Genomic DNA, 144,179 nt, shown 5'->3' on the forward strand with positions numbered 1-144,179 from the left:
CCTTAATGGAAATTGGAATCTAATATTCCCTTCCTTCATATCAATAATTGCACCAATCGTTCTAAGGAAAGGTCTACCAAGAATAATAGGACAAGAAAGATTGCAATCTATATCAAGAACGATAAAATCTTTGGGCACATAATTCCTATTTGCAACAATAAGAACATCATTGATCCTTCCCGTAGGTTTCTTAACGGTGGAATCCGCAAGGTGTAAATTTAAAGAGCAATCATCAAAATCTAGAATATCACATAAAGTTTTCGGAATCGTGGAAACACTAGCATCCAAATCACATAAAGCATAACACTCATGATCTTTAATTTTAATTTTTATAGTAGGTTCCCACTCATCATAAAGTTTTCTAGGTATAGAAACTTCCAAATTAAGTTTTTCATCATAAGATTGCATCAAGGCATCAACAATATGTTTGGTAAAAGCTTTTTTTGACTATAAGCATGAGGAGAATTCAACACAGATTGCAACAAGGAAATACAATCTACTAAAGAACAATTATCATAATTAAATTCCTTGAAATCCAAGATAGTGGGTTCAATGCTATTTAAAGTCTTGACCTCTCCAATCCCACCTTTACCAAATTTAGCATTAAGATCTAAAACTCTGAATCATTGGGATGCCTTTTAACTAAACTTGAATCATCTCCAGTCCCATCATTATTAAGATTCATATTGCAAAACAAAGATTTAATAGGGGGCACATCAATAACTTTTAGATCTTCATCATTATTTTCTCCTAACCCTTCTGGTTTGGCAGCCATCTTATTGACCAAGGTGGCCTGCTTGTCAGAAATTTGGGCTATTGATTTTTCAAGACAAGTAATTTGAGAATTCAAACCATAAAATTCCTTGGAGATATCATCAAGCTCTTTGTTCATATGCTCCATAAAGCTTTTTTGTTCTTTAAGCTCTTTTCTAAAGAAACTATTATGCTCAAATTGTAAAGTCATAAAACTTCTAACGTTCAATTCAATCTCTTCCAACCTTCTAAGATGAATGTCGGAGTTCTTAGGCAAAGCCATAAGAGCAAACAGGCACACAAGAAGACAAGCAAAAGAGAGAGGAGATTGGGAAAGAGAGGGCGAATAAAACGGCAAGGGTGAAGTGGGGGAGAGGAAAATGAGAGGCAAATGGCAAATAATGTAATGCGAGGGAGATGAGTTTGTGATGGGTACTTGGTATGTCTTGAATTGAGCGAAGACCTCCCCAGCAACGGCGCCAGAAATCGCACGTTGGCGAGAGGTCGAATCTTGACTTGACTTGGTGTAAGCCTCCCTGGAAACGGCGCCAAAAATCGCACGTTGGCGGGAGGTCGAATCTTGACTTGACTTGGTGTAAGCCTCCCCGGTAACGGCGCCAGAAATGCTTCTTTCTACGTCTTGAGCTTGCGTTGGTTTTCCTTGAAGAGGAAAGGGTGATGCAGCAATAGTAGCATAAGTATTTCCCTCAGTTTTTGAGAACCAAGGTATCAATCCAGTAGGAGGCTCCCCAAAAGTCCCACGCACCTACACAAACAAACAAGAACCTCGCAACCAATGCAATAAAGGGGTTGTCAATCCCTTCACGGCCACCTGCGAAAGTGAGATCTGATAGAGATAATATGATAAGATAAATATTTTTGGTATTTTTATGATATAGATTGGAAAAGTAAAGATGCAAATAAAAGTAGATTGAAAGCTCATATGATAAAAGATAGACCCGGGGGCCATAGGTTTCACTAGTGGCTTCTCTCAAGATAGCATAAGCATTACAGTGGGTGAACAAATTACTGTCGAGCAATTGATAGAAAAGCAAATAATTATGAGATTATCTAGGCATGATCATGTATATAGGCATCACGTCCGTGACAAGTAGACCAACTCCTGCCTGCATCTACTACTATTACTCCACACATCGACCGCTATCTAGCATGCATCTAGAATATTAAGTTCATAAAGAACGGAGTAATGCATTAAGAAAGATGACATAATGTAGAGGGATAAACTCAGGAAATATGATATAAACCCCATCTTTTTATCCTCGATGGCAACAATACAATACGTGCCTTGCAGCCCCTGCTGTCACTGGGAAAGGACACCGCAAGATTGAACCCAAAGCTAAGCACTTCTCCCATTGCAAGAAAGATTAATCTAGTAGGCCAAACCAAACTGATAATTCGAAGAGACTTGCAAAGATAAGTTAATCACACATAAAAGAATTCAGAGGAGATTCAAATATTTCTCATAGATAAACTTGATCATAAACCCACAATTCATCGGATCTCGACAAACACACTGCAAAAAGAGTTACATCGAATAGATCTCCAAGAAGATCGAGGAGAACTTTGTATTGAGATTCAAAGAGAGAGAGAAGAAGCCATCTAGCTAATAACTATGGACCCGAAGGTCTGTGGTAAACTACTCACAACTCATCGGAAGGGCCTTGGAGATGATGTAGAGGCCCTCCATGGTCGATTCCCCCTCCGGCGGAGCGCCGGCGAAGGCTCCAAGATGGGATCTCGCGGATACAGAAGGTTACAGCAGTGGAAATAGTTTTTAATGGTGCTCCTCGATGGTTTCAGGGCACGTGGGTATATATAGGAGGAAGAAGTAGGTCGGTGGACGCTCGAGGGGCCCACGAGGGTGGGGGGCGCGCCCACCTGTAGGGGGGGCGCCGGGCACCCTCGTGACCGCCTCCTCTGTTGTTTGACGTCCACTCCAAGTCCACTGGATCACGTTTGTTCCAAAAAGATCGCTCCCGAAGGTTTCATTCCGTTTGGACTCTGTTTGATATTCCTTTTCTTCAAAACACTGGAATAGGCAAAAAACAGCAATTCGGGCTGGGCCTCCGGTTAGTAGGTTAGTCCCAAAAATGATATAGAAGTGTAAAGTAAATCCCATAAACATCCAAAACGGGTAATATAATAGCATGGAACAATCAAAAATTATAGATATGTTGGACATGTATCATGTCCCAACTATTGTCACTCCGTGGTTGCCGGATCATAACACGTAGTAGGTGACTATAACTTGCAAGATAGGATCAAGAACTCACATGTATTCATGAAAACATAATAGGTTCAGATCTGAAATTATGGCACTTAGGCCCTAGCGACAAGCATTAAGCATAGCAAAGTCATAGCAACATCAATCTTAGAACATAGTGGATACTAGGGATCAAACCCTAACAAAACTAACTCGATTACATGGTAAATCTCATCGAACCCATCACCGTCCAGCAAGCCTACGATGGGATTACTCACGCACGGCGGTGATCATCATGAAATTGCTGATGGAGGATGGTTGATGATGATGACGACAATGATTTCCCCTCTCCGGAGCCCCGAATGGACTCCAGATCTGCCCTCCCGAGGAAGAACAAGAGGCGGTGACGGATCCATATCGTAAAACGCGATGAATCCTTCTCTTTGATTTTTTTCTCCCCGAACGTGAATATATGGAGTTGGAGTTGAGGTCGGTGGAGTTCCAGGGGGCCCACAAGGATAGAGGCCGCGGCCCAGGGGTTGGGCGCGCCCTCCACCCTTGTGGCCAGGGTGTGAGTCCCCTTTAGTTGATTCTTTCGCCAATATTTTTTTATTCCAAAAGTGATCTTCGTGAAGTTTCAGGTCATTCCGAGAACTTTTATTTCTGCACAAAAATAACACCATGGCAATTCTGCTGAAAACAACGTCACTCCGGGTTAGTTCCATTCAAATCATGCAAATTAGAGTCCAAAACAAGGGCAAAAGAGTTTGGAAAAGTAGATACGATGGAGACGTATCACCCAAGTGCACGTCCGCGCACTCGCCCACGTTCATCACGATCCCGTGTGTGCCCATGATCGAGACCTTCCCCTTTAACCCCCTCGCAACCCCACGTCATTTTCCGCAACCGCCGCCTATCGTCGCAAGGCTGCACCGCCACGGACCCACCTTATCTGCCTCTGTCACTATCGCCCCACGCAAAATTCCGGTGAGCACGAGACCACAGGCCACGCTATCCCCCATCGCCATTCCCCACGCGCGAGTGCGCACCTCCCAGACAACCTTCACGCCACCAGAAACATCCTCCGTGCCAGATTTTGTCGAGACCCCAGCCTCGTCATCGCCCCGCCATTTATTCAGGCGAGGTAAGCCACCACCTGACGCCACCACCTTGTTCGTTTTGGTCACCGCACCCGTGCGCGTTTGTGTGACCCTTTTGCATGACCAGGAGAGCAGAGAATCAAGCATTGGCTCTACATTCAAGAAGATCCAACTTACCCTCATCCCCGAGAGAAACCGCCGCCCCCAGGAGCTTCGCTGTGTCAAGCTAATTGTCGTTGAGCACTCCACCTTCGCCGAGGAGCTCTATGATGACCTGCAAGTTTACATGATTTAGTTGTAGCTTTTCCGAAGTAAGAGCATCGACCCCATAAGGAGCACATGAATCAGCCTTTTGTCTATTATAGGGTTCAATAGCAATGTCTGCATGTTAAATGAAATCCAAAGCAATAGTAATATGGTGAAGGTGGCGTAGCAAACTGTGAAGTAAAGTACTAAAATACAATAAAGTAACAAGAGACGTGGATGAAAGTTGCTAAAATCGATAGGACTAAGACGTTCCCAAGGAGTTCGGATTCCCCTCTAGTGTACGTCTAATACCTGTGCCTAAGCATGACGCTACATCGGATTCCTAAGCCACTTTATGTGTTTTTATTTGTGGGCAAAGCCGGTACAGATAGGTGCATACGCACACCAGTCTCGCATCACATACACCACCATCGTTCTTCCCCACTCCGGTTACCAAATGATGATTAACGAGAAAAAGGTCCCCATGGACATAGTCTATAAGCGGTGTCCGTTTATACCCTGCTACAGCGATCAAGGACGAAGAGAGATAGACCCTGTCACTTACCTACTCATGCGACCAACCGGTTCGCCAACAGTAATAACCTTACGTCCAAAATTGACATATGTTGGATGTCGACTTCACCAAACATAAAAAAGACTATTATCATAAACATATAAAGATGATATCAAATCCTAATACCAAATGATCTATTACACACCAGGGCTCCTCCATATCGCCAAGAACTATGGAAATTACTCGCAAATCATGGGCACACATGAGATGAGATGAATTATGATGAACATGGTGATCTCACACAAGTAACACAAGATTGAATACAGTCCAACTATTATATTACAAATGGATGGGGATTAGATGATGATAATAGTGGTGGTGATGATGGAGCCCTCTTGGTGCAGTGTTGCGTCCATGAAGTCGTTGGAACGATTCTCCCTCCGGATGCTAGGGTTCTGTCTTCTTGATGTGTTTCTGGCGGCTCCGTTCATCCTCTTCCCGATCCGACTTGATGGGTGGAAATAGTGGATGACTGCGCATACATGCACGTGCCGTCTTTTGCTCTGGATCGGTCGTATGGACTTCTTCTTTCTCCATTTTCTTCATTCTTTTTATGGTAGTCAATTATCACATTAAATGACGTGATTCCACCATAATTTTCTGAGATTCCTTCCAAAGAGCTTTATTCATTCCAAAAAAAATGTTTCATGGGAAAACTGACAAAAAGCAACGCGCGAACGCAATAAAATTCCACAAAGCCTACCGTAAGCACAAAATAATTATCAAAACTACCATACATTTTGGACTCAGCACACTGCATCGTCTTGTTCGCCCATTCTTGAGCCGTCACCGTCGTTTTGCGTGTTCCGGTGACTATTTTGACTACCTAGCGCCACCCGGTGAGCACCTTGTGCGTTTTCGCTTGTTATATCCACTTCTTATGCTCCACATCGTTTCACTTAAGTGAATCGGTACATTTCAATCTGGACCGACCGATCTCATTAATATCCAATCGCCACGACATGTTCTAGCGGTGAAACGGTATCAACCAATCACAAACCGCCACATGTCCCAATTTATAATTTCTTTCCAGCCGATTAAACCCTATAATTTCCACGCCACAAGGTACTATTGCATGTCTGGTACAAGATACTTTAAGTTTATGAAGATTTTTATACTTCGGGGCGCCTTTGAAATCTGGAAATACTTTTTCAAACTCACGATTTTTTTGAATTCCTGATCTTTTTGCAAGTACACAGAAATTTTTGAAATATGAAATATTTTCCACATTTACAGACATTTATTGAAATCCAGAATGTGGTTTGACTTTGTGAATTTTTTGAACTCATATTTTTTATACATGATTTTTTAAATTGTACAAACATTTTCTGAATTCATGTATATTTGTTTTTCAAAATTATAACATATTTTGAATTCACGAATGTTTTCTGAATCCGGATGTTGTTTTGAATTCATGAACTTTTTTTAAATATGCGATTATTTTAAAATTCATAAACTTTCTTAAGTACATTTTTATGAAATCTGAAATATCTTCTAAATTCAATACCATTTCCTAAATTTGCAAACATTTTCTGAATTTCACATTTTTTTGAATTTACTAATAGTTTTTATCTTTTGTGATCATTCTGAAATTTCACGTTTTAATTTACTTTTGAAACATTCATATATTTTGGTTTGCTTAGTTTTCTTCCTGTTGTTTGCTTACTAGATATTTTAGCTAGTGATGCTTGGAGATAGTTAGCCAGACCGCCCGATTGAAATGGGCTCGGACAGTCCTATCGTTGGAATTTCGTTTCTTTTAAATCTTTGTGCATAGGGTTTGGTTAGGCTTTTTGGCATTGGACTTTGGGTAGGTATGGCATGTTGTGATAATCACGAATTGAGAAAATTGATCGCATACCCCTTTGATCCCTTCTTAATAGCGTGAGATCTGTATAACTCAAGAATAAAAGGAAAAAATATGCGTCTCGCCGTTGTTGCAAATATCTTGATTAATAATCATTTGGGGGGGGGTCTATGATCCACACACGAATTATCCGCGGGGTCTAAACATGTTGTTTTACTTAGAAAACATATCAGTGCCCTATAAGTATATTGTCATCAATAGAAAAATATGATTGCACTTAGTAACAACCCAAGATTAATATTGTTAATTAGGAACGGGTTGTTCCTAAAAAAGTTAGGAACTGATGGAGCGTTATAATTATTCATAACCATCATGTGCATTTAGTTTAACCTTAAAAAGAGGATAATTCCAACCCTCCTCTTTTAAAAGGGTCAAAACTCATACACTTTTTCAATATATCCAAAATGCTCATCTCAACACTTAGATTTTCGCATGGATTTACTAGATTGTAAATCGTTTGCCTTATATTATGCGATTGAGGGAGTACTATGTATGAGAAAATATAAATTGTTTTTAGAATACTATAAAGAATACTTTAACAAAGCCCTTCTGCAAAAGAGTTGGTGCATATGGGAACTAAACGAAACTGGTCGCCAGATTGTAAATCATTTGCCCCATATTATATGAGGGAGAGTACTCTATGTAGGAGAAAAAAGAAGTTACCCTTTTTGTAGAAGAGTTGGTATACGGGGTTAAACAAAGATCGGTAGCCCGATTATAGATCTTTTGCCTTATATTATGAGATGAAGGGATTACTATGTACGAGAAAATACAAATCAATTTTGGAATACTATAAAGAACATTTTAATAAAGTCTTTGTGCAAAAGCGTTGGTTACATGGGGTTAAACAAGATTGATAGCCTGATTGTAAATCACTCAATGTAGGGATTTTTTTTAAAATCCTATTTTACAAAAGAGTTGGTATATGGGGGTAGATGGATTTTTAAGAAAAAAAATCCTATTTTTACAAAAGAGTTGGTATATGGGGGTAGATGGATTTTTTATAGAAAATCCTATTTTACAAAAGAGTTGATATATGGGGGGTAGATGGATTTTTTTTTAAAAAAAATCCTATTTTACAAAAGAGTTGGTATATGGGGTTAGATGAGCGAACCCGTGCACCACGAAAGTAAGCCCCACCTGGCCATCTCTCTGTGGAAACCCAAGAACAACTAGGCTACGGCAACCACACCAGTCTGGTATATGGGGGTAGATGGATTTTTTATAGAAAATCCTATTTTACAAAAGAGTTGATATATGGGGGGTAGATGGATTTTTTTTTAAAAAAAATCCTATTTTACAAAAGAGTTGGTATATGGGGTTAGATGAGCGAACCCGTGCACCACGAAAGTAAGCCCCACCTGGCCATCTCTCTGTGGAAACCCAAGAACAACTAGGCTACGGCTGGGGAACATTTCCCACAACACATTGTGCCCGATTGTGACCCGGAGGCCAACGGTCTTTCTTGGGCCAAACAACGACCAACCACACCAGTCTGACTGGTGGGCTATTTCGCTCCTTTCAGTAAGGAGGAGGATCGGGCCCGTTACACGAACAGAGCCCACAAGATCCAACGGCGAGCACGCGCCATCTGCGCGGCTCCGCACAGCCTGCCGTTTCCAGCAGGACCACCATTTGCCACAGGCTCGAGCTCACAAACCCCACAATACCAACTCTTTAGCCCTCCAACAGCTGGAGTAACAAGCGCACGCTACCTCGCCCGGCTGATGTGAGTGAGGAAAGCTAGGTATATATGCTGGTGCGAATGCTACTCATCTAGCGAGGTGGGACTATTATCTTGGCCACCGATTGCTTAAACAGTGTGTGTGGCTAACGGAGCTCTTCCCTGCTACTACCAGCCAATCAGGTTAAGCCAAAATAGAAAAATGAGAATCCTGGAGTTTGACCTTTTCTTGCGGGCAATACCAAAAGTTTGATACACAGTAGATGGCTGGATGTTTCTGTCTTTTTCAGGAGCTGTTTTATTTTCAATTATGTTATAACAAATTCTCATGCTTAGTTTTTTACACCCACTTTTTTAACACGGCAACTCATCCTCATGAACGCATCCATGCACATTATATCCCTATAAGCATCTCTGAGATACTGAGATGGCACAATATTTTACAATTGACGAAGTAACTATAGACACATTGTAGTCGACGGAAACGCTTCCTCACTGTACAAACATTGCCACAAAACCTGAAATAAACTCAAAAAAAAAATACGAGCATCAGTGCCCAGTCTAGGACTTAAATCCTGATAGGTTGATTCCATCATATATAAGAACCTAACCATACATGCGCTCAGTTCACAAAATTCATGCTTAATTGCAGGGGCATTTGCATGTGAAATATTTTATATTATTTTTATGCACTAATATTTTTTGTAGGGATTGTACTTTAGTATTTTTTTTGCAGGCAATGTGCTTTAGTTATCGTCTGAGTCAGCATTCTAACACGATGCACATCTAGCAATTTCCTTTCTGAATATGACGTCTCAAATTGCATTAGTAATACAGATTAGTCACCAATAATCTACACTACTATTAAAAAAGCAAACATGATTTCTTCTACAGTCACACTATAAATTGCACACAAGATAACCACCCACGTCCGATCAAACCCACTTAATAGCATCCAACTGTCCTCTTTACGTCGGGCATACTAGAAACAGATCGACGGTTGAAAACAAATGTTCTGCCGGCAGACTCCCCTGTTCGGGATGCTACACAACCCAACGATGATGGTACCTCCAGGAAATTAAAGAGTGCCTCCGCGATCAACGCCGCCACCAGCCCACGAACCTGTCTCGCCCGCCGTCCTCGCCTCTGGTGTCCGTGATGCCCGCGAACTCCTCACCCCGGTGGCTGTGCCACCGTGAGGAAACCCCAACCCCTCCAAGAGACCTGCCCTAGATCTTGTCTGCACGCCGTCCTCGACCTGGTGCCCGCCATCTCGAGGACACCTCTGGCCATCCCAGAAGGCCTTCATCATGGCAGAATGGGCCTTCCCGAGAAAGCGAGCAATGCGACCGAAAGGTGCTGAGCCACAGGGAGCAGGACGAGACTGAGCAGCTGATGGCTCGTGTCCGCGTCAGTATTTTCCCCGAAGAGGAAGGGATGATGCAGCAAAGCTACGGTAGGTATTTCCCTCAGTGATGAGACCAAGGTTATCGAACCAGTAGGAGAACCACACAACACTATGTAAACGGTACCTGCACACAAAGGACAAATACTTGCAACCCGACGCGTAAGAGGGGTTGTCAATCTCTCCCGGGTAAAAGACAGATAAAATTGTAGTAGATTGGATAAATAGATCTCGCGGGAACGCGAGATAAAATAAATAACAAAAAAATTGCAGCAAGGTATTTTTGGGTTTTTGGATTAATAGATCTGAAAATAAAAGAGGCAAATAATAGTTCAGAAAGCAAATATGATAAAGAATAGATCCGGGGGCCATAGATTTCACTAGTGGTTTCTCTTGAGAAAAATGGCATACGGCTGGCAAACAAATTACTGCTGGGTAATTGATAGAACTTCAAATAATTATGACGTGCAAGATTAGTAAACCGATTCCTGCCTACATCTACTGCTATTACTCCACACATCGACCGCTATCCAGCATGCATCTAGTGTACTAAGTTCATGGAAAAACGAAGTAATGCCATAGAACGATGACATGATGCAGACAAGATCTATTCATGTAGGAATAGACCCCATCTTGTTATCCTTAATGGAAACGATCAATACGTGTCTTGCTGCCCCTTCTCTCACTGGGAAAGAGCACCGCACGACCAAATCCATCACAAAGCACCTCTTCCCATGGCAAGAAAAATCGATTTAGTTGGCCTAACTAAACCAAATATTCGAAGAAGAAATACGAGGCTAATCATGCATATAAAAGATCAGAACTCAAATAACTTTCATGGATAAAATAGATTTTATCATAAACTCAAAGTTCATCGGATCCCAATAAACACACCGCAAAAAGAGTTACATCAAATAGAACTCCAAGAGATCATTGTACTGAGAATCAAAAGAGAGAGAGGAATCCATCTAGCTACTGCCTACGGACCCATAGGTCTGCAATGAACTACTCACACATCATCGGAGAGGCCCCAATGAGGATGATGAACCCCTTTGTGATGGTGTCTAGATTGGATCTGGTGGTTCTGGAACTTGCGGCGGTTGGAATTGTGTTTTATCGACTCCCCTAGGGTTTTTGGATTTTGGGGGTATTTATAGAGCAAAGAGGCGGTGCGAGAGGCCACCGAGGTGGGCACAACCCACCAGGGCACGCCTGGGCCCCCAAGCGCGCCTAGGTGGGTTGTGCCCCCCTCGGGGCACCCCTATGGTACTTCTTTGGCCCAAGTTGTTCCTTCTGGTCCAGAAAAAATCTCCAAAAAGTTTCGCTGCGTTTGGACTCTGTTTGATATTGATTTTCTATGAAGTAAAAAACAAACAAAAAACATCAAATGGCACTGGGAACTATGTCAATAGGTTAGTCCAAAAAAATGATATAAAGTTGCTATAAAATGATTGTAAAACATACAAGAATGATAATATAACAGCATGGAACAAGCAAAAATTATAAATATGTTGGAGACGTATCAGCATCCCTAAGCTTAATTCCTACTCGTCCTCGAGTAGGTAAATGATAAAAACAAAATTTTTGATGTGGAATGCTTCCTAACATGTTCATCACATATTCTTTTCTTTTGTAGCATGGAAATTTAGACATTTATATGATTCAAAGCAATAGTCTAGTTTTGACATGAAGATTTCAATACTCAAGCATATCAACAAGCAACCATGTCTTTCAAAATATTAATACTAAAGAAAGTTATCCCTAGCCCATCATGCTCAATCATTGACCCATTCATGAAACAAACTCGCATATTAGCTACACCCAATGCTCAAGTACAATAATAGTGCCCCTTAGTTGATGCTTTATAAGAGAAGATGGAGATTCAAATAAAAATAAAAATTGCATAAAGGAAATAGAAGGCCATTCGCATAGCTCAAAGCGAAAAAGATAGAGATAAAACATTTTGGGTGGCATGCTTTTCCTGTCAACAAAAACGATCGAGTAGTTTCCAATGCTCTCCATGCTAGATATATCATAGGAGGTTCCCAAACAGAAAATAAAGTGCATTCCTTTTTCCACCATACTTTATATTCCACGGCTAACCGTATACATGGGTGCCGTCCATACCAACACTTTCCAAAGAATTTGTTATTTGACAACATAAAGTAAGTTCATTTTTCATTTCGGGGCTAGGGATCCCTAATACTTTTGCCCATACTCTCGTGCAATGACAAGTGAATAAGCACTCATCTTGAGAATAACACATCTAGCAAGGAAAAATATCAGCCACCCCCTACCATTTCATGAGCGGTAAGCACAAAAAAGAGAAATTATTTTGAAAATTAGAGGTGGAACATATAAGTTTGCTTAGATCGGCAAGAGAATACCACATATAGGCAGGTATGGTGGACTCATATGGAAAAACTGGGTATAAGGATTTTGGATGCACAAGTAGTAATCCCACTTAGTACATGAGAAGGCTAGCAAATAGATTGAAATGCATCCAACCAAGAAACGAAAAATCACATAAACGAGCATTAAGCATAATTAACACTGAATAATGCATCACAAGTAGGATGTAATTTCATTGCATAACTATATTGACTTTCGTGCTTGCATAGGGAATCACAAACCAACACCAATATTCTTACTAAATCACAATTACTCATCAACATGACTCACATATTATATCATCATATCGCAAAAGTATTACAAGAAATCAAGTTTATTTTGTCCAATGATATTCATGAAAGTTTTTATTATATCCCCCTTGAATATCTATCACTTTGGGACTAGTTTTGGCTCTCTCAAATAGGTGTGTCCATCAAGGATAGATGACACAAAATAAAAAAGCAAAACAAGCAAAGACTCATATAATAAGTACAATACCGATGGTCGTTAGAAGAAAGAGGGGATGCTACTCGGGGGCATCCCCAAGCTTAGTTGCTTGCTTCTCTTTGGAGAATAACTTGGGGTGCGTCATCCCTAAGCTTAGACTCTTCTTACTCCTTATTCCTTCATCCATCGTGATCTCATCCAAAACTTGAAAACTTCAATCACACAAAACTCAACAAAACCTTCGTGAGATCTGTTAGTATAACAAAGCAAATCAGGACTCTAAGTACTGTTGCAAACCCATTCATATTTTATTTTTGCATTATATCTACTGTATTCCAACTTTTCTATGGCTGATACCCCCTCCATAGATTCATTAAAATAAGCACACAATGCAAAGAAAATAGAACTATCAAAAACAGAACAGTCTGTAGCAATCTAAAAACTTCGTATAGTTATGTAACTCCAAAATTCTGAAAAATTAGGACAACGTAGGAAATTTGTATATCAATCTTGTGTAAAAACTCAGAATTGTTCGTTGTTTCTGTGATTTTTGAAAATTATTTTATTGGACGCAAAAGTTTCTATTTTCCAACAAGATCAAATCAACTATCACCCAACATGATCCCAAAGGCTTTGCTTGGACCAAACACTAATTAAAACATAAAACACAATTATAACAGAGGTATAATTGTGCAAACACTCAAAAACATAAAGAAAAAGGCAAAAATAAATTTTATTCATTGGGTTGCCTCCCAACAAGCGGTATCGTTTTATGCCCCTATCTAGGCATAAAGCATAGATTCAAGTCTTGTCATCTTTATTTTCCAACTCCTCAATCAAACACTTAGAATTTTTCAAAGATTCGGCATACAAGTTTTCAATAACAATACTTCTAGGAATAATCTTGGAAAAATCATTTTCGTAAGTAGGGTCTTTTATCACTTCAGCAAAATTGGGGTGAATACTAATCATCTTAAGATCTTCTTTGTTAGAAGTAGTACCCTTGTTTTTAGTGACTTGAGTAATCTTTCCAACTTTTATGGGAGTTTTTCAATAGGTTTAGTGGAAGAAAAAGGCGTGCTTGGATTAATAAAAATTTCTTCTATCTTATCAATTCTAGCGGGGCATTCTTTTATTCTTTCATTGAATGCAGGTTCTTTTTCTTTTAGAACTTTAAGGGCGTCTCCTGCTTTTGACCCAATTCTATTAGCAAGTTTGTGCATCCTTTTATCTATTTTTTCAATATTTTCTTCAGTGAGCATTTTCTTTTCAATAGCATCTAGCCTTTCCAAAACATGGTCGAGCAGACTAAGGCATAGCCTAGTGGTGGGAAGGGGCTGATGCCTTCCCACCCACCCAGGTTCAAGGCATGGTACTTGCAATTTGGATTTGTTGCACCAATTAAACTGTACGGGGTTCCATTACAGTCTTTCTGTCAAAAAAAACATGCTCGAGAGTTAAAGTTGTTTCATTAATCATAAGAGGTGGTGAACCCACTAGATTTCCCATAGCATTAAAAGCATCAAGAGAAGGACACATCAAGAAATTCCCACTGGTAATCGTATCAAGGATGAATCTATACCAAGTGGTTATGCCAACATAAAAACATCAAAGAAAAACAACGGTAGATTGCTTACGAATAGATCTATTATGAGTATTGCAAATCCTATACAAAGAATATTTTAGATTGTCCCCTCACCTTTGCTTGAATTAAGAACCTATTTCTCGGGGGTACACACAATAGAGGAAGAACTATCCATAACGGCAAAAAAGGCAAATGAAATTGCACACAAAAACAGATCTGACGAGAAAACGGTGAACGGAAAAAGAGGGCGAATAAAATGGCAAATTTTTGTGAAGTATGGGAGTGGAAAACGAGAGGCAAATGGAAAATAATGTAAGTTGCAAGAAGATGAGATTTGTGATTAGGAACCTGATAGATGTTGATGATGTCTCCTCGGCAACGGCGCCAGAAATCCTTTCTTGATGGCTCATGTCTGCATCAGTATTTTCCCCGAAGAGGAAGGGATGATGCATCACATATACGGTAGGTATTTCCCTCAGTGATAATATCAAGGTTATCGAGTCAGTAGGAGAACCATGCAACACTATGTAAATAGTACCTGCACACAAAGAAAAATACTTGCAACCCGACACGTAAGAGGGGTTGTCAATCCCTCCAAGGTAAAAGATTGATAAAATTGTAGTAGATTGGATAAATAGATCTCAAGGGAACGCGAGATAAAATAAATAACAAAAAATTGCAGCAAGGTATTTTTGAGTTTTTGGATTAATAGATCTGAAAATAAAAGAGGCAAATAATAGATCGGAAAGCAAATATGATAAAGAATAGACCCAGGGGCCGTAGATTTCACTAGTGACTTATCTCAAGAAAAATAGCATAAGACGGGTAAACAAATTACTGTTGGGAAATTGTTAGAACTTCAAATAATTATGACGATACCAGGCAATGATCATTATATAGGCATCACATCCAAGATTAGTAGACCGACTCCTACCTGCATCTACTACTATTACTCCACACATCGCTCGCTATCCAGCATGCATCTAGTGTATTAAGTTCATGGGAAAATGGAGTCATGCAATAAGAACGATGACATCATGTAGACAAGATCTATTCATGTAGGAGTAGACCCCATCTTGTTATCCTTAATGGCAACAATCTACACGTGTCTTGCTGCCCCTTCTGTCACTGGGAAAGAACACTGCACGACCGAACCCATCACAAAGCACCTCTTCCCATGGCAAGAAAAATCGATCTAGTTGGCCTAACAAAAACAAATATCCAAAGAAGAAATATGAGGCTATAAGTAATCATGCATATAAGAGATCAAACTCAAAAAACTTTCATGGATAAAATAGATCTGATCATAAACTCAAAGTTCATCGGATCCCAACAAACACACCACAAAAAGAGTTACATCAAATAGATCTCCAAGAGACCATTGTATTGAGAATCATAAGAGAGAGAGAGAGAGGAAGTCATCTAGCTACTGCCTACGGACCCGTAGGTCTACAATGAACTACTCACACATCATAGGAGAGGCACCAATGACGATGATAACCCCTCTGTGATGGTGTCTAGATTGGATCTAGTGGTTCTGGAACTTGCGGCGGCTGGAATTGTGTTCTGTCGACTCCCCTAGGGTTTTTGTATTTTCTGGGTAAGCGAAGAGGCAGTGCGGGAGGCCACCGAGGTGGGCACAACCCAGCAGGGTGTCCAGGTGGGTTGTGCCCCATCGGGGCACCCCTCTGGTACATCTTCGGCCCAACTTGTTCCGTCTGGTCCAGAAAAAACATCCAAAACGTTTCACTGCGTTTGGACTCCGTTTGGTATTGATTTTCTGCGAAGTAAAAAACAAGCAAAGAAACAGCAACTGGCACTGGGCACTATGTCAATAGGTTAGTCCCAAAAATGATATAAAGTTGCTATAAGATGATTGTAAAACATCCAAGAATGATAATATAACAGCATGGAACAAGCAAAAATTATTGATACATTGGTGACGTGTCAGCAGCTGACCATCGAGCAGGGGCAGAGGTGGATTTCTTGGGAGCCCAATCATCTGACATATGAGGTGGAATGACACAACATGGATGCACATGAGTCCGAGCAATGGGAAAAGGAGCAATACTCTCAATGAGGTCCTAAATAAAAGGAGCATGAGGTAAAGCCCGCTTGTACTGAAGACTAGCAAGACGAATCTCATGCCACAGAAAAGTGAGGAACATTAATCTTCCCGTCGGGATGCTCATAAAGGCGAGACATGAGATCAATACAATACCCGTTACATGACCCCTTATCACCCATCTTGGGATAGATAGTGCGAATGACACACTGATAGATAACAAAAAAGGGAGACCGTAATCGATACTTAATTTAGATCCTCGCCCCTTTTGACTTCATCAAGCTCACTAAGAGGTTTGAGGAGATAGCCGCATGCCTCAATGGATTTGGGGTGCATGATTGGGGTTAGCCTTATGGATTCCGAATCCAGTGTCAGGAAAACCAAGAGCGGTGACAAACAGAGCATAGGAGGCGGTGAGCTTGGTGTCACAAGTCATCTAGATGACGGTCTTGTCAGGACCAAAGAAACGTGTGGCATAAAAATGATGAATGGCAGCATGATTGTAATCGTGTTGAAAACCAAACGGAGCAACAAGGCTAGAGGAATCAATGAGTTCAATGGCACCCGAATATTTCACGGGGTGAGTATGGATATGCTCTAAGTCAATGTAGTGGTGAATAGACAGACCCTTAGGAACAATGACAATGGTGAAAATGTCTGCCTGAACATTTGTACGAAAACGAGAATCCATCGAGTCATGCTCAACAGAGAACTTGTCAACATCACGACGAAACTTAAGGTAAGCAGGTTTGGAGAGTAAAGTGAAATTCTTGATCTCGTGACCTAGAGACGGAGGAGGCTCAAAAGAGATGCGGTGAGCATCACCTTGAGGCTGATTCGGAGGCGGAGGAGGCATGCAACATGGTTTCCGTGTACCAGGCGTTGGAACATTGGTACGAACAACAACATATTTCGTCCGTTCTTTGTATGCCATCTCCTCTTCATAATCAGACCCCTCAGACGAAGAGGAATCTTCGTGAATAGGATGTTTTCCGGTTGGCTTGCGGGGACGGAGATGCTCTTGCAAATCATCGGAGCCCCCGCGATGAGACGCGCGAGCAGAGGCACCCCCGGCATTCTTGTGAGCGGTGTGTTTTATTTTTGGCAGCGTTGGGTTAACCACACCTATTGAAAATCCAAGAAAAGGGGGGATCACAACAGGGCACGAAGATCAACGCGAGGAGAAGACGATGTTCAAAGGGAAATACTGGGTCAGATTGATGAGTGAGGGCCAGATCAATGGAGATCCCCTCAGGCGGTGTGGCACCCTGGCGGCGATGCGGGGGAACCACACCTAGGCGGTGCGGTGGCGGAAAGAGGCATGAGATGGGGAGGGGATAAAATAGGGCAACTGTCTGTTCAATCCCATCCCCGGATTTTAGATGGGCCGCGGAATTTACCAGACGACCGACAGTTATCAGATGTCCATGAACTGATGAGTGCGCCACGCAGACCAGGCGATGGACGACCAGACAACCTCGGACGACCAAGGCCTGGGGTAAAATGAGGGTTGGGGAACGATTGCTACACAGTGACCAGATATCCGAACAACGTCAGATGACTGGTGTGCTGTGAGTCACCGGATGTCCAAGAACTATCGGAAATCCGGTGTCAAATGTGCACACACAGCGATAGTAGAGTTTAGGATGAACACTAGGAAGATAGCAGATGTGTGTGTGTGTCTATATATATATATATATATATATATATAATGTATATAAATAGACAAATAGAGATGGAACCACATGATCAGTAACTAGTCACACATATGATGTTGACTTTATGAGATGCGGCATATAGAACACAAGGAACATGACCATACCGAACAATGATGACCCTAGATAAAATAAGTAAGCTGCGCTATCATTGGGCGGTGGCTTAGGCCATGATGACCCACAAGTATAGGGGATCTATCATAGTCCTTTCGATAAGTAAGAGCGTCGAACCCAACGTGGAGCAGAAGGAAATGACAAGCGGTTTTTAGCAAGGTATTATCTGCAGGCACTGAAATTATCGGTAACTGATAGTTTTGTGATAAGATAATTCGTAACAGGTAACAAGTAACAAAAGTAACTAAGGTGCAGCAAGGTGGCCCAATCCTTTTGTAGCAAAGGACAAGCCTGGACAAACTCTTATATAAAGAAAGCGCTCCCGAGGACACATGGGAATTACTGTCAAGCTAGTTTTCATCATGCTCATATGATTCACGTTTGTTACTTTGATAATTTGATATGTGGGTGGACCGGTGCTTGGGTGCTGTCCTTCCTTGGACAAGCCTCCCACTTATGATTAACCCCTCTCGCAAGCATCCGCAACTACAAAAGAAGAATTAAGACAAATCTAACCATAGTGTGAAACATATAGATCCAAATCAGCCCCTTACGAAGCAACGCATAAACTAGGGTTTAACCTTCTGTCACTCTAGCAACCCATCATCTACTTATTACTTCCCAATTCCTTCCCCCTAGGCCCAAATCATGGTGAAGTGTCATGTAGTCGACGTTCACATAACACCACTAGAGGAAAGACAACATACATGTCATCAAAATATCAAACGAATACCAAATTCACATGATTACTTATAACAAGACTTCTCCCACGTCCCCAGGAACAAAAGAAACTACTCACAAAGCATATTCATGTTCATAATTAGAGGAGTATTAATTATCATTAAGGATCTAAACATATGATCTTCCACCGAATAAACCAACTAGCATCAACTACAAGGAGTAATCAACACTACTAGCAACCCACATGCACCAATCTGAGGTTTTGAGACAAAGATCGGACACAAGAGATGAAGTAGGGTTTGAGAGGAGATGGTGTTGGTGAAGATGTTGATGGAGATTGACACCCTCTCGATGAGAGGATCGTTGGTGATGATGATGGCTTTGATTTCCCCCTCCCGTATGGAAGTTTCCCCGGCAGAACAGCTCTGCCGGAGCCCTAGATTGGTTCTGCCCAGGTTCCTCCTGGAGACGGCGGTGCTTTGTCCCGAAAGCTTCCTTCTTATTTTTTACAGGTCAAAACACACCATATAGCAGAAGATGGGAATCGGGGGCCTGCCAGGTGGCCCACAAGGCATGGGGCACCCAGGCGGGTAGGGCGCGCCCTCCACCCTTGTGGATGGCTGGTGCCCCCCCCTCTGGTGCTTTCTTCGCCCAATATTTTTTATTAATTCCAAAATTACTCTCCGTGAAGTTTCAGGACTTTTGGAGTTGTGCAGAATAGGTCTCGAATATTTGCTCCCTTTCCAGCCCAGAATTCCAGCTGCTGGCATTCTCCCTCTTCATGTAAACCTTGTAAAATAAGAGAGGAAAGGCATAAGTATTGTGCTATAATGTGTAATAACATCCCATAATGCAATAAATATCAATATAAAAGCATGATGCAAAATGGACGTATCAACTCCCCCAAGCTTAGACCTCGCTTGTCCTCAAGCGAAAGCCGAAATCAAAAAATATGTCCAGATGGTTAGAGAGAGGTGTCGAGAAAATAAAATACGGACACGAGGGCATCATGATCATCTTTAGAACAACAACATATAATGTCATATAATTTCTTATGGTAAAGTAACAATTCATTCACAAGGTAAAGTATGAATCAGAAACTTCACTAAAAACTAACAAACTATGATCTCGGTCATTGAAGCAATTGCAATTTATCATAACATCGGAAAGAGTCAGTTCAAGAGCTTTTCAGCAAGTCCACATACTCAACTATCATTTAGTCTTTCACAATTGCTAACACTCACACGATACTTATGGGTTCAAAGCCTTAGTCGGACACAGAGAAAGATAGGGGCTTATGGTTTCGCCTCCCAACCTTTTACCTCAAGGGTAATGTCAACAATAATACTTTATGATAACCTACATCTGAGTGGATATATATATCTGGATCTTTCTCCAACACATAGTGCTTGCCAAAAGGAAAAAAGTGTAAAAAGAAAATGTGAAGATCACCATGACTCTTGTATGAGGGTAGAAGATAAAAGTAAAAGATAGGCCCTTCGTAGAGGGAAGCAGAGGTTGTCATGCGCTTTTATAGTTGGATGCACAAAATCTTAATGCAAAAGAACGTCACTTTATAGTGCCGCTTGTGATAAAGAACTTTTTTTTACCATGGAAACTGCAGGTCTTGGCCCCACAACATTTTATTAATAAAAGAGGAACCAAAGTCATATATACAAATCCACAAGTAGTGGAAACAGAAAAAAAGCTAGGCTAAACTAGACTACATGACAAAGTAAAAGAAGAGTGATAAAGAACTTTATTATGCAGTCCGTCACTTTTATTTCTTCCATATCACAAGTTCATATAAAGCTTATTTTATTCACATTAATAGATCATACATATTTAGAGGGTAATTTTTATTGCTTTCACCGATGACAACTTACTTGAAGGATCTTACTCAGTCCATAGGTAGGCATGGTGGAGTCTCATGGCAAAACTGGGTTAAGGGATGTTTGGATGCACAAGTAGTATCTCTACTTGGTGCAAAGGATTTGGCTAGCATAATAGGGAAAAGAAAGCTCAACATGTTGGAGGATCCATGACAATATAACTTCTATTCGGATATAAGAAAACATAACCCATTATGTTGTCTTCCTTGTCCAACATCAACTTTTTAGCATGTCATATTTTAATGAGTGCTCACAATTACAAAAGATGTCCAAGATAGTATATTTATATGTAAAACCTCTCTTTCTTTATTACTTCCTATTAATTGCAACAATGACCAAAACTATGTTTTTCAACTCTCAACAATTTTTATTCATCATACTCTTTATATGTGAAGTCATCTCCATAAGATCTATATATATGATCTTTTTTATTTATTTTTATTCTTTCTCTTATTTTTATTCCCTCAAGATCATAGCAAGAAAGCAAAGCCCTCGACTCAAAACTACTCTTTATTATATGGCTCACGGACTCGATTACATAGATAGAGATAAAAAAACTCAAAGCTAGATCATACTAAAAACTTTATTCTACTAGATCAAGATATAACTAAAAGGATCGAACTAAGAAAAACAATAAAAGTAAAGGTGTGATGGTGATACGATACCGGGGCACCTCCCTCAAGCTTGGCAGTTGCCAAGGGGAGTGCCCATACCCATGTATTTATGACTCTTTCTTCAGAGGTGGTGATGATGGAGTTGTTGATGTAGTAGGCTTGTCATCCATCTTCCAAGGCATAGGCTCGCCATCATAGAAAGATGAACGAGTCTCCGGGATCCTCAAATCCGCAGCCAAACTCATCCTCTTAAATATGTATTCATACTCACAGTTTTGGTTTTGCAGATCATAGATCTGGGCTTGGAGATGCTTGATTTTCTCATGAAGCTTGAAGATGGCCTCCCCGATGTTCTTGGCATCCAGCTTGTGATTGTTGGTGAACTCCGCGATCATCAAGTGATTGGCGTTGAGTCCATGTTCCATCATCCCTTGACCCTTGAAAACTTGCTGCTCCATTGCTTCGAGTGTTGTCTCCATGCTTCCGGTCTTCTTAGGCCCCTCAACATCGCAGATGTGCAGCACCCCGTCATGCATCTCAATGGTTTGAGGGTGTCACAGCACCTCCGCAAGGTAGGGGTTGATGACCTTCTCGAAAAGCTTGTCCTTGGGGGCGCTTGGAGACGTCATGCCAATCTAGATCCATCAGAAAAACAACTTGAAACAAGAACAAAGGATTTTGTCATGGTACGGTAGTAAAAACCTTTGGGAGATTATATAATGAATTTTTACCGACCAAAAGAAGTATTGTGCAAGAAAACGGAGTCCGGAGGGCACATGAGGTGGCCACAAGGCAGGGGCGCGCCCAGGGGGTAGGGCACGCCCTCCACCCTTGTGGTCTCCTCGTGTCTCTTCCGGACTACTTTTAATTTTCTAATTTTTAAATTATTCCAAAATGGAGAAAAATTGTCATTAGAACAGTTTTGGAGCCGGTTTACTTACCGTACCACATACCTATTCCTTTTCGTAGTGTGAAACATTCTGGAAAGTATCCCTTATGTACTCCTTTGGTGTTATGGTATTAATTATATTTGTCTCAACATTTATGGGAGTCACTACAAAAAAAGACACATCTATGACATTTTGGGCCGAATGAAATTTTTTTCTCTCATATTTATGACACTTGTATGACGATAATTGTGACAAAACCCGGTATCATCAGAGATGTGGTGGGCTCCTACTTCTATGAAAAAAAATCATGACAAAAAATGGGCTTTTCGTCCTGGGCGGGCAGGAGACGCAGCTGCATGACATTCTTTGGGCCGTCCATGACGGAAAAAACCGTGGTAGAAGCGAGGGCGAGGAAAATTTCGGCGAGTTCCCGGTTATGGTGGGTGGTCGGGGGCCGAGCGATACGCGTTTCTCTCGTACACGTACACGCATGTGTGCGAGGCGTTGGGCTGTAACTGAACCCGAGCAAGGCGTTGGGCTCTAACTGAACCCGAGTGATTACACTGCAGGCTACACGTTACTGAACCCGAGCGACCGATCGATGGCTGTTAACTGAACCCGATCGAGCGATTTCTTCGCTACTGTTGCTAACTGAAGCCGATGGATGCTACCTCTGGATGAACAGTGAGCGTTACGGGGGGTTTGGATGAACAGTGAGCGGTGGGGGTGGATGAACAGGACCCCGTGGTGTTGCCTCTGGATGAATAGGACCTCGATCGATCGAGCCGGTTGGGGCTGGATGAACAGGACCCCGTGGAGGGCTGGATGAACAGGACGACCCCGTGGAGGGCTGGATGAATAGTAGACGATGGAGGAGTGTATGAACAGTAGCCCGTGGAGGGGTGGTTGAATAGGATCCCGTGGAGAGGGGTGGCTGAACTGTAGCCGGTGGAGTAGCGCGCGGTGGAGGCTGGATGAACATGAGACCGTGGATGAACAGGAGCAGGTGAAGGCTGGAGGAGGTCGACGGTGGATGAACAGTGTCTCGTGAGGTGCTACCTCTTGAGCACTGTGTTGGATTTCTCCGAAGAGGATAGGATGATGCAGTAAAGTAGCGTAAGTATTTCCCTTAGTTTTTTAGAACCAAGGTATCAATCCAGTAGGAGACCACACACAAGTCCCTCGTACCTACACAAAACGATACCAACTCGCAACCAACGCTTAGGGGTTATCAATCCCTTCACGGTCACTTACGAGAGTGAGGTCTGATAGAGATAATATTTTTGGTATTTTTGATAGATAGATGCAAAGTAAAAAGTAAAGGCAAAGTAAAAACAAAGCAAGTAAATAAAGTGATATAGATTGATATGATGAGAATAGACCCGGGGGCCATAGGTTTCACTGGTGGCTTCTCTCAAGAGCATAAGTATTCTACGGTGGGTGAACAAATTATTGTTGAGCAATTGACAGAATTGAGCATAGTTATGAGTATATCTAGGCAATGATCATGTATATAGGCATCACGTCCAAAACAAGTAGATCGAAACGATTCTGCATGTACTACTATTACTCCACTCATCGACCGCTATCCAGCATGCATCTAGAGTATTAAGTAAAAAAAGAGTAACGCCGTAAGCAAGATGACATGATGTAGCGGGATAAATTCATGCAATATGATAAAAACCCCATCTTATTATCCTCGAGGGCAACAATACAATACGTGCCTTGCAACTCTTTCTGTCACTGAGTAAGGACACCGCAAGATTGAACCCAAAGCTAAGCACTTCTCCCATTGCAAGAACTACCAATCTAGTTGGCCAAACCAAAAAGATAATTCGAAGAGACTTGCAAAGATAACTCAATCATACATAAAAGAATTCAGAGAAGAATCAAATATTTTCCATAGATAATACTGGATCATAAACCCACAATTCATCGGTCTCAACAAACACACCGCAAAAAGAAGATTACATCGAATAGATCTCCACGAGAGAGGGGGAGAACATTGTATTGAGATCCAAAAAGAGAGAAGAAGCCATCTAGCTACTAGCTATGGACCCGAAGGTCTGAAGTAAACTACTCACACTTCATCGGAAGGGCTATGGTGTTGATGTAGAAGCCCTCCATGGTGGATGCCCCCTCCGGCGGAGCTCCAGAACAGGCCCCAAGATGGGATCTCGTGGATACAGAAGGTTGCGGCGGTGGAATTAGTTTTTTGGCTCCTGTTCTGATTGTTCGGGGGTACGTAGGTATATATAGGAGGAAGGAGTACGTCGGTGAAGCTCCGAGGGGCCCACGAGGTAGGGGGCACGCCAAGGGGGGGTGCCCTCCACCCTCGTGGCCTCCTCGGAAGCTTCTTGGAGTAGGGTCCAAGTCTCCTGGGTCACGTTCCGTTGGAAAATCACGATCCCGAAGGTTTCATTCCGTTTGGACTCCGTTTGATATTCTGTTTCTTTGAAATACTGAAAAAGGCAAAAAACAGCAATTCTGGGCTGGGCCTCCGGTTAATAGGTTAGTCCCAAAAGTAATATAAAAGTGGAAAATAAAGCCCAATATAGTCCAAAACAGTAGATAAAGTAGCATGGAGCAATCAAAAATTATAGATACGTTGGAGACATATCAGGCATCCCCAAGCTTAATTCCTGCTCGTCCTCGAGCAGGTAAATGATAAAAAAGAATTTTTGATGCGGAGTGATATTTTGGTATAATTTCAATGTAAATGTTCTTAATTGTGATATGAATATTCAGATCCGAAAGATTCAAGACAAAAGTTCATATTGACACAAAAATAATAATACTTTAAGCATACTAATCAAAGCAATCATGTCTTCTCAAAATAACATGGCAAAAGAAAGTTATCCCTACAAATTCATATAGTCTGGCTATGCTCCATCTTCCCCACACAAAATATTTAAATCATGCACAACCCCGATGACAAGCCAAGCAATTGTTTCATACTTATGACATTCTCAAAACTTTTTCAATCTTCACGCAATACATGAGCGTGAGCCATGGATATAGCACTATAGGTGGAATAGAAGGGTGGTTGTGGAGAAGACAAAAAGAGGGAAGATAGTCTCACATCAACTAGGCGTATCAACGGGCTATGGAGATGCCCATCAATAGATATCAATGTGAGTGAGTAGGGATTGCCATGCAACGGATGCACTAGAGCTATAAGTATATGAAAGCTCTATAAAATAAACTAAGTGGGTGTGCATCAACTTGCTTGCTCACGAAGACCTAGGGCATTTTTAGGAAGCCCATCATTGAAATATACAAGCCAAGTTTTATAATGAAAAATTCCCACTAGTATATGAAAGTGACAAAATGAGAGACTCTCTATCATGAAGATCTTGGTGCTACTTTGAAGCACAAGTGTGGTAAAAGGATAGTAGCATTGTCCCTTCTCTCTTTTTCTCTCATTTTTTATGGGCCTTTGTCTTCTCTTTTTTATGGCCTCTTTTTTTGTAAAGTCCGGAGTCTCATCCCGACTTATGGGGGAATCATAGTCTCCATCATCCTTTCCTCACTTGGGACAATGCTCTAATAATGATGATCATCACACTTTTATTTTTCTTACAACTCAACAATTACAACTCGATACTTAGAACAAAGTATGACTCTATATGAATGCCTCCGGCGATGTACCGGGATATGCAATGAATCATGAGTGAAATGTATGAAAGAATTACGAACGGTGGCTTTTCCACAAATACAATGTCAACTACATGATCATGCTAGCAATATGACAATGATGGAACGTGTCATAATAAACGGAACGGTGGAAAGTTGCATAGTAATATATCTCGGAATGGCTATGGAAATGCCATGATAGGTAGGTATGGTGGATGTTTTGGGGAAGTATATGGTGGGTGTATGATACCGGCGAAAAGTGGGCGGTATTAGAGAGGCTAGCAAAGATAGAAGGATGGGAAAAAGTGCGTATAATCCATGGACTCAACATTAGTCATAAAGAACTCATATACTTATTGCAAAACTCTAGAAGTTATAAAAGCAAAGTATTACGCGCATGCTCCTGGGGGGATAGATTGGTAGGAAAATACCATCGCTCGTCCCCGACCTCCACTCATAAGGAAGACAATCAATAAATAAATCATGCTTCGAGTTCATCACATAACGGTTCACCATACGTGCATGCTACGGGAATCACAAACTTCAACACAAGTATTCTTTGAATTCACAACTACTTTAACTAGCATGACTCAAATATCACCATCTTCATATCTCAAAACAATTATCAAGCATCAAACTTATCTTAGTATTCAACGCACTCAAAAGAAAGTTTCACATATCTTGAACACCAAGTATATTAACATTAAGCGAATTACCATGCTATTAAAGACTCTCAAAATAATCTAAGTGAAGCATGAGAGATCAAATAGTTTCTTTAAAACAAATCCACCACCGTGCTCTAAAAGATCTAAGTAAAGTACTAGAGCAAAAATCATCACGCTCAAAAGATATAAGTGAAGCACTATGAGCAAAACTATCAAGCTCAAAAGATATAAGTGAAGCACATAGAGTATTCTAACAAATTCCAATTCATGTATGGCTCTCTCACAAGATGTGTACAGCAAGGATGATTGTGTTAGATCAACAAGAAAAGACATAAATAATACAAGACGCTCCAAGCAAAACACATATCATGTTGGTGAATAAAAATATAGCTCCAAGTAAATTACCGATGGAAGTGGACGAAAGAGGGGATGCCTTCCGAGGCATCCCCAAGCTTTGACTTTTTGGTGTCCTTGGATTATCTTGGGGGTGCCATGGGAATCCCCAAGCTTAGGCTCTTGCCACTCCTTGTTCCATAATCCATCAAAAGAATTCACCCAAAAGTTCAAAACTTCACAACACAAAATTCAACAGAGATCTCGTGAGCTCCGTTAGAGAAAGAAAACAAAAGAATACTTCAAGGTACTGTAATGAACTCATTATTTATTTATATTGGTGTTAAACCTACTGTATTCCAACTTCCTTATGGTTCATAGACTGAATTATTAGCCATAGATGCATTGAAATAAGCAGACAACACACGAAAAGCAGAATCTGTCAAAAACAGAACAGTATGTATCAATCTGTAACTAACGTAAACTTCTGGAACTCTAAAAATTCTACCAAACTAGGAAGTCCTGGAAAATTTGTTTATTGATCAGCAGCAAAAAGAATCAACGCAAAAGCACGTTCCTGTGATTTATCATAACTAAATTCGTGCGTGCAAAGTTTCTGTTTTTCAGCAGAATCAAATCAACTACCATCTTAGGTTATCCTATTGGTCCTACTTGGCACAAACAGTAATTAAAACATAAAACCACATCCAAACAGAAGGTAGATGGATTATTTATTCCTAAACAGAAGCAAAAACAAAAAACACAAAATAAAATTGGGTTGCCTCCCAACAAGCGCTATCGTTTAACGCCCTTAGCTAGGCATAAAAGCAAGGATAGATCTAGGTATTGCCATCTTTGGTAGGCAATTCTTCAATGAGGCATTTAACTCCTTTAGAATTTTCTTTCTTCTTAGTGATTGACAAATTTTCAGGCAAAAGATCAAAGAATTCATCTATAGCAAATTGTTCCTTAATGATGGTAAAAAGATTGGGATGAACACTTATATATTTAAGATCCGCAGTTTCCTTACTAGATGATTCACCCTTATTCTTAGGAACATAAATAAGCTTAGTATTTTTAGTAGAGGATCTTGGAGTGTTTTGAATGGAAGAAAAAGCGGTTCCCAAGTTGGTAATGATACCCTCAAGTTTATCGATTCTTGTGGAATCTAGATTTATTTTTTCATTAACAAGGGGTTCTTTTTCTTTAATATTTTTCAAAGTCATTCCTACCTTAGATCCATATTGGGTAATTTGATTGTGGATCCTTTTGTCAACATTTTCAATTGATTCAATGGTAGCAACTTTATTTTAAATATCTTCAAGCCTTTGCATAACATGCTCCAAAGTTAACGTAGTTCCATTAATCAAAAGGGGCGGTGAGCCAAATATATCTATTAAAGCATTATAAGAATCAAAAGTATGGCTACCCAAAAAATCCCCTCCGGTATTGGTATCAAGGATATATCTATACCAAGGATTAGCACCTACATAAAAATTGCGAAGAAGAACTGAGGTAGATTGCTTCCTGGTAGATTTATTTTGAGCATTGCAAATTCTATACCAAGCATCTTTTAGATTTTCTCCCTCCCTTTGTTTAAAATTTAGGACCTCATTCTCGGGAGATAGCAGAGACGATATGAAACTAGTCATGATGACAAGCAAACTAACACACGAGCAAGCAGAAAGGCAAAGGGAAAAAGGCAAACGGGAAAGAGAGGTGGAGAATCGAAAAGAGAGGGCAAATAAAACGGCAAGGGTGAAGTGGGGGAGAGGAAAACGAGAGGCAAATGGCAAATAATGTAATGCGAGAGATAGGGATTGCGATGGGTACTTGGTATGGTTGACTTGCTTGCGTGAGCCTCCCCGGCAACGGCGCCAGAAATTCTTCTTGCTACCTCTTGAGCACTACGTTGGATTTCCCCGAAGAGGAGAGGATGATGCAGTAAAGTAGCGTAAGTATTTCCCTCAGTTTTGAGAACCAAGGTATCAATCCAGTAGGAGACCACGCACAAGTCCCTCGTACCTACACAAAACAATAGCAACTCGCAACCAACGCTTAGGGGTTGTCAATCCCTTCACGGTCACTTACGAGAGTGAGATCTGATAGAGATAATATTTTTGGTATTTTTGATAGATAGATGCAAAGTAAAAAGTAAAGGCAAAGTAAAAACAAAGCAAGTAAATAAAGTGATATAGATTGATATGATGAGAATAGACCCGGGGGCCATAAGTTTCACTAGTGGCTTCTCTCAAGAGCATAAGTATTCTATGGTGTGTGAACAAATTACTATTGAGCAATTGACAGAACTGAGCATAGTTATGAGTATATCTAGGCAATGATCATGTATATAGGCATCACATCCAAAACAAGTAGATAGAAACGATTCTGCATCTACTACTATTACTCCACTCATCGACCGCTATCCAGCATGCATCTAGAGTATTAAGTAAAAACAGAGTAACGCTGTAAGCAAGATGACATGATGTAGAGGGATAAATTCATGTAATATGATAAAAAAACATCTTGTTATCCTCGATGGCAACAATACAATACGTGCCTTGCAACTCTATCTGTCACTGAGTAAGGACACCACAAGATTGAACCCAAAGCTAAGCACTTCTCCCATTGCAAGAACTACCAATCTAGTTGGCCAAACCAAACAGATAATTCGAAGAGACTTGCAAAGATAACTCAATCATACATACAAGAATTCAGAGAAGAATCGAATAGATCTCCACGAGAGAGGGGGAGAACATTGTATTGAGATCCAAAAAGAGAGAAGAAGCCATCTAGCTACTAGATATGGACCCGAAGGTCTGAACTAAACTACTCACACTTCATCAGAAGGGCTATGGTGTTGATGTAGAAGCCCTCCATGGTGGATGCCCCCTCCGGCGGAGCTCCGGAACAGGCCCCAAGATGGGATCTCATGGATACAGAAGGTTGCGACGGTGGAATTAGGTTTTTGGCTCCTGTTCTGATCGTTCGGGGGTACGCAGGTATATATAGGAGGAAGGAGTACGTCGGTGGAGCTCCGAGGGGCCCACGAGGTAGGGAGGCATGCCCAGGGGGGCGCCCTCCACCCTCGTGGCCTCCTCGGAAGCTTCTTGGAGTAGGGTCCAAGTCTCCTGGGTCATGTTCGGTTGGAAAATCACGATCCCGAAGGTTTCATTCCGTTTGGACTCCGTTTGATATTATGTTTCTTCGAAATACTGAAAAAGGCAAAAAACATCAATTCTGGCTGGGCCTCCAGTTAATAGTCAGTCCCAAAAGTAATATAAAAGTGGAAAATAAAGCCCAATATAGTCCAAAACAGTAGATAAAGTAGCATGGAGCAATCAAAAATTATAGATACGTTGGAGACGTATCAGGAGGCTGGAGGAGGTCGACGGTGGAGATGAACAGTATCCCATGGAGTCCCGTTTTGTGGTATGCCACATTCCTCCCGATGAACAGGACCCCGTTTCGACCGTAGCGCTCCAACACAAGTCCGTTTCCTCCGTTTTGCGGTACGCCACACCCATCCCGATCAACATGACCCTGTTTCAACCGTAGGAGGTCCAACACAAGACCGTTTCCTCCGTTTTGCGGTACGCCAGACCCCTCCTGATGAACAGGATCACGTTTCGAACGTGGCCGGTTGAACACAGGGTCGTTTCCTCCATTGTGCGGTACGCCAGGCCTCGTTTCCATCGCCTGTTCCGTCCAAGCCGGTTGGCTCCCACGCGTTCCGTTGCCTCCCGATGAACACGAGGCATTCCGTTGCCTCCCGATGAACACGACGCATTCCGTTGCCTCAACATGAACATGACGACGACGTAGTTTCTCCATTCCGACCCAGCCATGTACACGAGCCCTGGCCGTACGTATGCGCGAGTGGGCATTCAAGACCCCGCTCGTATGTACGTACGTGGCCGTATTTACTTTCTTGCACCCTGGCCGTTGTACGTACGTGTACATGCTACGTGCGCGCCTCTACTACGACACATGCACGCCTCTACTATGACACGTGCGCACCTCTACATCAACCAGTATGTACGTACATGTTCGCGACCAGAATGACAATGCTACGTACGCTTCAACCAGGTGGGTCCCGACTGTCAGGCACTTCCTTGCGTGCGAAGATGTAGCTGGTGGGTCCCAGCAGTCACGGGGGCGAATCGGTTTTTTGCCCGGACGCACTTCCTTGCGTGCGAGGATGTAGCTGGTGGGTCCCAGCAGTCATGAGGGAACGTTTTTTTTCGTGAAATATGGTGGCCCGTCCGGTGGGTCCTGATACGTCTCCAACGTATCTACTTTTCCAAACACTTTTGCCCTTATTTTGGACTCTAACTTGCATGATTTGAATGAAACTAACCCGTACTGACGCTGTTTTCAGCAGAACTGCCATGGTGTTATTTTTTTGCAGAAACAAAAGTTCTTGGAATGACCTGAAAATCCACGGAGATTACTTTTGGAAAATATAAAAAATACTGGCGAAAGAATCAAGGCCAGGGGGCCCACACCCTGTCCACGAGGGTGGGGGCGTGCCCCCTGTCTCGTGGGCCCCCTGGATGTCCACCGACCTCAACTCCAACTCTATATATGTGCTTTCGCAGAGAAAAAAATCAGAGAGAAAGTTTCATCGCGTTTTACGATACGGAGCCGCCGCCAAGCCCTAATCTCTCTCGGGAGGGCTGATCTGGAGTCCGTTCGGGGCTCCAGAGAGGGGGGTTCGTTGCCGTCGTCATCATCAACCATCATCCATCACCAATTTCATGATGCTCACTGCCGTGCGTGAGTAATTCCATCATAGGCTTGCTGGACGGTGATTGGTTGGATGAGATTTACCATGTAATTAAGTTAGTTTTGTTAGGGTTTGCTCCCTAGTATCCACTATGTTCTGAGATTGATGTTTCTATGACTTTGCTATGCTTAATGCTTGTCACTAGGGCCCGAGTGCCATGATTTTAGATCTGAACCTATTATGTTTTCATGAATATATGTGAGTTCTTGATCCTATCTTGCAAGTTTATAGTCACCTATTATGTGTTATGATCCGACAACCCCGAAGTGATAATAATCGGGATACTTCTCGGTGATGACCGTAGTTTGAGGAGTTCATGTATTCACTATGTGTTAATGCTTTGGTCCGGTTCTCTATTAAAAGGAAGCCTTAATATCCCTTAGTTTCCACTAGGACCCCGCTGCCACGGGAGAGTAGGGCAAAAGATGTCATGCAAGTTCTTTTCCATAAGCACATATTACTATATTCAGAATACATGCCTACATTACATTGATGAATTGGAGCTAGTTACTTGTCACCCTATGTTATAACTATTACATGAGGAATCACATCTGACATAATTATCCATCACTGATCCAATGCCTACGAGCTTTTCACATATTGTGCTTTGCTTATTTACTTTACCGTTGCTACTGTTACAATTACTACAAAATTGCTATCGTTACTTTTGCCACCGTTACCATTACTATCATACTACTTTGCTACTAAATACTTTGCTGTAGATACTAAGTTATCCAGGTGTGGTTGAATTGACAACTCAACTGCTAATACTTGAGAATATTCTTTGGCTCCCCTTGTGTCGAATCAATAAATTTGGGTTGAATACTCTACCCTCAAAAACTTTTGAGATCCCCTATACTTGTGGGTTATCAAGACTATTTTCTGGCTCCGTTGCCGGGGAGTATAGCTCTATTCTTTGAGTCACTTGGGATTCATATCTGCTGATCACTACGAGGAACTTGAAAGACGAAAGAACTAAGATTTTCCCCTCAACTACGAGGGGAGGTAAGGAACTGCCATCTAGCTCTGCACTAGATTCTCCTTCTGTTTTGAGTAAGCTTGTGACACCTAAACCTGCTACTGCTTTGAATTCTGATATGTCGCATGTTATTGATGATGCCACTTCTGATATGCATGATACTTATGATGAAACTACTTCTATGCTTGATACTACTGTGCCATTAGGTGAATATCTTGATGAACAACTTGCTAGGGTTAGAGAGAATGAAATTATGGAAGATAGTGATGATGAGGGTTCTCCCCCTAAGTATGAATTGCATGTTGTTCCTGAGGGTTATGTTATGGATGAAGAAGCTGCTAGAGCTATTCTTGCTTGCAATGATAGATCTGATCTGAAGAAGTTATTAGCTAAATGGAAGCAACAATCTCTGAATGCTAGAATGAAATATGACCTAATTTTGCTACTTCACCTATCTTTATTACTGATAAGGATTATGAATTCTCTGTTGATCCTGAGATAATTACTTTGGTTGAATCTAATCCTTTTTATGGCTATGAATCTGAAACTGTTGTGGCACATCTTACTAAGTTAAATGATATAGCCACCCTATTCACTAACAATGAGAAATCCCGCTACTATTATATCCTTAAGATATTTCCATTCTCAATAAAGGGTGATGCTAAAACTTGGTTTAATTCTCTTGATCCTGGTTGTGTGCGTAGTCCCCAGGATATGATTTATTACTTCTCTGCTAAATATTTCCCTGCTCATAAGAAACAAGCTGCCTTGAGGGAAATATATAATTTTGTGCAAATCAAAGAAGAGAGTCTCCCACAAGCTTGGGGGAGGCTCCTCCGATTACTTAATGCTTTGCCTGACCACCCTCTTAAGAAAAATGAAATACTTCATATCTTTTATAATGGACTAACCGTTGCTTCCAAGGACCACTTGGATAGTTGTGTTGGTTGTGTTTTCAGGGAAAGAACAGTCGGCCAAACTGAATTGTTATTGAATAATATGTTGACTAATGAAAATAATTGGACTCTTCCTGAGCCAATTCCTGAGCCAATTGAACCAACTCCTGAACCTATTCCTAAACCAACTCCGAAGAAAAGGGGAGTTCTATTTCTCAGTCCTGAAGATATGCAAGAGGCAAAGAAATGAATGAAAGAAAAAGGTATTAAAGCTGAAGATGTTAAGAATTTACCTCCTATTGAAGAAATACATGGTCTTAATTTACCACCTATTGAAGAAACACATTGTCTTGATAACCCGACACAGGTAGTAAAGGTAAATTCTCTCTATAGATATGATAAGGTTGAAACCCCGTCTACTAAATTTTCTAGCCAATGTTTGGATGAATTTGATGACTTTATGGCTAGACAAGAAAGTTTTAATGCTTATGTTGGTAGAGAATTAAAGAGTAATGCTTACATGATTGGACGCTTGAGTGATTATATGGCTAGAGTTAAAGGTGAACTTAAACTCATTAGCAAATATGCTTCTATGGTTACCACTCAAGCAAAACAAGTACATAAAGCTCAAAGTGATTTGCTCGATGAATTAAATAATAAACATGATTTTGCTGTTAGAGTGGCTACAAGAACTGGTAGAATGACTTAGGAACCTTTGTATCCTCAAGGCCACCCTAAGAGAATCGAGCAGGATTCTCAGAGAAATAATTTAGATGCACCTAGTCCTTCTAAAAAGAAGAAAAAGGAAAACGATAGGACTTTGCATTCTTCTAGTGAACCTGTTGTAGACGTACCTGAGAATCCCAATGATATTTCTATTTCTGATGCTGAAACACAATCTGGTGATGAACATGAACCTAGTGATAATGTTAATGATAATGTTCATGTTGATGCTCAACCTAGCAATAACAATGATGTAGAGATTGAACCTGCTGTTGATCTTGATAACCCACAATCAAAGAATCAACGTTATGATAAGAGAGACTTTGTTGCTAGGAAGCACGGTAAAGAAAGAGAACCATGGGTTCAGAAACCCATGCCTTTTCCTCCGAAGCCATCCAAGGAAAAGGATGATGAGGATTTTGAGCGCTTTGCTGAAATGATTAGACCTATCTTCTTGCGTATGCGCTTAACTGATATGCTTAAAGTGAACCCTTATGCTAAATATATGAATGATATCATTACAAATAAAAGAAAGATACCAGAAGCTGAAATATCCACCATGCTTGCTAATTATACTTTTAAAGGTGGAATACCAAAGAAACTATGAGATCCAGGAGTACCAACTATACCTTGCTCCATTAAAAGAAACTATGTTGAAACTGCTTTATGTGATCTTGGAGCCGGTGTTAGTGTTATGCCTCTCTCTTTATATCGTAGACTTGAATTGAATAAGTTGACACCTACTGAAATATCTTTGCAAATGGCTGATAAATCAACTGCCATACCTGTCGGTATTTGTGAGGATGTGCCTGTTGTGGTTGCAAATGTTACTATCTTAACGGACTTTGTTATTCTTGATATTCCCGAGGACGATAGTATGTCGATTATCCTTGGTAGACCCTTTTTGAATACTGCAGGGGCTGTTATTGATTGCAACAAAGGCAATGTCACTTTTCATGTTAATGGTAATGAGCATACGGTACACTTTCCGAGGAAACAACCTCAAGTTCATAGCATCAATTCTATTGGAAAAATTCCAACTATCATTATTGGAGGTTTTGAATTTCCTCTTCCTACTGTCAAGAAAAAAATATGATATTCTTATTATTGGGGATGTTCATATCCCCATTGAGGTAACCTAGTGTTATTCGAAATTTCTCCGGTTCCATGTTATTCAGAATGAGTTTGTTAACAAGACTTGATCAACCTTGTTAGTGGATTCCTTTTGATGATCATGAGATGGATGAAACTAGAAGGCACAACCTTCTGTACTCTCTTTTTACCTTCTGTTATTTAGAATAAATAAAGCAAAAACAGTATTATCTGTCTGTTTTCTGAATTATCCATGCAATAAAAAATATCCTGAAAATAAAAGCTCTCCAAATACCCTGCAAATTTAGTATGATTTTTATGGAATATTTGAGGATTTTAGGCACTGAGAACACAGCAGGGGGGGCAAGCACCTGGCCACGAGGGTCCGGGGTGCGCCCACTCCCCCTGGGCGCGCCCCCTGCCTCGTGGGCCCATGGTGGCCCCCTCCACTTATTCCTGCACCCACACACTCCATCTTCCTCCCAAAAAAATCCCCATCCAAGCTCAAGCACGAGTTCTAGCTCATTTTGCTGTGATTTTCGATTTCCTTGCTCAAAGCTCCATTCACAAAACTGCTTTGGGAGATTGTTCTTTGGTATGTGACTCCTCCAATGGTCCAATTAGTTTTTGTTCTAGTGCTTTATTCATTGCAAATTTTCACTGCCTAGGTGACCCTGTTCTTGAGCTTGCATGTCAAATTTATAAGGTCCCAAGTAATTCTAATGCATGATATAGGCTCTAGGCACTTGTGGGAGTAGTTGCTATCAATCTTGTTTAGTTTGATTAACTTTTATTTTGAGTAACTAAAAATTTCAGAAAATTTTTCAGAGGAAGAAATATGTTTAGGAAAATGTACCAAGGTGGTTCTTCAACAAAGAAAGGACCCAGGCGCGCTATGCATGAGCAAGACGATGAACCACCAAGGGAAGCTGATGTGCGGCCTTGTGAATGACCGTCGGAAGAATTTATGGTCAATGCAGGCATTAAGGATGAATTTGACGCATATGTGCGTAATGCCGATCTTGAGGACTTCATGCAAGATAAGTGTCCTCAATACTACTATTTATCTGATTCATTCGTGAGAAGGTTTAAATTTTCATCCTTGCATAATTCTCAGAGTGTCCTGTTTGATATTTATGATCAATCATATACCATGGACCTAGAAGATTTTACTACTGCTTGCAAACTCCCACAGTGGAGTAGTGTTAATGAACCCCGTAAATCTGAATATAAAAACTTTCTTGCTAGTATCACTATGGGAGAATCTAGAGATATAGCACAAGCTACCATAGGGAGCATTCATTTTCCTGCTATACATTATTTTGCTCTCTTCATTGGTAGATGTATTAATGGTAAAGATGAAGCATGTCACATGTGTGTCCCTGATCTTTGTGTCCTCAAGAGTGCTGTATTAGGTAATAAAGATTACAACTTGGGGGAAATTGTTGCACGTAGGTTGCATAATAATGGTTTATCTGGAGATTTGTTTGGAGGTATTTATGCAACCCGTGTTGCTAATTATCTTGGTATACCTCCACGTGAGAGTGATAGGGAGTTGCCTCCCGCTTATTTAGATTATAATGCTATGGTCAGTCATCATTTTCTTGAGAGGAATGAACAATTCCTCCAGTATCGACTAATCTTTGACAGACGTCGCGCTGTCGATGTTACTCTCCCTGCTCCTGCCCTTTTTGATTACCAGGCAAAAAGAAGATATCTTGTAACCAGGGAGGAGGCAACCGAACACGAGACGAGAGCGGAGGTAGCTCGCCACCATGCCGCAGCTCAGGAGGCAATGGCTGCTGCATCTCAGTATGACCCCAGTTACAACTTTGGATATCAGTCAGGCTACCCATGGCCATAGACCAACTTAGGCCAAAAGCCTAAGCTTGGGGGAGTACGTATTTCTCATCGACATTACATTCATGTTCACACACTCATTCTAGTTGTCGGTTCTCATACTCTTTCATTGTACTATCCGTGCTAGTTTAAATTCTTTTTCTAGTTTTCTTCTGGTGTGTTTAATAAACCTTAAGAAAAACAAAAAAAATAGTTAGTTTACTTTCCACGCTTGTAGTAGTAATTAAAATGAAAACCCCAAAAGATTTCCTGTTCTTCTTTTGCTTGTTGGGAGCTTTCCTGTGTAAATAGTTTTATTTCTTTTCTTTTCATCGGGTGTCGAGAGGAGAAGACCATAATGAAAATGCTTAGTGGCTCTCATATGCATGATTGTTAATTTAACCAAGAGCCCATATTACCTTGTCTTCTCCCTTGAATTGAATGCTTGCAGATTCCAGCTCAGTCCAATGCACGTGCACTATTATCATTATTCACACCGTTCAGTCGTGCAAGTGAAAGGCAATAATGATGATAAATGATGGACTGATTGAGATGAGAGAAGCTGATATGAACTCGACCTCTCTTGTTTTTGTAAATATGATGAGTTCATCGTTCCTGATTCAGCCTATTATGAATAAACATGTTTGCAATGACAATTAGAGATTATAGTTGCTTATGCCATGCTTAATTAGCTAGGAGCTTATAATGGTTTACCTTGCGTGCCAACATGCTATTAAAATGGTTGTGATGTGGTATGATAGGGTGGTATCCTCCTTTGAATGATTCGAGTGACTTGACTTGGCACATGTTCATGCATGTAGTTGAAACAAATCAACATAGCCTTCACGATATTTATGTTCATGGTGGATTATATCCTACTCATGCTTGCACTCGGTGTTGATTAATTATAATGCATGTTCATGACTGTTGTCACTCTCTCAGTTGGTCGCTTCCCAGTCTTTTGCTAGCCTTCACCTGTACTAAGCGGGAATACTGCTTGTGCATTCAAACTCCATAAACCCCAAAGTTATGCCATATGAGTCCACCATACCTTCCTATATGCGGTATTTACTTGCCGTTCCAAGTAAATTTGTATGTGCCAAACTCCAAACCTTCAAATGAAATTCTGTTTTGTATGCTCGAGCAGCTCATGTTTCAACTAGGGTTGTCTGTATATTCCATGCTAGGTGGGTTATTCTCAAGGGGAGTGGACTCCGCTCCTCATTCACGAGAAAATGGCTGGTAACCGGGATGCCCAGTCCCATGATAAAAAAGATCAAAGTAAATCAAAATAATTAAACAAATCTCCCCCAGGGCTGTTGCTAGTTGGAGGCACTCGTTGTTTCGAGCAGGCCATGGATTGATGCTTGTTGGTGGTGGGGGAGTATAAACTTTACCATTCTGTTTGGGAATAGCCTATAATGTATGTAGCATGGAAGATATCGAGATCTCATAGTTGTTGCATTGACAGTGAAAGTATACCGCTCAAAATGTTATTCATCTCTATTTTAAAATCGAGCTCTGGCACCTCTACAAATCCCTGCTTCCCTCTGCAAAGGGCCTATCTATTTACTTTTATGTTGAGTCATCACCCTCTTATTAAAAAGCACCCGCTGGAGAGCACATTGTCATTTGCATTCATTACTATTAGTTTATATTGGGTATGACTTGACTGGATCTCTTTTACCATGAATTACAATGTTTAGCCAGTCCTTGATCTTTAAAGGTGCTTTGCATTTATGTTTTGCGGTCTCAGAAAGGGCTAGCGAGATACCATCTTGTTATATCATATTATGATTGTTTTGAGAAAGTGTTGTCATCCGAGTTTTATTATTATTGCTCGCTAGTTGATTATGCTATTGATCCCACCATGGGGTGACTGCCGGGAAATTTCTCTCATAAAGCCAAGTGATCCCCAGGAGAGACCATCGCCTCCACCAAATGCTCATGAATCTCCCCTTCGCACACCCGAATCTTATCTCGATGAGCTTGCAAAGCGTTAGCGCAATGCCATCAAACGAGCTAAGAGAGAAGTAAAGAAAAAGGCTCGTGAAGAGGAAAACTGTCGCCTTCTCAAGGATGATGTAGAGAAGAAAAAGGCCGATGGTAAATCTGAAGGTCACTCTAAGAGCAAGAATGATCCAAATGTTGCTGCATTGAAGCAAAAGAGGGCACCGAAGAAGAAGAAAAATGAACCACTCATTGAATCTCCCTCAAGTGGTTCTTCAGACGATGATGATCCTCCGCCCACACAGGGAGAAGTTGTTGTTGCTTCCAGCAAGCAAGTGAATATCACCACTTTAACGGTGTTGCATGATCTTCAGGTTCATAAAGTTCCAATAGCACCACTGAAGAAGATCTCTGCAAGGAAAACTCCACCTACCACTATCACCATGAAAGAGCATGTGAATGTAGCTCCTCATCCAGATGCTATAAATTTGAAGGATTTGGTAGTTGAGTGCTCCAGTGAGTACTGCAAAGCCAAGCGAACAAATTCCCAAACCTAAAGTGAAGAAAATCAAGGCGCCTACTACCAATCAAAATGCTCCTCAAGCTGCTGCTCCGAATGAGAAGGCTGCTATGTTTGCTCCAGCTTTGACGCAGTCATTGGTTTCTAAACCTCCTTCTAAGCAAGTTCATGTGCAAACTGCTCTAGTTTCACCATCTGATGCCCCTCACTACTATAATCATGTGTTCATCATGGAACAGCTTGATAAATTTGTGGACAACCCACTCGATGGTGAAGTGGCCGCTCTACCTATCCCATCCTGAAGTTATTACTTAGGCCACTTCTGTTGTTCAGGAGATGAGAGAAGATGCAGTTGTGATCAATAATCTTTCTGCCGAACTAAATGACCTTGACGGTCCAATGAAAACTACCTCTTCAAAGTTTGTCATTAAAGCACTCGAAGATTCCTACAAGGGCATCAATCGTGCTATGACTCTGCTCCGTAACAGAACGTTGCATTTTCACACTAATCTCAATGAAATTGTTCTCAAGATCTATGATGAACATCAAGAAAATGCTACTGCCTATAATGATCTTGTCAAAGGCCATATTGATCAAACTGCTCAGTGGAAGAAGAAGCCACGAAAGAAGACTGCGAAGAAAAATATACCTCATGTTTCGACAGAAAAGTCACCCGAACAACCAGATGCCCGGCCTCCGAAAGAAAAATCTCCTGAGCCAGATATTCCTTCACACTCTCCTAAGAAAGACTTGGATGCTCCTCCCTCGCCAAGGCCAACTGAATAAATGCTTGTGGCCTCCCCTGTTCAAGCTGATATTCCACCCCAGCAAAAGGTTTCTGAAGAAGGTGAAATCCCTCATTCTGAGCCCCAAGCTTCTCCGGCTCATGATGCACCAAATGTTTCAGCTTCTCCAACTGTTTAGCAATAAGAGATTCCAGTCAAAGAACCTCAACCTCCTCCAGTGCTTGATTCGACCTCAATGCCTACCGAAAAGGAATATGCTATAATGCCTACTACCTCTGCAACTCCCACTGTTGTGCCACCAGCTCCTTCATACATTAAGTTATCTGTCAACACAGCGACAAAAATGCAAGATGTTGGCCCCTCAGAGCAAAAATCTATTTTTTGCATGCCGCACTGGCTTTGTTGTATATGGCGATGAATTTCTTTCACCTGAAGATGAACTCAAATATCCATATCCTCATGAAGAATTGCCATTGTTCTCATCAGGAGATGGCGCCAAAGGTCCTCCTTTCGATCGGAATGCGCATCCCAAATTCTTTCAAGAAAGTTTGTATGATGGGCCGCGCACTTCTGAATCACCTTGCTTTTGGACTAAGGAACAAGCCATATATTACACTCGGGTCCTCTATGAGAGTTGGAAGATCTTTCCACATGAATATTTGGACATCCCTGCTATGCATAATATTGGTTGCTTCAATCAGATACTGCAAGATTTGGATGATTTCTGCCTCACCAAGGTATTCGATTTCAAGCATCCTTGGAATTGAGAGGTTATTCTTCAAGTCTATGCTACACTGTATATCATTGGTGATGAATTCGACAGCTCAAAATGGATCATGGAGTGGATGACCGAGGCAATACACATCAAATGCACTTCAATAGATTTTGTCTCGCACTTCCATTTCACTTGCGTCGAGCATGGTGATACTGAAATTTGGGTGCACAACATTGATGTCATATCAGATGAAACCTTTCGGTGCACTATGGACAAGGAAAAGATTCATGACTACAATGGTCCTCCCTGTCCAGAGCATTTAATGTTCGAGAATTAGGTGATAAATCATATGCTCTCTTACACTATTTGACCTCTGACCGGGATGAACATCGATAAGTCCATCTTAGATATTCTTGGAAACGCTATCTATGCCATATCTGAGTGGTATATCCTCAATGTTGAGGACAAGTTTCTGAGTATTCTAAAGGATTCTGCTCAATATCCCTTCTGCCTCAAAGTGTTTGAACCATCGATCCAGAAAGTAATTGACCACGCCATGCGAACAGAGTATCTTACGAAAGTTAGTCACAAAAGCTTCATTCCTCGTGTTCGTGATACTTTGCAAGTCACGGAAGAAATTTCTTCGGGAAAATCACCAGCGTCAAGCCCTCATAACCATCACAAGCACTTTGACGGGCCATGTCTCCCTCGGCGTGAACGAAAGATTTCGCCTCAACCTCCATTGCAACTCAAAGTCAGTTTGCGTATGCAAAAATTGCTGTTGAAGCAAATAGCTGAGGATCTATGTGAAAAAGAACACATCACCGTCAAGCTAAATGCTCTCAACAATCGCACCAGAATTGTGCATCTAATTGCTGATGAAAACAAGAAGAGGCTATGGAAATTGCTTCGCAACTTCTTCACCAAGAAATAACTCCTGAATGTCAATCTCCAAGAGCTCTATGATTACCTTGACAAAGGCTTCAATGTTGAAGATTTCCAAGATAGGAGTATGATGACCCACAAGTATAAGGGATCTATTGTAGTCCTTTCGATAAGTAAGAGTGTCGAACCCAACGAGGAGCAGAAGGAAATGATAAGCGGTTTTCAGTAAGGTTTTCTCTACAAGCACTGAAATTGTAGGTAATAGATAGTTTTGTGATAAGATAAATAGTAACGAGCAAAAAATAAATAAAGTAAATAAAGTGCAACAAGGTGGCCCAATCCTTTATGTAGCAAAGGATAAGCTTGGAAAAATTCTAATAATGAAGAAGGAGCTCCCGAGGACACATTGGGAATTATCGTCAAGCTAGTTTTCATCACGTTCATAAGATTCGCGTTCGGTACTTTGATAATTTGATATGTGGGTGGACCGGCACTTGGGTACTGCCCTAACATGGACAAGCATCCCACGTATGATTAACCCCTATTGCAAGCATCCGCAACTACAAAAAGGAGTATTAAGGTAAACCTAACCACAACATTAAACATATGGGTCCGTATCAACCCCTAACGAAGCAACGCATAAACTAGGGTTTAAGCTTCTGTCACTCTAGCAACCCATCATCTACTTATTACTTCCCTTTGCCTTCCTCTAGGCCCAAATAATGGTGAAGTGTCATGTAGTTGACGTTCACATAACACCACTAGAGGAAAGACAACATACATCTCATCAAAATATCGAACGAATACCAAATTCACAGGACTACTAATAGCAAGACTTCACCCATGTCCTCAGGAACAAACGTAACTACTCACAAAGCATATTCATTTTCAACATCAGAGGAGTAATAATATGCATAAAGGATCTGAACATATGATCTTCCACCAAGTAAACCAAATAGCATCAACTATAAGGACTAATCAACACTACTAGCAACCCGCAGGTACCAATTTGTGGTTTTGATACAAGATTGGATACAAGAGATGAACTAGGGTTTTGAGAGGAGATGGTGCTGGTGAAGATGTTGATGGAGATTGACCCCCTCTCGATGAGAGGATCGTTGGTGATGACGTTGGTGAGGATTTCCCCCTCCTGGAGGGAAGTGTCCCCGGCAGAACAGCTCCGCCAGAGCCCTAGATTGATTCCTCCAAGGTTCCGCCTCGTGGCGGTGGAGTTTCCTCCCGTAAGCTTGCCCATGATTTTTTCCAGGGTAAAAGTGATGATATAGCAGAACATGGACGCCGGAGGCCCACCAGGGGGCCCAGGAGATAGGAGGCCGCGCCCTACAGGGGGGCGCCCCCTGTCTCCTGGACAGGGTGTGGGCCCCCTGGCCTATTTCTTTCGCTCATAAATGCTTATTAAATCCAAAAAGTTGTTTCGTGGAGTTTCAGGACTTTTGGAGTTGTGCAGAATAGGTTTCCAATGTTTGCTCCTTTTCCAGCCAGAATTCCAGCTGCCAGCATTCCCCCTCTTCATGGTAAACCTTGTAAAATAAGAGAGAATAGCCATAAGTATGGAGATATAAAGTGTAATAACATCCCATAATGCAATAAATATTGATATAAAAGTATGATGCAAAATGGACGTATCAGAGTACCCCTCCTCTTCCTGTTCGTGAGCCAACTACTGATCTTCTGCATATCAAGCTTCGCAAACAGCTCGAAGAATCTGAAGCCACTTCACCGACCGAGAAACCTGAAGAAGGCAATGCGCTATCTCGTGTTCCTCATGTGGCTGCCCCCAATATTCCCTCGTCTTCTCAGCCACCAGTTGTGATCCCTAAAGGAAAATCTGCTGCTGCTGAAGACGAAGCCGATCCAGTCACTTCCGAAGATGTAAAAACCTCGGAAAGTTCTTCTGGAGATGCCATTGAGTGAACCAAGCTCTGTGTTTTTGCACTCATGTCATTTGTCACCTTTTTGATATTAGTTGAAAAAAAGGGGGAGGATTACATCGAGTCTCGATAGATTTGCTTTATATGTTTCTTTGGTTTGGTTTCGTGCAAGATTTGAACTTCGGGTCAAAACTTATGCTCTAAGTTGTAAAACTTCCGTGTCGTAATGTTAATAACCCCGCCTGCTCCACTATTTCTCTCGAAGCATTTGTTTTGCAGGTGGAATTATATCGGAAGTTCCGAATGATTGCACTACAATCTTGGTCGATTATATATCATCAGTGTGAATCATTGACTCGAATGATTGAAATTTCCTTATACTTCAATATTTGTAGGAGAATTATTCTCATATCTTTATCCTACATACATTTAGGGGGAGTCTATTTCATCATCGAGCAAAGTAACACTTATTCACTCTTGTTCAAATTACTTAACGCTTATCTATCTTCACTTTGATGATTATCTGTTTTGTCAACGACCGTCCAAAAAGGGGGAGATTGTTGGCGCAATAATGTGCCTCCTTATGTTTTGGCGTTTGTTGACATAAACAATATGGGACTTATGTGTTTGCTAGTGCACACAGAGTAACAGGTCCCTAGAATCAAGTGAAGTTTGATTCAAATGACGAAGATAATCCAAAGCGTGGCAGTGAAGGTTATCACCGAAGATTATGATAACAAGAGTGACCCCTCAAAAATTGCTGACGTGAAGCAATTGGTTCGGTGTCGGTCCGAAGGAAGTGATTGCGACCGAGAAGATTCAAGACGGAGTGAAGACGTAGCATTTATTTGGTTGTTTCTCTTCTCTTTATTGAGTCATAGGACCACCATACTATTAAGAGGGGTATATCATTCAAAACTTTGATTCTCTGATGCTAAACCCAAATCCTATGAAAGTTGTGAAAGAAATCTATTGTGTTCCGAGCAAATACTTGCCAGCAAGAGACTGTGATCTTCTTCGCTGCGAGAGATTTATCTCAGACCGAGGAGTTAGCATTACTTTGTCCGCAAGTAATGTTACCGTTGCTCCAAAAATCCGACCGTTGTGAATGTGTCGGTTGGCCATTGGCTGGACCGCGTGTCCAAAATAGCCATTTCCCGCCAGGGAAGGCTGTGGCTATAAATAGCAACCCCGCATCGGCGTTGTCCGATGGCTGCTCCGCTCGATTGTGAGAAGATTGTTGAGCAACCCCCTCTCCCGAGTGATCCGAGTTTAAGATCCACCGAGAGAAAACCCTAGAGCCGAAAAATTAGATAGTGGTTCAGCATCACTCGAATCTAAGTCCAGTACGCTCCGCCTATTACTCTTGAGAGCGGCAAACTCTCTAGACGGTTAGGTTTCAATTTCTTTAGAGACCAAGAGTAATTATAGTTCTTGAAGAAGAAGTCTGTAAAGGTTTGGAGATTGCCTCAAGTACCTAACACAAGTGATCGACATTGGTTGACGAACCAATTGCCGAGGAGAATAGGGCGAAGAGAGTTTATCTTCTGTGTTAAATCACTACCTCTCCAACTAGACGCAATCCTTGTGCAGAAGGACGAACTAGTCTACCAAATTCCTTGTCGCCATCAAGCATCACTGGTTACCTCTACTTCTCCAGTTTACTTTCGTACTGTCTTAGTCTTGTGATTTGTCTTGATGGATGCTTTTAGTTTCCATTCGGCAGTTTGTATTCGCTCACGGTACTCTGTTATCTCTCACTCTGCTACTGGGTTCCGAGAGTTTTGATATTTCTGAAGAAATTTTAAAACTCCCATTCACCCCCCTCTGGTAGACATACTTCGTTCCTACACATATAAATTAAAACCTAAACTAATATAGATTATGTGTCACGCATATAAATTGAACAAGATATACAGGTAGATTCTACGTCACGATATAAATTATACCACATTAAACTGAACGAGATATGAATTAAAAACCAAACTTCCAGGACGTATCCTTAAAAATCATGACAATAAGTCGAACAAGATATATAGATAGATTCTGCATCGAGCATAGTTCATCAAACACAATTAATTGAACCCAAAAAACATAATTCTATTATATTACTAGATACAAAATAGACATAGTTAGCTAGACGATGCGGAGAGGCGAAGATCACCATTTCTTTGCCGGGCCCATGCCCTTATGAAAGGATCGAGAAGAGGTGTCTAGAGGGGGGTGATTAGACCCTCAACAAATAAAGGTGGCAGTTTTTAAGTTTTTCAAGTTGAGGTAGTAGATTAACACAATTTCAAGCATACACCATACAATTCAAGCAAACATGCAAAGAGTATATGAGCAGAGGAAAGTAAAGCATGCAATTTGCAAGAAGGTAAAGGGATGGGATTGGAGTGTGCAAACACAATTGGAGACACGGTGATTTTTGGCGTGGTTCCGATAGGTGGTGCTATTGTACATCCACGTTGATGGAGACTTCAACCCATGAAGGGTAACGGTTGTGCGAGTCCACGGAGGGCTCCACCCACGAAGGGTCCACGAAGAAGCAACCCTGTCCATCCCACCATGGCCATCACCCACGAAGGACTTGCCTCACTAGGGTAGATCTTCACAAAGTAGGCGATCTCCTTGCCCTTACAAACTCCTTGGTTCAACTCCACAATCTTGACAGAGGCTCCCAAGTGACACCTAACCAATCTAGGAGACACCACTCTCCAAAAGTTAATAGATGGTGTGTTGATGATGAACTCCTTGCTCTTGTGCTTCAAATGATAGTCTCCCCAACACTCAACTCTCTCTCGCAGATTTGGCAATGGTGGAAAGGTGATTTGAGTGGAAAGCAACTTGCACTACAAAAAAAGACACATCCGTGACATTTTGGGCCTAACGAAATTTTTTTCTGTCATACATATGACACTTCTATGACGATAATTGTGACAAAACCCGGTATCATCATAGATGTAGTGGGATCCTACTTCTATGACAAAAAATCATGACAGAAAATGGGCTTTTTGTCCTGGGCGGGCCGGAGACGCAGCTGCTTGACATTCTTTGGGCCATCCATGACGGAAAAAACCGTGGTAGAAGCGAGGGGGAGGAAAATTTCGGGGAGTTGCCGGTTACGGTGGGAGGTCGGGGGCCAAGCGATGCGCGTGTGTGCGAGGCGTTGGCTCTAACTGAACCCAAGCGAGGCGTTGGGCTCTAACTGAACCCGAGCGATTGCACTGCAGGCTACGCGTTACTGAACTCGAGCGATTGACCGATGGCTGTTAACTGAACCCGATCGAGCAATTCCTTTACTACTACTACTAACTGAAGCCGATCGATTGGATGAACAGTGAACGTTGTGGGGGGGGGGTTGGATGAACAGTGAGCGGTGGCGTTGCCTTTGGATGAATAGGACCCGTGGTGTGGAGGGCTGTATGAACAGTAGATGGTCGAGGGGTGGTTGAACAGGACCCCGTGGTGTGGAGGGCTAGATGAATAGTAGATGGTGGAGGGGTGGTTGAACAGGAGCCAATGGAGTAGCACGCGGTGGAGGCTGGATGAACAGGAGCCCATGGAGGCTGGAGGAGGTCGACGGTAGCCCATGGAGGCTGGAGGAGGTCGACGGTGGAGATGAACAGTTTCCCGTGGAGTCCCGTTTTGCGGTACGCCACACCCCTCCCGATGAACAGGACCCCCGTTTCGAAAGTAGCGCTCCAACACAAGTCCGTTTTGTCCGTTTTGCGGTACGCCACACCCCTCCCGATCAACAGGACCCCGTTTCAACCGTAGGAGGTCCGTTTCGTCCGTTTTGCGGTACGCGACCCCCCCCCCCCCCCGATGAACAGGATCCCGTTTTGAACATGGCCGGTCAAACACAAGGTCGTTTCCTCCGTTCTGCAGTACGCCAGGCCTCGTTTCCATCGCCTATTCCGTCCAAGCCCTCCTGATGAACATGACCACGCATTCCGTTCCGACCTAGCCAGTTGGCTCCCACGCGTTCCGTTGCATCCCGATGAACACGACGCATTCCGTTGCCTCCCCATGAACACGACGCATTCCGTTGCCTCCCCATGAACACGTCGACGATGCTGTTTCTCTGTTCCGACCCAGCCATGTACACGAGCCCTGGCCGTACGCATGAGCGAGTAGGCGTTCGAGACCCCTTCCATATGTACGTACGTGGCCGTATTTTCTTTCTTGCACCCTAGCCGTTGTATGTAGTACATGCTACGTGCGCGCCTCTACTATGACACGTACGCGCCTCTACTACGACACGTGCGTGCCTCTACATCGACCAGTATATATGTACGTACACGTTCGCAACCAGAATGCCAACGCTACATACGCTTCGAGCAGGTGGGTCCCGACTGTCAGGCACTTCCTTGCGTGCAAAAATGTAGCTGGTGGGTCCCAGCAGTCAGAGGGGCGAATCATTTTTTTGCCCGGACGCACTTCCTTTGCGTGCGAAGATGTAGCTGGTGGGTCCCAACAGTGAGGGGGGCAAATCGTTTTTTGCCCGGACACACTTCCTTGCGTGCGAAGATGTAGCTGGTGGGTCCCAGCAGTCAGGGGGGGCGAATTGTTTTGGTTTTTTTTTTGCCTGGACGCACTTCCTTGCGTGCGAAGATGTAGCTGGTGGGTCCCAGCAGTCAGGGGGCAAACCATTTTTTCGCGAAATACTGGTGGCCTGTCCGGTGGGTCCCTGCTGTGAGGTGGTGGAATAATTATTTTGCGCGTAATAAGGAGGCACTTCCTTGCGGCCACCATGGACCCAGCTGTCAGCCTCTCCACGCACAGTACTCTTCCGATGGAAGTCGGTCGTTGACCACATTGACCACACCGTGCCGAGAGCACCATGGCGGTGGACGACGGCGAGGCCTAATAAGGGGACGACGCGAAGCCGGGGAAGACGCAGCAGTGGATGCCCACACAAAGAGTAGTACGAGGGTGAGGCTGCCGTCGCCGCAGAATAACAGGGGGTGTGGGTGAGTAAAGGGATGGCCTGGCCAGCGGTGGGAGTAGTAGGGGGCGGTGAGACCTCCGCGGCATCACAGCCGGCCACGGGAGGCAGGAGCACGCGACACGATCGACGCTGCTTTGGGCGGCTGGAGCACGAAGACCAGAGGTTGAAGAAGCACTACGGCCGTTGGATGGACATCGTACGGTCACTGGAGCTAGAGTCGTTCATATTGATTAAGTTGACAAAGCCCTCCGTCCCCGTAAACTTAGTAGGCCCACAAGTCAGCCTCCCACCAAGGTGAGTCCCAGCTAGCAGGGGGAGTATTCATTTTTTTGTGCGTAATAAGGAGGCATTTCTGGTGGGTCCGAGCTGACAGCGGGGGAACATTTTTTTTTCGCAAAATACAGAGACCCTTCCGGTGGGTCCCAGCTATCAGGTAGAGGAATCATTATTTTACACGTAATAAGGAGGCATTTTCCTGTGAGGGCCCCTACTGTCAGCCTCTTCCGATGGCTGTTGTTTGTTGACCATGTTGACCTCGCCGCATCGAGAGCACAAACGCGGTGGACGAGGGCGAGGCCCAGGAAGAGAACCACCCAGAGCCGGCGAAGCCACCGCAGTGGATGCCCACGCTGAGGGGAGAACGAGCGCTGACTGGTCAGCTGCGAGGTGAGGCTGATCGGAAAATAACATGATGTGTGGGTGGTTAGAGGGATGGCCTGGCGACAGCACAGCCAGCCTCGGGAGGAGGGAGCAGGCAGTCCCGCCAGTGCTGGTTTGGGCGGCTGGAGCAGGAAGATCAGAGATTGAAGAAGCACGGCGGCCATTGGATGGACTTCCAACAGTCACTGATGTGTGTTGACTAAGTTGACAAAGCCTTGCGTACGCGTCAAAAAAATTTTAGAATAGCGTCATCGTCAACCTAGTAGGCCCAGAAGTCAGCCTCCAAATCTGTGGAAAACAGCATACAACCCATTAGCCATTATTTTCAATAATTTACAGCCCGTTTGCTAATTCTTAAGGATATTTGAAGCCCATATTCTTTTTATTAGCATTACAGACCATATATTCTGGGCACTGCTAAAAAATTCAACGAAATTTTGCATATTTCGGTGGGGTCCGAACTCTTTTAAACACGAAATTTTGAGTCACGTTAAAAATAGTTTTCAAAAAATTATATCAAAATAAAATTCAAAAAACAATTCTTCACAAAAAATGAATGAAATTTAGAATCTTAACTAGCAAGATGCCCGTTCATTGCACGGAACATGAAGATGCATTTGTATGAGTAGTTTATCTTGTGGGAGAAAAGATGATATTTTAATGTAATTGCCAGTTGGCTTTGGTTTTTATAAGAGTAGAGAGTAGAGAAATCCTGAAAAAAATGATATTTTAATGCAATTGCCGGTTGGCTTTGGTTTAAAAATTTACAGCCCATTTCTTACAACTTATAACCCGTTTTCTGGGGAAGCCCATTTCTTATCCCTCCTCATCTTGAAAGATTTATAGCCCAGCAGGGCTGAGAAAAGCAAGTAGGCCTCGGTTTTCGTATTCTCCAAAAAAACTGGGCTAGCCAATTTCAGAAAGAAAAAATATATCAACTGGGCTCGTCATGTGCTTAATAAAAGCGTAAGCGTGAGCTAGACGGGTGAGGGAGTCCTGGATTAGGGGGTATCCGGATAGCCGGACTGTGTACAACATCCGGACTATTGAAGCATGAAGATACAAGACTCAAGACTTCGGCCCGTGTCCGGATGGGACTTTCCTTGGCATGGAAGGCAAGCTTGGCGATCTGGATATTATATTTCCTTCCTTGTAACCGACTCCATGTAAACCCTAGCCCTCTCCGGTGTCTATATAAACCGGAGAGGTTGGTCCTTAGAAGGCCGATCACAATTACATTCATACCATCATAGGCTTGCTCCTAGGGTTTAGCCTCTACGATCTCATGGTAGATCTACTCTTGTACTACCCATATCATCAATATTAATCAAGCAGGAAGTAGGGTTTTACCTCCATCGAGAGGGCCCGAACCTGGGTAAACACCTGTGTCCCTTACTTCTTGTTACCATCAGCCTTGACGCATAGATCGGGACACTCCGACATTGGTGCCCAGGTTCGGGCCCTCCACCATATATATATATCATATGAGGAACCTGGGTAAACACCTGTGTCCCTTACTTCTTGTTACCAGAGATCCGCCGGTTTTGACACCGACATTGGTGCTTTCATTTAGAGTTCCTCTGTGACGTCGCCGTCAGGCTCGATGGCTCCTTCGATCATCATTAACGACGTTGTCCAGGGTGAGACTTTCCTCCCTGGATAGATCTTCGTGTTCGGCGGCTTCGCGTTGCGGGCCAATTCGCTTGGCCACTTGGAGTAGATCAATAGCTATGCCCCCGGCCATCAAATAAGGTTTCGGAAACCTGAACTACATGGCGGATATCCGTGGAGACTTGATCTTCGACGGATTCGGGCCAGCGCCAGAAGCGCCGAACAGTCGTGATGAGCACGGCTTAGACCTGCTGTCAGACGTCGCTCAGGATATCGTCCCGGTAGAAGCCTCGGATATAAATCCAGGACAGGTTGCTTCGCCTAAGGACGGAGGGTTGGACCCCGCCCCGCAGGCCGTACCCTCATCGGCGATGGAGCCAAACACAGGTCTCACCTCTGAGGGAACATGTGACTCCGGACCACCAGATTCATATCCAGACGCTGGTTCCAGTCCGCGCGCCCCCGAGCCCGCCGATCCTGGTTGGGCTCCAGTGATGGAGTTCACCGCGGCGGACGTTTTTCAGCACTCGCCCTTTGGCGACATGCTGGACTTATTGAAGTCTCTCTCCTTGTCAAGAGACTCCAGGCCGAACTATGTCTGGCTCGAGTGGGAAGCAGACAACGACGGAATTCGTTGCCCACCCACCACCCACTTCATTGCCATGATCGATGATCTAACCGACGTGCTTGACTTCGACTCCGAAGACATCGACGGTATGGACGACGATGTAGGAGAATCACAGGAGCCACCGCTCACCGGGCGGTGGACGGCCACCTCCTCATATGATATATATATATATATATATATATATATATATATATGGTGGACAATCCGAAGGAAACTAATGGCGACGAGGCAACGGAGGACAACCCCTCGGGAAGAAAATCAAAGAATGGGCGTCGTCGGCGCCGCTCGAAGCCCCGCCATAGCAACACCGGTCCCGGAGGCGAAAATAATCCGGATGGCGCCGAAGAAGAATATGACCCTGATCAGCCTGCCTTTGAGCAGGCCGAACATGAAGATGAGCAGGTCATCCCAGAAGAACAGGCGACAGACGCATACCCAGAGGAGGACAACTACATGCCCCCCTCCGAAGACGAGATCAGCCTCGGCGACGACGAGTTCAGCGTACCTGAGGATCCCGTGGAGCAGGAGCGCTTCAAGTGTAGGCTTATAGCCACTGCAAGGAGCCTGAAGAAGAAGCAGCAGCAACTACAAGCTGATCAAGACCTGCTCACAGATAGATGGATTGAAGTCCTGACAGCCGAGGAATATGGACTCGAACGCCAAACGGCTGACCGGCCACCCCGTGGCCGAGACAAAACGGGATACTAGCCCGCACCCCCACGCCGATACACTACGGCTCAGGGCAATAGGCACGACCTGCAAGATATTCTGGACAATAAAGCAGGACAGCCAAGATCGATCTACGGATCGAGGGGGCGTGCCCCAGCGCGCGACGACGACCGTCACGCCGGATACATCATCAACAAATCCGGCCAGGCCAAACATAGCAACCCAGACCAATCCGACCTGCGTAGCCACATAGCCTGGCACAGAGGCGCCGCACACCCCCTCTGCTTCACGGATGAAGTAATGGATCATGAATTCCCAGAAGGGTTCAAACCCGTAAACATCGAATCGTATGATGGCACAATAGACCCCGCAGTATGGATCAAAGATTTCCTTCTCCACATTCACATGGCACGTGGAGATAAGCTACACGCCATCAAGTATCTCCCCCTTAAGCTCAAAGGGCCAGCCTGGCACTGGTTAAACAGCCTGCCAGCAAATTCCATTGGCAGTTGGGAAAACTTGGAAGATGCATTCCTTGACAACTTCCAGGGCACATATGTGCGACCACCAGACGCTGATGACCTGAGCCACATTACTCAACAGCCCGGAGAGTCAGCCCGGAAATTCTGGACTCGGTTCCTCACTAAAAAGAACCAAATAGTCGACTGCCCGGACGCCGAAGCCCTGGCGGCTTTTAAGCATAATATCCGTGACGAGTGGCTCGCTCGACACCTCGGCCAGGAAAAACCCAAGTCTATGGCAGCTCTCACAACCCTAATGACCCGTTTTTGTGCGGGTGAGGATAGCTGGCTGGCTCGTAGCGGCACCACGCCACATTCCGGCACTTCGGACGGCCGTGATGCTAACGGCAAGCCACGACGCAACAGACATAAGAGACGGAACAACGGCGACAACACGGAAGACACGGCGGTCAACACCGGATTCAGCGGACCTAAATCCTGACAGCGGAAAAAGCTGTTCAAAAGAAATAATCAGGGACCATCCAGTCTGGACCGCATACTAGAGCGCTCGTGTCAAATTCATGGCACACCGGACAAACCATCCAACCACACCAATAGAGACTGCTGGGTGTTCAAACAGGTTGGCAAGATAAACGCCAAAAACAAGGACAAGGGGCTGCACAGCGACAATGACGATGAGCCCTGGCGTCCGAATACGGGGGGGGGGGGGGCAAAAGAAATCCCCCCCAGGTGAAAACGGTCAACATGATCTACGCCACCCACATCCCTAAGCGGGAATGGAAGCGGGCACTACGGGACATCTATGCGATGGAGCCAGTCGCCCCCAAGTTCAACCCATGGTCAGCTTGTCCGATCACCTTTGACCGTAGGGATCACCCTACCAACATCCGTCATGGCGGCTCAGCCGCATTGGTCTTAGACCCAATCATCGACGGATTCCACCTCACGCGCGTCCTTATGGACGGCGGCAGCAGCCTAAACTTGCTTTATCAGGACACAATGTGCAAGATGTGTATTGATCCTTCAAGGATCAAGCCCACCAAAACCACCTTTAAGGGTGTTATTCCTGGAGTAGAGGCCCACTGCACGGGTTCTATTACATTGGAAGTGGTCTTCGGATCCCCAGACAACTTCAGGAGCGAAGAGCTAATCTTTGTCATCGTCCCTTTCTGCAGTGGCTACCACGCACTGCTCAGGCGAACCGCATTCGCAAGATTCAATGCGGTGCCACACTATGCATATCTCAAGCTCAAGATGCCGGGACCGCGCGGGGTCATCACTGTCAACGAAAATATGGACCGCTCCCTTTGAACAGAAGAGCATACGGCAGCCCTCGCGGCAGAAGTACAATGCGGCCTCCTCCGACAAACCAATCCGGCGACAACTTCGAGCACTATCAAACGAGTACGGAGCACCCCGCAACAGGATCAACACGAATGTAAAGATCGTGATTAGTAGTCCGGCCTCCGCTCAAGCCCTTCCAAAGCAGCATTCGTGCCACGTGTACACAACCACACACTCAAGATACCTTGGGCATAGGCGGAGGCGCATCAACGACTCAGTCGATAATGCGGGTAACCACTAAATACCTTCATACTCTTTCCCTTTTACCTTTCAGGACACCGCGTTAGGGCAGCGTCCTCAGAAGAGCCGAATTGTCGGACTCATATAGAAGAGACACCCAAGGAGGCAGCAGACGTTGGGCGCAGAAGGAAATACCCAGGTGGAATCTATTTACGATCATTATACCTGCCTCATCTATCTGCACACGGCTTGCCCCTGGATAGGACATGTCAAATAGTCCTATTTTTATCTCTACCTAATGCATCCATTGTAAACGTATTTTTTCGTCAAATGGAAATTGTATATAGCGTCAGCTTATCATCCTTATTTGAGTATTTTTCTCTTATAAATGTTTATTTGGTATTGCATCTGTACACCTTGGTACGACCAGTTTGCCAGGGGCTTCTTATGGTGCCCCGTAATATGGCAACTAAAAGTCCAAAAACTTTCAATAGTGCGACACCCCGAACTTATAGCACTATATGCATCAGCTCCGAATCATGTCTTGGGTCTACAGTTGGGATAGCCTGGCTCCCTTGTTATGGTGCCTTACGTTTCGTTATATCGGCTAAGGTAGCGCAGGGAGAACTACTGCGATTGTGTCCCGGTTCTTCCGGACGAGCACCTAAGTAGAGAAAGCCGAAAACTGACCGACATGATGTGGCGAGAGCTGGTCGCTGTTCGAGAGGTACTAAAATCCTTAAAGATTTTCCGCTTTAGGCGATAAATCAGCTTTGTCCAACCAAGGCATATATAGCGCCCCAATTCGGCCTTCCGGATTCTAGGGGCTTCACCGCAATTTAAAATTGTAGACTTCTATGGCTAAGTGAAAGTTATAAAGCCACATAGTCCGATTGCCTCGTTCGCTGCGCTGGACACCTCCTTAAGGGACTAAACATTTGGATAAAGAGTGTCCCGGTTTTCCACGAACACCCCAGTGCTAGTCACGTGGGGGCGGAAGCCGACGACTGGCCTACTTTCAGGATTTTATAAACAGCCGCACAGAAGGTAATATTTTAAATAACAAAAGCGCTACATAGCGCAAGTAACTTCGTCCTTAAAATACAAACATGACAGAAGCGAATTCATTCAAAAATGGTGTCCTTGGTACATTCGTCAGCCACGAGACGAGCACCCTTCATAACACCATCATAGTACAGCTCGGGATGGCGATGCGCCTTTCCCTCCGGCGGTCCGTCCTGGACCAGCTTCTCCGCATCCATCTTGCCCCAATGCACTTTGACGCGGGCAAGGGCCCGGCGGGCACCCTCGGTGCACACGAATCGCTTCATCACCTCAAGCCGCGGGCAGGCATCCACCATCCGCTTGATCAGGCTGAAGTAGCTACCGGGCACGAGCTCACCAGGCCACATCCGGACTATGAACCCTTTCATGGCCAGTTCGGCCGCCTGTGGAGTTCGACCAACTGCTTCAGTTGGTCACTCAGAGGCATCGGGAGTTCGGCCCCAGCATACTGGGACCAGAACAGTGTCACGCCCAATATGCGACCCTATCCAAAAGGAACTCGAAGGTCCCACCAAGGATAGACCCGCATATTGAAACGCTTTTGCAAGGTGGATATCATTACATCAACATTACATAATAGGTAGGGATACATACATAAGGCATACAATGCCACACGAATACAACATCATCTTACAAGAGGAACATCCGACTACGGACGAAACACAAACAGAAGCTCAAATGACATCCACCCTGCTAGCCCAGGCTGCCGACCTGGAACCTATCCCCTGATCGAAGAAGAAGCAGAAGAAGAACTCCAAGCAAGCAAACATCGCTCTCGCGTCATGATCATCGCAAAACCTGTACCTGCAACTGTTGTTGTAGTAATCTGTGAGCCACGAGGACTCAGCAATCCCATTACCATGGGTATCAAGACTAGCAAAGTTTAATGGGAAAGGAAGGGGTAAAGTGGTGAGGTTGCAGCAGCGACTAAGCATATATGGTGGCTAACATACGCAAATAAGAGCGAGAAGAGAGCAAGCGGAACGGTCGTGAAGCTAGCAATGATCAAGAAGTGATCCTGAACTCCTACTTATGTCAAACATAACCCAAAAACCGTGTTCACTTCCCGGACTCCGCCGAAAAGAGACCGTCACGGCTACACACGTGGTTGATGCGTTTTAATTCGTATTTGGTGTCAAGTTGTCTACAACCGGACATTAACAAATTCCCATCTGCACATAACTACGGGCACGGCTTTCGAAATTTTATACCCTGCAGGGGTGTCCCAACTTAGCCCATGATAAGCTCTCGCGATCAACGAAGGATATACCTTCTCCCAGGAAGACCCGATCAGACTCGGAATCCCGGTTTACAAGACATTTTGACAATGGTAAAACAAGACCATCAAGACCGCCCGATGCGCCGACAATCCCGATAGGAGCTGCACATATCTCGTTCTCAGGGCAACACCGGATGAGACAGGCTACGAGTAAAACCAGACTTCGAGTTTCCCTGAGGTGGCCCCGCAGGCGGCTCGGTTTGGACCAACACTTAGACAAGCACTGGCCCGGGAGGGCTAGAATAAAGATGACCCTCGAGAGAGCGACTCCCAAGGGAAAAAGTAGGTGGTGGTGAGGCAAATGGTAAAACCAATGTTGGGCCTTGCTGGAGGAGTTTTATTCAAAGCGAACTGTCAAGGGGGTCCCATAAATCACCCAACCGCGTTAGGAACGCAAAATTCGGGAACATAACACCGGTATGACGGAAACTAGGGCGGCAAGAGTGGAACAAAACACCATGCATAAGGCCGAGTCTTCCACCCTTTACCAAGTATATAGATGCATTAATAATATAAGAGATATTGTGATATCCCAACGTAATCCTGTCCACCATGGAGCAATCTTCAACTTCACCTGCAACTAACAACGCTATAAGAGGGGCTGAGCAAAGCGGTAACATAGCCAAGCAACGGTTTGCTAGGAAGGGTGCAAAAGGTTAGAGCCTGACATGGCAATTTGGGAGGCTTGATCAACAAGAGATAGGTAGCGCAGCATAGCGATAGAACGTAGCAACTAGCATAGCAATGATAGTAATGAGATCCAAGATGACGGTCATCTTGCCTGAAATCCCGCTAGGAAGAAGAACGAGTCCATGAAGAAGACGAACGGGAGTAGTCAAATGAATCCTCACAATCGCAACAATACCGGAACTAAGAAGCAACACCGAAAAGAAACAAACAACATGGTAAACCAACAAGCATAAGCATGGCATGATGCGCAAACAAGTATGATGCATGACTGATTTAATGAGGCATGGCATGTCAATATGCACAAACAACAGTACAAGTTAAGTGGAGCTCAATATGCAACGAGTTGCATATTGACGAAACACCACATCCATTATTTAGTTCTCTCTCGTTTAGGAACACAACAATATTACATGTTATTAAGCATGGCAAGAGGTGAAACATAAATAAACTACCTAACTAGGCAAGTTTAAGTGAGGCCGGAAACAACAAACAACAATTCCGGAAAATCCTCATGTCATCTAGCAATTTAATGCAACAACAATTTTAAACATTTTAATTGTTGTTATCATGATGCAGATAACATATGCAAGTTTTAGGCAATATTTATGAAAATGTTGACATGAGCATGTTATGAAGCATTTGGTCACCATGGCGGAACAAAAAGGGTGCCACGGCGGCGAAACGGAAATGGTGCCACGGCAACATTCCGGTCCCGGTAACTCGATTGAGATACCAATGCAAGAGAGAAGTGTGCGTATGAGTGTGTCATGCAAAAGGTGATGGGGTGATCCCGGTTACCGGGTTCCCACGGGTCAACGGCATTGCAAACGAGGAGGAACGTGCAAGGATCAACTCGGGACATGGTCCAAACATAGGGTGCATCTCATACAACACATGCATTCGGTCCACGGACGTCGTCTCGGGGTTATACCTTTGAAGCATGCGTTTTCGGGTGGAACGAGTTCGTCGAAGGAAGTAGTGGTACACGGGCCGTAGTGGAAGTAGTCATTATCGCGACGGTAGTGGAAGTAGTGGTTCACGTTTTGTAGATGTTCAGGTCGTCGGTAGAGGTACTTGGTGAAATCCACGGGTGTCAGTAGTTGTACACGGGTCTTTGGCGTCGAGGTACTTGGCGTTCCAAAACAAAGCAACACCAAAAGGCCTCGGGTCTTGGCGTCCTTGACGAATCCAAGTGACACCAGGCACACGTCCACGGTAGTCTTCGGACTTGGGCTCCGGGTAGGACTTGAGGGTCTCGGTGGCGGCCAGAGGCAAGCAGTAGGTGAGGCACATGGATGCGGACAGAGCTGCTGGTCTTTGGCACCATGTCCACAGCGGAGATGGAGGCAAGAGTCGGCGATGCTTGCGGAAGATGCGGCGGCGTGTCATAGATCGGGCAGGAGGTCGAGCGCTGCAAACGCGTGACGACAATGGCGTCGCCATTGTCAGCAGCGTCCTTGGCACGAAGCGGGGGGGGGAGCTGAGGAGGGGGCACAGCAGAGGAACGAAGTGGCCGATGTCGGAGCTTGGCGCGGATCCGAACAGCGAGGCCAGCGCGGGACTTGGATCCGCCAGTGGAAAAGATGAACGGCGCGGCGGAGCTCGAGGAGACCATGGCGCTGAGCTCCTGTTGGTGGCGATGAAGAGAGGCGGCAGCGCTCCTGGCAGTTGACGAAGAGGGGGATGTCGGAGAATGGAGCGACGACGGGGCGGTAAGGCAGTCCGTGGTGGTTGCGAAAGGGCGCGACAGCGATGGGGCCGCCGGAGTTTGCCGCTCCGGTGGTAGCGCGGAGGCCGAGCTCGGCTCAATGGCGAGCGTGGGGGTCAGGCGCGAGGCTCTGCTCCTCTCTCTTTCTCTGTGGGAGGTAGCGGGGGAGGAGACGAGAGGGAGATGGGGATCGGGCGATGGGTATGTGGCGGCGCAGGAGGAGAACGAAGGGGGAGATGGGGATTGAGCGATGGTCGGGCTAGGGTTACGTAGGGGTGCGAGCTGGGCTTAGGAGGGTTAGTTGTGCCGCTGGTTGGGCCGCATGGCCTACTGGGAGCAGGCCGAGCTGCGGCTGCTCTTCTTCTTCTTTCTCCCCAAAACAGAAAATGTCAAAGAAGAAAAAAGAAGAAGAAATGCAGGTAGAGATAGAATTTGGGCATGGGGATTATTTTACTGGACTCACAAAAATGTGAGGAATTTGACAAAAATAGACTGATGATTTTTAGAGGAAGCAAAATCCACACCTGTTGGATTTAACTCAGACAAGTTTGAATTTCGAAACCCATTCGAATGAACTCCAAATGGGTTGAAATTATAGGGGGGTGACCCTACAGACCAAATGTGATTTATGGGCAGATTTGGAACATTTATGGAGAAGTAAAATTGCAACTCAATTTTACTAAAAGATCGAAAAGGAAGGATAGAAAGTTGAGTCGGATAAAAGAAGAGTTGAAGAATAATGCAAATGTGTTATGGGTGATTTCCCGTTAATGGAATATTTATTATAGCTCCCTAATAATATTGGGAGTATATGGTCTAAAGATAAATCACCATTGTGAATATCCCTTGATTTAAATGGACCGAAGATCCATATGGTTTATTTAGTTGAGTTTTAAAAAGAGGTGCAAGATGCCATGATGCAATGCACATGAAGCAATGAGATGAAAAGTCTTACATGAACTAAAGGAAATATGCCCTAGAGGCAATAATAAAGTTATTATTTATTTCCTTATTTCATGATAAATGTTTATTATTCATGCTAGAATTGTATTAACCGGAAACATAATACATGTGTGAATACATAGATCAACATAACGTCACTAGTATGCCTCTACTTGACTAGCTCATTAATCAAAGATGGTTATGTTTCCTAACCATATACATGTGTTGTCATTTGATTAACGGGATCACATCATTAGGAGAATGATGTGATTGATTTGACCCATTCCGTTAGCTTAGCACTTGATCGTTTAGTATGTTGCTATTGCTTTCTTCATGACTTATACATATTCCTGTAACTATGAGATTATGCAACTCCCGTTTACCGGAGGAACACTTTGGGTGCTACCAAACGTCACAACATAACTGGGTGATTATAAAGGAGTACTACAGGTGTCTCCAAAGGTACATGTTGGGTTGGCGTATTTCGAGATTATGTTTTGTCACTCCGATTGTCGGAGAGATATCTCTGGGCCCTCTCGGTAATGCACATCACTATAAGCCTTGCAAGCAATGTAGCTAATGTGTTAGTTATGGAATGATGCATTACGTAACGAGTAAAGAGACTTGCCAGTAACGAGATTGAACTAGGTATTGGGTACCGACGATCGAATCTCGGGCAAGTAAGATACCGATGACAAAGGGAACAACGTATGTTGTTATGCGGTTTGACCGATAAAGATCTTCGTAGAATATGAAGGAGCCAATATGAGCATCCAGGTTTTGCTATTGGTTATTGACTGAGAATAGTTCTAGGTCATGTCTACATTGTTCTCGAACCCATAGGGTCCGCACGCTTAAGGTTTCGATGACAGTTATATTATGAGTTTATGAGTTTTGATGTACCGAAGGAGTTCGGAGTCCCGGATGAGATCGGGGACATGACGAGGAGTCTCGAAATTGTCGAGACATAAAGATCGATATATTGGACGACTATATTCGGAGTTCGGAAAGGTTCCGAGTGATTCGGGTATTTTTCGGAGTACCGGAGAGTTACGGGAATTCGCCGGGGAGTATATGGGCCTTATTCGGCCATACGGGAATAGTGGAGAGAGGCCAAAAGGAAGGAGGCCTGCGCCCCCCCTATGGTCCGAATTGGACAAGGGGGCAGCCCACTTTTCCTTCTCTCTCTCCTCCTCTTTCCTTCTCCAACAAGGAAAGGAGGAGTCCTACTCCTCCTCTTTCCTTCTCCAACAAGGAAAGGAGGAGTCCTACTCCCGGTGGGAGTTTGGACTCGCCCCTTGGTGCGCCTCCTCCATAGGCCGGCCACCTTCCCCCTTGCTCCTATATATATATGGGGGCAGGGGGGCACCCCAAAGACAGAACAACAATTGATCCTTGAGATCTATTAGCCGTGTGCGGTGCCCCCATCCACCATAGTCCTCCTCAATAATATTGTAGCGGTGCTTAGGCGAAGCCCTGCGACGGTAGAACATCAAGATCGTCACCACGCCGTCGTGCTGACGGAACTCTCCCTCCACTCTCGGCTGGATCGGAGTTCGAGGGACGTTATCGAGCTGAACGTGTGCTAGAACTCGGAGGTGCCGTAGTTTCGGTGCTTGATCGGTCGGACCATGAGGACGTACGACTACATCAACCGCGTTGTTCTAACGCTTCCGCCTTCGGTCTACAAGGGTATGTAGATTACACTCTCCCCTCTCGTTGCTATGCATCACCATGATCTTGTGTGTGCGTAGGAATTTTTTTGAAATTACTACGTTCCCCAACAGTGGCATCCGAGCCTAGGTTTTATGCGTTGATGTTATTTGCACGAGTAGAACACAAGTGAGTTATGGGCGATACAAGTCATACTGCTTACCAGCATGTCATACTTTGGTTCAGCGGTATTGTTGGATGAAGCGGCCCGGACCGACATTACGCGTACACTTACGCGAGACTAGTTTTACCACTGTCCTTCGCACACAGGTGACTAGCGGGTGTCTGTTTCTCCAACTTTAGTTGAACCGAGTGTGGCTATGCCCGGTCCTTGAGAAGGTTAAAACAGCACTAACTTGACGAACTATCGTTGTGGTTTTGATGCGTAGGTAAGAACGGTTCTTGCTCAGCCCGTAGCAGCCACGTAAAATTTGCAACAACAAAGTAGAGGACGTCTAACTTGTTTTTGCAGGGCATGTTGTGGTGTGATATGGTCAAGACGTGATGAGATATAAGTTGTTGTATGAGATGATCATATTTTGTTGAAGTTATCGGCAACTGGCAGAAGCCCTATGGTTGTCTCTTTGTTGCATAAGATGCAAGTGCCAAATAATTGCTTTACTTTATCGCTATACGATAGGAATAGTTGCAAGAGCAATAGTTGGCGAGACGACCATGTGACGACACATTGATATAGATCAAGATGATGAAGATCATGGTGTCGTGCCGGTAACGATACAGATCATGACAGTACTTTGGAGATGGAGATCACAAGCACAAGATGATGATGGCCATATCATATCAATTATATTGATTGCATGTGATGTTTATCTTTTATACATCTTATTTTGCTTAGTTTGACGGTAGCATTTTAAGATGATCTCTCACTAATTATCAAGAAGTGTTCTCCCTGAGTATGCACCGTTGTGAAAGTTCTTCATGCTGAGACACCACGTGATGATCGGGTGTGATAGGCTCTACGTTCAAATACAACGGGTGCAAAACAATTGCACACGCGGAATACTCAGGTTAAACTTGACGAGCCTAGCATATAACAGATATGGCCTCGGAACACGGAGACCGAAAGGTCGAGCGTGAATCATATAGTAGATATGATCAACATATTGATGTTCACTGTTGAAACTACTCCATCTCACGTGACGATCGGACATGGTGTAGTTGATATGGATCACGTAATCACTTAGAGGATTAGAGGGATGTCTATCTAAGTGGGAGTTCTTAAGTAATATGATGAATTGAACTTAAATTTATCATGAAATTAGTCCTAGTAGTATTTTGCAGATCAATAGCTTGCATTGTTGCTTTCATATGTTTATTTTAATATGTTCCTAGAGAAAATTGTGTTGAAAGATGTTGGTAGCAATGATGCGGATTGGATCCATGATCTGAGGTTTATCCTCATTGCTGCACAGAAGAATTATGTCCTTAATGCACCTCTAGGTGACAGACCTATTGCAGGAGCAGATGCAGATGTTATGAACGTTTGGCCAGCTCAATATGATGACTACTTGATAGTTTAAGTGCACCATGCTTAACAGCTTAGAATCGGGACTTCAAAGACGTCTTGAACGTCATGGACCATATGAGATGTTCCAGGAGTTGAAGTTAATATTTCAAGTAAATACCTGAGTTGAGAGATATGAAGTCTCTAACAAGTTCTATGGCTAAAAGATGGAGGAGAATCGCTCAACTAGTGAGCATGTGCTCAGATTGTCTGGGTACTATAATCGCTTGAATCAAGTGGGAGTTAATCTTCCAGATAAGATAGTGATTGACAGAGTTCTCTAGTCACCATCACCAAGTTAGTAGAACTTTGTGATGAACTACAGTATGCAAGGGATAACAAAAACGATTCCCGAGCTCTTCGTGATGTTGAAATCGACGAAGGCAGAAATCAAGAAAGAGCATCAAGTGTTGATGGTTGACAAGATCACTAGTTTCAAGAAAAGGGCAAAGGGGAAGAAAGGGAAACTTCAAGTAGAATGACAAGCAAGTTGTCACTCCCACGAAGAAGCCCAAAGCTGAACCAAAGCCTGAAACTGAGTGCTTACACTGCAAAGGAAATGGTCACTAGAAACGGAAATACCCTGAATATTTGGTGGATAAGAAGGATGGCAAACTGAACAAGGGTATATTTGATATACAGGTTATTGATGTGTACCTTACTAGTGTTTATAGTAACCCCTGAGTATTTGATACTTGTTCGGTTGCTAAGATTAGTAACTCGAAACAGGAGTTACAGAATAAACAGAAACTAGTTGAGGGTGAAGTGACGATGTTTGTTGGAAGTGGTTCCAAGACTGATATGATCATCATCACACACTCCCTATACTTTCAGGATTAGTGTTAAACCTAAATAAATGTTATTTGACATTTGCGTTGAACATGAATATGATTTGATCATGTTTATTGCAATACGGTTATTCATTTAAATCCAGAGAATAATTGTTGTTCTGTTTACATGAATAAAACCTTCAAATGGTCATACACCCAATAAAAATAGTTTATTGGATCTCGATCATGTGATACACATATTCATAATATTGAAGCCAAAAGATGTAAAGTTAATAATGATAGTGCAACTTATTTGTGGCACTGCCGTTTAGGTCATATTGGTGTAAAGCGCATGAAGAAACTCCATGCTGATGGGATTTTGGAATCACTTGATTATGAATCACTTGATGCTTGCGAACCATGCCTTTTGGGCAAGATGACTAAAACTCCGTTCTCCGGAACAATGGAACGAGCTACTGACTTATTGGAAATAATACATACCGATGTATGAGATCCAATGAGTGTTGATGCTCGTGGCAAGTATCGTTATTTTCTGACCTTCACAGATGATTTGAGCAGATATGGGTATATCTACTTAATGAAGCACAAGTCTGAAACATTTGAAAAGTTCAAAGAATTTCAGAGTGAAGTGGAGAATCATCGTAACAAGAAAATGAAGTTTATGTGATTTGATCGCGGAGACAAATATTTGAGTTACGAGTTTGGTCTTCAATTAAAACAATGTGGAATAGTTTCACAAACTCATGCCACCTGGAACACCACAGCTTAATGGTGTGTCCGAACGTCATAACAGTACTTTATTGGATATAGTGCAATCTATGATGTCTCTTACCGATTTACCACTATCGTTTTGGGGTTATGCATTAAAGACAGCTGCATTCACTTTAAATAGGGCACCATCAAAATCCGTTGAGACGACGCCTTATGAACTGTGGTTTGGCGAGAAACCAAAGTTGTTGTTTCTTAAATTTTGGGGCTGCGATGCTTATGTGAAATTTTTTCACCTGATAAGCTCAAAACCAAATCGGAGAAGTGCGTCTTCATAGAATACCCAAAGGTAACTATTAGGTACACCTTCTATCACAGATCCGAAAGCAAGATTCGTTGCTAAGATGGATCCTTTCTAGAGAAGGAGTTTCTCTCGAAAGAAGTGAGTGGGAGGAAAGTAGAACTTGATAAGGTAATTGTACCTTCTCCCAAATTGGAAAGTAGTTCATCACAGAAATCAGTTCCAGTGATGCCTACACCGATTAGTGAGGAAGTTAATGATGATGATCATGAAGCTTCAAATCAAGTTACTACCGAACCTCGTAGGTCTTCGAGAATAAGATCCGCACCAAAGTGGTACGGTAATCCCGTTCTAGAAGTCATGTTACTAGACCATGATGAACCAACGAACTATGAGGAAACGATGATGAGCCTAGATTCCGCGAAATGGCTTGAGGCCATGAAATCTGAGATAGGATCCATGTATGAGAACAAAGTATGGACTTTGATTGACTTGCTCGATGATCGGCAAGCCATAGAAAATAAATGGATCTTCAAGAGGAAGACGGACACTGATAGTAGTGTTACTATCTACTAAGCTCGACTTGTTGTGAAAGGTTTTCGACAAGTTCAAGGTGTTGAATATGATGAGATTTTCTCACTCGTATCGATGCTTAAGTCTGTCTGAATCATGTTAGGAATTGCCACATTTTATGAAATCTGGCAAAAGGATGTCAAAACTGCATTCCTTAATGGATTTATTATAGAAGAGTTGTATATGATGCAACCAGAAGGTTTTGTCAATCCTAAAGGTGCTAACAAAGTGTGCAAGCTCCAACGATCCATCAATGGACTGGTGCAAGCATCTCGGAGTTGGAATATACGCTTTGATGAGTTGATCAAAGCACATGGTTTTATACAGACTTTTTGAGAAGCCTGTATTTACAATAAAGTGAGTGGGAGCACTATTGCCTTTCTGATAAATATATGTGAGTAACATATTGTTGATCAGAAATGATGTAGAATTTTTCTGGAAAGCATAAAGGAGTATTTGAAAGGAGTTCTTTAAAAGAAAGACCTCAGTAAAGCTACTTACATATTGAGCATCAAGATCTATTGAGATAGATCAAGACACTTGATAAGTTTTTCAATAAGTTCATACCTTGTCAAGATTTTGAAATAGTTCAAAATGGAACAGTCAAAGAAAGAGTTCTTGCCTGTGTTGCAAAGGTTTGAAATTGAGTAAGACTCAAACCCCGACCACGGCAGAAAATAGAAAAGAGAATGAAAGTCATTCCCTATGCCTCAGTCATAGGTTCGATAAAGTATGCTATGTACCAGACCTATTGTATACCTTGCTCTGAATTTAGCAAGGTAGTACAATAGTGATCTAATAGTAGATCACTGGACAGCGGTCAAGAATATCCTTAGTGAGGACTAAGGAGATGTTTCTCGATTATGGAGGTGATAAAAGAGTTCGTTGTAAAAGTTACATCGGTGCAAACTTTTACACCAGTCCAGATGACTCTAAGTCTCAATCTGGATACATATTGAAAATGGGAGCAATCAGCTAGAGTAGCTCCATGCAGGGCATTGTAGACATAGAATATTTGCAAAATACATACGACTCTGAATGTGACAGACCCGCTAACTAAACTTCTCTCATGAACAAAACATGATCATACCTTAGTACTCTTTGGGTGTTAATCACATAGCGATGTGAACTAGAATATTGACTCTAGTAAACCCTTTGGGTGTTGATCACAATGCGATGTGAACTATGGGTATTAATCACATACAGATGTGAATATTGGTGTTAAATCACATGGTGATGTGAACTAGATTATTGACTCTAGTGCAAGTGGGAGACTGAAGGAAATATGCCCTAGAGGCAATAATAAAGTTATTATTTATTTCCTTATTTCATGATAAATGTTTATTATTCATGCTAGAATTGTATTAACCGGAAACATAATACATGTGTGAATACATAGACCAACATAACGTCACTAGTATGCCTCTACTTGACTAGCTCATTAATCAAAGATGGTTATGTTTCCTAACCATAGACATGTGTTGTCATTTGATTAACGGGATCACATCATTAGGAGAATGATGTGATTGACTTGACCCATTCCATTAGCTTAGCACTTGATCATTTAGTATGTTGCTATTGCTTTCTTCATGACTTATACATGTTCCTGTAACTATGAGATTATGCAACTCCCGTTTACCGGAGGAACACTTTGGGTGCTACCAAACGTCACAACGTAACTGGGTGATTATAAAGGAGTACTACAGGTGTCTCCAAAGGTACATGTTGGGTTGGCGTATTTCGAGATTAGGTTTTGTCACTCCGATTGTCGGAGAGGTATCTCTGGGCCCTCTCGGTAATGCACATCACTATAAGCCTTGCAAGCAATGTAGCTAATGTGTTAGTTACGGAATGATGCATTACGTAACGAGTAAAGAGACTTGCCAGTAACAAGATTGAACTAGGTATTGGGTACCGACGATCGAATCTCGGGCAAGTAAGATACCGATGACAAAGGGAACAACGTATGTTGTTATGCGGTTTGACCGATAAAGATCTTCGTAGAATATGAAGGAGTCAATATGAGCATCTAGGTTCCGCTATTGGTTATTGACTGAGAATAGTTCTGGGTCATGTCTACATTGTTCTCGAACCCGTAGGGTCCGCATGCTTAAGGTTTCGATGACAGTTATATTATGAGTTTATGAGTTTTGATGTACCGAAGGAGTTCGGAGTCCCGGATGAGATCGGGGACATGACGAGGAGTCTCGAAATGGTCGAGACATAAAGATCGATATATTGGACGACTATATTCGGAGTTCGGAAAGGTTCCGAGTGATTCGGGTATTTTTCGGAGTACCGGAGAGTTACGGGAATTCGCCGGGGAGTATATGGGCCTTATTGGGCCATACGGGAATAGAGGAGAGAGGCCAAAAGGAAGGAGGCCTGCGCCCCCCCTCTGGTCCGAATTGGACAAGGGGGGAAGCCCACTTTTCCTTCTCCCTCTCCTCCTCTTTCCTTCTCCAACAAGGAAAGGAGGAGTCCTACTCCTCTTTCCTTCTCCAACAAGGAAAGGAGGAGTCCTACTCCCGGTGGGAGTAGGACTCCCCCCTTGGTGCGCCTCCTCCATAGGCCGTCCACCTTCCCCCTTGCTCCTATATATATATGGGGGCAGGGGGCACCCCAAAGACAGAACAACAATTGATCCTTGAGATCTATTAGCCGTGTGCGGTGCCCCCCTCCACCATAGTCCTCCTCGATAATATTGTAGCGGTGCTTAGGCGAAGCCCTGCGACGGTAGAACATCAAGATCGTCACCACGCCGTCGTACTGACGGAACTCTCCCTCGACACTCGGCTGGATCGGAGTTCGAGGGACGTTATCGAGCTGATTGTGTGCTAGAACTCGGAGGTGCCTTAGTTTCGGTGCTTGATCGGTCGGGCCGTGAGGACGTACGACTACATCAACCGCGTTGTTCTAACGCTTCCGCTTTCGGTCTACAAGGGTATGTAGATTACACTCTTTCCTCTCGTTGCTATGCATCACCATGATCTTGTGTGTGCGTAGGATTTTTTTTGAAATTACTACGTTCCCCAACATGAACAAAATGCAAAACGAAGACAAAAACCCAACCACGAAGGAAATAATCATATCGCATCTCCGGAAAAGGCAAGAGTTGGAGTTACAAATATGGAAAGTTGTATCCGGGGCGTTACAACACTCCACCACTACGAGAGGATCTTGTCCCGAGATCTAGGATGGCACCGGAGAGAAACGGAAGAGGAAGAGAGGAGGTAGAACTAAGTTGCTTCTTCGACCAGTGAGTGAAACCACGAACCTTGAGAGGTTGAACAAAATGAAAGAGACAAAACAACGGAGATGACCAAGATTGCAAACAGTCCGTTGGACGAGAGGAACAAGGAATATGATGAGAACCAAGAGCTTAGGGGACAGGGTAGACTTTGAAGCCACTCCGGTTAAAATTAGCTGGACAAGGAATAAGAATAAAGAATTCGGGCAGCACTCCAGTTGAAAAGAGATGCAAGACTTGATAAGATGAAAAGAACTTGAAGAGATGACACAACGCTCCGGTTAAATGGATAAGCACGAAAAGAACACGATCCTCACAAATCGAGATGATGAGTGAAAAGAGCAACATCACAATGCCTCCGGAAGAAATAATAGAAGATAGATCATTGGAATAACAGAATGTAGAAGAAAAAGGAAACTTCTGCCACAAATGAGCTTGGAAAGCACCCTTCCAAGATGGTTAAAATAGTGTTGTTGGAAAACCAACAATGAAAAGAATAAGCTTGTAGTGGGCTTATGGAAAACATCTCGAGACTATGAGGTGACAACCGGCCACTAATGGAAACCATTGATTTGATGGAGAGCACCAAAGAGATGAAAAACTTCTTCACCGAGAGGATAGGAGAAAACTCGGATCATTGATAAACACCATAATAGCAACATTCCTTAGGGAAGGCTTTAGGTAAAACATGACACAAGATAACTCCAATGAAAAGATTGGTGGATTTAAAATATCTCATTCTTGACAACATGTGAATCATGAAACACAAACTCAAATTGTCAAGAATGACATAACACCACCTCAAATGATAAGGTAGAATGAATTGCACTTCGGAATGCAAGATGAAGAATGCTTGATCTCCACAAAACAAAACATGTGTTGGGCAACATGTTTATTTTATAGTATAGCTTGGCGGGTCATAACTTCGAGAGAAGTCTTGAAGAACAAATGAAGAATGAAAGGAATCCTTGACGAACCACCATGTAGAGCCTCCATGAAGAACTCCGGTAATAAAAAGATCATAAAAAGAAAGAGAAGTTGAAAACACAAGGTGAAGCCTTGTGATGATTTAGAAGGAGCTTCGCGATGAGATAAAGCGGAAAACTTGGAACTCCGGAAAAAATGGAACACTAGAACCGAGAATTACTTCATCATGAACAATCTCCGGAAGAAAAGAATTGAATCACCTCGATGAAATAAGAATAAGATTTATTATATGCTTATCCTTCATCAAATTAAATTGATGACAAGCAATGGATTGGCATACTACTTATTCCTGTAGAAAGGATTAAGAGAGATATATCGCAAATTTGAGAAGGTATTGATGGAACCACCGGTGGGATTAAAAAGAACGAATGAATTGATATGATAACAAAGGAAGTGAAATCTTGAAGGAACCACCGTAAGAATTGTAAATGAAAGTAGCAAAGGCACAATTCACTGGGAAGAATTGGAAAACGAATGAAGATACTTGAGGGGATTTAAATACATGAGAACGAAGAGATCATGAACTGATTAGAGGATATTTGAACGATGCACCGGTAACATTTGGGGAATGATAGCTACACGCTGAGAATGAAGAATTATGACATGATGTCCTTTGGAGGAAAGAAATGGAAAAAACTCATGAAATGCTCCAAATGTTTGAAAAGAATTCTCACACTCGAAAACAAGTACGAGATGATGGCATCAAGCTAGAATCACGAATCTTTGAGAGAACGGATAATATTTGGAGGAAAACTCTTCTTCGGTCTTCACATGTTGAGAATGATGACGAGAACCACCACCAAATTGTTGAGAAACTCTGGAAGGATTAAAAGAGGAAAGGTTGAGCCAAAGATGAAAAGAATTTGAAAGATCTTGGAGAAATACATATGACTGATGATAATTCATACTTACGTTCAACTTGGAAAAGAATTGAAGAGTAACTCCAGAAAAATTAGAAGAGTCAGGTAAGATCCTGGAAAAAGACCTGTGGGTTAGGGCCCACTGAAAAGGAACACCGTTGAAATGATTACTTGAAAAGGAGATTGCACCGGTTGAATTAAATGGCTTGGATGAGGTAACAACCTCAAAATAGTTAGAATTGATGTGGAGTGGAAACACGAATCTTCAGAGATATCTTCAGAACTCCGAAACAATTGAATAGCAAGCGGGGAATGATTAAGAGATACACCGGCATACGCAAACACTTGAAACGAGGAAGGGAATATGATCAACACCGAAAACTTGACTTGAATCCACCGGAGAAGAAAAAGAAAACGGAGGATGATGAACTTGAAACTGTTGAGCATCTTCATGGGAAATCACCGGATACGAACATTGAAAGAAAAGAATGAAGAGGCCTCCCACAAATAAAAGGATACATGATTAAGAAATCTGAGTCCTTGAAGAAAAAGGGTGGGAGGGCGGGAAAACAAAGGCAACTTGGGGACGGATGAAACAAACACCGGTGAGTAAACTTAGAGTTGATCTTATGGATGTTGAAAATGATCGGATCCACTTGAGGAGAAGCACACCGGTTGGTAAAAAAATTGACATGACAATCTCGATGATCAAAAGGATTAGTACTCCTATAGAAATATGAGAACACCGCTTGAAAGGTATGGAATCAACACTTGACATTGAAGCAACTCAAATACCACAACTCAAAACAAAACAAGGATTTGGCTTGCAGAATAAGCCGGAACAAATACATATGATAGAGATTTACCCAATCCCATATCAGGAATCTGTCGGAAAGATAATCTAGGAGCTACTTGAATTCCCACCTATAAACTCCCGAAACTTTCTGGTTATGCAATCTGGTGTTGGGGATACAGGGGAAGCAATATATCTCACCCAAACTAACAATCCCTACATCCAGTTGTATCCATCCGTCAACACATAACCAAGAAAACTCCGGGAATCGTGTACCTCAACCTTCGAAAAGCATCCGTTATACGAGCTATGGCAATACTCCCGAACTCCCCAGTACTGGGTGGCGTCGAGGTTATCTCACCAACAACTGCATAAAAGAGATTTTCGATGTCGGCAAAACTCAGGTATTCCAGAACTGCAACGATAAAATTGTGACGACAACACCTCGGAGCTCAACTCCCCGGGTCACTGCCACATAAAAGACAGGAGGCACCAAGAACAATGTTCTCGTCACAAAACCATCGGAACGATTCCAAGATACCCGCGTGATCCTAAATTTTTTTTAGTGAAATTTGAGGAAAGGAAAGTCAAAACATCTACATCAGGAGACGTCACCAGAGCGACGAAGGGACTGAGGAGTAAAAAGAATCCTACTCTCCGATATATATAATCCTAAGACTCAAAATAGTTTTCTTCTAGACTCAACAACGACCAACAATCAAGGGGGCTCCTATGGTCGGTCGAGGCTCTGATACCAACTTGTCACGCCCAATATGAGACCCTATCCAAAAGGAACTCGAAGGTCCCACCAAGGATAGACCCGCATATTGAAACGCTTTTGCAAGGTGGATATCATTACATCAACATTACATAATAGGTAGGGATACATACATAAGGCATACAATGCCACACGAGTACAACATCATCTTACAAGAGCAACATCCGACTACGGATTAAACACAAACAGAAGCTCAAACGACATCCACCCTGCTAGCCCAGGCTGCCGACCTGGAACCTATCTCCTGATCGAAGAAGAAGCAGAAGAAGAACTCCAAACAAGCAAACATCACTCTCGCGTCATGATCATCGCAAAACCTGTACCTGCAACTGTTGTTGTAGTAATCTGTGAGCCATGAGGGCTCAGCAATCCCATTACCATGGGTATCAAGACTAGCTTAATGGGAAAGGAAGGGGTAAAGTGGTGAGGTTGCAGCAGCGACTAAGCATATATGGTGGCTAACATACGCAAATAAGAGCGAGAAGAGAGCAAGTGGAACGGTCGTGAAGCTAGCAATGATCAAGAAGTGATCCTGAACTCCTACTTACGTCAAACATAACCCAAAAACCGTGTTCACTTCTCGGACTCCGCCGAAAAGAGACCATCACGGATACACACGTGGTTGATGCGTTTTAATTCGTATCTGGTGTCAAGTCATCTACAACCGGACATTAACAAATTCCCATCTGCCCATAACCACGAGCACGGCTTTCGAAAGTTTATACCCTGCAGGGGTGTCCCAATTTAGCCCATGATAAGCTCTTGCGATCAACAAAGGATATACCTTCTCCCAGGAAGACCCGATCAGACTCGGAATGCCAGTTTACAAGACATTTCGACAATGGTAAAACAAGACCAGCAAGACCGCCCGATGCGTCGACAATCCCGATAGGAGCTGCACATATCTCATTCTCAGGGCAACACCGGATGAGACAGGCTATGAGTAAAACCAGACTTCGAGTTTCCCCGAGGTGGCCCCGCAGGCGGCTCGGTTCGGACCAACACTTAGACAAGCACTGGCCCGGGGGGGGCTAGAATAAAGATGACCCTCGAGAGAGCGACTCCCAAGGGAAAAAGTAGGTGGTGGTGAGGCAAATGGTAAAACCAATGTTGGGCCTTGCTGGAGGAGTTTTATTCAAAGCGAACTGTCAAGGGGGTCCCATAAATCCCCCAACCGCGTTAGGAACGCAAAATCTAGGAACATAACACCGGTATGATGAAAACTAGGGCGGCAAGAGTGGAACAAAACACCAAGCATAAGGCCGAGTCTTCCACCCTTTACCAAGTATATAGATGCATTAATAATATAAGAGATATTGTGATATCCCAACGTAATCCTGTCCACCATGGAGCAATCTTCAACTTCACCTGCAACTAACAACGCTATAAGAGGGGATGAGCAAAGCGGTAACATAGCCAAGCAACGGTTTGCTAGGAAGGGTGCAAAAGGTTAGAGGCTGACATGGCAATTTGGGAGGCTTGATCAACAAGAGATAGGCAGCGTAGCATAGCGATAGAACGAAGCAACTAGCATAGCAATGATAGTAATGAGATCCAAGATGATGGTCATCTTGCCTGAAATCCCGCTAGGAAGAAGAACGAGTCCATGAAGAAGACGAACGGGAGTAGTCAAACGAATCCTCACAATCGCAACAATACCGGAACTAAGAAGCAACACCGGAAAGAAACAAACAACATGGTAAACCAACAAGCATAAGCATGGCATGATGCGCAAACAAGTATGATGCATGACTGATTTAATGAGGCATGGCATGGCAATATGCACAAACAACACTACAAGTTAAGTGGAGCTCAATATGCAACGAGTTGCATATTGATGAAACACCACATCCATTATTTAGTTCTCTCTCGTTTAGGAACACAACAATATTACATGTTATTAAGCATGGCAAGAGGTGAAACATAAATAAACTACCTAACTAGGCAAGTTTAAGTGAGGCCGGAAACAACAAACAACAATTCCGAAAAATCCTCATGTCATCTAGCAATTTAATGCAACAACAATTTTAAACATTTTAATTGTTGTTATCATGATGCGGATGACATATGCAAGTTTTAGGCAATATTTATGAAAATGTTGACATGAGCATGTTATGAAGCATTTGGTCACCATGGCGGAACAAAAAGGGTGCCACGGCGGCGAAACGGAAATGGTGCCATGGCAACATTCCGGTCCCGGTAACTCGATTGAGATACCGATGCAAGAGAGAAGTGTGCGGATGAGTGTGTCATGCAAAAGGTGATGGGGTGATCCCGGTTATCGGGTTCCCACGGGCCGACGGCATTGCAAACGAGGAGGAACGTGCAAGGATCAATTCGGGACATGGTCCAAACATAGGGTGCATCTCATACAACACATGCATTTGGTCCACGGACGTCGTCTCGGGGTTATACCTTTGAAGCATGCGTTTTCGGGTGGAACGAGTTCGTCGAAGGAAGTAGTGGTACACGGGCCATAGTGGAAGTAGTCGTTCTCGTGACGGTAGTGGTAGTAGTGGTTCATGTTTTGTAGATGTTCAGGTCGTCGGTAGAGGTACTTGGTGAAATCCACGGGTGTCAGTAGTTGTACACGGGTCTTTGGCGTCGAGGTACTTGGCGTTCCAAAACAAAGCAACACCAAAAGGCCTCGGGTCTTGGCGTCCTTGACGAATCCAAGTGACACCAGGCACACGTCCACGATAGTCTTCAGACTTGGGCTCCGGGTAGGACTTGAGGGTCTTGGTGGCGGCCAGAGGCAAGCAGTAGGTGAGGCGCATGGAGGCGGACAGAGCTGCTGGTCTTCGGCACCATGTCCACAGCGGAGATGGAGGAAAGAGTCGGTGATGCTTGCGGAAGATGCGGCGGCATGGCATAGATCGGGCAGGAGGTCGAGCGCTGCAGGCGCGCGACAATGATGGCGCCGCCGTTGTCAGCGGCGTCCTTGGCGCAAAGTGGGGGGAGGCGAAGCTGAGGAGGGGGCACAGCAAAGGAACGAAGTGGCCGACGTCGGAGCTTGGCGCGGATCCGAACAGCGAGGCCAGCGCGGGACTTGGATCCGCAAGTGGAAAAGATGAACGGCGCGGCGGAGCTCGGGGAGACCATGGCGCTGAGCTCCGGTTGGTGGCGACGAAGAGAGGCGGCGGCGCTCCTGGCAGTTGAGAAGAGGGGGATGTCGGAGAATGGAGCGATGACGGGGTGGTAAGGCGGTCCATGGTGGTGGCGAAAGGGCGTGACGGCGATGGGGCCGCCAGAGTTGGCTGCTCCGATGGTAGCGCGGAGGCCGAGCTCGGCTCGATGGCGAGCGTGGGGGTCGGGCGCGAGGCTCTGCTCCTCTCTCTTTCTCTGTGGGAGGTAGCGCGAGGGAGGAGACGAGAGGGAGATGGGGATCGGGCGATGGGTATGTGGCGGCGCAGGAGGAGAACGAAGGGGGAGATGGGGATTGAGCGATGGTCGGGCTAGGGTTAGGTAGGGGTGCGAGCTGGGCTTAGGAGGGTTAGTTGGGCCGCTGGTTGGGCCTCATGGCCTACTGGGAGCAGGCCGAGCTGCGGCTGCTCTTCTTCTTCTTTCTCCCCAAAACAGAAAATGTCAAAGAAGAGAAAAGAAGAAGAAATGAAGGTAGAGATAGAATTTGGGCATGGGGATTATTTTACTGGACTCACAAAAATGTGAGGAATTTGACAAAAATAGGCTGAGGATTTTTAGAGGAAGCAAAATCCACACCTGTTGGATTTAACTCAGACAAGTTTGAATTTCGAAACCCATTCGAATGAACTCCAAATGGGTTGAAATTATAGGGGGGTGACCCTACACACCAAATGTGATTTATGGGCAGATTTGGAACATTTATGGAGAAGTAAAATTGCAACTCAATTTTACTAAAAGGTCGAAAAGGAAGGATAGAAAGTTGAGTCGGATAAAAGAAGAGTTGAAGAATAATGCAAATGTGTTATGGGTGATTTCCCGTTAATGGAATATTTATTATAGCTCCCTAATAATATTGGGAGTATATGTTCTAAAGAGAATCACCATTGTGAATATCCCTTGATTTAAATGGACCAAAGATCCATACGGTTTATTTAGTTGAGTTTTAAAAAGAGGTGCAAGATGCCATGATGCAATGCACATGAAGCAATGAGATGAAAAGTCTTACATGAACAAAATGCAAAACGAAGAAAAAAACCCAACCACGAAGGAAATAATCATGTTGCATCTCCGGAAAAGGCAAGAGTTGGAGTTACGAATATGGAAAGTTGTATCCGGGGCGTTACAAACAGCTTCTCCGTTGAGTTCCCCTCCTGCGCACGGTAGAACTCCGCAGCGTCTGATACGCTGCGTGGCAGATCTGTGAATGCCCCTAGAGAGCTCCGAATTCGAGTAAGTAATAGAAACGCCTCCTCCACATGTTTGCTTTGCATAAAAAACTTCTTACCCGCTGCTATCTTCTTGGCCTCCTAGATCTCCTGTTGTGCTTTCTCGGCTTCGGCCTTGGCGTCTTTTAAGCTCATAAGGGCCTTTGCAAGCTCGACCTCTTTGGCCTTCAGATCATGCTCCATGGACTCGCATTTCTTGCCGAGGTCCTGGAGCTGCTACTGTACCTCACCTACCCTAGCACTTTGCTTTTCGCGCTCCTTACATTCCGAGGCCGCCTTTTCTTCGGCCTCGGACAGCACCTTCTTCAGGGCCACCACTTCGGCGGGGGCCCCCGTTACACGGTCACTACACTTAGTTGTTAGACCCACCAATTCTTCCTAACCTTAAAATACATAAGAACGGGAATTACTTACCCGTGTTCTCTTCGAGCTGCCTCTTCATGAGGTCGAGCTCTCCCTGCGCCTGCTCCAGGTCCCGTTTCAGATCGGCAACCTCGGCAGTACGGGCAACAGCAGCAAGCAGCACAGCCTGCTTATTCAAAACAATACTTATGATTAGACTCCTACGGATTTTAATTGACCCTCTGCTCGGCTTTTCTTTCCGAACGCCAAACAAAGTATCAGGGGCTACTACCTATCGGGTGGTAATTTTGCACATATTTATTACTTACCTAGAAGCCTGTTAGGAGGCTGGTGCAAGCTTCGGTCAGTCCGCTCTTGGCAGACGAAACCTTCCGAATCACCATACTCATAAGAGTACGGTGCCCTTCGTCCAGGGAAGCGCCGCAAAGCACTTCCAGCAGATCATCCAGCGCTTCATGCGCAATGGAAGTCCACGACACAGACGGCTCGCCCTCCTTAGCGAGGGGTCGCCTGCCTGAGTCCGGAACCATCGAAGGTTCCGGAATTGTGTTCGGCTCAAAGCCCGGCTGGCCTGGCTCTCATCGACATGATCCGCGAGGATCTTGAACCCCGCGTGTCCGACGTCTGGGACCCCGCCTCGGGGCGTCTCCAGAGGCACCTCCCCCCGCTCTGGGAGCCTTTGGGACAACACCTCCGTGTTGTCCGCGGGTTGAGGAGTAGTGGCCGTCAGAAGCGAATTCATCTCCGAATTGCTCAGGGACCCGGAGGAGGATACCTCGGGGTGATCCCTGGCTGGACTGCACATATGTTCGGCATTATAAATACAAAAACTATGAAGTGAAGTCATGATAGAATGCAAACACTTACGATTGCGCTAGGGGCTTTCCCCTGGGCAGCCACCCCTCCTCGCTGAGAGCGGCCATGGCGGAGTAGTTCGGAAGGGGCCCCTTCCCCTTCTTGGACGCCCCAGCCTCCCCTCCTGGGGCGGCTTTTCTCTTCTTCTCCCCCCGGTGGGGGAAGGTAGGATCTCTTCCTGATTCCCCCCGCCTCCGCAGGAGGAATCCGACTCGTCATCATCGGATGACAGGGGAATGACGGCCCTGCGCCGAGGACCTTTTCCGGCCCCCGGGTCCGCCTCCCCGGACCCCTCATCCGTTCCGGATGGGGCTTCTTCTTCTTCTTCCTCCTTCCCTTCGTGGGAGGAGTCCGCCTCATCGTCTTCGGACGAGGCTTCGTGCACAACCTTACGCCGGAGACCCTTTCGGATCCCCGGGGCCTTCTTCTCGGCCTTCTTCTCCGGCACCTTGTACGGTGCCGGGACCAGCATCTCCGTCAGGAGAACATCTGCCGGGTCTTCTGGCAGCGGAGCCGGGCAGTAAACCTGCTCCGCTGTCTCCACGTAATCCTGAAATAAATATACACAACTACTTAAGGCACTCCCATGAGTATATCAGGAAGAACTGGGTCCGGTGTCAGTCTAAGAACTCACCAGCCTTGGAGCCCGCGCGGCGTGAAGCCCGCAGTCCTCGGATGTCGGAGGAGGCACTTCGGAGGCCTTGAACAGCTCCTTCCATGCGCCTTTGTGCGTCATGTCATAGAGCCTCTGGAGCTCCTCCCACAAATTGACTGCCCGCCTCTGGCAAGGCAAGATTCAGCGAACGAGCATGACCTGGATCACGTTGACAAGCTTGATGTTCTTGTCCTTCATGCTCTTGACGCATGTTTGGAGTCCGGTCAGCTCCGCGGAGTCGCCCCAGGACAGGCCCTTCCTCTCCCAGGAGGTGAGCCGCATGGGGGCTCTGAATCGGAACTCGGGGGCCGCCGCCCAGTTGGCGCCGCGCGGCTCGATGATATAGAACCACCCCGATTGCCATCCTTTTACGGTCTCCGCAAAGGAGCCGTCGAGCCATGTGACATTGAGCATTCGGCTCACCATGGCCCCTCCGCACTCCGCCTGTTGGCCTCTTACCACCTTCGGCTTCACGTAGAAAGTTTGCAGCCATAGGCCAAAGTGATGCCGGATGCGGAGGAAGGCCTCACACACGATGATGAACACCGAGATGTTGAGGACGAAATTTGGGGCTAGATCGTGGAAATCTAGCCCGTAGTAGAACATAAGCCCGCGGACGAAGGGATGGAGTGGAAATCCCAGTCCACGGACGAAGTGGGCGACGAATACGACCCTCTCATGGGGTCCTAGGGTCGGAATGACCTTCCCAGCATCTGGTAGACGGCGCGCTATGTCCGCGGCCAAGTATCCGGCTGCCCGAAGATTGGCGATATGCTTCTCCTGGATGGTAGAAGCCACCCACTTGCCTCCTACTCCGGACATGTTTAGCTGTGCGGGGAAGACTTGGGCTTGGGCACTGGAGCTCGAGGGGGCAAGAGTGGGCAAAGGAGGAAGAAGGCGTGGGTGAAAATGGGGGAATCTTATCCCTTTATAGAGGCGCCGGAAGCGGTGCGCCTCCCCACTTGCCCGTTGGGAATTGCTTGTTTCCCAAGCACCACGGTTAATGGCGTGGTGAGATTACCCATACCCGTATTGATGAGAATCCCGTAATAAGGGGACACAATCTCTGCCTTGACAAGAGGTGTCACAGAAACCGCCTCGTGATATGCGTTGTAGCTGGTTGTGTGGAAACGGTTCGTAATGGATCCGATCATAATAACATGTCACGTCATCAGGAAAAGTTGTCAGCAGATTGCATTTGTGAAATATCATTCTCTCTATGGTGGTATGCGAAGATCATTTTTTTCAGATCTGGACATGATTTGAGTGTTCGATGATTACTTTGGAGTATTCGGAGGAGGAACCCGCCTTGCAATGCCGAAAACAATACTGCGCGTCGGACTCATCATCATTGAAGCCTGGTTCAGGGGCTACTGAGGGAGTCCTGGATTAGGGGGTACCCGGACAGCCGGACTGTGTACAACGTCTGGACTATTGAAGTGTGAAGATACAAGACTCAAGACTTCGGCCCGTGTCCGGATGGGACTTTCCTTGGCGTGGAAGGCAAGCTTGGCGATCCGGATATTATATTTCCTTCCTTGTAACTGACTCCATGTAAACCCTAGCCCTCTCCGGTGTCTACATAAACCGGAGAGGTTGGTCCTTAGAAGGCCGATCACAATTACATTCATACCATCATAGGCTAGCTCCTAGGGTTTAGCCTCTACGATCTTGTGGTAGATCTACACTTGTACTACCCATATCATCAATATTAATCAAGCAGGAAGTAGGGTTTTACCTCCATCAAGAGGGCCCGAACCTGGGTAAACACCTGTGTCCCTTACTTCTTGTTACCATCAGCCTTGACGCACAGATCGGGACCCCCTACCCGAGATCCGCTGGTTTTGACACCGACAACGGGCCACAGCCCCCGCACAGCGCGCAGTTGAGCTCCTTCTCTGAAACTGAAAAACAACTGGGCGAGCTGCTGGGTCCCTGGTGTTATCCACTCATTGTGTAATTTTCTCATTTATTGACTACATTGACAATGGCATGGAACCTAGTTGTCAAACAATTAGGAGGAATTATTTTTTTTGGCTTGTAATAACGAGGCACCTGCTTGCGAAATGCAATGACCCTGGTGGGTCCCTACTGTCAGCCTCTCCACGTACAGTCATCTCCTAATTCCTCTTGGTTGTTGACCATGTTGACAACGCCAGACGGCAGCGGGCACAGCGAGATAACCAAGGCGGAGAACGGCGGCAAGGCCTCGGACGGGAACGAACAGCAGCCATGGAAGATGCGGCAGTGTAGTGGTAGGTGGAGGGGAGTACGAGGGCAACAACATGCAAGTCAAGCATACAAATGGTACAAAAAGCCCAAGGATTAATTGTTCATCAAATTTTTAGACAAAACCCAGATTTAACATGACAGTAACATCTAACCCAAACACTCTTTTTTGCAGTCACAAACAAATGGATCGGTCTGATCCATAAAATCAACATCCTGTGCAAAACAATTTATTTTAGGATGTCTACAACTTATTGTAAATATAAGCCGAGCACGTTTAGAAGCCCATTTGTCCACCTGAAACTTCTTTTTTTTGCTGTTCAACATGTTCGTCCGTGAGAAATCTCTTGCTATAAAAATTAAGCCTCATGGACAATAGTAACCTCGTGTTCAACAAGAAGAATGTGACAAAGCTTCTGTTTTCCTGGTTGGATGCATATCGTCCCATCGTTATTGTCCTCAAACGAATGTCATGAGAACCGAGAAAATCCTTGTGCTTATTACGCCAACGATTGGTTATATGTTTTTCTCCATGTGGTTCTCCCTAAGTAGACATGAAGATTGAAAACAGTTAAGGTCTGAAAAAAGAGTATGTCGAAAGAACGACAGTTGAACAGTTAATTCTAGTACAATATATACGTGCTTTCAATTTGCATGAAATTATCACCTCTATGTATAAATTCTCCAGAGATCGAAAGCATCGCAGCAAGCCAATAATTATGTCCAGATCAAAACTATACATACTGATATATATGATCTTATATATGATCTTGACAGAATCCAGCAGCATTGATAGGCTATCAATGGACGAACTCTTCATTGAGCATATAACATAATATTAGTACCCAAAGTGTACTCCAAGATGATATAAAACTTATGCGCACAAATGAAAAATGCAGCATATGATTACAAATGTGTAGATGATAATATACGGTACCTGAAAAAGTGAGGAGCCAAACACCAACACCTTGTGATTATTAAACGGGTCACGAATTACACCCAAGGTCTCCAGTTTGGGCGCAGAGATGACAGTTATTTCTGAAGGTGTATAACAATTATGAAGGAGCAACCTTTCAAGTGAAGGGGCATCTTCGATGATGAGCTGTTGTCCTTTAAAAAAAATTCCAATGCTTTTAAGGTGAGGCGACTTTATTTGGAGACAACTGATACCGATTTCTATTCACAAAATAATCAGGAAGCACTCCAGGGCAGGGTAACTGGAGTGGATGATGCTGTGTAGTGAGGCCTCCGATAAATAAACCACCACAAGCGAAAAAAAAATTAGCAATGGGAGTCGAAGCATTTGTACCAGATCGTCTAGTAGATGGCACCGGGCTAAGGTGGCGGTGTGGAGAGAGGAGGAAAACTGCGAGATGGACAACGGTGGTGTGGGCACAAATTTTTGGTATGTTCGTGGTATGAAACTTTTGTGGTAATGGTAGAACTCAAACTGCTGGAGTTTTCCGAATTCAGGGGATGTCAGCCAAGCGTCCACCTTGCCGGGTATGGACAGCAGGTAGCTTGTCGGGATGCAGAGGCATTGAACGGGGCCCTGCTGGTGAGAAGAGACAATGGCTCTGATGAGATCAAATTCAGGAAGGACAGATATCTGACGACAGTCGAGATTGAGGGGCGCGGTGCGCCATAGAGGGAGCCACCGAGTTGAGAGGACTTGTGTGTGGCAGCAATCCTTGGTGGGGAGAAGCGAGATGATCTCCTCAAGGATGACGCCCGGGAGATCGCTGATGCGGTCCACCGGAGATTCTACCGGTTCCTCAGATCCGGGTGTGTGTGGGGGGGGGGGCTCGCCGCTTTTCCCCGCGCTACCGGGTGCGGGATCTACAACCGGCGTCGCTGCTAGCGGGAGCCTCATATTCTTGGCGCTGGGGCCAGCCGACTCCATTTTCCTTGTGAGCATCGCGCCGAGCTCACAGGTTTGAGCAGAGTAGCCAGAGATGAGCCTAGTGGCAGTGCGAGTGGGGAAGAAGGACGGCTGGGGATTTCTGTAGGAGTGGAAGAAGAGGAGCAGGCGTTTTCTGTACGAGTGAGGAAGAAGGTGAGCGGGGTTTTCTGGACGAGTGAGGAAGATTGGGGAGCGGGGGGAATTGGGTGGGGAGACGGAAGCGGGAGAGCGAGCTGTTCATGTTTATAAGGCCCGCTGCACTAACTACTCGCTTTTCCCCAAGAACCACTCTCTTCTTTTGCGTTGCTGCATTGGAGCTGGCGCATGGGCTTGGCTGACTGTCCATGCATGCAGGATACATGTGCTCGCCGGCCACTGCATGCACCTGGTTTGTTACTAGGCCTATTTAATAGGGGGGTTATGGAGTAAATTAAGGAGATTTATTTTCTCTGTGTGCATCCACCAAATTAGAGGATGCGGTACTAGATGCATACACTCACATTAAACTAACATTCAGAAGAACAAAAGTTCAGCATGTCTATGCATCTCAATCATTCGACCTTCGGCTGCCCTGCTTGTTTGCTCCTCCACACATGACAGGATCGTTCCGCACTGCATTCAGCAAGTCAACGTACGAATAAGCTAATTTCATCTTGTGGTGGTCATTGTACCTAGTTACGAATGTAGGAATACCTGGAGCACCATGAGGTTAGCTGACAGCAGGTAGATGCAGCCATATAAATTTTGTGCGGTGCTACCAAATTTGAGGTTTGTATCCCTTCCTGTTATGAGAACTCTTCTTGAAGTTGGTAGAATGTGACGGCTTGTTCTTTGCATCAAGCTTGCCTTTCCCCTGAGATTTGTTCTTGTTGTTTTGGGGCTGGTTGGGCTGGAAGTTCTTCTTGTGTACCATGTGGGCACTAGAAGCTCCCTCAGCGACCCGAGCACGTGTGTCTTTTGCTCTCGCCTTCTCCTCAAAATCAAGAGTGCTAATGAGATCCAAAACAGAAAACTCATGTCTCTTGTTTTTCAGAGAAGTAGCAAAATCATTCCACAAAGGTGGAAGCTTGGCAATGATGGTCCCAGCAACAAATTTGTTCGGCAACACACACTTAAAGTACTCAAGTTCCTTAGAGAGTGACTGTATCTCATGAGTCTGCTGAACAACAGAGCGCTCATCAGTCATCTTGTAGTCACAGAATTGCTCCATGGCGTACAACTCGTTGCCAGTGCCCGAGGGCCCAAACGTGGCCTCGAGCGCAGCCCACATGTCTTTGCCGCTGTCAAACGACATATATGAATCCACAATGGAATCGTCAAGAACACTCAGCAGGGCAGCTTTGAAGAGGGTATCCATGTTCTGAAAAGCTTCCTGCTGTGTAGGATTAAGATCGCCCTCAGGCTTACCCTTAGTGGCGTCATAGCAGTACATTATCTGAAACCAATATACTGCTCTTGTGCGCCACCTTTTATATTGCACCCCCTTAAAAGTAGGCGGCTTCAAAAAGCAGCAAAACCACTCGGAGTAAATTGCCTGTGATCAGGTTTTTGGATTGGATTGTTGAATATATGAGCAATTTAGTATGAGATTTAATCCGAATCAGCAGTAAATAGATCATGACGACAATTGCAAACATCAAAGTAATGATGCGGACTAAACCAGGAGGACAGAATCACATACTGTACAGCGGGAGCAGAACCGATGTGGTTGATGTTGTCACTCATGTCGTTGATGAAGAGGTTACCAAGGTCGGGGAAGAAGGTTGTCGTTGAGGAAGTCATCGCTGGCCGCAGTCATAGGAGTGTGCTCCCCAAAAACCTGATCACCCATCTCCCGTACAGGATCACAAAATGCGGGGTTCGGAGGACTGCTGTCCCTTCTCGTGGTGCATGCTGGAAGGAGGGCTGGAGAAGAATTGCATGGCGACACTAAGATCTGGAACGGTGTGAAACCATATGATACAACGGCGGCTAGGGTAGAGCATGTCAGGTCGGTCGTGCGAGTATAATAGTAGGCCTTTGGCCCCCAAACCCCATGTCCAAGTCAATAACAGCTGAAAAAAAGTCAATAATAGCCCCGCCAGGGTTTGTCTCAAATAAAATGGAGTAATTAAGGTGTTCGTTAGTCCCTTTAGTATAAATACAATATCATTAATAATGGCCCCACCTTTTGTCTCACAAAGTATGTTGGAGTACAACCGGCTACACGTTTACAATCCGCTTCTCTTCTCTCTCCTCTTCTCTCTCCTTCAACTAAGCACAAATACTATATTTAAATCCTTATAGCCTGCTTATGTCATCTAATTGTAGTACTTGCTCTAAAAGTTACTATCAATTGTGTAGTTTGAAATGTCGGGCGTGCAGCGGGCGGTGCCCTCGGTTGGCGCGCCGCTTCAACGGCGGAAGCAGTGAGAGGTCGCGTCGCCCTGACTTGCCATCAATGTGGAGCGGCGGGCTTAGCTAGCGTCGGGTGGGAAGCACGCGCGGGAGGGGGGAGGAGTTTTTGTTGGGCCAAGAAGGTGAGAAGCCAACTTGGGATCGGTCCGGACAGGGAAATATCATGTGCTCACATACTCTGCATATGACACTAGTCTATGTTACTACTCCCTCCTTTCCGGTTTATAGAGATGTTTAGAGTAACATAGTAATATGTTACACTACAAGTTACTCCCCACTATGACCAGTCTTGGCCTCTCCCAGTGCTCCACCATGTATAGCTGCTAAGCCTGCCACGTAGGCATAAAATATGATGTGGCACCAATAAACTAAGCACCTGTGCATTGAAGACTTGAGTTACTAAGCCATTTAATGCACTTAGCACCTCATCTAAAGAGCATTAATAGTATAGCCAGTTGCTGGCTATAAGCCAGTGCCATGTCATCTATAGCCCATCTTATAGTCAACATGTACAATAGTAGATCAAAAGAGTGTACTACTACTTTTTTGTTCTGTGGCCCACCTTTCATTCTCACAAAGTGCCTAGGAGCACGTGCTAGAGCTGGCTCTTCACGAAGAGCCCGCTTACCTTCTCTCTCCTCTTCTCTTTCCTCCAACTAAGCAGAAATATACTATAGTTTATTCCTTATAACCTGCTGACTCAGCTCTATTGTACTTGCTCTAAGCACATCTAAGCACTTACTAGCACCCCCTTGACCGTGGACCTTGACGGTGTACGTCACCTTGTGTCTCATAATTTTCATCGTCATCATCTGAGTCCTAGAAGATCTCACCCACATCATCATTAGCATGCAGCCGCCTTGATAGACAACGTGCACAGAAGGAGTAGAGGCGACTAGGGACGCACCACCACCATGTCGTGGGCACTCCGTATGTGCTCGTGTGCGTGCAGCGTGTGTGTTTTTCCATCGGTGCTAGCTCTAAGGCCGAGGCTGCGGTCGTCTTCGTCTCTGACTAATAGTTGAGCAACGACGGCAAAGCGGTGCTGCAAGAGATGTGTATGCGCCATTGCGTGCGAGCTTCGCCGTAGCACGATGAACCAGACGTCGCCGTGGATGGCGCACGCCTCCATGCAGCCGAGTGCGTGCGCATGCATGTGTTATTCACGTGCATTTTGCGGCTGAGCATGTGTGTATGCACGTCTGGTGTATGTGCGTTGTGTGCTCCATGCTGTGCGCGTATGTGCATGAGTTGGATTGGATGGAGTTAGTGCGTTGGCTTGTGTACATGCGTGGCTTGTTGCGTGGTTATCAATAATTCAATATAAACTACTCCCTCCGTTCCTAAATATAAGTCTTTCTAGCCATTTCAAATAGACTACAACATACGGATGTATGCAGACATATTTTAGAGTGTAGATTCACTCATTTTGTTTCGTATGTAGTCCCTTATTGAAATATCTAAAAAGACTTATATTTGGGAACAGAGGGAGTATAAAACATCTTCAACTTAGCACCCTGATGTACCGTTTCTGGTGGTTAGCGAAAAGTTCATGTTCTTTTAGTTGTTTATAGGTGGGCAGGCGGCAAAAAACAGGGGAAAACGCGCAAGGTTCCTTGCAGACGCTCCACCGCGAGGTTCCTTGCTCCTCCTCGGTCGTCGGGAATCTATGCCCTTCAACTCTTTTCTTTTACGTGAGCTTTGTTCATCCTTTTCCCAACACGCGAGACATTTAGCATCAAGGTGCACCTGTCATGCAAGAAAATGGAGATAATCAGATAAGCAGTGCGTAAGTGAGTCATGCCGGGGGGGGGGAAGCGGGGGGAAACCCTTTTTCGTAAGTGAGTCGTGCACTTTGATGGCACCTATGCAATATTTTTTCTCCTCGATGGCACGTGAATGGAACGTGAATAGTGCACGTACTCAACGATGGAGCACGGGATGGTAGCAATGACATGGTCAGCCCTTTTTTGGACAGAGTACGTACTACTAGTAAATAACTTTGATGTCTCCCGTCAACTCGCAGAATGATGAGAAGCTTGATTACGCCTTCTCCCTCGCCAACGTGTGCGCGGTGGCTCGCAGCATGAGGAGCAACTTTTTCTTACAAGCGGTGGACGTGCAGCAGTTCATTTGGTGTCAGATTGCCAGAAGCACTACTGTAGAACCATCGACTTCCGGAAGAGGCGAAGAGCCAAGCGCAAGGTCACCTACTAACCTTAGGCTAGGCGTAGTGGGAGTAACATAAGTAGGGTTACCTCCTTTTTTTATTCTAGAAACAACGACACGCGAATATCAAGGTGCTGATTACGTAGAACAAATTTCCTGCAGTCCGTGCTCAGCCCTCCTCTATCTCTCTTCCCAGCAAGCCAGCGGACGCGCGGAGCCCATCGTCTATTTGCTCACATGCGGCCCCACATGTCAGTGAAAACGCAAGAGGACCCACTGAACCTGCACATCTTTCACCTCGATGTGCTGGCGATGAAAAACAAATCCAATAAAGATCTTCGGTGGCTGCTTTTGGAGTTACTCAAGAGTAATAAGATTCTATTTATAGTTTAACCCAAGATGCACATCTCGTGGCTTCAACTACCACTCTATTTTCTTTCATGACACGACCTGGATGCTGGATGTCCCACGTGTCGGCAAAAGGAGGAAGAACCCGACCAAATCTTCGGTTGTGCTCTCGGATTAGACTATTTGTGCTAACTTAAATTTTTTATTGTGTACTCCCTCCGTTCCAAAAAACTTGACTTCCATTTGTCCAAAAATGGATGTAACTATATACTAAAACATGTCTAGATACATATATATTTTGACAAATAGAAGGCATGTATTGTGCAACTGAGGGAGTAGAATGGATGCAAGTTTTTGTAGAAGAGTACATCCATATATTGATAGAGCGTTGGAGTTGACCTTACAAGTGGGACCGCAGTTGAGGAAACCGACTATCGGCAAACCCCCACCTCGCCCGCCACGCGATGGCTGAGTTAGAGAAACGATGAGGTTGAAGAGATTGCTCTAGCATGGACTCCAAGAAATATGGTGTCAGATGGAAGTCGTGCTGGTGGCGTGTGTCGTACTCCTGGACGTGAATGCTTGTTCTGGCCCATGCCACCCTACTACTCCTACTACTTACTATATAGTACTAGTATCAAGGATTCGAGGTGCTGGTTACGTACAATATGGCTACAGTAAAAACACCCGCACGACGCCCGAAGCATGTGAAGCTAGTACAAATAGTGTACTACTATTGTTGATTGGCCTCATTCGATAACCTGTTGCAATGCACGTACAATCATGTATTTGGAAAATATTTTTTTGCCTCGTCGCACCACTCACTCACAGAAGCAACTCGAAAGCCATTCATAAATTTAGTAAGTTTATCATAGGCATATCATTTTATTACATACAATAGGTCATCAACCCACATCGACAACGAGGATACATTATAAATACTAAAGTTTTCACCACACAACAAATAACAAGCAATGAAATGAACTTCAACTCAACCATTCCTCGGTGTTGGAAATGCTTGCTTTGAACCACAAGTGATTCTCTGGGACGGGGCATCTATTGTCGATCTCGAGACCAACGCAGGACTGATCATCCAGGCTGAAACGGCCTACTATATCAGTACCAGGGTAGGGAACCACGCTAATATCCAAGGTATAGACACAGTTGCTTCTCATAAATGGTGCTAGTAACATTGTGTCAACAGCAGTTGGATCGCCTTTCACCATCATCGGATAGTTTTGTCCAAGGAAGAGCGAGTTTTCTCCAAGACTATCAATTCTGTACCAGGGAGAAGGTGTTGGCGCTAGCACACTAGTATCCATCCAGAATACCATGCAACGGGTGTTGGAATAGGTCCGGAGAGTGAGACCATGGGAGACTACTGTCACAGCCTAATTTTTGGCCCTTTCTTTTTCTTTTGTTTTTCTGAGGTTTTTGCCTGAGTTTTCTTTTTCCGTGGCTGTGTGGTCTGGAAACTAAAGAAGATGACTTCTTCTTTGCTTCCAGAGTGACTTGTCATTCCCAAATATTTCCCTAGACCCTGTCATTTCCATCCTAGCCCAAATCCCAATATTCTTTTTATTGAGAATATTCCTTTTCCATTAAAGGAATAACTCAAATTGCCCTAGGTTGTGAAGCAACCTATATTTTCCTCACTCCTAAAATTTCCCAAATAATCCTCATAAATTGTTTGGGTCAAATCTTGATCAAATATGGAAAAACTTTTCATTGCCATGTTCAAAAATAATTCCCCAATAATTCATTTCCTATTCTGCCCTGAATGGCACTTTGTGAAGGAAGTGTCATTTATATTTCTGCTATTGACTCCCAACCTTTTTGGGTATGTTTATATGTCCAAATAATTGCCCCATGCACAAGTTCAAATTTATTTGCCTAGCCAATCTTCCTCAGTGAATTTTCAAAGTTTCTGTCAGACAGAAAGCTTTTTGAAGGAAGTACTAGCTAGGAGTACCCAAATGAGTTGAACTTCTTTCACACTCCTAATGTGCTCATATTAATCCCCTCAACCCGTTTGCAGCCCTATCCAATCATCTATGTGAGCACAGGAGCAAATCTTTGTTTCTGGCAAAATTTTCAGTTTGTGAAGCAAGTATATTTTATATTGCTTCAAAAATCCTGATAAATTACCAGATCATCCTTCTACCTATAAAACATCTCTCCACCCATTTTGGCATCATTTCATTGAGCCATTTGACCACCATAATTATTTCAAGTTTCTGTCCAAAGAAGATGTTTGCGAAGCAAGTACCATTTTGGCTTTGCCAAATGGTATGATACTTGGTGAGCATCTTCATTTGACCAAATGACTAAGCCTTGCCCAATCTTAGCTCAAGTGGACACTCCATGTGAGTGCACCATCCTAATCTTCATTTCTGGACCAAATAGGCAGTTGTGAAGCAACTATGATTTATCTTGTCCATTTCCCCTACAAACCTCCAGGAGTATAGTCATTCCATAGCTTAACATACCAGACATCATGTTTTGCCTCCAATAACTCTCAGTTGATCTCATTGAGCTGGTGAAGTTTACTGCAGTAAACTTCAGAGCTCACTAACTATTTAACCAGAGCATGTTTAACCATTCTACCACCTCAGTGCAAACCCATCTTCGAAGGACTACGCAGTAGACATGGTTTAACCTCAGTAAAAACTCCAGAGCACGCCATGCCAGTGGTGACCATGAGGACAGCCAGCCAAAACGGTGGTCTAGCCACTGTTGGCCTCGGCATCATCGCTCTGGGCGGTTCTGGCTTGTGCCCAGGTGTCTAACAGCTGGCCCTCGTCGTCGCCGTCCCCCTGGACCCCTTTCCCCCTCCGGCAGCTTCCTCGCAAACGCTCGCCGATGAACGCCCACGGGAGCCCTGTGGCTGACCGTGTTTTAATGGCGTTTGGCCGCTTCCTCTGCTTCCCCTTGGCCCCTCCTGCTCTGTGCGCCTCTGTAGCTCGTCCGCATGCCCCCTCGTCGTGATCCCGCGCCCTCCCATGCTCGCTGGCCGTGCCAGAGCCTCGGTCGGATGCGCACTGTGGCACCCAAGCCCATCTTCTTTGCTCCGGCTATAAATAGCCATCCCCGAGCCTCTCCGAGCTCACCCCGAGCCTCGCCACTCTCCCTGCAACCTCCCGGTCCACTCGTTCGAGCTCCTGGAGCTCTCCTGGCCTCTCCCCATTGCCATGGCCGCCGCCTCAGGCCTTGCTCGATTCCGGCGATGCCTCGCTCCCCTCGCTGTTCTGCCACCTCCAATGTTTCCCCCGAAGTCCGGCGAGCCGCCCCATAGCCTCAGCCCCTCCTCCCCACCACCGTAGCTCCATCCCCACCGGCGGCCGAAGCCCTCCCCGCCGCGTGCCCTGCTGCTCCTGCTGCAAAGCTATCCAGCGGTAGCAACCACCACCCGAGATGCGCCTCTCCGTCCTGCGTGTTTTGGTAGGTCGCACGACCCGCGAGGTGGCCGGAGTCGCCGGCGATCCTCGTCGGGGCGATCTCCTCCCTCGGCCTCGCTCGCTCCTGAGACGGAGGTAGAAGACGCCAGGGCCAGGTGGGCGTTGACCCTGCGCGTGGACCCCGCAGCCCCACCTGTCGGCGACCCTGACGCCCAACCCCGCCTCTGCCCGTTTGACCAGTCCACCGCCATGTCAGATAAGTGAAGGCGTTTTTTCAGTTTAAGTTTTCACTGATTGAAAGCGTATTTCTGACTTTACGCTTCTGCCTTATCCACTCAGGGACACGACTGTGAATATACTTTTTGCAAAAAAATCCCTGAACTTCAACTCCTCATAATGTTTTAACCATAACTCCAAATAAGGTGAAACCTACGCTCACTTCTTCGTTTCGTCGAGCCCCTTCTGTTGGTCACACTTTCACTATGGCTTGACACTGTGAAAATGACCTTATGCCCTTGCCCTTATTCAGCCCCCGCCGAGAGAGAACGATTTCCGGGAATCTTTTCACGGCTTCACCGCACTTCTTCCCGGTGCCTTCTTCATCCCCAGGCAAGCCACAATACCCACTTGCATGATAGTCATGCAGTAGCCATGGTTTTCAACTTGAATCTTTATTAAATGTTTGCTTGTTAAAAAGATGGTTATCGTTGTTCCGGTGATGTTCAGATTTGCATGTTCACTTTTGTGCTATGTTGTTTTGTACTCTGTGATCATGTTATACCTGCTAGTATTACCTTTCATATGATTATGCTGGTTAGTAGTACATATTGATGTTGGAAATGGTCATGCTAGTCAGTATGCCATGTTTAGTGGAGATGAGTTATTGTTGATATGGTGGAAAGTTATGTGATACTCTCATGGTGATGTTGATATCATGTTCATGTATTTTATCATGGCTCGGCATATTTGCATTCAAGTTAACCGGATTAAATTGAACTTGAACACCTGTTGGCTGAGTCATGGTGCCGCTGAATCGATGCTGACCAGTGCAACCACGCTTACCGGTATGGGACGGTCCTAACTGGGTCTATTGTCGTGCCTCTCGCCGATGCCTCCAACGAGGGAAGGTTATGGGCGCGTGCTACCCTGATCAGGTAGGCGGAGCATAACCTTGTGTGCCCGGTTTTGATTTGATTTTGCGCAAGGGTCACAGAGTGGATCGGGCCACGATGGTGGTCGGTGTGTCTGGAGGTAGACACGGGGCCACCCATGACTTAGCTCAGTGAGGAGTGTGTCGGAATGGCCGGGAGAGTGTCATGACAGTAGATCGGTTTTGTCGGAACGCCGTTGGTCCACACGAATGGGAGTGCGAGGCCATGGGTTCTGTAGTGTGGGTACAGTGTACTAACCTCTGCAGAGTGTATATTAAATCCATCGATAGTCGCGCCCACGGATAAGGGCCCAGGTCGAGAGAAGGTCACACCATGAGTCAACAGTAATAATAATAATGTGCTTAATAATAGTGAGATAAATTGGCCAAGTGTTGGTCGGGTTGTGATCGCCGTAAGGATCACGGGCCATGTAGTGGTCGGGTTGTGATCGCCGTAAGGATCACGGGCCATTTAGTGGTCGGATTGTGATCGCCATAAGGATCACGGTTTGGGACCCAGTGTTGGTCGTGGTTGTGATCGCCGTAAGGATCACGATGGTATCGAGGATACCGAGTTGTTGTACATTTGTGATGTTGTACGAGAATCGTGGGTAAAGATCAAGCTCCTTGTGGTCATTTACTGATTGCTACGGTATTTTTTAAACCAAGCTTGATTTGATCCTGAGATGATCGTGTGATGTCTGAGGTTGGTAAGTGATGCATGTGTTGGTTACGAGGTAACCGAGCAGTGTAAGTGGTGCATATACTGGTTTCATGTTGCATGCTAGTATTGTTGGATTACTATGTTCATGTTGAGATAGTTGTATCATGTTTATGTTGGTCATGCCATGCTATGTTATGCTGATGATATCATGATAATTCCTGTTTAACCTGTAAATGCCATGCTGTTGTTTGTCTTGAATGCTTCTGGTTTATTGTGAGCTTGCAAGTACATTCAATGTACTGACCTGGCGTGTCATGCCAGCTTGCAGGTCATTCCGGATTTGATTGCTTGCTTGTCGTGGTTTCCGTTCGTGCGAGCTAGGATAAGCATTCCAGCCAGAGTCCCTGCAGAGTGGAGTTCACTACCGTCGCCGTTGTTCCACTGCTAGAGTCCTTCTTCTGCATCATGTTGTTCTGCTGCTTGCATAGAGAAACAGAGGATGGCGTAGTGTCGCCGTGTCGATGTTATTCATTGTAATATCGGAGACCTTGTATTCATATTCGTGTAATAATAGAAGGCTGGTTTGTTCTATGCTAAGCAGTGCCGTATTCCAGAAGACTTCTCCTTGATCTCTGGGCTGGAATACGGGGCGTTCCGGTTTTCTCTGAGCCGGGATGCCACAGGCTTGGTATCAGAGCAGGTCTGGCTGTAGGACGCCCTAGACCGCGCGAACGTTAGAAAGTGGTAGTATAGACCCCAGTTGATTTGTTGCACTTGATTGCTGCATTTGTTTGTCACATAGCATGCATATAGCCTTAGTATTTGTGATAACGGTTTATCTGGTGACTGTAGCTGGCATCGGTTCGGATCCACTATGGCTCAACCTTTGCATTTCTCCAGTCCCCTTTTCTTTCGGTGTTTGGTGTCATTTCTGTCCCAACAGAATGATGCCAAGTGATCCCGACACTGTTTGCAAAAATGTTACTCAGGTATCGCACCGATGTCTTTCCTTCAGTCCCATCTATCGTTTCGGTGATGGACATGTTTCTATCTCGGATCGTTCTTTTATTTTGTCGTGTTGGCAACCCTTAATGATCTTAGTTATCAAGAAAGGGCAATGTCAGCAACCTCAGTTTTTCCCTGCTATCCTATTTCTCGGACGAGTACGGATCTTTTTCCGTCCGCTTGATAATAATGTGGTTGCGACCTTCGTGTCCCACTACATGATTACCGAGTACGTCCTCGCCTCCAAGCTAGTACAGGTTGCTATCTGACTAAGCTAGCACTTGGTGTAGCGCTGTTTACACCAACTCTTCCACACATTTATTCGTCCTCGTGCACATCGTCACAGCATATTAGACCGCAATACCGGAGTTTCCGCGAGATTTGTGTGCTTAGGTGTGCGTGCATATTATTGTGTGAGTAGCAGTAATATGTGATGATTTCTTGATTAATTATACTAGTAGAATGCTTGTGTGCTTTTGTTTTAGTCATTTTTGTTGTTCCTTTCTTTGGGCCTTCGGTGTTACAAAATTTTCCCCTGTTAAAGTTGCTCGTCAACCGACACCGGACCCGAAGAGTCAGCAAGAAATGCATATATTTGGAAATTCAGCTAGACAGAATGGAATTATCAGCAGACTGCATTGAAAATTGGAATATCTTGTCTGGATGCAAAAGAAATCCTGGATGGACCGTCAGTATCAAGTTTGCATTAGCGTGCACTCATCACAACAAATCAACAAGAAGATAAATTGTGTGCAAGGTTGAGAGAATATTATCAAAGGTTTGGCTAAGATACAAGTTTGATTCGTCGTTAAGAATGATTTTTAAACATTATATGCCCGGAAGAAAGCAAAAATATGGCATATACTCAGAAAGGAGAATAGTCCTGCAAACCCTCGTTTCATGCAAGAAATCAACATCAAAAATATTCAGATGGTTATATATGTGGTAATCGGTCCACATATCACAATGAGAAGCTTCTGGTGTAAGCAACCCAGTCTTCCCTCGCAAGATACAAGAGAAGCTTCCAAGGAAAGATTCATCTATCTTCCTCAGTACGATACGTGGATGATTTTCTGTGCAAGGTACTCTGCCTTCTTCAGTAAGCAACCGCAACAGCTTCCAGCATAAGGTACTGAGTCTTTCCCCGACAAAGTCTTTAAGGGGGTAAGCTTCTGAAGCACGATATTCAGTCTTCTTCAGCAAGCTGTCTGATGGAAGTTTCGAGCACAACCCACCAATCCTCCTCAGTAAGACATTGGTACAAGGTAGTATGCTGTGAATTGACAGCAAATGGCAGTGAATCCCAAGGATCAAATCCGCAACATTTTGGGTCAGAATCAAGAATCAGTCAGAATACACGTCTGCCTCGGGAATCAGATTCTCATATATATGCGGTGAGCATACCACCAAGATCTTACAAGTCACTTGGATAAGGATCTGATAACCACGCAAGGATGATTAAGAGAAGAAAGCCAGTATACACCGCAGTGTGACAAAGGATTATGAGGATTGACGACATCAATGAGCTCAATACAAGTACCCGTGAACCTAGAAAATGATCCTGATGAGCTCTTGTCCCTTTTTCTCCTATGACGGCACCACGCCTGTGATCTGAGCTGTTTCTAGCTATCCGGGGTGGATGCCGATTTTTGTTTCTCTCTTCAACGACTGTCACGAGTCTGAGCTGCTTTTCGGCCGTCTCATACAGCTGTTGAGTTTCTTTTTGTGACAGTAGCCCTATAGCTGGTTTTGGGCTATTTTAGGGAGCTGCCACCTTCTTCTTATCAACCCGGTCTCATGCTCTGAGCTGTTTTTTCGGCCGTTCTGAGCCGTGGTTGAGTTATTTCAGTAATGTCCCAGATCTGAGTTGTAAAAACCTTTCTGGTGGCTACTGATTTATTTGTCGATTTCTTGCAAGGGTTTCGGATGATCATTTCCCAACGATCAGAATGTGAGAGGTGTTGAACCTGCCATTTAATGGGTTATCCTATCAGGAAAATGAGGATAAGCTACAATTGCTGAAAAATTGCACCGACAGTACCTATGGTCATATAAAGAAACAATATGGCCTAGCTCTTTTAGCCAAGGATCCAGACCAAGAAAACAATAATGCAAGACCAGTGATGTAGGTATGAAAATTGTACACAACCCCCATGGAGTAGATCCCTCGGACAGTCTAAGTCAGTATTGATCCACATGGACATGCCTACAGCATGAGTAATCGGTATGAGGAATAACAGTCTGGAAGCCTGAGTCCTCACTGATATGAATCATCATGGATAGCCTGTCGTGAACAAAATTTTTCCGTCAGAACCACCGTCAGTCAAGTCTGTAGATATTATCATATAGGCCAAACCCTTTTTGTTGGCCGCGACAGGAGACAATAAAATATTTGGTACGGATCCTATACTCACGACAATGGAACCAGTTAACATGATTCAGAAACCTCTGCGATGAGTCAGAATCTGTTAGGAAACGGTTATATTTTAACTCATTGTTTGGAACCCAAAGGACCTGCATTTAGTGGAGAAACCCAATACAATGAGTCAGAGCTTGAGTTTTCATCAGAAAATTCTGATCATCATTACATGAAAGGTTGTCAGTGCCGGGTGGCACACCCAGCGGAAATCACTTTTGGATTTATGAGATGGACATATATTTCAGTCGTGATAATTAAATCACACTCAGCTAGTCAGCAGATCTAACAAGAAATTGGAGTCTATATAAGCATGAGCAAACCAGGTAAGATCTGTCAGAATGTGGATACATTGAATCAAACCACCCCAGGGCCAGTCAGATGAAAATTTAATGGGAACAACAATAAGGCAAAAGGATACCCGAGTTGGAAACGGTCTCCTTAAGTTAGAATATTCATACTTGTTCCCTGAGCAACCAAATCTCGAGGACGAGATTTATTTAAGGGTGTAAGGTTTGTCACAGCCTGATTTTTGGCCCTTTCTTTTTCTTTTGTTTTTCCGAGGTTTTTGCCTGAGTTTTCTTTTTCTGTGGCTGTGTGGTTTGAAAACTAAAGAAGACGACTTCTTCTTTGCTTCTAGAGTGGCTTGTCATTCCCAAATATTTCCCTAGACCCTGTAATTTCCATCCTAGCCCAAATCCCAATATTCTTTTTATTGAGAATATTCCTTTTCCATTAAAGGAATAACTCAAATTGCCCTAGGTTGTGAAGCAACCTATATTTTCCTCACTCCTAAAATTCCCAAATAATTCTCATAAATGTTTTGGCTCATATCTTGATCAAATATGGCAAAACGTTTCATTGCCATGTTCAAAAATAATTCCCCGATAATTCATTTCCTATTCTGCCCTGAATGGCACTTTGTGAAGGAAGTGTAATTTATGTTTCTCCTATTGACTCCCAACCTTTTTGAGCATGTTTATATGTCCAAATAATTGCCCCATGCACAAGTTCAAATTTATTTTCCTAGTAAATCTTTCTCAGTGAATTTTCAAAGTTTCTGTTAGACAGAAAGCTTTGTGAAGGAAGTACTAGCTAGGAGTACCCAAATGAGATGAAATTATGCACACTCCTTAATGTGCCAATATTAATCCCCTCCACCCATTTGCAGACCTATCCAATCATCTATGTGAGCACAGGAGCAAATCTTTGTTTCTGGCAAAATTTTCAGTTTGTGAAGAAAGTATATTTTATATTGCTTAAAAGATCCTGATAAATTACCAGATCATCCTTCTACCCATAAAACATTTCTCCACCCAGTTTTGCATTGTTTCATTGAGCCATTTGACTACCATAATTATTTCAAGTTTCTGTCCAGAGAAGATGTTTGTGAAGCAAGTACCATTTTGGCTTTGCCAAATGGTATGATACTTGGTGATCATCTTAATTTGACCAAATTACTAAGACTTGCCCAATCTTAGCTCAATTGGACACTCCATGTGAGTACACCATCCTAATCTTCATTTCTGGACCAAATAGGGAGTTGTGAAGCAACTATGATTTATCTTGGTCCATTTACCCTAAAAACCTCCAGGAGTATAGTCACTCCATAGCTTAACATCCTAGACACCTTGTTTGGCCTCCAATAACTCTCAGTTGAACTCATTGAGCTTGTGAAGTTTACTTCAGTAAACTTAAGAGCTTACTAACTATTCAAACGGAGACTGTTTAACCATTCTACCACCTAAGTGAAAACCCATCTTCGAAGGACTAAGCAGTAGACATGTTTTAACCTCAGTAAAAACTCCAGAGCACGCCGTGCCAGTGGTGACCACGAGGACAGCCAGCCAAAGCGGTGGTCTAGCCACTGTTGGCCTCGGCATCGTCGCTCCGGCCGGTTCTGGCTTGTCCCCAGGTGTCTATAAGCTGTACCTCGTCGTCGCCGTCCCCCTGGACCCCGCTACCCCTCCGGCAGCTTCCTCGCCGACGCTCGCCGACGAACGCCCACGGGAGCCCTGTGGCTGACCGTGTTTTAATGGCGTTTGGCCCCTTCCTCTGCTTCCCCTCGGCCCCTCCTGCCCTGTGCGCCTCTGTAGCTCGTCCGCACGCCCCCTCGTCGTGATCCCGCGCCCTCCCGTGCTCGCTGGCCGCGCCAGAGCCTCGGCCGGATGCGCACTGCGGCACCCGAGCCCATCTTCTTCGCTCCGGCTATAAATAGCCATCCCCGAGCCTCTCCGAGCTCACCCCGAGCCTCGCCACTCTCCCTGCAACCTCCCCGTCCACTCGTTCGAGCTCCTGGTGCTCTCCTGGCCTCTCCCCATCGCCATGGCCGCCGCCTCGGGCCTTGCTCGATTCCGGCGATGGCTCGCTCCCCTCGCTGTTCTGCGACCTCCAACGTTTCCCCCGAAGTCCGGCGAGCCGCCCCATTGCCTCAGCCCCTCCTCCCCACCACCGTAGCTCCATCCCCACCGGCGGCCGAAGCCCTCCCCGCCGCGTGCCCTGCTGCTCCCGCTGCAAAGCTCTCCGGCGGCAGCAACCACCACCCGAGATGCGCCTCTCCGTCCTGCGCGTTTTGGTAGGTCGCACGACCCGCGAGGTGGCCGGAGTCGCCGGCGATCCTCGTCGGGGCGATCTCCTCCCTCGGCCTCGCTCGCTCCCGAGCCGGAGGTAGAAGACGCCAGGGCCAGGTGGGCGTTGACCCTGCGCGTGGATCCCGCGGCCCCACCTATCGGCGACCCTGACGCCCGGCCCCGCCTCTGCCCGTTTGACCAGTCCACCGCTACGTCAGATAAGTGAAGGCGCTTTTCCTACTAACGTCTTCACTGACTGAAAGCGCATTTCTGACTTTACGGTTCTGCCTTATCCACTCAGGGACCCGACTGTGAATATAATTTTTGCAGAAAAATCCCGGAACTTCAACCCCTCATAACTTTTTAACCATAACTCCAAATGAGGTGAAACCAACGCTCACTTCTTTGTTTCATCGAGCCCGTTCTGTTGGTCACTCTTTCACTATGGCTTGACACTGTGAAAATGACCTTTATGCCCTTGCCCTTATTAAGCCCCCTTCGAGAGAGAACGATTTCCGGTGAATCATTCCGCGGCTTCATCGCACTTCTCCCCGGTGCCTTGTTCATCCCCAGGCAAGCCACAATACCCCCTTGCATGATAGTCATGCAGTAGCCATGGTTTTCAACTTGAATCTTTATTAAATGTTTGCTTGTTAAAAAGATGGTTATCGTTGTTTCGGCGATGTTCAGATTTGCATGTTCACTTTTGTGCTATGTTGTTTTATACTCTGTGATCATGTTATACCTGCTAGTATTACCTTTCATATGATTATGCTGGTTAGTTGTACATGTTGATGTTGGAAATGGTCATGCTAGTCAGTATGCCATGTTTAGTGGAGATGAGTTATTGTTGATATGGTGGAAAGTTATGTGATACTCTCATGGTGATGTTGATATCATGTTCATGTATTTTATGATGGCTCAGCATATTTGCATTCAAGTTAACCAGATTAAATTGAACTTGAACACCTGTTGGATGAGTCATGGTGCCGCTGAATCGATGCTGACCAGTGCAACCACGCTTACCGGTATGGGACGGTCCTAACTGGGTCTATTGTCGTGCCTCTCGCCGATGCCTCCAACGAGGGAAGGTTATGGGCGCGTGCTACCCTGATCAGGTAGGCGGAGCATAACCTTGTGTTCTCGGTTTTGATTTGATTTTGCGCAAGGGTCCCAGAGTGGATCGGGCCATGACGGTGGTCGGTGTGTCTGGAGGTAGACACGGGGCCACCCATGACTTAGCTCAGTGAGGAGTGAGTCGGAATGGCCGGGAGAGTGTCATGACAGTAGATTAGTTTTGTCGGAACGCCGTTGGTCCACACGAATGGGAGTGCGAGGCCATGGGTTTCGTATTGTGGGTACAACGTACTAACCTCTGCCGAGTGTATATTAAATCTATCGATAGCCGCACCCGCGGATAAGGGCCCAGGTCGAGAGAAGGTCACACCATGAGTCAACAGTAATAATAATAATGTGCTTAATAACAGTGAGATAAGTTGGCCAAGTATTGGTCGGGTTATGATCACCGTAAGGATCACGAGCCATGTAGTGGTCGGGTTGTGATCGCCGTAAGGATCACGGGCCATAAAGTGGTCGGGTTGTGATCGCCGTAAGGATCACGGTTTGGAACCCAGTGTTGGTCGTGGTTGTGATCGCCGTAAGGATCACGATGGTATCGAGGATACCGAGTTGTTGTACATTCGTGATGTTGTACGAGAATCGTGGGTAAAGATCAAGCTCCTTGTGGTCATATACTGATTGCTACGGTATTGTTTAAACCAAGCTTGATATGATCCTAAGATGATCGTGTGATGTCTGAGGTTGGTAAGTGATGCATGTGTTGGTTACGAGGTAACCGAGCAGTGTAAGTGGTGCATATAGTGGTTTCATGTTGCATGCTAGTATTGTTGGATTACTATGTTCATGTTGAGATAGTTGTATCATGTTTATGTTGGTCATGCCATGCTATGTTATGCTGATGATATCATGATAATTCCTGTTTAACCTGTAAATGCCATGCTGTTGTTTGTCTTGAATGCTTCTGGTTTATTGTGAGCTTGCAAGTACATTCAATGTACTGACCCGGCGTGTCATGCCAGCTTGCAGGTCATTCCGGATTTGATTGCTTGCTTGTCATGGTTTCCGTTTGTGTGAGCTAGGATAAGCGTTCCAGCCAGAGTCCCTGCGGAGTGGAGTTCACCACCGTCTTCGTTGTTCCGCTGCTAGAGTCCTTCCGCTGCATCGTGTTGTTCTGCTGCTTGCATAGAGCAACAGAGGATTGCGTAGTGTCGCCGTGCCGATGTTATTCATTGTAATATCGGAGACCTTGTATTCATATTCGTGTAATAATAGAAGGCTGGTTTGTTCTATGCTAAGCAGTGTCGTATTCCAGAAGACTTCTCCTCGATCTCTGGGCTGGAATACGGGGCATTCCGGTTTTCTCTGAGCCGGGGTGCCACAACTACACCTGCTTCCTTAGCAGTAACATCATCAGTGGGTTGTATACACACGAGAAGAGGTGATCCATCGGAATTAGTTGCCAGGCGCCAAAGAGTATATGGGCGCTGCTCTTACTCATGCTCGTGATCATCACCATCGTCATCTCCCCCTTGGTTATAAAAATTTTCAAGTATAGGTGGTGGAATGTTCACAGGACCTTGGAAACACAAGAAGAAGGTTAATTAGTAAAGGGAAACTTTCTAACCCGCATGCATGTGGATGAAATAATTATAATTACGGTGGAAGACAAACGTACCGAAATCATAACGATTCCATGCAAAAATAGTGCCACGAGTGGTGGCAGCAAACACAAGGCCCTCGTATTGAATTGCATCACAGTACTCATGCGTGTAGAGAAACTGATTTTTGAGCAATGTCCATCGAGTCAAACCTGCAAGGACGACAACAAGCTTATCGAAGATAGCAACAACTTCATAGTTGTTGTAATTCCAAGAGCGGTTGGGAACTCGAGAAATTGCCATCTTCCATAGAAGACAGTCACCATGATTGTATTTTAACGTGCGTACAATACTGGTGTGCTCAACCTCTGGGCAGTCTGCTGAGATTTTTGGAAGTGGAACCCGGTCACGAGTGTACACATTCACAAGTTCCCACTCGCATTTGGACCCAATGTAAACAACCCAATCTCCATTTGCGCCTGCCCAAGCCTTGCCCTCAAGCGATGGCATCTTAACATCATACGTATCATTATCAAGCGGCATCAACTTGCACAGGGCGAGGCCTCCGTCATGACGGCGCCAGTCATCAGGGTCACGGGGAAGAAGATAGGGGAGATCAAACCGCTCCTTGACTCTTGGGTTCCTTGTAATGATGTTATTAGTTGAGTCGAGAATGGGCTTGAACGAACCTGCCATGCTAGCCGAGGTGATGACATTGCACCGATCAATGAGTTCCTCCACCATGTCATCTTTCAGATCGGGGCAAGAATAACGGGTCGTTTCTGTCCTGTTCCCTCCATGGAGAAGAGGATCGAACAATGGCAGAAGAAAGGGTGAAGGGCTGAAGGAAAATGGAGGAGGGAGAGGAAGAGCGTGCGATAGTAGTTCCAAAACGAGAGGGAAAGGCGAAGAGTCGGTGGACGGTTGCCAGTTTGCCATGGTTCACGAAGGGGCGCCCCGGCCTACACGTTGGTTCGGAAATACTCCTACTACTCGCCGTCGTCTCACTGATATATTGGAACGGGACCACATGTCAACGAAACATGGTGCGTAATTTCTCGTGCAAAATGCGATCTGGCCGCGTTGGTCTGAGGTGCGGCATTAGTTTTTTTTTTGAAAGTTTGCCGCATTAGTTATCGACCTTTATTTTTTTAACATGCAAGCTGAATGGATAGCTCTTGTGGTCATCACACGTGAGCGGATATAGTGATGGTTGATTCGCCCGAGCAACTTATTACTGTGGGAATATGGGAGTACCAGCGGATTCAAGGAACAGAGAAATGATGGTTGCTTTGTCTGAGCAACTTACTCTGGCGAAGGTGGGGATCTGTGATTTGACTGCTCACTAGTCATTACTACTATGGCGCAACGACCGGGGTGAATCTTTCCCTGAAGTTGTGTTGTGCACTCAATATTGGTGCATGGCATGTGGAGCCGGATGATGGATGTCCAACATGTCGACGAAACGAAGTTGAATTGTTTCTGGCATTGCTATCAATCCTTCAGGATTTGTTTATATGTACGCATAATTTTGATGAAATTGTACTGTGATGTTATGAAGGTTTCAACTCTGGTTCCCGCAGGAAAAAAAAGGTTTCAACTTAGGATTCATGTGTCTTGCCTCGAGATTATCTCGTTACAATATTCCATCAAATACAAATGAAACTACCATGGCTAATGCATCTCAATGGTTCGCAGATCAGCGCCAATATTCACATCACAACTGAAGACAAAGTTGTGAGAAGGTGTACAAATAAAGAAAAAAAATATAATTGATCGATGCTGTTCGTAGGCATGGCTCCATTTCCTTGGCACAGTGTTCATTGCTTGGCAGCTAGTTTCACCCAGCTCTGTAGCCAAAAAAGAGGTGTATAAAGGACACCACAATCCGATCATTTTGTGCAGCTCCACTAAAATCGGGCGAACCATCCCTGTTTGCAAAGATATCCAGTCAGTGTGATTAAAAAATAGTGGAACTAGATGATGAAACATAACACACATAAATAGAAGACGATCACCTCTACGATCTCTCTTTAGGACTAACTTCTTGTTGGAGAAGATTAGGCACGGAGTTGGATGAGGAGGATGGAAAAACCAATCTCCCTTTCCGCAGTCCCACAGAAATGTAAAAACGTTGCCCGTGTGACATTTTGGCAGAACTGCAGAAAACACTCTTCAGAAAAGTGATTTGTGCAGTTCACCAAAAGGTCTCAATAGCAACGAGGTGAAAATGGATAGCCCTGTTTGCAAAAGGAGGTCGAAAGGAAACAATTACTGCCCAATAACACGAGTTGAAGACACGTAAGCCGACAAAAAAGAAGCATGTTCCATGTAAAAAGGGAAAGATAGCACATGGTGGTTTATCAAAAATGGTTTGAGGACGAGATTGCAAGATGGAAAGTACGCCGGCCGAGATACGATTTAAGCAAACTGTTGGAAATATGCCCTAGAGGCAATAATAAATAGATTATTATTATATTTCCGTGTTCATGATAATTGTCTTTTATTCATGCTATAATTGTATTATCTGGAAATCGTAATACACGTGTGAATACATAGACCACAATACGTCCCTAGTAAGCCTCTAGTTGACTAGCTCGTTGGTCAACAGATAGTCATGGTTTCCTGACTATGGACATTAGATGTCATTGACAATGGGATCACGTCATTAGGATAATGACGTGATGGACAAGACCCAATCCTAATCATAGCACAAGATCGTGTAGTTCGTTTTGCTAGAGCTTTTCCAATGTCAAGTATCTCTTCCTTAGACCATGAGATCGTGTAACTCCCGGATACCGTAGAAGTGCTTTGGGTGTACCAAACGTCACAACGTAACTGGGTGACTATAAAGGTGCACTACAGGTATCTCCGAAAGTGTCTGTTGGATTGACACGGATCGAGACTGGGATTTGTCACTCCGGATTACGGAGAGGTATCACTGGGCCCACTCAGTAGTGCATCATCATAATGAGCTCAAAGTGACCAAGTGTCTGGTCACGGGATCATGCATTACGGTACGAGTAAAGTGACTTGCCGGTAACGAGACTGAACGAGGTATTGGGATACCGACGATCGAGTCTCGGGCAAGTAACATACCGTCTAACAAAGGGAATAGTATACAGGGTTGTTTGAATCCTCGACATCGTGGTTCATCCGATGAGATCATTGAGGAGCATGTGGGAGCCAACATGGGTATCCAGATCCCGCTGTTGGTTATTGACCGGAGAACCGTCTCGGTCATGTCTGCATGTCTCCCGAACCCGTAGGGTCTACACACTTAAGGTTCGGTGATGCTAGGGTTATAAGGAAGACTTGTATGTGATTACCGAATGTTGTTCGGAGTCCCGGATGAGATCCCGGACGTCACGAGGAGTTCCGGAAGGGTCGGGAGGTGAAGATTTATATATGGGAAGTTGTCATACGGACATCGGAAATATTCGGGGACATATCGGTATTGTACCAGGGCCACCGGAAGGGTTCCGAGGGTCCACCGGGAGGGGCCACCCCTCTTGGTGGGCCACATGGGCCGCGTGGGGCAGGGCACCAGTCCCTGGAGGGCTGCTCCCCCCTTGGGCCCATGCTCCTAGGGTTGGGGGGGAACCCTAGTGGGGGCGCACCCCCCTTGCTTGGGGGGCAAGCCCCCTCCCTGGCCGCCGCCCCCCCTCTAGATCTCATCTAGAGGTGGCCGGCCCCCTTCCCCCTTCCCCTATAAATAGAGGGGCGAGGGGAGAGCTGAACACCTGATCCAAGGCGCAGCCCCTCCCCTCCCCAACACCTCTCCTCCTCCGTTGAGCGCTTGGCGAAGCCCTGTCGGAGTACTGCCTCTCCACCATCATCACGTCGTCGTGCTGCTGCTGGAGCCTTCTTCCTCAACCTCTCCTTCCCCCTTGCTGGATCAAGAAGGAGGAGACATCATCCGTACCGTACGTGTGTTGAACGCGAAGGTGTTGTCCGTTCAGCACTTGGTCATCGGTGATCTGAATCACGGCGAGTACGACTCCATCATCACCGTTCCCTCGAACGCTTCCGTACGCGATCTACAAAGTGGTATGTAGATGCAATCTCTCTCCCATGACTCGTTGCTTAGATGAACTCATAGATGGATCTTGGTGAAACCGTAGGAAAATTTTTAATTTTCTGCAACGTTCCCCAACAGTGGAATCATGAGCTAGGTCTATGCGTAGTTCTCTATTGCACGAGTAGAACACAATTTTGTTGTGGGCGTAGATCTTGTCAACTTGCTTGCCGCTACTAGTCTTTTCTTGCTTCAGCGGTATTGTGGGATGAAGCGGCCCGGACCGACCTTACACGTACGCTTACGTGAGACAGGTTCCACCGACTGACATGCACTAGTTGCATAAGGTGGCTAGCGGGTGTCTGTCTCTCCTACTTTAGTTGGAGCGGATTAGATGAAAAGGGTCCTTATGAAGGGTAAATAGAAGTTGACAAAATCACGTTGTGGTTATTCGTAGGTAGAAAACGTTCTTGCTAGAACCCAATTGCAGCCACGTAAAAGATGCAACAACAATTAGAGGACGTCTAACTTGTTTTTGCAGCAATTGTCATGTGATGTGATATGGCCAGAAGTTGTGATGAATGATGAATGATATATTGTGATGTATGAGATCATGTTCTTGTAATAGGAATCACGACTTGCATGTCGATGAGTATGACAACCGGCAGGAGCCATAGGAGTTGTCTTTATTTTTTGTATGACCTGCGTGTCATTGAAGAACGCCATGTAAATTACTTTACTTTATTGCTAAATGCATTAGCCATAGAAGTAGAAGTAGTCGTTGGCGTGACAACTTCATGAAGACACAATGATGGAGATCATGGTGTCATGCCGGTGACAAAGATGATCATGGAGCCCCGAAGATGGAGATCAAAGGAGCTATATGATATTGGCCATATCATGTCACTACTATATAATTGCATGTGATGTTTATTATGTTTTATGCATCTTGTTTACTTAGAACGGCGGTAGTAAATAAGATGATCCCTTATAATAATTTCAAGAAAGTGTTCCCCCTAACTGTGCACCGTTGCTAAAGTTCGTCGTTTCGAAGCACCACGTGATGATCGGGTGTGATAGATCCTTACGTTCACATACAACGGGTGTAAGACAGATTTACACATGCAGAACACTTAGGGTTAACTTGACGAGCCTAGCATGTACAGACATGGCCTCGGAACACAGAGACCGAAAGGTCGAACATGAGTCGTATGGAAGATACGATCAACATGGAGATGTTCACCGATGATGACTAGTCTGTCTCACGTGATGATCGGACACGGCCTAGTCGACTCGGATCGTGTAACACTTAGATGACTAGAGGGTGTCTAATCTGAGTGGGAGTTCATTAAATAATTTGATTATATGAACTTAATTATCATGAACTTAGTCTAAAACTTTTGCAAAATATGTCTTGTAGATCAAATGGCCAACGCTCATGTCAACATGAACTTCAACGCGTTCCTAGAGAAAACCAAGCTGAAAGATGATGGCAGCAACTATTCGGACTGGGTCCGGAACCTGAGGATCATCCTCATAGCAGCCAAGAAAGACTATGTCCTAGATGCACCGCTAGGTGAAGCACCCATCCGAGAGAACCAAGACGTTATGAACACTTGGCAATCACGTGCCGATGATTACTCCCTCGTTCAGTGCGGCATGCTTTACAGCTTAGAACCGGGGCTCGAAAAGCGTTTAGAGAAGCACGGAGCATATGAGATGTTCGAGGAGCTGAAAATGGTTTTCCAAGCTCATGCCCGGGTCGAGTGATATGAAGTCTCTGACAAGTTCTATAGTTGTAAGATGCAGGAAAACAGTTCTGTCAGTGAGCACATACTCAAAATGTCTGGGTTGCACAACCGCCTGTCCCAGTTGGAGATCAACCTCCCGAAAGAGGCGGTCATTGACAGAATCCTTCAGTCGCTCCCACCGAGTTACAAGAGCTTTGTGTTGAACTACAATATGCAGGGGATGGTGAAGACCATTCCTGAAGTATTCTCAATGCTGAAGTCAGCAGAGGTTGAAATCAAGAAAGAACATCAAGTGTTGATGGTCAATAAGACCACTAAGTTCAAAAAGGGCAAGGGTAAGAAGAACTTCAATAAGGACGGCAAAGATGTTGCCGCGCCCGGTAAGCCAGTTGCCGGGAAGAAGTCAAAGAATGGACCCAAGCCTGAAACTGAGTGCTTTTATTGCAAGGGGAAGGGTCACTGGAAGCGGAATTGCCCCAAATACTTAGCAGACAAGAAGGCCGGCAACACTAAAGGTATATTTGATATACATGTAATTGATGTGTACCTTACCAGTACTCGTAGTAACTCCTGGGTATTTGATACCGGTGCCATCGCTCACATTTGTAACTCACAGCAGGAGCTGCGGAATAAGCGGAGACTGGAGAAGGACGAGGTGACGATGCGCTCGGGAATGGTTCCAAGGTCGATGTGATCGTCGTCGGCACGCTACCTCTACATTTACCTATGGGATTAGTTTTAAACCTCAATAATTGTTATTTAGTGCCATGTTTGAGCATGAACATTGTATCTGGATCTCGTTTGATACGAGATGGCTACTCATTTAAATCCGAGAATAATGGTTGTTCTATTTATGTGAGAGATATGTTTTATGGTCATGCCCCGATGGTCAATGGTTTATTCTTTATGAATCTCGAACGTAATGTTACACATATTCATAGTGTGAATACCAAATGATGTAAAGTTGATAACGATAGTCCCACATACTTGTGGCACTGCCGCCTTGGTCACATTGGTGTCAAGCGCATGAAGAAGCTCCATGCTGATGAACTTTTAGAGTCTCTAGATTATGAATCATTTGACACATGCGAACCATGCCTCATGGGCAAAATGACCAAGACCCCGTTGTCCGGAACAATGGAGCGAGCAACCAACTTGTTGGAAATCATACATACCGATGTGTGCGGTCCAATGAGCATTGAGGCTCGCGGAGGATATCGTTATGTTCTCACTCTCACTGATGACTTGAGTAGATATGGGTATGTCTACTTGATGAAACACAAGTCTGAAACCTTTGAAAAGTTCAAGGAATTTCATAATAAAGTAGAGAATCAACGTGACCGAAAGATAAAGTTCTTACGATCGGATCATGGAGGAGAATATTTAAGTCACGAATTTGGTACACACTTAAGAAAATGTGGAATCGTTTCACAACTCACGCCGCCTGGAACACCTCAGTGTAACGGTGTGTCTGAACGTCGTAATCGCACTCTATTGGATATGGTGCGATCTATGATGTCCCTTACCGATTTACCGCTATCATTTTGGGGATACGCTCTAGAGACAGCTACATTCACTTTAAATAGGGCACCATCTAAATCCGTTGAGACGACACCGTATGAATTATGGTTTGGGAAGAAACCTAAGTTGTCGTTTCTAAAAGTTTGGGGATGCGATGCTTATGTCAAGAAACTTCAACCTGAAAAGCTTGAACCCAAGTCAGAAAAATGCGTCTTCATAGGATACCCTAAGGAAACCATTGGGTACACCTTCTACTTAAGATCCGAGGGCAAGATCTTTGTTGCCAAGAATGGATCCTTTCTGGAAAAAGAGTTTCTCTCGAAAGGAGTAAGTGGGAGGAAAGTAGAACTCGATGAAGTACTACCTCTTGAACCGGAAAGTAGTGCAGCTCAGGAAAACGTTCCTGTGGTGCCTACACCGACTGGAGAGGAAATTAATGATGATGATCAAGGTACTTCTGATCAAGTTGCTACTGAACTTCGTAGGTCCACAAGGACACGTTCCACACCAGAGTGGTATGGCAACTCTGTCCTGGAAATCATGTTGTTAGACAATGGTGAACCTTCGAACTATGAAGAAGCGATGACGGGCCCAGATTCCAACAAATGGCTAGAAGCCATGAAATCCGAGATAGAATCCATGTATGAAAACAAAGTATGGACTTTGACTGACTTGCCCGATGATCGGCGAGCGATAGAAAACAAATGGATCTTTAAGAAGAAGACGGACGCGAATGGTAATGTCACCATCTATAAAGCTCGACTTGTCGCTAAGGGTTATCGGCAAGTTCAAGGGATTGACTACGATGAGACTTTCTCTCCCGTAGCGAAGCTTAAGTCCGTCCGAATCATGTTAGCAATTGCCGCATACTATGATTATGAGATATGGCAGATGGACGTCAAAACGGCATTCCTTAACGGGCATCTTAAGGAAGAACTGTATATGATGCAGCCGGAGGTTTTTTTCAATCCTAAGAATGCTAACAAAGTGTGCAAGCTCCAGCGATCCATTTATGGGCTGGTGCAAGCATCTCGGAGTTGGAACATTCGTTTTGATGAGATGATCAAAGCGTTTGGGTTTATGCAGACTTACGGAGAAGCCTGCGTTTACAAGAAAGTGAGTGGGAGCTCTGTAGCATTTCTCATATTATATGTAGATGACATACTTTTGATGGGAAATGATATAGAATTCTTGGATAGCATTAAGGCCTACTTGAATAAGTGTTTTTCAATGAAGGACCTTGGAGAAGCTGCTTACATATTAGGCATCAAGATCTATAGGGATAGATCAAGACGCCTCATAGGTCTTTCACAAAGCACATACCTTGATAAGATTTTGAAGAAGTTCAAAATGGATCAGTCCAAGAAAAGGTTCTTGCCTGTACTTCAAGGTGTGAGATTGAGCTCGGCTCAATTCCTGACCACGGCAAAAGATAAAGAAGAGATGAGCGTCATCCCCTATGCCTCAGCCATAGGATCTATTATGTATGCCATGTTGTGTACCAGACCTGATCTAAACCTTGCCGTAAGTTTGGTAGGAAGGTACCAAAGTAATCCCGGCAAGGAACACTGGACAACGGTCAAGAATATCCTGAAGTACCTGAAAAGGACAAAGGACATGTTTCTCGTTTATGGAGGTGACGAAGAGCTCGTCGTAAAGGGTTATGTCGATGCTAGCTTCGACACAGATCTGGATGACTCTAAGTCACAAACCGGATACGTGTATATGTTGAATGGTGGAGTAGTAAGCTGGTGCAGCTGCAAGCAGAGCGTCGTGGCGGGATCTACATGTGAAGCAGAGTACATGGCAGCCTCGGAGGCAGCGCATGAAGCAATTTGGGTGAAGGAGTTCATCACCGACCTAGGAGTCATACCCAATGCGTCGGGGCCGATCAAACACTTCTGTGACAACACTGGAGCTATTGCCCTTGCCAAGGAGCCCAGGATTCACAAGAAGACCAGGCACATCAAGCGTCGCTTCAACTCCATCCGTGAAAATGTTCAAGATGGAGACATAGATATTTGCAAAGTACATACGGATCTGAATGTCGCAGATCCGTTGACTAAACCTCTCTCGCGAGCAAAACATGATCAACACCAGAACTCTATGGGTGTTCGATTCATCACAATGTAACTAGATTATTGACTCTAGTGCAAGTGGGAGACTGTTGGAAATATGCCCTAGAGGCAATAATAAATGGATTATTATTATATTTCCTTGTTCATGATAATTGTCTTTTATTCATGCTATAATTGTATTATCCGAAAATTGTAATACACGTGTGAATACGTCGACCACAATACGTCCCTAGTAAGCCTCTAGTTGACTAGCTCGTTGGTCAACAGATAGTCATGGTTTCCTAACTATGGACATTAGATGTCATTGACAACGGGATCACGTCATTAGGAGAATGACGTGATGGACAAGACCCAATCCTAAGCATAGCACAAGATCGTGTAGTTCGTTTTGCTAGAGCTTTTCCAATGTCAAGTATCTCTTCCTTAGACCATGAGATCATGTAACTCCCGGATACCGTAGAAGTGCTTTGGGTGTACCAAACGTCACAATGTAACTGGGTGACTATAAAGGTGCACTACAGGTATCTCCGAAAGTGTCTGTTGGGTTGACACGGATCGAGACTGGGATTTGTCACTCCGGATTACGGAGAGGTATCACTGGGCCCACTCAGTAGTGCATCATCATAATGAGCTCAAAGTGACCAAGTGTCTGGTCATGGGATCATGCATTATGGTACGAGTAAAGTGACTTGCCGGTAACGAGACTGAACGAGGTATTGGGATACCGATGATCGAGTCTCGGGCAAGTAACATACTGTCTGACAAAGGGAATAGTATACAGGGTTGTTTGAATCCTCGACATCGTGGTTCATCCGATGAGATCATCGAGGAGCATGTGGGAGCCAACATGGGTATCCAGATCCCGCTGTTGGTTATTGACCGAAGAACCGTCTCGGTCATGTCTGCATGTCTCCCGAACCCGTAGGGTCTACACACTTAAGGTTCGGTGATGCTAGGGTTATAAGGAAGACTTGTATGTGATTACCGAATGTTGTTCGGAGTCCCGGATGAGATCCTGGACGTCACGAGGAGTTCCGGAAGGGTCGGGAGGTGAAGATTTATATATGGGAAGTTGTCATACGGACATAGGAAAGTTTCGGGGACATATCGGTATTGTACTGGGGCCACCGGAAGGGTTTCGGGGGTCCACCGGGAGGGGCCACCCCTCTTGGTGGGCCACATGGGCCGCGTGGGGCAGGGCACCGGCCCCTGGAGGGCTGGGTGCCCCCCCTTGGGCACATGCGCCTAGGGTTGGGGGGGAACCCTAGTGGGGGCGCACCCCCCTTGCTTGGGGGGAAAGCCCCCTCCCTGGCCGCCGCCCCCCCTCTAGATCTCATCTAGAGGGGGCCGGCCCCCTTCCCCCTTCCCCCTTCCCCTATAAATAGAGGGGCGAGGGGAGAGCTGAACACCTGATCCAAGGCACAGCCCCTCCCCTCCCCAACACCTCTCCTCCTTCGTTGAGCGCTTGGCGAAGCCCTGTCGGAGTACTGCCTCTCCACTATCATCACGCCGTCGTGCTGCTGCTGGAGCCTTCTTCCTCAACCTCTCCTTCCCCCTTGGTGGATCAAGAAGGAGGAGACGTCGTCCGTACCGTACGTGTGTTGAACGCGGAGGTGCTGTCCGTTCAGCACTTGGTCATCGGTGATCTGAATCACGACGAGTATGACTCCATCATCACCGTTCCCTCGAACGCTTCCGTACGCGATCTACACAGTGGTATGTAGATGCAATCTCTCTCCCATGACTCGTTGCTTAGATGAACTCATAGATGGATCTGGGTGAAACCGTAGGAAAAAATTTAATTTTCTGCAACGTTCCCCAACACAAACAACTAAAGAAGATCCACATGCAGCAACATGGGAAGATGGGCAGTGGAGCAAGGCTGGAAGAAGCTGTACCTGAGGGTCGTCGGGATGTTACTAGGAGGGCGCCGACGGCCGGGATCTGCCCATACTGCGTCAGCGAGCAAGTGGCGAAGGTCCTACCGCGCCGGAGCTTGGTCAGAGAGAACGGCGGGTACTGCAGATTGGGACGAGCTGCCTCAACACCGTCGAACGAAGAGACGATGCACATCCTCCCTTTCCGTTGGCGGACGGGATGCGTCCGGATCATTGACCAACGCTGAGAGAGAGAGGCCACGACAGCCTTGTGTGAGAGGGTGTGACGAGAGACAAACCCATTTTTCCATTTTCCCCACGGTAATCGTTTTATATTCTAGGCGTGGTACCCGACCCTCCTTCCAGTAAACAACCACTACACGCGTCAAATTATCATGTGGGCTGCCTTTTCGTATAGAAACGAACTCCACCGTGTACCCGCGCGGGTGTGGCCGGGAACGAGACGTGAGTACGTGTGTCCTGCGTGCACTTCTTCTTTAGGTGCAGGTACGTATGTGGGTGGGTGTGAGAGAGATGGTTTGTGCGAAACAGAGGCAATGTGTTGATGATATCTCAATCAGAAAAATGTAACATATACAATGTGTGTGAAACGGAGTCATGGACATGAGATATCGATAGAATTGAAAACAGGTATGAAGTGTGTGGCTGCGTGATCGATAAAAAGTTCCATCAAATTTGTGTTTGCCCACGTCAAAGATACAGGGCGGCTGGCCTACTGGAAATTGAGAGGGCAGAGGTGCAGTTCTTCTTCGTGGCATGGATACCTACCTACAACGTTGGACTATCGGTGTGTGTGTGGGGGGGGGGGGGTAGAGACCGGTCGACTAGTATATGTGTGGGGAAGGAGAGAGACCTAGCTATGTATTGAGGGAGATCGATTGACATCCATGGATATGTGTAGCAGAGGAATAAGGTTGGGAAAAAGACAAAGGTAGAGCGTCGGAGGGTTGGTGGTGGAGTCGCATCTCACAAATGGTGGGAGAGGCTTGCTAGACAAACGGAGGGTATGAGTGCAATAGCAATAAGAGAGGGCGGGGGATGTCTGTCTGTCTATGCACGTGCGTGTGAGATACAGGTCAAGAGGTATTCAAGGATGATGAGGGGAGAAGATATGGTTGTGGTAAGCATGCATAACTACATAGGAAGATCAACCGTCGTGTGTCCAAGAAAAGGAGAGACATAACTAGCGAGGTAAGTGTATCAGTGCTTGGTGAAAACGAATTATAGTCAATCTGGCTATATGTAGGGAGATCAGTTCATATACACGCCTGCATGTGTTAGAAGCAAATAAGGTCCGGAGAGGCAGACGGGGGGAGAGGGTGTGGCTAGGAGGTGGTGCAAGAGGCCTAGCATGTTGAGGGGGGAGGAGTGTGCGAGCATGAGATTAATGAAAAGAGGGGCGGGAGTGTGCACCTGTGTGGAATCGTATTGGACATATGGGGGCATGGACGGTGAGAAGAGAAGAGGGGAAGTATATATGTGTTTGTTGTAGGCACACTTGGCTAGAGAGGTATATCGACTGGTGTGTGCCAGAAATAAGGAGCCGGGGGCCTACACACACCGCTGGTGGACGACCTAAAGAGAAATAATGAACGTGCGCGATGGAGGGGACCCTAAGGGTGTGTGAGGGGGCGGGCGTGTGCATGGACGATAGAAAGTTAGCGCTATCTAGCTACAAATAGAATAGGATCGTGAAGGTGTAAAAGACGAACAAAGATCATAATTCATTATAAAAAAGTGGATACGGATACTTGAAGAAGATATCATAATGTAGAACATTGATTATAATTTGGGCTAATGTGTGGCTTTTGCATCTCAGGTCTAAATACTTGTCATAATGTAGGGACGGGGCACTATATTTTGTGTGATAAACATGGTGTACGTATGGAACATGGTTTAGATTATGAATATGTAGTTAGTACATCAAATGTACTATTATTTGGAATCAACATCAAGTGTATTCAAAAAATAGAATTCGAGTTCACGTAGTACACATAGTTCATATCTATCTCTATAGTAATCATGTGGTGTGTTATTAAGGTAATACACGAATGATGGTTAAAGTTGGCAACAATCATGATTGTAGATTCTTATTGAAATAGAGAAACAAATTCAAATTTAGTTCGAATTGCATCGGTACTATAGACATTTGGAATGCACTAAAATGTTGGTATGAGTAGGTTACATGCATTATACAGCAAGCGAAAAAATTTAATCGGACATAACATGGATTCATACTCCCTCCTCCATCTATATAGGGCGTAATGAGATTTTTAAGACCGCCTTTGACTATTGACAAGATTAATAGTACATGACATGCACAATGTGAAAATTATATCATTGAAAGAACCTTTCAGAGACGAAGTTAACGGTGTGCTTTGTGTAAGTTGCATGTCATATATCATTGCTCTAATATTTGGTCAAAGTTAGCATCGAAAAACGCATTAGGCCCTATATAGATGGAAGGAGGGAGTAGCTTTGAATAGCATTTGTATAGTAAAATGGGGCAAGACTCTCTCTTTGTGTGGTGTGAATAGTTTTATTTTTTTCGTTTTCTTTTTGATTGAGGGAAGTGCGAATTGATTTGGTACGTACAAGTACAATATTACTACACATTAGGCTTGTCCCTAAAATTCAACCCGCGTCTTGTTATATCCCAAAAATTCAGATATCGTGCTCCCAAAACTGGCGCCTTCACAACCCGCGCCTTGCTATCCCAAAATTACAACGCACGCGAAAACTTCCTCCAGCTGCCAAATCCCGACATGCGAAATCCCCCTTCTAACCCTGAGCCAAAAGGGCCGCTAGTTCAAATCGGTGGGGGGTACTTTTGTAACACACCCTACATTTTGGACAAGCGCGTCCCTAAGTCTTGCTTCACCCCCTCCCATCGCCCCCTTTTCGCCATTCGAAATCCCAGGCCGCCATAACCTCTCCGCTCCAGCCGCGATACCCCACCCTCCTCCGTCCACCACGTCACCGCTGCCCAGCCAGAGCCTCTTCCCCAACGACGTCGTCCACCGCAACAGCTCGACGTCCCTCGTCCACCTCCCCGGATGAGGTTCCGTCGTCCATGTCGCCATCCCACCGGTTCAACTGCCCCGTCCTCCACCTCCAAGGAGCTGCTCTGATGATAGCTTCGTCTATCACGGCTGCTCCATACCCACAGTGCCGCCTTAACCTGCTCCACCGGAACCGCAACATCCTCACCGATTCCTCAGACGAAGCCGAGGCCTACTCGGCGCCACCAAAGAGGTTGTACAGTCATTGCATCACACCTTCTCCTTAACTTGACCTCCCGACGCTGACGGCGCTCCATCCCGCACCCCCATGGAGTGGCTACCTTGAAGCCGGCTCCGCAGACGACATCTCCACGGCGGCTCTCCCCTAGTGCGAGGCCCCTTCGGCGGCGGAGTCCATGCTAGCCGGATCTGCTGATGCTGCTCCGGCTCTCGCTCGCTCGCTCGCTCGCGCTGCTGTTGCTGCCCCGGCTCTCGCTCGATCGCTCGCTCGCCCAACTGCTGCTGCTGCTCTCCCCCTTGCTCATGCTGCTTCTCTGCTCCGATTAAGCCACACTTCAGTCGACTGAATCGACTTTTGGGTCAGTCGATTTTCAGGGTTTGGTGGGGGGGCTCGCCGGAGTTAAGGAAGAACCACCCGCAGCGGGGACGGGGGCTCGCCGGAGAGGTACCCCACTATCTATCTTAGGGTTCAGGGTGGGGGCGGGGGGCCTAGAGGGATGGACGGGGTGGTGAGGCGGCGCTGGGGCCGGCGGTTCGGCCGGTGGTGGCAGGCGGCTCAGGGGGGTGCAGGTTGAAGATGAACTACATGCCCTCCCTAAACTACATTTCAAGTGCCTCTCTGCTACCATTGCGTTCAGTTTCGACAGTAGCATTCAGATTCCACAGTAAATTTCAGTTTTGACAGTTAAGTTCAGAGTCAACAATTTTTACCTCATCTGTTGTAGTCAGGTGGTTTTTGGTGATGTTAATTTTACATCCATTTTACATCATCTATTGGAGATGCTATTAGAATTCCACTTGAGATTGATGATGTCTGTCTTGTGCTGCTTCAGCCTTGATGTCTTACGGCTCACCGGAGCTGCTCCAACGACAGAACTAAGGATGGAAATTTTATCCATGGACATGGATATCCATGGATATCCGACCCGAATGGATAAGGTTTGGATATGCTTTTGTGTCCACGGGCGGCGCCCAAACCCGACCCGATTGTTCGTGGGTAGGGCATGGATATAATCTTGTACCCATGGATATACCCAAACCCGACCCGATAGAATGACTTAATGGAAAAAAATCTGCTACCCTTGCCCCCACGTTCACATCTCCCACGGCAATTTTACACTTTTTTATCTAAAACATGCATAAGAAATTACATCATAACTTTTATAAGTTTACAGTCAATACCCTCTGAAACATACTCCAACACCCCTTCCCTTATTTTTATCTCCTTCTTAAATGACTCGTCATTCTCATTTGTTAGAAAAATACTAAATGATCTTAGGTTGTTACTGGATGTTGATTTACCATAAGTGAAGCCTAGTCTGCCACGAGGTGAAGAATGGAAGAGTTTATGTTAATATTATGTTAAGTCTTATTTATATGTCTCGAGAGGACCCAATGGATATCCAGTGGATATGGATATCCATCGGATTTGGACATGGACATAATTTTTCACCCATGGATTTTTTCATGGGCGGGCAAAGACTGTCTTCATGGATATGGATATGGATTTGATATTGTTCAACCCGATCCAAACCCGACCTATTGCCATCCTTAGACAGAACGATCCATCACAACAGAGTAGTGCCCTGGATGCCGTCTATAGATTCCTCAGATCTTCCTCCACACCTCTGACAGCCACCTCTGCCTCAACTGCTTCAGCGACCAACCCAATGATGCTGAGGTTGACACGGCTACGGCAAAGAGGTTGTACACTTGTTGCATCACTTATTACTATACATTCACATCGATTCATTAGGGCTATTTTGGTTCAACGGAAAAACATAGCAATAGGGAATTTTCCAATGGCACTCTACTATTCAATTATTCATGCATTTTGTTGAAAGGAATGAAGCAAAACAGCCACCTGGACCTACTTTTCAAAATCCTATGCACGAAAACAAGACCAAGTGCATTAGTTCCAGAATAACATTCTAACTGTACACACTTTCATATGGTTTCACTTTATTTTGGCCATGTTTCTTTGCATTCCTCTGCTCTTCCAATTCCTGTAAACCAAACACCCAAGTTGATAGAAATCCTGTGTTTACAAATGCTCTGTTTACCATGTGCATTTTCCTATCCTATTCTGGTGTTTTTCCTATCCCTGCGTTTTAAGAATCATGCAAGCCAAATGAGCCCTTACAAAATTACTTCAGTTACAGGTACGTGTCGAAGGGAACTCTGTGTGGTTTGTCGTGCTCCTGCCGCGACGTCGTCCACCTCACCTGAGCTGCTCCATCGACAGAAGCATCCACCAAACCAGACATCACGACTCCTGACCGTCTTTCGCCACCTCAGATTTCCTTCCCTGCCGCCGACACCCACCACAATGGCATCACCATCATCGACTCAGCAGATGAACCCGAGGAGTACACGGGTCCACAAGAGAGGTCGCACTCTTTTGTTTATGCTTATGTTATGCATTAAACTTACCTGCTACTTTATCGTCCTATTCAGCTCTTGGACTCCCAAGTCAAGTCCAAATTAATGTTAAAACTTGAGTTCTAAATTAGTTGTGGGGCACATATCGAGGCAGGAATGAATAGTATGTCTATCTAATATCTAGTTCACCTAGGGTATGCCTATGTTGTTCATCTTGGGTGGGAAACAAATAGTAAAGCAATCATCATCTGTCTTTTTATCAATTTAAAGCAATCATCAGCCTGCTATCATTATTTTTGGATCCACCCACTGGTTGTTACCATCACTCTAAATTTCTGCATGCTCTCCTTACATAATCTCACCATATTTTTTCATATGCATGTCAGATATTGTACACAGTCATGCTGAACATGTAGAGAAAAAGAGAAGAGATTTGCGCGGCAATACAATGTCATGCAGACATCACTCCATGGTGGGTTCAATGGCAAACCCTCCTCACCCCTCTCCAGATTGTAATCCAGAGGAAGATATCTATTCTGAGGCGGATTCAGACGCCGCTGACCACTCCTATTTACCCCCAAGGTGTTTGCTCTACCTTGGCATGATGATGTTAGTCATATCATGCATATGTTGCCTTTTAGTGCCTACTTTTGACATCATATATGTCATCTGCTTAGTTTAGACATGTTCTGTAATGCCACCTGTTTAGTTTCTATATCATATATGGGAATTATGCAGTCTCATGTCTTTTAGCCAGCCATAATATATGTGAAATGTGCAATGCCATCCTGTTTAACCAGGCATCATATATTTGAATGATATCTTGCCCATCCTTTTCTTCATTACATTTACATTTGTCGACAATGTTTGTACATTAAACTACTCTTCCTGTGAATCGGCCATTTGGGTGGGAGATGGAAAAATCTGGAGTGAAAACAAGGCCTTCAGAGAAGACAGTGCTACCTGTCGAAGCAGATCTTTTGTTGGGTCCCGATAGCTCCTCAGAGATGGATTCAGAGACAGATGACCAGTCCTATTCCCCCACTGAGGTGTATGCTCTAACTTGGCATGGTTATACTGCTCATATCATGCATACGGTGTCTTGCATTGCATAGTTTAGACATCATATACACAATATTCAACACCATGTTCTTAGTTCAGACATCATATCGAATGCCCTCTGTTTAGCATATAAATCACATATGTGAATTAAATGATGCGATCCTGATTACTTAGATAACATGTAGGTGAATTATGTCATGCGATCCTGTTTAGTTATTCATCATATCTTTGAATTATGTTATGCTATGCTATCCAGTTTAGATAGACATCATATATGTGAAATTATGTCATGCTATCCGTTTTAGTTAAACAATATACATGTCAACTATTTCATGCCCTCTTTTTTCCACACTATCTATTGCATCTGTCTCTCATACAATGTCTGTACATTCAACTATGTTTCCTGTTTATCAGCCATTTGAATTGGAGCGGGTGATGCCAGTATCTAGCGGAATAAAAACACGGTCTTCAAATAAAACAGTGCTACCTCTTGGTGGAGATAGCACCCCGGTTGTACATGCACAAGAACCAGCCCTACCACACATAACCCAAACTCTCGCAGATTGTACCCCTACTGCGATGGACAGAGAACCAGCTTCACCCAATCTAACCCCAACCCCAGCCGATAGTAACCCAGTTCCTGTTGACACAACACCATCTCCACCACAGAGCTCCCAAACAAGAGCAGTTAGTAAGGCAGCTCCAGTGCCCAAAGGGCCAGTACTATCACGGCGAACCCCAACTCCACCAGTTAGTACGCCTATTCCTGTGGAGGAAGCACAACCAGCCAGTCGTAGTTTAGCATCTATCGCATTTGATGTTGTTAAATCGTATGTGCGTATCTTCCCATCTTGGAAATATTATACTGAAGATGAAGGAAAATGCCAGTTGCAGGTGTTTGTCCAGGAGTTATGTGTAAGTAATGTTATTCATGGCAATTACTTTGCTTCGTCCCATACATCCTACCTCCATGATGGTTATAATACAGCAAATTTTCCCATTTTTCTTTATAGAGAAGGACCGATTTGGAAACTCAGGATGAGGTAACCTGTGCTAATACCTCTGCTATCTTCAAGAATGCTTGGTGGCAGTATCGGAATTACCTGAAGAAAATGTACTTCACCGGCAAAGAAACTCATCAAATTCCCTTACGTTCTCCTGAGACACATTTACTGGACGATGACTGGGAACGCCTTGTTCTGTACTGGTCCTGAACCAAGAATGTGGTAAGGTCTATGAGCTCATTTTCTATTTTTAAGTATTTTATTCTTGCGTCTTACTGTACTCTGTTCATGTAGAACAAGTGCCTAAACCTGAAGAACAATGTTCTAATTTAAGATTCCATTGCTATCATAGTTCAAAAAAGCGCTAGGCGTTAATTGTGCGTTTTGCCACCGCCTTGCGCTTTACTGACCAAAGCGCATGCTTATGCGCAGTTATGCATAGATTATGCGTAGTTATGCGCAATGCGTTTTGCCAACACCTAGAGCCTAGGCGCGCTTAAGCGCTCGCTTAGGCGCGCCTTTTTTAACTATGATTGCTTTGCTCTTGTATCACTGTATTTACTCATACAAACTTATTTTTAAATTGAAGGATCCAATCGAAACTCCAATGGCACAGCAGGTATGTTCACGCATGTTTCTTTAACAGGTTTGCTCTTATCAATAGCTCTGTTGATTTCAATTTCAATTGTGTATACAGTTGACTTTCATATCATGCACATTACTAGCATCACAACAGAGCCAATAGTGTTGTTGTACATGTAGACCCGTGGTACCCATCTGAAATCTTGTTGTGCCGTGTAGTTTCCCACGCTTTGTATTCTTTCACTGCTGCTTTGTCTTGAACTGATATGATTTGAACCGTGTCTCTATTTTGATTTGGCAAGACAATGCAGTGACCATAGGACATAGATATATGTTTGTTTGATGCTTTTATTATGTACTAGTACTTGGCAATAGAAGACTTGGTAGTTTAATCCTGTCCACCTTACTAATGAACTGGTTCACCGAAATGAGTTTCATATACTAGTACATGCTAAACTTGTTATGTGTCTGCTTGTTTCTTCTTTTAGAATGCTGACAGAATATTGGGGAAGAGTGCCTTATTAAGCAATGGTAAAGGAAGTAATGCAGATAAGGTTCAGGATAGTGACACATCCTTGTTGGTCTCCAACAAAGCTGATAAAACAGCTAAGGAAGACTATCTTGAAGACAGCGAGACAACCCCAAAGTCCTGTCTTGGTTTAGTGTTCGAGTTACTGGCCACTACCGCTTGCACAAGCTATTCAAACTCACTGTCTGAATCAGTTCGGTTTCTTGAGTCTCAACTACAAGCTGAAAGACATCGATCAGCTGTGCTGCGACAAGAAGCGGAAGGACTGCGGAAGTCCCTGGAGCATTCAGATGCATACTTTCTGGTGCAACAGCAAGCGTTGGAGGATTTTAGCGCCAAATAGGACAAAGCTAATCAGCTTGCTAAGCTTATTTCCTGCATGGTGGAGACCCAGGATAACGTTTCTTGAGCTCTTCTGAAGTTGTTTCAGTTATGCTCTTGTTTTGCTGCCGCGTTTATTTGCACTGGTGGCCAATTTTGACGGCCAGTGTATGTAATATGCTGCTTTGGTCCCTATATTTGCACTGGTGGCGAACTTTGATGCCCAGTGGATGTAATATGTGTAATAGCGGTAATAGGATAGCGTTAATTGCTTGCTTATTTATTTCCTTATTGTCTTGTTTAGTTGTTTGCTTATAGTCACTGCAGTTCTTTTTCTGTGTTTTTCTAGTGGCCACAATAGCCTATTTTTGGTAACTAGGCCAAAATAATCATGGCAACACACGGACTATTGTAACCATGGGCATCCTGCAGGCCGTATGATCCATGGGCCTTCGTCCAGCCGTACGATCCATTGGCCTTCTATACGGGCCGTAGGATCTATCGGCCTTCTATACGGGCCTTAGGGTCCATGGGCTTTCTACGGGCTGTACGATCCATGGGCCTTCTACGGGCCGTACTATCCATGGGCATACGGGCCGTAGGATCCATGGGCCTTCTACGGGGCGTATCATCATTTCACCAATCATGGGCCGTACTATTCGTGAACCATAACGGGTCGTTAATAGGCCGTATTTGATAACTCTTTGAAAACAGCCCAATGGGTTTTTTTGACATGAAAACGACCCAATGTATTAACGGTCCGCAAACGGGCCGACTGTAACGACGGGCTGAATTTGGCCCACAAGCAGAAAATGACAGTAACGGGCCATATGTAACCGAGTGCTGCAAATGAGCCAGAGAATCAATGGGCCCTGAGAAGGCCGAAAGATAACTTGGGCTGGAAACGGCCCAATGGAATAACGGGCCGTTAATGGGTATAAGGTGATACACTGTTCATTACGGGCCAGTTTCACCACGGGCCATTAATGGGCCAAGATTTACAAATGTCCTCATATGGGCCGAAAGAAGTCATGGGCCACACATGGGCCGGAAGTTAAAACAGGCTGAATCATATTTGACGGCCCAGATGACGCTACTGGGCCTAATTCGGATAGGGCGTAATGGGCCCTGGGTTAGCAGGCTGTAAATGGGCTATATGCGAACATGCCGTTAACAGGCTTTCCATGGGCTGGGCCACCACCTTTTGACCAAGTCAAACAGGCCAGCCTTTTTACAGGAATGGGCCTCTGTTGGGCCGTGCCACATGTCGCCGTATCATAGGCGACTTTGGTCCAATGAACAGATGACATCTGTCCCAATGGTGAGCCGACACGTGTTTCCTCCAGCCAATGATGATTTTACACGTGGAAAATCCCCATTGGTCGGGGCTGTTAACGGGTTATCGGATCCAAAACCTGACCCGATAGCTTAACAGTGTTCCGTTATGGTGGATGCCACGTGTCAGTCACCCTTGACGAAAGCACTTCTGTGACGCGCAATTTATAGTCATGGAAGTGGACACTTCTGTGATGATAATTTTGGTAATGTCATGGAACACTTCTACGACAGCACAGGTATGACTATCTTGATTCTGCCATAAATTTGTCATGGATGTACATGCATGACAAAAAACGCGACCTACTGTGACAAACACGTATCATCACGGAAGTGTATTTTTTTGGAGTGTTGGGAAGGCTAGAGATCAAGATTCTTGTGGTAGGATTGGAATATCTTGGTCTCAACACATGAGTAGGTGGTTCTCTCTTAGAAAATGAATGCTGGAAGTGTAGGCACGTTCTGATGGCTCTCTCCACGAATGAAGAGTGGGTGGAGGGGTATAATAGCCTCCACACAAAATCTAACCGTTACACACATATTCCCAAACTCGGTGAGACTGAATGGTAAAACTCGGTCAGACCGATTTAGGTCAAAATATGAACGTTAGGCTTTTCGGTGGGACCGACAAGGTCAACTTGGTGGGACCGATGTGCAAGGGTTAGGGTAAAACCTCAACTCGGTTTGACCGATTACACAAACTCGGTGGGACCAATTTTGGTAATAAGCAAACTAAGTATTGGTGAAGCAAACTCGGTGGGACCGACTTAACAAACTCGGTGAGATCGAAATTGTTGCAATTGGTAACAGGAAGTTGCAAGCCCATCTCGGTGAGACCGAACTGATTAGGGTTTGGCAGTGGCTGTATCAGATGAACTCAATGGCGCCGGATAGATCAAATCGGTGGGGCCGAGTTTGACTTTTAGGTTTAGGACATATGTGGATGTGAAAAAGTGGTTGTAGGTTTTGGAGCATATCACTAAGCACTTTAAGCAAGCAAGCCATTAAGAAACACCTCATCCCCTTTTAATAGTATTGGCTTTCCTATGGACTCAATGTGATCTTGGATCACTAAAATAAAAATGTAGAGTCTTGAGCTTTTGCCAATATTTGTCCTTAGCATCTTGAAGGGTTTCCACATCCTCGTGTCCATGTCCATGCCACTCCACTGTTGAACTTATCTAAAATATACTAGGTAGAAATATTAGTCCAACAAGAGATATGTTGACTTTAATTACCAAAATCACCCAGGGAGCACTTGTGCTTTCAATCTCCCCCTTTTTGGTAATTGATGACAACATACATCAAAGCTTTTAGATAAAGATATAAGTAAATAGCAAGTAAAGCTTTGGCAAGACATGCAACATGCATTAACTCCCCCTACATGTATGCAATCATGTGATGAAGGATCATAAGAGTATGAGAATGCATAAACATGACAGAGCAAGCAATGAGTTACATGTGTCTTGGCTATATGCATTAGAGTAAATGATGTAGATGCTTGAAATATACCTTCATGTTCATGAATTTCTGTTGCAAACAATATGTACACCAGCAAGAGATCTTCATGCACATGAGTGTGATGCATATACTTACCTTGTGGTCTTGAGCTAGCTTTGAAAGAGATGTACCTGGGTAAACAAGGTTAGATAACACAAGTACATCTACTAGATAGAGCAAGAACAGGAGATCACAAGAATGCCAAGACTGGGATGACATGTTAAGAGTGAGTACTAGGTACTCTATTTGACTATAGACACGTCCCCAAGAATAAAGATATGCAATGAATTCCAACAATTTTCTTCCCTTATATGTCTTTCTCCCCCTGAATCTGACATTGGATAATGGGAGAGGATAGGGTAAAAGAAAATCAGAGCAAACAAGAAAATCAGAGCAAGATAAAATTATAACATATACTATCATGTCTTTCACCTCTTGAAGACATGAGACAACTTTCCTCTTAAGAATAGAAGCATCAGGAGAAGCTTTAGGAGTGCATTCTCTCTTATGTGATAAGCTTTGATGTGCTCTCTCTCCCCCTTTGACATCAATTTCCAAGAAGGGACTTCTGAAGCATGAGTCAAGTTGGTTTGGTCCTAGAGTCACATTACAAAGCCATGTGTAATATAGGATGCTGTTAGAGGACAAGTGTCATTGAGTGGAGCTGGGACAAATATGCAGGATGCAAGTGACACAGTTTTCATCTCAGTATTGACATCGGTAGCACCAAGTTGTTATTTTTGGTGGCACCGAGATGGTTCAGTTCAGGCAAAGTAATCAAGTCGGTGAGACTGAGTTCAGCCCAGAGAAAAAAAATCATCACCTCAGTTCACTTAGGCAATTATGATCTCACAAGGATATGCAAGGAATCAACTCAAGGATTTGCAATGAATTGGATGCAGAGAAATGCAGAAAATAACAGAGAAAAGGAAAGAAAAGAAATGTAGATGAAGTTTTTTTGAAACGGGAACTAGCATGCAAGAGAAAAATTCAAGAGCATAAAGAAACAACAGAGAACTTCATCTAGAAATGGTCGGCGACAAAGTCACCTATGTTAAGTATATTGACTTAGGAGTCAAGTGAGGACACTTGATCATAGGTCATACTCATCATTTAAGCTGAAAATGGGGTTGCCATTTTTCGCTTAAGCATTTTGATGTATTCTCATCTTGTTGAGCTGCTTTGACCCTTGTCTTGGGGTAAAGCTTCTCTAATATGGAATGACATACCTTGGGTGGTGGTGTAGAACTTGGTCATGTAGTTGAACTTGTGTAGGATGCTCAAGTTGATGTAGATCATCAAGAGTTCGGAGCACCACTTGTAGTTGAAGTTCATCTTCCTACATGGGGTTAGTCTTGCAAGGAAGAGCACATGTGTATCCAAAGTGACAATCATGAAATTTGATACCAATTGAAAGTTTAAATAAGGAATTTTTCAAATGATATATTGAATGGATTCATGCTTCCTTGTCTTCATCCACCATTTTGTAGAAACTTGGAGATGTAGAGATTGCTTAGAATGTGATTGAGTTGCAATCTCATAGAGTTAGGTTCGTCCAAGTACCTACAAGGGTTAGATGGCATGCAAGAGTACAAAAATATCCAAGACATATGATCATTATCATAGAGAAATGTCAAGGATTAGTCATAGTAAGGTTGATGCCTTGCATACATCCACATGGAGTTTCTATTCCAAATTCGAGGCATCAATGATGTTCAATTCACCTCTCAACCTGCAAAACACTTTCTCATCAAGTGGTTTGGTGAATATATCCGCCAATTGCTTATCGGTACGAACATGCTTAAGTTTGATATCTCCCTTAGCAACACGATCTCGAATGAAATGATGACGAACTTCAATATGCTTAGTACGAGAATGTTGCACAAGATTATGAGCAATCTTAATAGCACTCTCATTGTCGCAAAGCAATGGAACATGTTTCACATATATCCCATAATCTTTAAGAGTTTGGGTCATCCAAAGTAATTGAGCACAACATGAACTGGCGGCAATGTATTCCACTTTGGCGGTGGATAAGGATACCTAGTTTTGTTTCTTGGAGGACCAAGACACAAGATATCTACCAAGGAATTGACATGTACCCGAAGTGGACTTTCTATCAACCTTGTCACCGGCATAGTCCGAGTCGGAGTAGCCAACAAGATTAAAAGAAGACCTCTTAGGATACCAAATGCCAAAATTTGGTGTATGTATTAAGTCTCACTATCCTTTTCACAGTCTTAAGATGACACGCTTTGGGGGCCGCTTGATATTGTGCACACACGCACACAGTTAGCATAATATCGGGACGGGAGGCACATAGATATAACAATGAACCAGTCGTAGAGTGGTAAACCTTTTGGGCAACCGGTTCGCCATCCTTTGTCAAGTCAAGATGTCCACTAGTAGGCATGGGGGTATTCATACCTTTGCATTCTTGCATGTTGAACTTCTTGAATAAGTTCTTGGTATACTTGGTTTGAGAGATAAAGGTTCCCTCCTTAGTTTGCTTGAGTTGCAAACCAAGAATGAATTTGAGTTCACTCATCATAGACATCTCAAACTTCTCCGACATAAGTTTTCCAAACTTTTCACTAAAATGATGGTTAGTTGAACCAAATATGATATCATCAACATAAATTTGCCACACAAATAATTCTCCATTAACCCTTTTTGTAAATAGTGTAGAGTCAATTTTACCAATTTCAAACCCTTTTTCAAGAAGAAACTTGGTCAAGCATTTATACCAAGCTCTAGGAGCTTGCTTAAGACCATAAAGAGCTTTGTGGAGTTTGTAAACATGGTCGGGTTTCTTAGGATTAACAAAGCCGGGAGGTTGTTTAACATAAACTTCCTCCTCAATTTCACCATTAAGAAAAACACTTTTGATGTCCATTTGATATAAAGTAATGTCATGATGATTGGCATAGGCAAGTAAGATGCAAATGGACTCAAGTCTAGCAATCGGGGCATAAGCCTCACCATAGTCCATACCTTCTACTTGAGTGTAGCCTTGAGAAACGAGACGAGCCTTGTTGCATAAAACTTGTCCATCTTCATCTTGCTTGTTCCGAAACACCCATTTGGTTGCAATGACATTGTGCTTCTGATAACCCAGAAGTATATGGGATCGCATTAGTTTTCGAGGGTAGAGTATTCAACTCAAATTTATTGATTCAACACAAGGGGAGCCATAGAATATTCTCAAGTATTAGCAGCTAAGTTGTCAATTCAATCACACCTGAAAGACTTAACATCTGCATCAAAATATTTAGTAGCAAAGTAATATGGAAGTAACGGTAATGGTGGCAAAAGTAACAGTAGCAGTTTTGTAGCAATCGTAACAGTGGCAACGGAGAAGTAACTTAACAAAGATCAATATGTGAAAAGTTCATAGGCAATGGATCAATGATGGATAATTATGTCGGATGCAATTCATCATGCAATAGTTATAACATAGGGTGACACAGATCTAGCTCCAGTTCATCAGTGTAATGTAGGCATGTATTCCGAATATAGTCATACGTGCTTATGGGACAGAACTTGCATGCCATCTTTTGTCCTACCCTCCCGTGGAAGCAGGGTCCTAATGGAAAATAAGGGATATTAAGGCCTCCTTTTAATAGAGTACCGGACCAAAGCATTAGCACATAGTGAATACATGAACTCCTCAAACTACGGTCATCACCGGGAGTGGTCCCGATTATTGTCACTTCGGGGTTGCTGGATCATAACACATAGTAGGTGACTATTGACTTGCAAGATAGGATCAAGAACTCACATATATTCATGAAAACAAATAGGTTAAGATCTGAAATCATGGGACTCGGGCCCTAGTGACAAGCATTAAGCATGGCAAAGTCATGGCAACATCAATCTTAGAACATAATGGATACTAGGGATCAAACCCTAACAAAACTTACTCTATTACATGGTAAATCTCATCCAACCCATCACCGTCCAGCAAGCCTACGATGGGATTACTCACGCACGGCGGTGAGCATCATGAAATTGCTGATGGAGGATGGTTGATGATGAAGATGGCGACGGATTCCCCTCTCCGGAACCCCGAACGACTCGAGATCAGCCCTCCCGAGGAAGATTAGGGCTCAGCGGCGGCTCCATATCATAAAACGCGATGAATCCTTCTCCCTGATTTTGTTCTCCTCGAACATGAATATATGGTATTGGAGTTGAGGTCGGTGCAGGTCCAGGGGGCCCACGAGGCAGGGGGCAAGCCCCAGGGGAGAAGGGTGTGGACAGGGTGTGGGCCCTCTTACGTTGATTCTTTCGCCAATATTTTTTATTAATTCCAAAAAATGACTCCGTGGAGTTTCAGGTCATTCCGAGAACTTTTATTTCTGCACAAAAATAACACCATGGCAATTCTGCTGAAAACAGCGTCAGTCCAGGTTAGTTCCATTCAAATCATGCAAGTTAGAGTCCAAAACAAGGGCAAAAGTGTTCGGAAAAGTAGATACGTTGGAGACGTATCAACTCCCCCAAGCTTAAACCTTTTCTTGTCCTCAAGCAATTCAGTTGACAAACTAAAAGTGATAAAGAAAAACTTTTAAAAACACTGTTTGCTCTTGTTGTTGCAAATATGTAAAGCCAGCATTCCAGGTTTTAGCAAAGATTGTGAACTAACCATATTCACAATAACATTTAGGTCTCATATTTACTCATATCAATGGCACAATCAACTAGCAAGCAATAATAATAAATCTCGGATGACAACACTTTCTCAAAACAATCATAATATGATATAACAAGATGGTATCTCACTAGCCCTTTCTGAGACCGCAAAACATAAATGCAGAGCACCCCTGAAGATCAAGGACTGACTAAACATTGTAATTCATGGCAAAAGAGATCCAGTCACAGTCATTCTCAATGTAAATTAATAACAATGCATGCAAATGACAGCGGTGCTCTCCAACTTGTGCTTTTTAATAAGAGGCTGATGACTCAACAAAAAAGGTAAATAGATAGGCCCTTCGTAGAGGGAAGCAGGGATTTGCAGAGGTGCCAGAGCTCGAGTTTTGAAACAGAGATAAATACTATTTTGAGCGGCATACTTTCATTGTTAACATAACAGCCAAGAGATCTCGACATCTTCTATGCTACATACATTATAGGCGGTTCCCAAACAGAATGGTAAATTCTATACTCCCCCACCACCAACGAGCATCAATCCATGGCTGGCCCAAAACAACAGGCACCGTCCAACTAACAACAATTCTAGGGGAGTTTTGTTTGTAATTATTTTTATTTGATTTGAGCATGGGACTCGGCATCCCGATTACCGGCCATTTTCTCGTGAATGATGAGTGGGGTCCACTCATCGTAGGAATAACCCACCTAGCATGGGAGATGTAGGACAACCCTAGTTGATACATGAGCTATTCGAGCATACAAAACAGAATTTCATTTGAAGGTTTAGAGTTTGGCACATACAAATTTACTTGGAACAACAGGTAAGTACCGCATATAGGAAGGTATGGTGGACTCATATGGAAGAACTTTGGGTTTTATGGAAGTGGATGCACAAGCAGTATTCTCGCTTAGTACAAGTGAAGGCTAGAAAAAGACTGGGAAGCGACCAACTAGAGAGCGAAAACAGTCGTGAACATGCATTAAGATTAACCAACAATGAGTGCAAGCATGAGTAGGATATAAATCACCATGAACATAAATATCGTGGAGGCTATGTTGATTTTGTTTCAACTACATGCATGAACATGTGCCAAGTCAAGCCACTCAAATCATTCAAAGGAGGATACCACCCTATCATACCACATCACAACCATTTTAATAGCATGTTGGCACGCATGGTAAACCATTATAAACTCCTAGCTAAATAAGCATGGCATGAGAACTATAATCTCTAATTGTCATTGTAAGCATGTTTCATTCATAATAGGCTGAATCAAGAACGATGAACTAATCACATTTACAAAAACAAGATAGGTCGAGTTCATACCAGTTTCTCCCATCTCAATCATTTCATCATATATCGTCATTATTGCCTTTCACTTGCACGACCGAATGGTATGGATAATAATAATAGTGCCCATGCATTGGACTAAGCTGGAATCTGCAAGCAATTAATACAAAGGAGAAGACAAGGTAATATGGGCTCTTAGTTAGATCAATAATAATGCATATGAGATCCACTCAACATTTTCATCGTGGTCTTCTCCTCTCAACCCCCAAAGAAAAGAAAAGAAATAAAACTATTTACACAGAAAAGGTCCCAACAAGCAAAAGAAGAATGAATACTTTTTTGGGCTTTCTTTTATTATTACTACTACAAGCATGGAAAGTAAACTAGCTATAGGCTACAACTATTTTTTTTGTTTTTCTCAAAGTTTTTCAAACACACAAGAAGAAAGCAAGAAAAGAAAATAAACTAGCATGGATAGTACAATGAAAATTATGGACACGGACAACTGGAATGAGTGTGTGAACATGAATGTAGTGTCGGTGAGAAATACATACTCCCCCAAGCTTAGGATTTTGGCCTAGGTTGGTCTATGGCCACGGCTGGCCTGGCGGATATACAATGTCGTAGTTGGGGTTGTACTGAGATGCAGCAGCTACTGCCTGCAGAGCTGGTGCTTGGAGGCGAGCTGCCTCCATCCTCCTCTCATACTCATTCGCCTCCTCCCTGGTTATAAATATCTCCTGTTTGCCTGAAAGTTAAAGAAAGTAGGGGCAGGGAGAGTAATATGGACAGTATGCCGTCTGTCAAAGATTAGTTGGTACTGGAAGAACTGTTCATTCCTCTCAAGAAACTGACGGTGAACCATAGCACTATAATCTAGATAAGCAAGTGGCAACTCAATATCATTTCCATTTATGGGTACAACAAGATAATTAGCTACACGAGTTGCATAAACTCCACCAAACAAATCTCCACTTTTACCATTAAGGTGTAACCTCCGTGCAACAATGGCCCCAAAGTTATATTGTTTATCACCTAATACCGCACTCTTGAGGACACTAAGATCTGGAACGTACATGTGACAAACCTCATCTTCACCGTTAATGCATCTACCTATAAAGAGATCAAAGTAATGTATTGAAGGGAAATGAATGCTCCCTATGGTAGCTTGTGCGATTTCTCCAGTTTCTCCTACAGTGATACTAGCAAGAAAGTCTTTATATTCAGATTTTCGAGGTTCACTAAAGTTGCCCCACTGCGGGATTTTACAAGCAGTATTAAAATCTTCAAGGTCCATTGTATATGATTTATCATAGAGATCAAATAAAACAGTGTCAGTATTGCTCGTGGATGAAAATTTAAACCTCCTCACAAAGGAATCTGTGAGGTAGTAGTATTGTCGGCACTTATCTGACACGAAGTCCTCAAGATCAGCATTACATATGTATGCATCAAATTCATCCTTGAAGCCTACTTGGACCATAAATTCTTCTGACGGACATTCACAAGGCCGCACTTGAGCTTCCCTTGGTGGTCAAGGTCCGGCTCACGTATCGCGAGCCTTGGTTCTTGCTTCCTTGAAGAACCACCTTGGTACATTTTTCTAAACATTTTTCTTCCTCTGAAAAATTTCTGAAATTTTTAGTGACTCGAAATAAAAGTGAACCAAACTCAACAAGATTGATATAAACTACTCCCACAAGTGCCTAGAGGCTATATCATGCATCAAAACTACTTTGGACCATATAAATTTGACATGCAAGCTCAAGAACAGGGTCACCTCAGTAGTAAAAATTTGCAACAAATAAAGCACTAGAAGAAAAACTAATTGGACCATTGGAGGAGTCACATACCGAAGAACAATTCTCCAAAGCAGTTTTGTGAATGGAGCTTTGAGCAAGGAGATCGAAAATGGCAGCAAAACAAGCTAGAACACGGGTTTGAGCTACGGGATCATTTTTTCTGGAGGAAGATGAAGTGCGCGGGTGCTGGAATAAATGGAGGGGCCATGTGGGGCCCACGAGGCAGCGGGCGCGCCCCGGGGGGAGGGCGCGCCCTGTGCCCTCGTGGCCAAATGGTGGGTCCCCTGGTGTGTTCTAAGTGCCAAAAATTCTTAAATATTCTACAAAAAATCATACTCCATTTTCCGGGCATTTGGAGAACTTTTATTTTCGGGGTATTTTTTTATTGCAAGGATAATTCAAAAAACAGACATAAAATAATATTTTTGCTTTATTTAATCTAAATAATAGAAAGTAGAAGAAGGGTACAGAAGGTTGTGCTTTCTAACTTCATCCATAACATGCTCATCAAAAGGAATCCACTAACAAGGTTGATCAAGTCTTCTTAACAAACTTCTTCCGAATAACATGAAACCGGAGAATTTCGAATAACACTAGGTTACCTCAACAGGGATATGCATGTCCCCGACAATAAGAATATCATATTTCTTTTTGACAGTAGGAAGAGGGAAGTCAAAACCTCCAATTGTAATAGTTGAAATTTTTCCAATAGAATTGATACTATGAACGTGAGGTTGTTTCTTCAAAAAGTGTACCGTATGCTCATTACCATTAACATGAAAAGTGGAATTGCCTTTGTTGCAATGAATAATAGGACCTGCAGTATTTAGGAAAGGTCTACCAAGGATGATCGACAAACTGTCGTCCTCGGGAATATCAAGAATAACAAAGTCTACTAAAATAGTAACGTTTGCAACCACAACAGGCACATCCTCAAAACACCGACGGGTATAGCAGTTGATTTATCCGCCATTTGCAAAGAGATTTTAGTAGGTGTCAACTTATTCAAATCCAGTCTATGATATAAAGAGAGGCATAACACTAACACCGGCTCCAAGATCACATAAATCAGTTTTAACATAGTTTCTTTTAATGGAGCACGGTATAGTTGGTACTCCTGGATCTCCTAGTTCCTTTTGTATTCCACCCTTAAAGGTATAATTAGCAAGCATGGTGGAAATTTCAGCTTCTGGTATCTTTGTTTTATTTGTAACAATATCTTTCATATACTTAGCATAAGGATTCATCTTAAGCATATCAGTCAAACGCATACACAAGAAGATAGGTCTAATCATTTCAGCAAAGCGCTCAAAATCCTCACCATCTTTTTTCTTGGATGTCTTAGGAGGAAAAGGCATGGGTTTCTTAACCCATGGTTCTCTTTCTTTACCATGCTTCCTAGCAAGGAAGTCTCTCTTATCATAACGTTGATTCTTTGATTGTGGGTTATCAAGATCAACGGCAGGTTCAATCTCTACCTCATTATTATTGCTAGGTTGAGCATCAACATGAGCATCATCATTAACATTATCACTAGGTTCATGTTCATTACCAGATTGTGTTTCAACATCAGAAATAGAAATATCATTGGAATTCTCAGGTGTGTCTATAACAGGTTCACTAGAAGCACGCAAAGTCCTATCGTTTTTCTTTTTCTTTTTCTTAGAAGGACTAGATGCATCAATATTAGTTCTCTGAGAGTCTTGCTCAACTCTCTTTGGATGGACCACAGGATACAAAGGTTCCTGGGTCATTCTACCACCTCTAGTCATGACTCTAACAACATTATCATTATTCTTATTATTTAATTCATTGAGAAAATCATCTTGTGCCTTCAACACTTGTTATACTAGAGTGGTAACCATGGATGCATGTTTACTAATAAGCTTAAGGTCACCTTTAACTCTAGACATGTAATCACTCAAGTGTTCAACCATATAAGCATTACGTTTCAGTTGTCTACCAACATAAGCATTGAAGTTTTCTTGTTTAATAATAAAATTATCAAACTCATCGAAGCATTAACTAGCAGACTTATTACGAGAATATCACCTTCATCAAATCTATAGAGAGAATTTACCTTTACTACATGCGTCGGGTTATCAAGACCATGTATTTCTTCAATAGGTGGTAAATTCTTAACATCTTCAACTTTAATACCTTTTTCTTTCATAGATTTCTTTGCCTCTTGCATATCTTCAGGACTGAGAAACTAAATACCCCTTTTCTTCGGAGTTGGCTTAGGAGTTGGCTCAGGAAGTGTCCAATCATTATCATTACTCAATATATTATTCAATAGAATTTCAGCTTGCTCAGCAGTTCTTTCCCTGAAAACACAACCAACACAACTGTCCAGGTGGTCTCTGGAAGCATCGGTTAATCCATTATAAAAATATATCAAGTATTTCATTTTTCTTGAGAGGATGATTGGGTAAAGCATTAAGTAATCGGAGAATCCTCCCCCAAGCTTGTGGGAGACTCTCTTCTTCAAGTTGCGCAAAATTAAATATTTCCCTTAAGGCAGCTTGTTTCTTATGAGCGGGAAAATATTTTGCAGAGAAGTAATAAATCATATCCTGGGGACTATGCACAAAACTAGGAGCAAGAGAATTAAACCATATCTTAGCATCACCCTTTAATGAGAAAGGAAACAATTTAAGGATATAATAGTAGTGAATTTTTTCCTCATGAGTGAATAGGGTGGCTATATCATTGAATTTAGTAAGATGTGCCACAATAGTTTCAGATTCATAGCCATAAAAAAGATTAGATTCAACCAAAGTAATTATCTCAGGATCGATAGAGAATTCATAATCCTTATCAGTAACACAGGTAGGTGAAGTAGCAAAAGTAGGGTCATATTTCATTCTAGCATTGAAAGACTTTTCTTTCAGCTTAGCTAACAGTTTCTTAAGATCATATCTATCATTGCAAGCATAAATGTCTCTAGCAGTTTCTTCATCCATAACATAACCCTCAGGTACAACAGGCAATTCATATCTAGGGGGAGCATCTTCATCATCACCTTCATCAATATTATCAGTTTCAATAATTTCATTCTCTCTAACCCTAGCAAGTTGTTCATCAAGAAATTCAGCTAATGGCATAGTATTATCAAGCAGAGAAGTAGTTTCATCATAAGCATCATGCATAGCAGAAGTGGCATCATCAATAACATGGGACATATCAGAATCAATAGCAGGTGCAGGTGTAGGTGTCACAAATTTACTCATAACAGAAGGTGAATCAAGTGCAGAGCTAGATGACAGTTCCTTACACTACAAAAAGATACACTTCCGTGATGATACATGTTTGTCACAGTAGGTCTTGTTTTTTGTCATGCATGTACATCCATGACGATTTTATGATAGAATCAAGATAGTCATACCTGTGCTATCGTAGAAGTGTTCAATGACATTACCAAAATTATCATCACGGAAGTGTCCACTTCCATGACGATAAATCGCGTGTCACAGAAGTGCTTTCGTCAAGGGTGACCGACACGTGGCATCCACCGTAACAGGACGTTGTTAAGCTACCGGGTCCGGTTTTGGATCCGATAAGCCGTTAACAGCCAGGACCAATGGGGATTTTCCATGTGTAAAATTCTCATTGGCCATAGGAAACACTTGTTGGCTCACCGTTGGGACAGATGTCATCCACTCATTGGACAGGAGGCGCCTATGATATGTTGGCACGTGGCACGGCCCAACAGAGGTCCATTCAGGTGAAAAGGTCGGCCCATTTGACTTGGTAAAAATGTAAGGGGCCGGCACACGGAAAGCCTGTTAACGACATGTTCGTATATAGCCCATTTACAACCCGCTAACTCCCGACCCGTTACGGCCTATCGGAATTAAGCCTAGTACCTTCATCTGGGCCGTCGAATATGGTTCCAGCCTATTGTAACTTCCGGCCCATGTATGGCCCATGATGTCTTTCGGCCCATATGAGGCCCTATGTAACTCTCGGCCCATTAAAGACCCAAGATGAAACTGGCCCATAATGAACAGTGTATCGCTTTATACCTGTTAATGGCCCATTATTCTGTCGGCCGTTTCCAGCCCGTGTTAACTTTCGGCCTTCTAAGGGCCCATTTATTCTTGGGCTCATTTCTAGAATTCTATTAGTTACAGTCCGTTACTGGCCTGTTTCGTTTGTGGGCCAAATTTAGCCCGTGGTTACATTCGGCCCATTAACCCGTTGGGCTGTTTTCATAACATTATCAAATGCGGCCTATTAACAGCCCGTTATGGTATGGCCGATGTTTTGCGAAATGATTATACGCCCCATAGAAGGCCCATGGATCCTACGGCCCGTAGAAGACCAATGGATCCTATGGCACATAGAAGGCCCATGGATCATACGGCCTGTAGAAAGTCCATGGATCCTACGGCCCGTAGAAGGCCCATGGATCCTACGCCCGTAGCAGGACCATGGATCCTACGGCCCGCAAGAGGCCCATGGTTACAACAGTCCATGTGTTGCCATGATTATTGTGGCCTAGTTACCAAAAATGGTTATTGTGGCCACTAGAAAAACGCAGAAAAAGAACTGTAGTGACTACAAGCAAACAAGTAAACAAGACAATAAGTAAATAAATAAGCAAGCAACTAACGCTAGCCTATTACAGCTATTACACATATTACATCCACTGGGCATCAAAGTTCGCCACTAGTGCAAATATAGGGAACAAAGCAGCATATTACATACACTGGCCGTCAAAATTGGCCACCAGTGCAAATAAACGAGGCAGCAAAACAAGTCCATAACTGAAACTTCAGAAGATTGCATTATCCTGGGTATCCACCATGCTGGAAATAAGCTTAGCAAGCTTATTAGCTTTGTCCTATTTGGCGCTAAAATCCTCCAACGCTTGCTGTTGCACCAGAAAGTATGCATCTGAATGCTCCAGGGACTTCTGTAGTCCTTCCGCTTCTTGTCACAGCACAGCTGATCGATGTCTTTCAGCATGTAGTTGAGACTCAAGAAACCGAACTGATTCAGACAATGAGTTTGAATAGCTTGTGCAAGCGGTAGTGGCCAGTAACTCGAACACTAAACCAAGGCAGGACTTTGGGGTTGTCTCACTGTCTTCAAGATAGTCTTCCTTAGCAGTTTTATCAGCTTTGTTAGAGACCAACAAGGATGTCTCACTATCCTGAACCTTATCTACATTACTTCATTTACCATTGCTTAATAAGGCACTCTTCCCCAATATTCTGTCAGCATTCTAAAAGAAGAAACAAGCAGAGACATAACATGTTTAGCATGTACTAGTATATGAAACTCATTTTGGTGAACCAGTTCAATAGTAAGGTGGACAGGATTAAACTACCAAGTCTTCTATTGCCAAGTACTAGTATGTAATAAAAGCATCAAACAAACATATATCTATGTCCTATGGTCACTGCATTGTCTTGCCAAATCAAAATAGAGACACGGTTCAAATCATATTAGTTCAAGACAAAGCAACAGCGAAAGAATACAAAGCGTGGGAAACTACACGACACAATAAGATTTCAGATGGGTACCACGGGTCTACATGTACAACAACACTGTTGGCTCTTTTGTGATGCTAGTAATATGCATGATATGAGAAGTCAACTGTATACACAATTGAAACTGAAATCAATAGAGCTATTGATAAGAGCAAACTTGTTAAAGAAACATGCGTGAACATACATGCTGTGCCATTGGAGTTTCGATTGGATCCTTCAATTTAAAAATAAGTTTGTATGAGAAAATACAGTGATACAAGAGCAAAGCCGTATGCATGATAGCAATGGAATCTTAAATTAGAACAGTTGTTGTTCAGGTTTAAGCACTTGTTCTACATGAACAGAGTAAAGTAAGACGCAAGAATATAGTACTTGAAAATAGAAAATGAGCTCATAGACCTTACCACATTCTTGGTTCGGGACCAGTATAGAACAAGGCATTCCCAATCATCGTCCAGTAAATGTGTCTCAGGAGAACGTAAGGGAATTTGATGAGTTTCTTTGCTGGTGAAGTACGTTTTCTTCAGGTAATTCCGATACTGCCACCAAGCATTCTTGAAGAAAGCAGAGGTATTAGCACATGTTACCTCATCCTGAGTTTCCAAATCGGTCCTTCTCTATAGAGAAAAATGGGAAAATGTGTTGTATTATAACCATCATGGAGATAGGATGTATGGGACAAAGCAAAGTAATTGTCATGAATAACATTACTTACACATAACTCCTGGACAAACACCTGCAACTGGCATTTTCCTTCATCTTCAGTATAATATTTCCAAGATGGGAAGATACGCACATAGGATTTAACAACATCAAATGCGATAGATGCTAAACTATGACTAGCTAGTTGTGCTTCCTCCACAGGAATAGTCATACTAATTGGTGGAGTTGGGGTTAGCCGTGGTAGTACTGACCCTTTGGGCACTGGAGCTGCCTTACTAACTGCTCTTGTTTGGGAGCTCTGTGGTGGAGATGGTGTTGTGTCCACAGGAACTGGGTTACTATCTACTGGAGTTAGGGTTAGATTGGGTGAAGCTGGTTCTCTGTCCATCGCAGTAGGGGTACAATCTGCGAGAGTCTAGGTTATGTGTGGTAGGGCTGGTTCTCGTGCATGTACAACCGAGGTGCTATCTCCACCAAGAGGTAGCACTGTTTTATTTGAAGATCGTGTTTTTACTCTGCTAGATACTGGCATCACCCGCTCCAATTAAAATGGTTGATAAATAGGAAACATAGTTGAATATACAGACATGGTATGACAGACAGATGCAATAGATAGTGTGGAAAAAAGAGGGCATGAAATAGTTGACATGTATATTGTTTAAATAAAATAGATAGCATGACATAATTTCACATATATGATGTCTATCTAAACTGGATAGCATAGCATAACATAATTCAAAGATATGATGAATAACTAAACAGGATCGCGTGACATAATTCACCGACATGTTATCTAAGTAATCAGGATCGCATGATTTAATTCACATATGTGATTTATATGCTAAACAGAGGGCATTCGATATGATGTCTGAACGAAGAACATGGAGTTGAATATTGTGTATATGATGTCTAAACTATACAATGCAAGACACCATATGCATGATATGAGCAGTACTAGCAAAAAGGCCCGTGTGTTGCAACGGGACAAAAATATCACACGCTCTTAATTTACAAAAAATGTTTTATAATTTGAGAATTTGTAGCCATTTCTTAAATACATGAAGAGTTAAAAAGGTTGTTAAAAAGATACATGATTTTTTAATCATAAAAAGAGATCTTTTTTGTCTAGAAAAGAACATTTTTCTATGGTCTCCTGTTGACGCAGGTACTTGCACCCCAATTTCATCACTATTTCTTGCCATACATGTCATAGGTATTGGTCCCTGTTTCATCACTATTTATTTCTTATCAACCTTGTCTTTTATTTTATTTTTTGTCATGCATGCCTCTTGTTAACTTTTTTTCGTGCATGTCCTGCTTTTCTTCTCCTTATATATAGGAGAATAGCGGAACATCTCATCTTTATCGGATCTCCTCTGCATTTTCTCTTTTATTTATTTTATAGCAGACATGCCATCTTTATTGGGTCCTTTCATTTCTTGTCATGCATGTCCTTATTTATTGGCTGTCTCTAACAAATTTATCTTCAACCTGATGTCTAGTCCTGATTTTGCTGAGTTGTTCATCCCCAATCTAAATCAGTACCGGTACGAAAAAGGACGGATAATGCATTGTTGATTAACATTGCAGCCTAGGTAGTATTTTTTTAAAATTGTTAACAGGTAAAATAACATCATATTAAGATTCTACATAATTTTGTAATCAAATTCCATATATAATATGTCAAATTTGGAGTTACGGTTTAAAAGATATGAGTATTTTTAAAAACATTTGATATGTACTACGAGTTTAATGTCAGAAACATCAGGGGGTTTCCTACAAAATAGCATGACGGACTAAGAATACCTATTTCTTTTATTAGTAGGTATAGATAACTGTGCCAAGTTAGAGCATACACCTCGGTGGAGAAATAGGACTGGTCATCTGTATCTGAATCCATCTCTGAGGAGCTATCGAGACCCAACAAGAGATCTGCTTCGACAGGTAGCACTATCTGCTCTGAAGGCCTTGTTTTCACTCCAGATTTTTCCATCTCCCACCCAAATGGCTAATTCACAGGAAGAGTAGTTTAATGTACGAACATTGTCGATGAATGGAAATGTAATGAAGAAAAGGATGGGGAAGATATCATTCAAATATATGATGCCTGGTTAAACAGGATGGCATTGCACATTTCACATATATTATGGCTGGCTAAAAGACATGAGACCGCATAATTCCCATATATGATATAGAAATTAAACAGGTGGCATTACAGAACAAGTCTAAACTAAGCAGATGACATATATAATGTCAAAAGTAGGCATTGCAAGGCAACATATGCATGATAGGACTAACATCATCATGCCAAGGTAGAGCAAACACCTTGGGGGGTAAATAGGAGTGGTCAGCTGCGTCTGAATCTGCCTTAGAACAGATATGTTCCTTTGGATTACAATCTAGAGAGGGGGGAGGGTTTGCCATTGAGCCCACCATGGAGCGATGTCTGCATGACATTGTATTGCCGCGCAAAACTCTTCTCTTTTTCTCTACATGTTCAGCATGACTGTGTACAATATCTGACATGCATATGAAAAAATATGGTGAGATTATGTAAGGAGAGCATGCAGAAATTTAGAGTGATGGTAACCACCAGCGGATGGATCCAAAAATAATGATAGCAGGCTGATGATTGCTTTAATTTAATAAAAAGACAGATGATGATTGCTTTACTATTTGTTTCCCACCCAAGATGAACAACATAGGCATACCCTAGGTGAACCAGATATTAGATAGAGATACTATTCATTGCTGCCTCGATATGTGCCCTACAACTAATTTAGAAATCAAATTTGAACATTAATTTGGACCTGACTTGGAGTCTAAGAGGTGAACAGGGCGATAAAGAAGCAGGTAATTTGAAGCAATGCATAACATAATAAGAAACAAAAGAGTGCGACCTCTCTTGTGGACTCGTGTACTCCTCAGGTTCAACTGCTGATTCGATGATGGTGATGCCGTTGTCGTGGGTGCCGGCGGCAAGGAAGGAGATCTGAGACGGCGAAAGACGGTCAGGAGTCGTGATGTCTGGTTTGGTGGATGCTTCTATCGATGGAGCAGCTCAGGTAAGGTGGACGACGTCACGGCAGGAGCAAGACAAACGACACAAAGTTCCCTTCGACACCTACCTGTAACTGAAGTAATTCTGTAAGGGCTCATTTGGCTTGCATGATTCTAAAAACGCAGGGATAGGAAAAACACCAGAATGGGATAGGAATGCACATGATAAATAGAGCATTTGTAAACACATGATTTCTATCAACTTTGGTGTTTGGTTCACAGGAATTGGAAGAGCAGAGGAATGCAAAGAAACATGGCGAAAATAAAGTGAAACCATAGGAAAGCGTGTATAGTTAGAATGTTATTCTGCCACTAATGCACTTGGTCTTGTTTTCATGCATAGGATTTTGAAAAGTAGGTCCAGGTGGATGTTTTGCTCCACTCCTTTCAACAAAATGCATGAATAATTGAATACTAGAGTGCCATAGGAAAATTCCCTATTGCTATGTTTTTCTGTTGAACAAAAATATCCCTAATGGATCGACATGAATGTAGAGTAATAAGTGATGCAACAAGTGTACAACCTCTTTGCCATAGCCGTGTCGACCTCGGCATCATTTGGTTGGTCGCTAAAGAAGTTGAGGCAGAGGTGGCTGTCGGAGGTGTGGAGGAAGATCTGAGGAATCTGTAGACGGCGTCCAGGGCACTACTCTATTGTGATGGATCATTCTCTTGTTGGAGCAGTTCCGGTGAGCGTAAGACATCAAGGCTGAAGCAGCACAAGACAGACATCATTAATCTCAAGTGGGGTTCTAATAGCATCTCCAATAGATGATGTAAAATAGATATACATCACCAAAAACCACCTGACAACAACAGATGAGGTAAAAACTGTTGACTCTGAACTTAACTGTCGAAACTGAAATTTACTGTGGAATCTGAATGTTACTATCGAAACTGAACGCAATGGTAGTAGAGAGGCACTTGACATGTAGTTTAGGGAGGGCCTGATGTTCATCTTCAACCTGCACCCCCCTGAGCCGCCATCCACCACCGGCAAAACTGCCGGCCCCAGTGCCACCTCGCCGCCCCGAAACAACTCCCCACCGCCAGTCTGCTGCCGCCCCGGCCAGCCCTCTAGGCCCCCACCCCCACCCTGAACCCTACGATAGATAGTGGGGTACCTCTCCGACGAGCCCCCCTCCCTGCTGCGGGTGGTTCTTCCTTAACTCCAGCGAGCCCCCCCACCCCCTAAAAATCGACTGACCCAAAAGTTGATTTAGTCGACTAAAGGGTAGCTAAATTGGAGCAGAGCAACAACACAAGCAAGGGGGAGAGCAGCAGCAACATCGCGAGTGAGCGAGCGAGAGCCGGAGTAGCAGCACCAGCGCGAGCAAGCAAGCAAGAGCCGGAGCAACAACAGCTGGGCGAGCGAGCGAGTAAGCAAGAGCCGGAGAAGCAGCAGCAGATCCGGCTAGTGTGGACGCAGCCGCCGAAGGGGCCTCACACTAGGGGAGAGCCGCCGTGGAGATGTCACCCACGGTGCTGGCTTCAAGGTAGCCGCTCCATGGTGGTGCGGGATGGAACACCGTCGGCGTCGGGAGGTCGAGTTAAGGAGAAGGCATGATGCGATGAGTGTACAACCTCTTTGGTGGCGCCGAGTAGGCCTCCTCTTCGTCCGAGGAGTCGGTGAGGATGCTGCGGTTCCGGTGGAGCAGGTTAAGGCAATGCTGTGGGGATGGAGCAGCAGCGATAGAGGAGGCGATCATCGGAGCAGCTCCTTGGAGGTGGAGGACGCGGCTGCTGAACCAGTGGGATGATGAGATGGACGACGGATCCTCATCTAGGGAGGTGGACAAGGGACATCGAGCTGTTGCGGTGGACGACATCGTCGGCGAAGAGGCTCCAGCTGGGTAGCCGTGAGGTGGTGGACAGATGAAGGTGGGGTTTCGCGGCTGGAGCGGAGAGGTTATGGAGGCCTGGGATTTCGAATGGCGAAAAGGAGGCAATGGAAGGGGGAACCATGACTTAGGGATGCGCTTGTCCAAAATGTAGGGTGTGTTACAAAAGTACCCCCACCAATTTGAACTAGCGGCCCTTTCGGCTCAGGGTTAGAAGGGGGATTTCACGTGTCGGGATTTGGCAGCCGGAGGGAGTTTTCGTGCATGTTGTAATTTCGGGATAGCAAGGCGCGGGTTGTCAAGGCGCCAGTTTTGAGACCATGATATCTGAATTTTTGGGATATAACAAGGCGCGGGTTGAATTTTAGGGACAAGCCTAACATGCAATATTGTACTTGTACGTACCAAATCAATTCGTACTTCCCTCAACCAAAAAAAATGAAAAAAATAAAACTATTCACGTCACACAAAGAGAGAGTCTTGTCCCATTTTACTATACAAATGTTATTCAAAGCTACTCCCTCCTTCCATCTATATAGGGCCTAATGCGTTTTTTGATGCTAACTTTGACCAA

Source organism: Triticum aestivum, chromosome 1B (genome assembly GCF_018294505.1).
Source record: "Triticum aestivum cultivar Chinese Spring chromosome 1B, IWGSC CS RefSeq v2.1, whole genome shotgun sequence".
Classification (NCBI taxonomy): Eukaryota; Viridiplantae; Streptophyta; class Magnoliopsida; order Poales; family Poaceae; genus Triticum; species Triticum aestivum.